The sequence below is a fragment of the Telmatherina bonti genome, assembly GCF_933228915.1.
Source record: "Telmatherina bonti genome assembly, chromosome: 22".
Classification (NCBI taxonomy): domain Eukaryota; kingdom Metazoa; phylum Chordata; class Actinopteri; order Atheriniformes; family Telmatherinidae; genus Telmatherina; species Telmatherina bonti.
In genome coordinates, this window is record NC_136631.1 from 30,845,374 (window position 1) to 30,989,552 (window position 144,179).

The 144,179-nt window shown below is 42.4% G+C and overlaps 1 protein-coding gene across 4 annotated transcripts; it reads right to left on the reverse strand.

Annotated features, from left to right (window-relative positions):
* Positions 1 to 6,067: 6,067 nt before the first annotated feature.
* Positions 6,068 to 74,398, reverse strand: LOC306772563 (protein jagged-2-like). Of its 4 annotated transcripts, none has more exons than XM_079262092.1 (26): positions 74,083 to 74,398; positions 72,891 to 73,211; positions 50,921 to 50,978; positions 38,307 to 38,561; positions 36,420 to 36,474; positions 27,858 to 27,988; positions 27,472 to 27,591; positions 27,249 to 27,362; positions 26,992 to 27,105; positions 25,364 to 25,477; positions 24,752 to 24,798; positions 24,134 to 24,307; positions 23,883 to 24,027; positions 23,608 to 23,772; positions 23,250 to 23,363; positions 22,125 to 22,238; positions 21,104 to 21,217; positions 20,902 to 21,018; positions 20,725 to 20,752; positions 19,357 to 19,442; positions 18,768 to 18,881; positions 18,101 to 18,216; positions 17,737 to 17,997; positions 17,453 to 17,584; positions 11,628 to 11,787; positions 6,068 to 8,915 (listed from the first exon to the last, which is right to left on the reverse strand). In XM_079262092.1, exons 1-26 carry the CDS (start codon positions 74,149 to 74,151, stop codon positions 8,404 to 8,406), a joined length of 3,750 nt encoding a protein of 1,249 aa, XP_079118218.1. In that variant the 5' UTR covers positions 74,152 to 74,398; the 3' UTR covers positions 6,068 to 8,403. The 4 variants fall into 4 exon arrangements, with proteins under 4 accessions (XP_079118218.1, XP_079118217.1, XP_079118219.1 ...); XM_079262091.1 differs by having other exon boundaries at positions 23,883 to 24,033; XM_079262093.1 differs by lacking the exon at positions 25,364 to 25,477 and having other exon boundaries at positions 23,883 to 24,033.
* Between the last annotated feature and the right edge of the window lie 69,781 nt (positions 74,399 to 144,179).

Sequence of the window (144,179 nt, forward strand, 5' to 3'; positions counted from 1 at the left end):
TGCTGAAAAGTACATACTTGTTTTTGAACAAGCTTGCATCCAAGTCAAGTCTTTTTTTCAGGAACGTCACTGCTTATTTCAGCACGAAGATGCCAAGCCACATTCTGCATGGCTAGACGGCCTGCTTGCAGGCCAGATCTGCCTCCCATTGAGAATGTTCTTTGTGTGCGACATTATGAAGCACAAAATAACACAATGAAAACCCCAGACTGCCAAGCACCAGAAGTCGTATGTCAAACAAGAATAGGTAAAATTCCACCTGCAGAACTTCAACAATCAGTGTCCCCAGTTCCCAAACATGTATAGAGTGTTGTTAAAAGGAAAAGTGATGCAGCATAGTGGTAAACCTGTCACTGCTTTTCTGGAACATGTTGCATTCATTAGATTCATTATGAGCAAATATTTGCATATATGTGCATTGAATATAAATAAAAAACCATATGCAAATAATTGTATTCTGGTTTTATTTACATTATAAAAAAAAAATTCACAACTTTATTGGAATTAGAATTATAAAAGCTACTTGGAAGTCCACAACTTCACAAACTGTTAAGTAGAGTCTGAAATGTAAGCTGAGGCTCTGATTGATCAGCATGTACAGTTTCCAGCCTGTCAGCCATCAGATAGCTGGTCAAAGGAGGACATGGAGGCCACTGGTTTCAAGCTAAATCCAACTCTCTGAGACTCTGCACTGAGCAGGAGGACAGGGGCCAGCAGCTGGTGGGTGTCAGCGCCATGATCCAGGATGAAACAGAAAAACCCAGGATTCCATGTGGAAGACGGATGGTCCCCAGTAACAGAACAGCATCGTGAATGTCTCAGAAAGGGCACAGAGGGGGAACTATTATGGAAGGTTAAGTCCCTGGTTGTGATATCCTACACTGATACACTGGGGACTTATATGAACTTGGATGATTGTAAAACTACAGAAAACAGTAGTGATGGCTGCAGCAATCCCATTTAACAGCAAGTTAAGTCTTAAAAAGCAAATAATTGAAAGAGAAAGTTGCAGAAAAATGTTGGGACTGAAGCCTCCAACGGATTCTACAAACATCAGATCTCTGTGGACATCAAAAGTCCTATCAAAAAATAGAAAGGTACATCATGTAATATGGTTCATTAAATGCTTGTCTTGGATGATTTGAGGAGCCAAATGCAGAGTCATATCTTCGGGTGCGTAAGAACAGCTTTGCTTTACGTTCAACAGATTGGAATCTCATTTTGCATGTTCAGGCAGACAACTCGCAGTGGCAGGTAACCTACCGATGAGATGGCTGCTTGCAATACCACCGTCACCAGGCAACAACCACCACTTTAAGATGGTTTTAGGTTTACTAAGATAGGCCAGACCAGATGGTTCAGTGCATGCCATCATACTGGAACAAGAAACTAAATGGATCAAAATGGTAATTAAAGATCAATTTTACAAAGTTGTGAAATATTCCAAATGTAGAGGATTTACCAGATTCGAAATGTCATATAAGGGCTGCACGGTGGAATAGCGGTTAGCACTGTGGCCTCATAGCAGCAAGGTTGCTGGTTGGATCCTCAGCTGGGGTGAGGCTCAGACAGTGGCCTTTCTGTGTGGAGTTTGCATGTTCTCCCCATGTATGCGTGTATCTCTCCAGGTACTATGGCTTCCTCCCATCGTCCAAAGACATGCATGTTAGGTTGATTGGTTACTCTAAATTGCCCAAAGGAATGAGTGTGAGTGGTTGCTTGTCTCTGTGTGGCCCTGCAATGGACTGGCGAGCTGTCCAGGGCGTACCCTGCCTTTCGTCCAAAGACTGCCGGGATAGGCTCCAGCTTCCCCACGACCCTTAATTGGACAAAGCAGCTAGGATAATGAATAAATGAATGATAACAGTTATGTAAAACCATTAAGAAGAGAACAAATGAATTCACACACTGTACATTAATATGACATCAATAAAAAGCTTGGACACACTAGTTTAAACATCTTCGTGTATATACACTAACCGACCACTTTGTTCAGTCCACCTGTTCAATTTATTATCAGCCAATCATATGGCAACAACTCCATCACAGACCCATGATGTAATAGTGTGAGGAATACTTTGCAGTCTACATTGATCTGCCTGGTGTCAATGAGGCATCACTTAAAGACCAACGCCTGACCACGCCATACCATCTTCTGATGGCTTCATCCCACAGGATGATGCACCATATCAATCCAACCAAACATCTTAGGGGTGTGTATGAACATGACATTCTCATCAGGAGAGTCTCATGGTAATGTGGTGGAACGGGAGATTCTCATCATGATGAGGTGGAATGGGAGATTCTCATCATGATGTGGTGGAATGGGAGATTCGCATCGTGATGAGGTGGAATGGGAGATTCTCATCATGATGTGGTGGAATGGGAGATTCGCATCGTGATGAGGTTGAACGGGAGATTCTCATCATGATGTGGTGGAACGGGAGATTCTCATCATGATGTGGTGGAATGGGAGATTCGCATCATGATGAGGTGAAACGGGAGATTCTCATCATGATGTGGTGGAATGGGAGATTCTCATCATGATGAGGTGGAACGGGAGATTCTCATCATGATGTGGTGGAACGGGAGATTCTCATCATGATGAGGTGGAACGGTAGACTCTCATCATGATGAGGTGGAACGGGAGATTCTCATCATGATGAGGTGGAACGGGAGATTCTCATCATGATGTGGTGGAACGGGAGATTCTCATCGTGATGAGGTGAAACGGGAGATTCTCATCATGATGAGGTGGAACGGGAGATTCTCATCATGATGTGTTGGAACGGGAGATTCTCATCATGATGAGGTGGAACGGGAGATTCTCATCATGATGTGGTGGAACGGGAGATTCTCATCGTGATGTGTTGGAACGGGAGATTCTCATCATGATGTGGTGGAACGGGAGATTCTCATCATGATGTGGTGGAACGGGAGATTCTCATCATGATGAGGTGAAACGGGAGATTCTCATCATGATGTGGTGGAACGGGAGATTCTCATCGTGATGAGGTGAAACGGGAGATTCTCATCATGATGAGGTGGAACGGGAGATTCTCATCATGATGAGGTGGAACGGGAGATTCTCATCATGATGAGGTGGAACGGGAGATTCTCATCATGATGTGGTGGAACGGGAGATTCTCATCGTGATGTGTTGGAACGGGAGATTCTCATCATGATGTGTTGGAACGGGAGATTCTCATCGTGATGTGGTGGAACGGGAGATTCTCATCGTGATGTGGTGGAACGGGAGATTCTCATCATGATGTGGCGGAACGGGAGATTCTCATCATGATGTGGTGGAACGGGAGATTCGCATCGTGATGTGGTGGAACGGGAGATTCTCATCAGGATGAGGTGGAACGGGAGATTCTCATCAGGATGAGGTGGAACGGGAGATTCTCATCAGGATGAGGTGGAACGGGAGATTCTCATCGTGATGAGGTGGAACGGGAGATTCTCATCATGATGTGGTGGAACGGGAGATTCTCATCAGGATGTGATGTGGCGGAACGGGAGATTCTCATCAGGATGAGGTGGAACGGGAGACTCTCATCGTGATGAGGTGGAACGGGAGATTCTCATCAGGATGAGGTGGAACGGGAGATTCTCATCAGGATGAGGTGGAACGGGAGATTCTCATCAGGATGAGGTGGAACGGGAGATTCTCATCGTGATGAGGTGGAACGGGAGATTCTCATCATGATGTGGTGGAACGGGAGATTCTCATCAGGATGTGATGTGGCGGAACGGGAGATTCTCATCAGGATGAGGTGGAACGGGAGACTCTCATCGTGATGAGGTGGAACGGGAGATTCTCATCGTGATGAGGTGGAACGGGAGATTCTCATCGTGATGAGGTGGAACGGGAGATTCTCATCATGATGTGGTGGAACGGGAGATTCTCATCAGGATGTGATGTGGCGGAACGGGAGATTCTCATCAGGATGAGGTGGAACGGGAGACTCTCATCGTGATGAGGTGGAACGGGAGATTCTCATCGTGATGAGGTGGAACGGGAGATTCTCATCATGATGAGGTGGAACGGGAGATTCTCATCATGATGAGGTGGAACGGGAGATTCTCATCACAATTTGCTGCTGAGAAATCTACAGCAACTTTAAGATTTTTTTTTGTCAATATGAAGGAATGTTTTCAGGACCTCATTGAAAATACATTGAGCAGCCCCCAAAGAAGCAAAGTGATTAATGAATAAATGCATTGATGAATAATAAAATTATCAGTTGTATTTTAATTGTAAATTAATGTGTCATAGCAATGCTTGATTAAAAAATTGTTATTATCAGCGACTTATTGACTTGCGGAAGGGTTGCAGTTTAAAACAACAAAAGTACCAAACACAAACAAGTAACCTATAAGGACCAAGGCGTCAGTTTAGCCATCAGTGCTGGAATCTGGAATCTTGTATCAGTTTACAGGCTGTATTGTGGGACGACATGTGATCCTAATGCCATGACTGGTTCCTCCTGCTCCCTCTGCTTTGCCATCACCTCCCTTCTCTCCTTCATTGTACTTCTCTCCAAGTAGGTCAGCAAGTGTTGTGCTGTGTGTATGCATGTGACCTGACCGCTGCACCATCCAGAATTCCAGACACATTTCCCATTCTTCCTAAAACAACTGCTGGGTTAATGAACACACAGCACGGCGTATAACGTCCCGCCAAGCATTAAGGATATCCAGCACAGCTGCTGCAGGGCTTTCATGCAGAGCAGCCTAATGTTAATCATTTCCCACAGTGTCTTTAAAGGGGCAGATAGTCACGCAAAGGACTCACTTCATTGACTTGGCGCGACAAGAACCGGGAGGTAAAGAAATGGCTGATTGGCTGCGGAGAGTCCCGCGAAGTTATGCAGCTAAATGTGTTCGTTTTCTTGACTTTTAAAACATGTTTCATGAATCTGGGATTGTCATCAGAAATCTCCACTTAGAAATATTGTAACAGTTTACATTTGGTTTTTGGAAATGGCATCATAGCATTCAGGACTATTTAAATGTACCATGATTATAACCAAGTTTAATTCAACTCTATTTAAATTCAATTAATTATAAACCAACTGAAAAGCCAAAGCCATTCAGATGAAAAAGTCCAGTTCAATGTTAATGTGAATATCAGTGTCATTCTATGATTAGTCCAAAGGTGGTGCGTCTGAGCAGAAATGATAAATCAGTACCTCAGATTGGGCATATGGGATATCATTGCCAGCTCTGCCAGCATGGCAACAGCAGAGTCTGACTGATTCATAAGTCAGGAATGCATGTGATAAATAAACTTGGCACAAGGCATCACATACAGTTGGGCAGCAATGGCAACAGCAGTAATGCAGATGTGGGGATGTTTTTTGTCTTGTATTTTATTTTGGCGGTTTTAGCTTTGAGCCTGCAGGTCTACGATGTGAACTCATCCAGCTTTTAGCAGATGACATCAGCTTTAGCTCAGCGGTGAACAGGATAAAGAGCAAAAAGAAACAGGACTCCTGTGTAATGCACGGCTCCTCATTGTTTAATCCACTTATTCCACGGTCCCACACAGTAAACATTTTATAACAAATGTTTATATCTTTCAACAAAACTTGCTAAATATGCTGAAGTTTAGGAACTAATTTTATGTTGGCATTGATGTATTTATTATGCTAAACAGCTGTTGTCAAACTAAAGCGAGTTTCTTTTTTATTCATGTGTCAAAAGCAGCTGATCTGAACCAGTTGATTAGCTTGTTGCTATGGTGACGCCCGTAACGGATTGATATAACTTACCAAAATATGTGTGCATATATACATAACTAATGCAGCCAGTTGGCATCAGAGTTCTCTCTGACCGTGGTGGAAAGAGCTTTAATATGTCTTTAAATTGAAGTTAATGTGTTCAGTATGATGCGAATTTCCAGTCCACAGTGTGCAATATTGTTGGCATAGCAACCATAAACAAAGAAGGCTGAAAAAGCCAAGACAAGGCCGACGTCTCACTTATGCTAACATCAATGAACACCAAACAATTTTAAATTTGGTATAAAATACTTTAATAAATAATAGGATTGTTCTAAGAACAAACAAACAAACAAAACAAAAAAAATCCACTAACAAACCAAAACTACCAAATTTTGTACAAAATAATTACAAAGATCTGCACATTCAGCTCCTCCTTGCAGGGCCAGCACAATGTCCGATTTCCTGACAGAAAGTCAATTAAGGCGCTCTTTGATTTGTTTCAGCATTATTAACAAACAAATAAAATATCTAAAGAAAAAAAAAAGTTTATTAACAAACATGACTTTTTCCCCCATTAACACTGGATGCATCTCAGCATGTTTCTGTCTCAGAAACAGAACACATCCACAACATCGTGTTCCCGTCATTAGGCGGAACAGTGATAGGCGGGGCAGTGACTGGGGAAACTGGGGAAATGAAGGTATGGATTGGTTTACTGCGTGAAAATTCCCGTTCACACCTTTTGTCTGAGCGGTGATGAGTAGACTTCAGCTGCACAGATGATTACCGAGCACACTGTGTGTTTTCTCTGCCGTCAACACACTGCAAAATTGTAAATCTGTGATTGAATTACAAGGAGGCTAACAAAGGACTGACAGCAATGCTTTTTACGTTGCCTGGACCCTGCGACCCATAAGTGTGTATCAAAACAGAATGAGATGCATCAGCGTCGGTTCAACACCCAACCTGAGTGCAAAGCATCTTTCCTTTGTGCTGCTTGAACCCAGTGAACAAAAAGGCAGCATACAGCAGAACTCTTCAGAACCTTTCATTTTTATCCCCAGCAGAGTTACGAAACAAACCACAGGAGCTTAATGTTGAGAGGAAAACGCATCTATAAGTTCCACACCCAACTGTAACGGCATGCCACTTTGGTTTTGTTCTGGGATGCCACAGTTATGACACCTAAAGAGTCAGACGACTCATTACATGCTGTTGGTGAAGAAAATAGTATCATATAGATGAATCAGTACATTTTAACGCAGACTGAATTATCACAACTATTTGCATTATTTTATCTGATGAGAGAAAGTGCAGCATGGCTTCCAGAGAAGCTCTCAGCAGTCATGACTGGTTTGGGCTTTTCTCAGGTTGCTTGATGCCAGCAGTGACTTTTTTTTCTTTTTTTTTAACAGTAAATGCAACACATGTGATGCATGACGCCTGCACCAATGAGCAATGACCTGAACCTGTCTCCGTACAAACGCTAGGACAATGTTCAGGTTTGTTTTTGCATGTTTGGCCTAAAAATCCGACTCTCACAGGAAGATACAGGAAAATGTTCCGACAAGTCAAGAAAATAACAACCTGTGATAACAGAACATAGAAACTGCTTTTTCCAGTGCTGTTAGTGCTCCTAGCAGGTGGAAGAAATGATATATTTAGGATCTACGGAGACCAGAAACAAAGTGAAATCTGAATAAAACCAGTCAGTGTCAACAGACACTAAGAAACGGAATGACATTAAAAATCCACAAAAAAATCTTATTCTTTAAAATAACTATGATACAGAGCATCACTTAACTTACTAAACTGACATATACACAGCCATTTGATCATATTTACATATGTACATCTCAGTAAAAACAATCTTTACTGCGATTTGAAGAGTTTGTCATTAAAACTTCTTTCCCTTTATATGTTTTAAGAATCCGCAGAAAGTGAACAGGAAAAAAAGGAAGAAAAAAAGTTGAAGGCACTTTTTTTTTACCAAAGCAAATACTGAAAAATAACCATGTACACTTGCAGAATGCGGTGATAATTATTTTAAAGGCATATAAGTAAGAATCTTGAAGCCTTAACACAAAGTGGAAAAGGTATTTATAAATGTAAACAAAAAAAAGTCTCATGCCAGGCATCACTCAGTGGACTCTCCCCGCCAACTGTAAAAAACGTACATGTATAGAAAACTTTTTTTTAAATCCTTTTTTGTTTGTTTTGTTTTTTTAAAATAAAAACAGTGACTAAAACAGTGTAGAAAAGGCCCAAGGTTTGGGCTAAGGCAGACACGAGACACAACGTTACAGCTGCCAGCCAGTGATGTCTGATTAAATCTTGAAGGTCCAAAAAACCCTGCAAGGCTTCAGTAATCGTGAAGTAACATGGACAGTGTTTGTAAACAGAAACAAAAGAACGAAACGTCTTCTTGATTCCAACATCGTCAACCGAAATCCTAAAATCCAGCAGTGGAGCTCTTTCTTTCTTTGCCATTGTTGTTGTTTTTCTGCTTTTATTTGCCAGTTTGTTTCTGGGAATACAAGCCTCCGTGCAGCAGACAGAATTTAAATAAGGCGTGACAAACAAACAAACAAAACAATTATAAAATTAAAGCATCTGTAATCTTCACTTTTGGTGCTTTCAACAGTTAGATTTGGGTCTGGCCTCTGTATGATCACACATACTGGTCTTTAACGTCCTCGCTGAGCTTGGCGGCGTTCAGGTTTTTACAGCGGTTGTCTTTGGGGCTGTACGTTGTCCGGTGGGGCCCCTTAACGGGACCGCTGCGTGTTGTGCAGATCACCACTCCTTTCATCATCAGCCCCTTGTCCTGCACCCCAACGATGGAGCACTTTTGCGGCGGACACTTGTCTACCATGCCAAGTGCCCGTTCCTCATCCTCCTCATGATCCCCTTCACACTCCCCTTCTTCCTCACCCTCAGCCCCGTCACACGTCCTCTCGGAGGGGCCCATCAGTTTCTTGCATTCGTAATGAACGCCTTTGTCGCGGTTGTCCTTGATGGCATTGCTCCGCAGCGGCTCCAGCTGGTTGTTGACGGTGGTCTCCTCGGAGTGGGCGGCTCTCTCGCGTTCTTTCTTTCTCTTACGGGTCCACCAGATGCAAACGGCAATGCAGAAGATCCAGAGAACGCTGAAGACAACACACAGTACAGGAACCAGGTAACCTGCAGGACAGAGTTAGAGCCATGTTAGGAGATCTAAGCAAGATATTACAAACTGATTTTAAAGGACAGATTTTTTATTCTTAGTGCTCAAACAGAAGAAAATCACATTACTTCACTATTTATGCCATGATAACCGAGCATGTAGACATAAAGCTGTGCTGACAGCAGGCAAATTTATATTGTTTATAATTATTTTTATGGAATATCTTTTTATTCTTTTTAAAAATGTCTTTATGTTAGTTTTGCCTGACAGATTAGCAAGTAGAAAGCGTGCTTACAGCGTGTAAAAATGATCAAATGGCTGTTATGCACGTTAGGATTATGATGCTAGTTAGGAACATTTGGTTAGCAAACCAGTTCATAGTTGCAAGCCAAAAAGTCGGCTGGTTAAAAAGTTTATCTTTAACTAGTTCCCTTGCAAAAATGTTGTTTTTGTTTGTTTGCTTTTTAGTGAGCTAACTTGTTTATATCTGACCTGCTTGTCAAACAAAGATAGCTAGCTAGCTAAAAAGCTAATCTACAAGTAGCTATCTGTAGGAACTTGCTAATTGTTTTGTTTGGCATTTGTTTTTTGTTTGTGTTTTATTAGTAAGCTGGTTTATTTTTATTTGATAGCAAAAACACAGCTGATAAAAAAGAAAAAAAAAAGCTAGTTTATATTTACGTAAGTTTTCTGTTTTGGGGTCTGTTCCAGAAAGCGGGTTATGTTGGGAAAAACTCTTTCCGTTACAGAAAGCAAGAGATTTTACTCTGACTGTGTTACCATGGTAACCGATTCTGCGACGTGAACTTCCTCACTGGCAGGTTCAACACAGAAAAACCAGTTTCTACTCCTTTCCTGCCACCTGAAGCAGCTTTGTAAATTTCTTTCTAACATCAGTGACACAGAACATCTGAGAAGGACGACATGGTGTCATGAGGAAAGTCCTCACACACGTCTAAAATCATCATTTCATCGATATGTAATGGTGGAAATCTACTTTCTCTTCCACCCTCTTCCTCCTCTAGCGATGAAGGAGATCATTCTACTTCAGTATATTTTAAACAAGTGGAGTACTAACGTGTCTCAGCACACTGTCTAATGTGGGCGTGTGTAAAGTCAGCTTATTAGGTGAGAGAAAATGTACTAAAGGGGTTAAAACAGCATTTGTTGGAGTTTAAAGTGTTAGATGTAAAAATAACCAGTGAATATTTATCAGCCAGTGTGAAATAAAAGTAGAATCCTGTTCTCGTACAACACGTGACCTTACTGAAAGATTCATTTCAACTTCACTTCCAGTTCCCTGCATGTATGTTTACCCAGGTGGGACTGATTCCAAGTAAAGGTAAGATTTTATTCTTTACTATTCCACCAATATTTCAATTGTCATGCTAAGGTTTTAATAAAATTAAACATATGATCAGTAGAGAAGTGGATTCAAACTTCCAGAGTGACTCAGTTTTCTTGCAGTTTTCTTTGATGATGCTTCTCTGTAGTTTGAATCAGCAGTTTTTACCAAAAACCTCTTTGTGTCGCCTCGTTCTTAAGTAAAAACTTCCTCCTGGAGAGTGAAGGAGGCGTGGCTCCACTGATGATGGTGTTTTGCTGTGCTGGCTTGTAGTTCTGGGTAAAGACACTCGGAGCTGATCAAACCAAGTCAAAGCAGCTGATCTGGAGTTTCTTAAACCTTCTTTCTGGAACAGGCCCCGTTTCAGAAAGGAGGTTTGACAAACTGGCTTGAAATCACAACTCTGTTGATCGACTAGAGTTTTTGGTTTCTCGACAAGAGGTAACAGCTACTTTGAGTAACTCAGAGTTCAGTCAACTCCGACTTGAGCCGAGCACTCTGAGGAGTCAATGAAAAGACTCCATCATTCCAACACATATAATTAACTGGATATCACATTTCTATGGTTTGTGATGACACACGTTTGCCACACGTTTGTACAAGACTACTACAAGAATATTTATTAAAAGTGGAGGCACTTTTAATTACCCTGTTGGTTCTTTGGGTGGGGTTTAGCTACCAGCTGCACACTGCTTACAAACATGAATACATGCTGACTGCATTAAAACAGAATTTCTACAGTATTAAATAATAAAAATTTCATTAAAAAAATTCAAATTCAACAAAACTCTTTGAGCTCAAAGCTGGGGTAGGTAATGCTGGAAAGATGTGAAAGTGGCACCTTGTCTTGGCTCCTCCCCCTGCCTTGGCTCCTCCCCCTCTGGTTCCGCTCCTTGCGTGATCCGAGGCTTTTTTATTCGCAGTTTTTTCCACCAACGATTTTTTCTTTCTCGGCTGTTTAGCAGGAGGAGGCAAATAAACCGAGCCGGGTCGGGAAATCCTTCCTGCATTTTCTCAGCCATGTTTGCCTTCCAAGTTTCTTCTTCACTACTTTGTATTTTCATCCTAACACGCTGTTTATATGCAGGGTGTGGCTATCAGGTATGCACTGCTGGAGGGGGAGGAGGGGAGCCGGGAGAAGAAGCTTACGGAATATAAGAAATGAACAACTCCATTTGGGTCGGAACGTTTGGATTGGTCTGAGTTTTTACAGATTTACAGTAAACTGAGGGGTCTAACTATATTTCTTATTGTTCATGATTACAGAATGTATAGACTACTATCAGGACGAGGAACCACTTCATCCAGAGTAAAAAAATGTCTCTGAGCAACATTACCTACTGTAGCTTTACAGGATCTTTGTTACCAGCAACGAGTGACTCACCAACAGGAGGGCACTCCACCAGCATCTCCACTTTGACCTCCACCACGGCAAGAATGACGCTGCTGTTCTGGCGTTTGGACAGCGCACCAGTGATGGCACTGGCTGCATTCTGGATTTGTCCACAGTCACTGTCCTTCGATCGTCCATCCTGCTCATAAGACTGTAAGGATGAAGACAAGGAGAGTGGTTTATCTTTTAGTTGCACCTCATTTCACATGTTAAAACTGAAAGTTGTTAGCTTGAACTGAGTTAAAGTTACAGAAACAAGTTTCCCTGCTTTGCATTTTTCACATCTTATTCCGAATCCTTTTGTCTTTATAACCGCAGCTGAACCAAGCTACGGCCTGAAGGTGGATATTTAAGTGGACCGAGGTCCGTGTCCCAGTATAAATGCGCAGGAAATAAATCCAGTTCAGATTGAACTTTGTCTGTTACAATATGGACTAAAACAACAAAAACACAGAGACTCCTTCAAATGACCAAATGTCAGTTTAAGAAGTTCTTGTTTGATCATCACATCCTGCTCCAGTGACTTGCAAAAGACTCTCACTGACTTTTTTTTCCCCCAGCGTTTACAATACAAACTTAATTTATTAAGCATTTTAAATCAGCAAAGTTCTGAAACCAATGAAATTAACATATGAATAAAAACGATAAACAAAAGTTTAATATCATGACGAGGAACCTGTCTTCCTGAAAGCTTTTTCAGGCTGATGACTGGAAACCATCAGGTTTAGTGAGATTCACTCACTGCAGTGAAGAAAGAAAAGAAGCACCATTTTGTAAATGGCCCAAGTCTTGCCTGAGGCTTTGCAGGACAACAAAAAAGGATAAAAAAAAAAAAAACATTCATCTGTCAGAATAAAAGAGATTCTCAACCTAACATCTGGCACGCTGTGAACAGCCCCCCTGTTGAGACCACTGAAGGTGAAGTTAATTGCCTAATAAGGTGCTGAGGGTGAGAGCAGAGGGTGGTGGGGGGACAGAGAGGGATTATCTGTGTGCTGTGTGGTTCAATTAGGACAAACAATTGGGAAGAGGCCAGCTGTGCTCCCTGCTCGCCCGGGGACAAACACTCCTCTTTTCTTTTCTTGAAGAAATCAGCAGCTCATTCACACACCTTTAACCCCGCCTTCCAGACCGAGCGACGCGCCGGGCCACAGGGCTCAGCTGACGACATGAAACTAATGATGGAGGATGTGTGTGCAGTTAAATCTCTAGAAAGTAGTAGAAGTTTTATTTGATGTAAAATGTCTTGTAAATGTCGTTTTTAGCTTGTAAGCCAGGTAGGCGAGGAAGCAGGCGGCATTCTCATCATCCTCACCACAGGTTTTCACTCAACACATGAATTAATGCATTCCCTCAAGAAAACAGATATCTGTCCATCAATCCATCCATCCATCATCCATCCATCCATCCATCCGTCAATCCATTCATCTGTCCATCCATCCGTTCGTCCATCCATCCATCCATCCATCCATCCATCAATCCATTCATCTGTCCATCCATCCATCCATCCATCATCCATCCATCCATCCGTCAATCCTTTCATCTGTCCATCCATCCGTTCGTCCATCCATCCATCCATCCATCCGTCAATCCATTCATCTGTCCATCCATCCATCCATCCATCATCCATCCATCCATCCGTCAATCCTTTCATCTGTCCATCCATCCGTTCGTCCATCCATCCATCCATCCATCCATCCATCCATCCGTCAATCCATTCATCTGTCCATCCATCCATCCATCCATCATCCATCCATCCATCAATCCTTTCATCTGTCCATCCATCCATCAATCCATTCATCTGTCCATCCATCCGCTCGTCCATCCATTCATCCATCCATCATCCATCCATACATCATCCATCCATCTATATATCATCCATCCATCCATTCGTCCATCCATCTATCCATCCAGACATCATCCATTCGTCCAGACATCATCCATTCATTCATCTATACATCATCCATCTGTCCATACATCTATCCATCCATCCATGCATCATCCATCCATCCCTCCATTCGTCCCTCATCCATCCATCCATCCATCTATCCATCCAGACATCATCCATTCATCCATCCTTCCATCCATCCTTCAAGCCATCCATCAATTCATTCATCTGTCCATCCATCCGCTCGTCCATCCATTCATCCATCCATCATCCATCCATACATCATCCATCCATCCATATATCATCCATCCATCCATTCGTCCATCCATCTATTCATCCAGACATCATCCATTCGTCCAGACATCTATTCATCCAGACATCATCCATTCATTCATCTATACATCATCCATCTGTCCATACATCTATCCATCCATCCATGCATCATCCATCCATCCCTCCATTCATCCCTCATCCATCCATCCATCCATCTATCCATCCAGACATCATCCATCCATCCATATATCATCCATCCATCCATTCGTCCATCCATCTATCCATCCAGACATCATCCATTCGTCCAGACATCATCCATTCATTCATCTATACATCATCCATCTGTCCATACATCTATCCATCCATCCATGCATCATCCATCCATCCATCCATCTATCCATCCAGACATCATCCATTCATCCATCCATCCATCCTTCCATCCATCCTTCAAGCCATCCATCAATCCATCAATCCATCCATCATCCATCCATATATTATTATTCCATCCATCCATCCATTCATCTATACATCATCCGTCTCCGTCCAAATCCACTCAAACTTAAATGTTTAATGGCACTTCTGTCTCGTGGTTATGCTAACCGAGTCTGGATAACATAGTTAATAATACCACGGCATGTTCAGAACACAGCACCTTGCATTGAAGGGCTTTTTTGCATTTTGGAAAATGTCAAATATCCCTAACAGAGGTGTAATTCAAACCGCTTGTCCATTTTCTTTTATTTTAGAGATGGTTTAGATGGGGGAAACCTTGCTTAATAGTAGCTTAGCTTTAGCTCGTCCATCTGAAAAGCTTTTCGAGAATGAGAGAAGGAAGATGACAGATAGTTCCTAATATATTTTACATTTGGTGCTAAAATGATTTATATAACTTCATGATGTGGAATTGAACCATATTTAACTTCAACTCCAGTGTCTTTGCTGCTCACAGCTCATGGACACAGTGGAGCTCTATGGACCAGTTTCCACAGCTTGTGAAAACATGCAGAATGCTAAGACTTAATACCACTGAGCATATCAACTATTTGGGTTCAGTTCATTCTTAGAGTTGTTGAGTAGAGTTTTGGTGCAATACATTTGTCTCAGCCTTAGTGTGTCAACATATTGGAAGGTTGTCTTAATCCTTCTTACAATAACTTTATAACATGCAGAAGCACTTCTGCGTGTTTTAAAGTTATTGTATGTATACAGAGGCACCTCTCGCTTGCGCCTGAAACTCCATTTCTTAACATTTGCTAATTATACTTAAATTTCAGCAATGGTTAGAAATGAGTGTTGACATGTTCCTGGAACATGAGTGCACCATGTGTGGGAATATGTTTTGTTTGTTTTGAAATGAAGCCTTGTTGTGGGGTTTTGGGTGGATGTCGGGCTTGCCACTCCTTTTCCTGTATCTATCGCTTAGAACAGGCTCACAAACATCAGAGGAACAAGAACTAATCCCCTCTATTATAAGCTTAGACCTCTAAAGTGACTGATTTCCATCAAGTCTGGGTGGCCGAGAGAAACGGGCTGACAGGAGAGAAAGGGAGGAAATACAGGACAACAAAGCTGGTCAAAGCAACAACTCGAGCAGACGATGTGAGATAAAAACGAGTACAGGAATCAGAGGGATCAGCGAGCTGTTTCACCAAAAAACCCAATAAATTCCAGATATTAAAGCTCCAAATGTCTTTCCCTCCTCTTTGTTTCTGTGACCTCTTTGTCTTCATTGGAACAAAGAGAGAAAACAGCAAAACTAGAAAAAGATTCCAGTTTTACTGGAAGCAATCTGCAGTGATGGATTACGTTCACGTTTTTAAAAAAGAAATAAACTTGGACACTACAGTTTGGTGGATGATGTGTGTGTCAATATACATCTAAATGCACCTGAGTTCAGTAGGCACAAAAATTATAAATATTTTACTTCCATTTATTAAAATAATTTACATGAAATAATTATGTCATTTATTTGTACATCAAAATGCTTTTAAAGGTGTTGCATGTTGTACTGATGTACAGGTACATCTCAGAAAATTAGAATATTGTTACAAAATTCAACATTTTTGTCACCCATTACAGAATGTGAAACCCATATTATATAAATTCATTACACATAGAGTGGAATATTTAAAAAATTTCATCCTTGAAATGTTGATAACTATGGCTTATAGATTATAAAAACCCAAAATGCAGTGTCTCAGAAAGTTAGAATATTGTGAAAAACCTCAAGCTTAAAAAGTCATGTTGTCACACCCTGATCAACTCATTAACTCAAAATACCTGCAAAGGTATCCTAAACCTTTAAATGGTCTCAGTCTGAGTCCAATGGCGACCTGACAGATGTCCAGAAGACGATCATTGACCCTCCACGAGGAGGGAAAGTCATAAAGGTCATTTCTAAAGAAGCTGCTTGTTCACAGAGTGCTGGATCCAAGCATATTAATGGAAAGCTGAGTGGAAGGAAAAGGTGCACCAGCAGAAGGAATAACAGCAGCCTGGAGAGGATTGTCAAACAACATCCAGTAAAGACTTTGGGGAGCTTCACAAGGAGTAGACTGAAGCTGGACTCATCAAGAGCCGCTATGCACAGACGGATCCTAGACATGGGCTACAAATGTCCCAGTCCTCGTGTCAAGCCAGTCCTGAACCAGAGACACCGACAGAAGCATCTTACTGGGCTAAGGAGGAAAAGGACTGGACTGGTTCTCAGATGGAAGCAGATTCTGCATTTCATTTGGAAACCAAGGTCCCAGAGTCTGGAGGAAGAGTGGAGAGGCACAGAATCCATGTTGCTGGAAGTCCAGAGTGAAGTTTCCACAGTCAGTGAGCCATGTCGTCTGCTGGTGTTGCTCCATTGGGTTTTCTGGAGGTCACAGTCAACACAGCATCTAGCAGGACATTTTAGAGCACTTCATGCTTCCTTCTGCTGACAAGCTTTATGGAGATGCAGATTTCATTTCCCAGCAGGACTTGGCACCTGCCTACACTGCCAAAGGTACCAAAAGCTGCTTCCATGACCACGGTGTTACTGTGCTGGATTGACCAATAACCTCTCCTGATCTGAACCCAGTAGAGAACCTGTGGGGTGTTGTCAGGTGGAAGATGACACACCAGACCCAACTATGTAGATGACCTGAAGGCTGCTATCAAAGCAACCTGGGCTTCCATTACACCTGAGCAGCGCCACACGCTGGTCGCTTCCATTGCCACGCCGCATTCATGCAGAAATTCATGCAAAAGGAGCCCAACCAGGTACTGAGTGCATGGAAACAAACAAACTGTTCACAAGCCTGACATTTCTGTTTAAAATATCCTTTTTTTCATCGATCTTATGTAATATTCTAATTTTCTGAGACACTGCATTTTGGCTTTTAATCATCTATAAGCCACAATCATCAAAATTTCAAGAAATAAATGTATAAAATGTTTCTCTCTGTGTGTCATGAGTCTATATAAAATCTGGGTTTCAGAGTCTGAAATGAGTGACGAAAAAAATTTAACTTTTTCACAATATTCTAATTTTCTGAGATGTAGAATTGAACTATATTTCAGTAAATGGTTATGAACTATATTTAACTCCAACTCCATATATGTCTATATGTGTTTTTCACAGATTTTCCATTTAATTTAATAAGCAAGCAAGTGTTGTAATTACCATGGCAACCTCCACAGCATCAGTTGTGGAGTAGGAGAGGTCACAGAGAATGAGAAGCGCTCGTTCCTCAGCCAATGTACGAGTCACAGGGAGGTACCGCAGCTCCGAGCAGATGTTCTCTACAGTGGTGCTCTGTTGCATGCACACACACACACACACACACACACATAAGACAGACTGCTGAAAACGCAGACAATGAAAAAGTCCCGCCCCAGCAAGGCGGATCCTTTCTGGTGACAGCAGCTGATTCCTTCCCAGTAAGGGAACACGGGCACATCATTCACCTGGGGAACTTTGTCCTTCTTGAAGACGAGTGTGATGTGAGCACAGCTGTTGTCTAGGTAACCACTGTTAGGCTCACACTGGGTGTGCAAAGGTGTGGGGGGGTCCGGTGTTGAACACACACCCCACTGATGACAGGGTGGTGAAAAGCAGGTTAGGAACTGATGCTCAACACACTCGTGGCCTCCGGGACAGGACTGAGGGCTCGTGTCTGCCGGCGGCAGAGCCTTCTGGAGGATGCAGGGCCGGCGGCCGCATCTCACCTGCAAACACACAGATTCACCGAGGTTGGAATGGAGCAACGGAACCGGGTTCTTCTGTCAACAACAAAACCCAAAAACTGAACAATGAGATCATCTCTGAAACCTTGGAGCAGTGAACATTCCCGTTGACACACTGGCAGGTGTTACACTCCTCATCCCAGCGACTGCCGTGAGGATACTGGAGGTCCGCGTGACGACACGACTTCCCCAGACCGATGACTGGACAGAAGAAAAGGCAGCTTTAGTCTCTGAAGGTCCAGAAACCTTCACCTCACATCCAGTCTCAGGTCTCATACAGACTTTTTCATCAGTTTCACATACTGTTCATGTGCTGCAGAAACGTTTCAATGTCAAGCTTCCTCCTCATTTCTTAAATATATTCACAGAAAAGAAGTTTTTCTGCAAAATGACCGCAGAACAAACCAAACATCTAAAGATGGATTCTCTCTCAGGAGCCCTCACACACCTTTTATCTGGGTTTTCAAGCTATAAACGGTTTGGTTTAAAGGTTTATGACTCCATGTAAGACGTGTGTAAGGCTCATAAATAAAGACTTTCAGGCATCTAATCCCTTCTTGCCTCAAGCAGATTCAGAACACACAAGTTGCTCATCATGCACACACACACACACACACACACACACACACACACACACACACACACAGAGCTACGACTAAAATCACATTTCTGTTGATCTGACTTCTTCTGTAAGAATTAAATTCCTCAAGTTCTAACAAAGTGCTGAATCTTTGTGTGGGACTCGTCCTTACAGTCCTGACAGCGAGGTCCAGCTTGTCCTGGGGGACAAACGCAGTGGTAGCCGTTGATCTGGTCAACGCAGGTCGAACCTTCAGCACAAGGAGACGACTGACACTCATCTATGTCTGATGAAAGACGGACAGAAAGTGGAGAGCTGTTAGTTCCAGATATTTGAAGTTTAGATGTGAGGGTCCAGACTATTTCATGTTCTTTAGAGACAGGACAGACTGACGACAGGCACCAAGGAGAAACCCAGCTCCGTAAAAATGTCCCAAAGATCTTCAGGGACTAAAGGAATTCAGAGAATCGCTTTCTGCACAATGGCTTCATAGCAGTTTGAAACGGTTCAAATGGATAACACTCTGTTCTGAAAAGGCTCCTCTGAAGAGATTTCTCCCCCCGAAGGCCGCGGGAGAGCGCGCTGACCCGTCTGACGAACCTCAGCTCTGACCTCGGCTCAGTGCAGAGGTGAGAGGTTAAGACCGTCTTCCTAAAAGGCTTCCTAATCTGTCGCCCTGAAACAATCGGCTCACACTCCCCCACCGTGGCCTTTCACCTCTGACCCCCCCGCCCACCTGACCCCCGTTCCCAGGGACTCACTGATGCGGCAGTCCGGTCCGGCGAATCCAGGGGCGCATTCACAGCGGAACCAGTTGACACCATCCACACAGCTGCCGCCGTTGTAGCTGCAGAGGAGACAGAACCAAACCTGCTTTCATCCCGACTGTAAAAAAATTCTTCTTTTCTTCCGGATAAGTTTGTAAAAAACATCTCAGCTGTTGGAAATGTGGGAATTCTTCCATTTCAGTAGATAAAGGAGCGACAAATAAGACCTGACTACATCATTGTGTGAATTATCTTGTCTACAAAAATCTGTGAAATCAGAGAAAAAACAGAAACATTTCCAACTTATTAGAAAAAAGAAACAAAATGAGGTGTGTGTGAGAACTGATGGATCTGAAGGAAGCTGGTGTGGTGGGTGTGTGTGGCAGTCATGTGTCCCACGCTCAGGACGAAGCAGGCTGAAGCTCAGGCTGATCCCAGATCAATGTCTGGACTTCATATGTAAATCCATGCAGACCACATAGTGAGCCCCCCCCCCTCACGCCTACACAACTCTGCTCCTTACAAGCAGCCCCAACCCAGGGGTATGAATAGTTCAGTGTCTTGCCCCCACGTCTAACTCCTTCTCTTTAAACCAAAACCACCACTAGTCCACCTGTCAGTCATGCTGGACTTGTCAGATTCTGCCAGAGAAATGTTTCAAATGGTCCATTTTGTAGCAAATAAGTGATTTAATAAAGTAAATCTCACTTACATTCATTCCACAACATGCATCAGCAAAGAATACAATAATAGTCTATAATAAAAAGAAACAGCTGGAGCTTCAGTTCCTTTCAAAGCAGAAATAAAAAGATCCAAATCTGCTGCAGATGCTTTAAAAAACACCAGACTTAAACCAGCGCTAAAAATACTGTGTTTACACTGATAAAAAAAAACCTGCATGTTGAGCTACTGGATCTGGAGACCCCACCCCACACCACCGGGGGGGAGGGGGCGGTTTAAGCGGTGCACAAGGAAGTGTAAAGCAGGATTTACACATATGTGTGCTGCGAGCTTCACCAGCTTCTCCTCTCAGTCAGTCTGAAGCCTGTTTCTACCTCTGGAGTTCTGTGATGCCGCTGGCTTTCTTTCAGTGGAAAGTTAAAAAAAGAACATTTCATCAGCAGCATCAACTCACAATCTTCACAAGAAACCACAACAACTCGCTCATCCATAAAAACGCACACCAGAGAGGGGGCGCCATGGCAACAGAGAGATCATACACAAGCAAACAGTGAAAGACACAGAAAGCTAAAAGAAATGAGAAGAATGAAGAACTGAAGGACAAACGGATGCTAACTGCTGCTGAAGGGCATGTTCAAATGAATGGATTCCTGAGAAGTGACAGCGAGAAAAGGGTCTTACCATGGCTGTGGGTTGCAGTCGTTAACATCTGCAAGACACAGAACGAGAGCAAGTAGCAGTCAGACAACTTCCATGTGAGAAGGAGGCTTTTATCAGCTTCCAGTCACTGATACAAACAAGTAAAACGCTACTTTTAACTGTGGATGTTCACATCAGAGTTAAGTAAAGGTGACATACTTTGTGCACATGTAGGTCCTTCCCAGCCGTCTTTGCAGATGCAAGTGAAGGTGTCTCCCCCCCCAACGCACGTTCCTCCATTCTCACACGGACCTGAGTCACACGTGCTGTTCTTGGCTGAAAACAACATGAAACTTTATTCTGCCAGGCTGCAGTAAGGTATGAAACAGCGTTATGACTGCGCGTACAGCTGGTGTCTGACCTGTGTTACAGGTGCTGCCCCCCCACCCTGAGGGGCAGCTGCACAGGAAGGTGTTGCCGTGGTCGTAACATGTGCCTCCATTGCTGCACGTACTGGAGTCGCACTGGTTCTCACCTGGATGCGGGCGGCACAGACAACACGTTACAAACATTTGTATTATATGAATTTACTTCAGCACCGCAGATTACATCTGGGAGTGGGGGGGGGGTAAACTTCTAGTAAATACATAACACTAGAATTCCAACACCCTAAAACCACAGAGAGGGGTCATTTACTGGTGTTTTATTTTGCTTTTTCACACCAGGAGGAAACTTCATCGTGACACCAGGGTCTGTGCTGGCCGGGTCATTGCGCAACAACCTGCAGCGGAGTACTGACCCAGCATCTTTTAGCACCTGGTATACACATCATAACCCACATCCACCATTACCTCTCCTCCCTGCGACTCTTGGAAGAGTAACCCAGCTTCTTGTTATTCATCTACTTTTGATATTTGTTCATTTCTTCTGACTATATTGTAAAAACAAAAAACTCAGTCACTCTGACAGCTGTTAAACTCAGCATGTTGCTAAACAACCAGGAGTTGTGTGAATGAACATGGCAGCTGACAGCTAGATGATGTATGGCTGTAAATGGGGAGTAAATTACCCTACATGACGGTTCAAGGTAGAAATCAGTGTTTCTGAGTTCCGGTCCCTAGCCCGGACGGAGATAAAGGTTTGTTGACACGCTGCAAAGAACTTGATAAGGAAGTTAAAAATCTGACTCAGGTTCTTTGGAGGAGGAAAATGTCTAAAACATGCAGGGCAGGAACTGAGAAACACTGGTATGAATGGTCATATTTTCCTTTTAATCAGACACCAACCCCAACGTACCGTAAGGTCATGAACAGGGAGTTTATTTTAAGACATACAAGCATTTGAAAAGCCGAGGGGATAAAATGAGCCTTTCGGAAGCTGTTGTGTTAAACGTATGGAAAAAAGACAACTGTATGATGTCATTTACACAGGTTGGAACTTACGAGAGTGGCAGGTTTTCCCCTTCCAGTTGTCCACACAGTTGCAGGAGAAGTCGTTCAGCATATCGACACACTGGCCTCCATTCTGACAGGGGTTCTGATCACACTCATTCACGTCTGAGTCACAAACACACAGATCAACATCTTCTTAGGGAAAAACAGACCAACTTCCTTTTTATATTCACTTTTTCACTTGAAATTATTCTTCATCCATCCATTTCCATAACCTGCTTATTCCAATGCAAAGTTGTGTGAGTGGGGGTGTATCCCAGCCGCTAGCAGATGGGAAACAAGGTACACCCTGAACAGGTCCATCAAAGGTAAACATTTTTTATTTATTTGTTATCACAAATTTAAATATTAGTAAAACCATGTTTCCTGTCTTACAGGTAATGTTGCTAAAAAAAAAAAAAAAAAAAAAAATTGGTAACTTAAGAATTAAAATAATCAAAACAATTTAAAAAACCTAACTTGTAAACTTTACTAAATAAAAAAAACTTTCAGCGAGAAAAAGGACTAAAAATCTTAATCTACATATATAAAAAATGGAGCTTTATTTACATAAAAGTCAAACTGTACGGTAGTAGTGTTACTAAGAAGCTAAACTGTATTTGAAAAATTTTAATTATTAATCAAATAATAATTAAAATCAAACAACAGATTGATTATTCAACTAATAAAAATCCTGCATTAAGGTAATTTTTTCTCCCAACAGACAGACAATGAAAATAACAGTATCATCTGCAAATGTGAGCATTCTCCCTATGATGTGACTTTTTAATGAAACTGACAGTCTCAGTATCACTGATTTCAATTCAGTTCAGTTTATTCCTAAAATGTGGATTTCACAAGACAAACCAAGCTCCACATCTCAAGGCACTTTAAAGAAGTAAACAAATAAACAGCCTATAAAAACCCCCAGGTGGATTCAGGCCAGTGTAATCCAACCGTAATTCAATTCACTCCATCATAATCCAATGCATTTAATATTATTTCATTGGTGTTATGCCAATTTAAGAAGATTTTCCTCCGGAAGAAAACCAATAAGCTGTATTGATGTTATGCAACTTGGTGAACAAGCGTAGATACCTGCGATATTGCTCAGATTGGTTACACCCACACACTCACCAGCATCGCAGAGGCTGCCCTCCCAGCCATCCGGGCAGAAACACTGGAAGGAGTTTATTCCATCAATGCAAGTGCCTCCATTTTTACAGGGGGACGATGCACAGTCGTTAATGTCTGCAGGGACAGAGTGGACATTTGAGACAAAAATAATAAAACAAATAAAAAGCTGTTCATATTGGCTCTGGATTTCCTCCTGCTGTGTCTTCTTTCTGCTATAAACCAAACTTAAACAGTGATGATATGTGAAACAGGAGTCTGAATTATTATAAGACTTGTGGTTCACAGTGACGGTAAGTGATGATAAATATAGTGTGTGTGTACAAGCGTGTGTCTCTGTGGGAAGCTAATAATGACTCACTCTCATGGCAATAGGTGCCTGTGAATCCCGGATCGCAGGAGCAGCTGAAGTTCCCGGCAGGCTGGCTGATGCAGCGCCCATGTGGTCCACACACATTAGACGAGATGTGCCTCATCCGCTGCTGGGTGTCGTTGGTCGCAACAGCGACAGTGCAGCTATCGATCACTTGGAGTAACGGTAATGATATGAGGAAACGATTAGCAGGGCAGAGATTTGGAAGTATTTGTCTCTAGCTTTCAAAAAATACATCCTGAAGTTTTCAGGTTATGTGTTACCTTGACATCTGTTGGTCTTGCAGTGGTCCTTGAGCTGTGAACAGGTTTTACCCTCGTAGTCATCTGGGCAGCTGCAGTAGAAGTCCCCCACCAGGTTGTGGCACTGGGCCTTGTTCTGACAGGGGTTTGGCTTGCAACGATCATTCTGCACCTTCAGAAAAAAAAAATGAATGCATTTTAACATTCTGCAAAATATAAGTAAAGTAGATTTATTACGTTGTTTTAATCGAGGCACTGCATGTAGACCTCACCTCACATGTTGCACCCGTAAAGCCTTTTGAACATTCACACATGAAGCTGTCCAGCAAGGCATGGCAGCGGCCGCCATTCTTACACGGACTGCTGGAGCAGCGGTTCCTCTGAACCTCACAGTGCCGACCCACGAAACCTGGCTGGCAAACACACTGGTAGCCTCTGGCCATGTCCTGATGTGAAGACGTAAAACCAGTCAGTCAACCAAGCACTCGATTGACTGTTAAAGTTTGGATTTTCTGAGGGATTTTAGACAAAACTTTAAATCCGCTTCACATGTTGTATGTTTGAGATATATTTATGGGTCTTTAGACAATAACTTGGACTTGCTCCGAGTGAGGAACAGACATCGTTTCGAAGCTGTCGGGTCAAAAACCTCATCTAGCCACAGACATCTTCAGCCAAGCAATTTATACCTCATTAGTTTTTATTACCTGACAGAAACTTTAAATATGCAAAATGCAAAACTGAATCTGAATCTGACGAAGAAAGATATCGCTGCTTTTCACTGACATGTAAATAAAAAACAGACAGTTTCCAATTTTAGTTGGAAAAACAGAATAAATTAGTTCCCGCACTTAAAATAATTGAAATAAATAAAACTGCCAGGACTTCACCTTGCATGTTCCTCCATTCTGACACTGTCCATGGCAGCTGTTCATATCTGCAGAGAAATCAAAAGGTTTCAAAGAGATGTTGAGAAATGGAAAAACAGAACATAGACTTATGGTGCAACATGCTGCCGCTACGGGAAAGTGGTCGATGCAATCAAAGCAGAGTGATCCATGCCTGAAGTGATGCAGATTCAGAGATTTCAGAAAGTTTGGAAAGAAGTTGTAGTTTTAGTCAGAGTCTACAGCAGTTACCTAGCTTGTGGCAGGTATGATCAGAGAGGCATGGAAGAAACTACACAAGTAGAGTTATAGCCCAGCACTTTACTGACTCGCTTCTCTTCCACTTGCAACTCAATGGATTTCCTTCTTTCATTGACAAGTTACACAGTTTTCTTGTTGTTGTTCAGCAGAGGTTGTGCTTGCTCAAAGCTAACCGGTTAGCTGAAAACACGCCCACATGAAACTGTAAAGTCACAAATTTTTAGAAGGAAACCCTTCGTCTGATGCTAGTGGAACAGGTGCTAGCAAACTAGCGTGCTACGTTGCAGCTCTGAGTGATGAAGGCAGGTGGAAAGTGACTGAAGATTACAAGTTATTTTCTGAGCTGATACTAACTGATGTCACAGTTCTGGCCCACCCATCCACGATAGCAGGCACAGTGATATCCACCAATCAAGTTTTTGCAAGAGTAAGAATTGAGGCAAGGCTTCCCCGCACACTCATTAACGTCTGAAAAGTGGAGACGAGAGACACAAAGACAATGAATGAGAGCCAAGAAGCCCCGTCACCAAGCACAGCATCTTAGCTAACATCACACCGAAAGGTTTGACGTCTTCCCTCCCAGACACAGGCCGGCGTTTCATTCTTCGTTTTCCTTTTTCTTCTGCTCCGCTAGCAGTTATGTAAACTGCTAGCGGAGCCCAGAAATTATTTTCTTGGTTTTGATTTGTGACCTTCTTCATCGCAAATCCACAAATATTTCAAGAAGTTATAAGAAATGCTGTAAATTTTCTTCCAGGTTTTCTTGTCTTACATTCTTATTTTTATGTTCTGCTTTGGATATATACTATGTTTTTATTCTATATTTTTTTACAAATGCACAGTTTTACAATTGGCGACACATTGCTAAAAATTAAAATGGACTGATTAATATTAAAAACTTAAAGTTTTAAAACTCCTTACAACTCTTTTCAAATGTAAAATTGTTGAAATATTAACTGCGCAAAGTTCCTGATGAGAAGGGATTTATTTCTTGCAGCCCTTTACCCGACAAACCCTGCCTCCTCCTCTCTATCCTAACTCCGTCCCTCAGGGTTAATGTCTCTCTATTGCATTCCCTGAAGGCCAACCTGCAGCATTCCAAGTGGTCAGTTTCAGAGGCAGCGCTCGCTGCGCCGCCGCGCCCACTATAACCAACACACTGCATTAATACTACTCCCAGGAGGTAAGCGGCACCTGTTGGCCTGCTGAAACGAAACACCCTGAACCCTTTCCCAAAACCCCAAGCCTCCCTCCCCACACTGTCGCGTCTCCTCTTGCTCTCCCACAGGTACCACCCAGCCCACTGGAAGGAGACACACTGAGAACAGCAGCGGCTACTTTTCCTTTTTCTCTCTGCACATGTTTACAGTTTTAAAAGTATTTCCTGGAAGACGTTTAAGGGAAGGGGTGAGGATTGTGCTGAGGAGTTGCCTCACCGTAGCGTACTTACTCTTCTGTTATGCCCTGTCTGGAGCCAAAGATAACCCCCCAACAGAGTATATTTGGTCCCAAGGCTAGCAGTTGCCAGGCGGGAGGTTATTTTTAGCTTTACTCAAGTCACCTGGCTTGAGCTGCAGATGATACCCAGCCAGTATCTCTGCTGGGCATGCTTATTCCCCAACACATGTGACTATAAGGGCTGTGCTGCAATAAAACAACGGCTAAGCCAAACATCTACATATGCTGTAACTCAGCAAGCAAATAGGATTCCTGGAATGAGCTTAAACACATGACAACACACCACTTCCAGCTTCGTCCCAGCAAACCATCAAACATGCAACACGTTTAAAACAACAGCAACAACAACAAAACAAAATGACACATATTTCCAGACGACTTCCAGAAACTGCTTTATTTGGCTTGGAAAAACAAACTCTTGTGGTTTTCAGCAGCAAATAAATCTGCAGTTGCTCAGACGTCTGGATTACTGTCTCCGCTTACATGACATGAATTACCAGAGTGGGACACACAGGGAGACGTACCGATCTGGCAGGTCTTGCCTGTCCAATGCAGAGGACAGAGACATTCGAAGCCGTTCTCCATGTCGATGCAGGTCCCGCCATGAGCGCAGGGGCTGGAGGCACATTCATCTGTGTCTGAAATCATATCACATGTCTGGATTTAAAACACTGGTAATGTACTGCAGTCTTAAATTCCTCCTTAAGTTCATTGGGGTTAATCTCTGGACATTAAGCTTTTCAAACATCATTTAAAGTGAGGAATATTTTCCCTTTCTTACCTTTAGCACAGGTTGGCCCGGTCCAGCCAGCAGGACAGTGGCATTCAAATCCCGAAGGGACTTCGTGGCATGTCCCTCCGTTGGCACAGGGGTTAGACACACAGGCATGCTCCGCTGGACACAAAGTCATAAATATTACACCTGATTTACTCCACGTCTCATTAAGTCTGCTTAAATGTGCTTTGACACTTCTTTCACTTGTGCATTTAGTGCACAGACTCACCGATCTCACAGTTTTTGCCAGAATAACTTTCTGGACAAGCACAGTTGTATTCATCTGGTTCCGTGTTCATACAGGTTCCTCCGTTCTTACAGGGCCGATTGGTCCCGCAGTAGTTCAGATCTGCACAGCAAATATAGATATTAGACACTACATGACCCAAATGCAGTCATTTTTGTTCCTACTCATCCATTTTCTGCATAAATTCAACTGGTATTTATTCTTTTCAATATGAGAGGTAATAACAAAACCTCAGAGAAACCCTGAAACAGATACTGTTGCTCAAACAAAGAAGTCCACAAAATCTCAATTCAGTTCCAACAAGCAAGAATTTAAGATGAGAAGGAGATGAAGTATTTTTTGTGCAGGAAAAACAAAAAGAAACAGGCCTTTATCACAGAGAAGGCCTCCCCAGTTCTTCTCACAGCTGCACTGCCACGGCTCGTCGCAGGTACCGTGGACGCAGCCGGGATACGGTAGGCATTCATCGCACAACACGCCCTGCCAGCCATAATTACACCTGCAACACAAAGACAGTTTTTATCTATTAGTTATCGTTGATTCAAAACTCACACAAGCTCTGACTTGGTCAAAGAAATAACATAACTAACCTTAGCCAAACTTAGGTTTAGACATACTCATGGCAGACATTGTTTATTAGCAGCATGGGGACAGGAGCATGTTTCTGCTGGTTGTGTAGCTGTTATGTTAGGATAAAATGTAAGAGAATAAGATGAAAACTTCCTCTTTCTGGAAAGACCCCTGATGCACGACTTTACTACTGTCATGGGAATTCAGACTCCCACTTGTAGCAGCTCAGCTTCCTAATTCGAACCCAGGGCCTTTTCTCTTTCCCCCTTTTCTATCCTCTAACTTTCTTGTCATTGTTCTCCTTTTATTTGTGCCCTTCTCCATTTACATCCTTTCAGCCTCTGTCAGTTTCTTCTCTGTTTTGTTGAACCTACCGACAACAATCATACAACTAAAATTCATATGTATTTGTTGGTTATACTATCGCACTAACAAACATACAAAATCTGAAAAAATCCATCAGCTTGAGTTTAAGTCATTCACTTGTTTGTATTGACATCAACAATCAATGTCAACAGAGTCTTGGACATGAAAACGAGAGACAATAAGTGAAAAAACTTTCATGCCTTCACGTAGTACAGTAACATAAAGGCATGCTTGGCGTCAGAAAAAGTTCCAGGTTAACAGGCTGTGTAACAGGTTATATTACAGGCTGCATTACAGGCTGTGGTACAGGGTGTGTTACAGGCTGTGTTACATTGTGCGTTACACGGTGCGTAACAGGCTTCATTACAGGCTGTTTTACAGACTGAGATATAGGCTGTGTTACAGGCTACGTCATAGGTTTCATTACAGTTACAGTCTGTGGTACAGGCTGCAATACAGGTTTCATTACAGGCAGCGTAACAGGCTGTGTTACAGGCTTCATGACAGGCTGTATTACAGACTGTGGTACAGGCTGTGTTACATTACAGTGTGTTACATTGTGTGTTACAGGCTGTGTTACAGGCTGCATTACAGGGTGCGTTACATTGTGTGTTACAGGCTGTGTTTCCGGACTGCATTACAGGGTGTGTTACATTGTGTGATACAGGCTGTGTTTCCGGACTGCGTTACAGGGTGTGTTACATTGTGTGATACAGGCTGTGTTTCCGGACTGCGTTACAGGGTGTGTTACATTGTGTGATACAGGCTGTGTTTCCAGGCTGCGATACAGGGTGTGTTAAAGACTCTGTTACAGGGTGCATTACAGGGTGCGTTACAGGCTGTGTTTCCGGACTGCATTACTGGGTGTGTTACAGGCTGTGTTATATTGTGTGTTACATTGTGCATTACAGGCTGTGTTACATTGTGTGTTACAGGCTGTGTTTCCGGGCTGCGTTACAGGGTGTGTTACATTGTGTGTTACATTGTGTGTTACAGGCTGTGTTTTTGGGCTGCGTTACAGGGTGTGTTACATTGTGCGTTACAGGCTGTGTTTCCGGACTGCGTTACAGGGTGTGTTACATTGTGTGTTACAGGCTGTGTTTCCGGGCTGTGTTACAGGGTGTGTTACATTGTGCGTTACAGGCTGTGTTTCCGGACTGCGTTACAGGGTGTGTTACATTGTGTGTTACATTGTGTGTTACATTGTGTGTTACAGGCTGTGTTTTTGGGCTGCGTTACAGGGTGTGTTACAGACTGTGTTACAGGGTGCGTTACAAGCTGTGTTACATTGTGTGTTACAGGCTGTGTTTTTGGGCTGCGTTACAGGGTGTGTTACAGACTGTGTTACAGGGTGCGTTACAAGCTGTGTTACATTGTGTGTTACAGGCTGTGTTTCCGGGCTGCGTTACAGGGTGCGTTACAGGCTGTGTTACAGACTGCATGACAGGGTGCGTTACATTGTGTGTTACATTGTGCGCTACAGGGTGCGTTACATGGTGTGTTACATGGAGCGTTACATTGTGTGTTACAGGCTGCGTTACATTGTGCGTTGAAGAAGCCTCTGAATTAAGCTTTCTTTATTCACTACATGATTTAATCACATTTCATAAGCTGCATTGTTGTATTGTTTTCTTTTTTTTAAGTGCTTTTGAAGAAAACATGTTTAATGAAGTTCCAATGGTTAAACTGGGTAAAAATAAATAAATGTTAAACCCTATTTATTACAATAAAATTTCTCATTTAAAACTATTAAAACTGATTACAAGTACCACCTTAGTGAAGTAACTGAGTCTGGACTTGAAACAACAGCAGTAAGAAAAGCAGAAAAGTGACATTTGTCTGTTGTTTTCCTCTTTTTTTCTTTGTTGCAGTCGCATCCCTTCAGCCTTCTCATGTGTTGCATGTCTTTCTGTGTCGTGAGCTGCGTTGAGGTCAAACTTGGAATGAGTGGCTGGTTTGTGGAAGAAGCTTAGTCGTCTTGAAGGGGAGGCCTGCGAAGGGGTTAGCTAATCTGTTGGTTTATGGCAGCACTCCAAGGCCAGCGGTAACCTTGCCCCACCTGTCCTGTCATTTCTCTGTCAGGGCTATTTTGGGAAGCAACCCATCTCCGTCTCCTCACCCTCACCTCCTCCCGCCTCCAACTCTCACAAATACTTCAAAATAGACGCCGATGAAGGGGCTGGTGGCGTACTACGCCGTAGTGAGCTGTAGTGTGCTGTAATATGCCGAGAAGCCGAGGGCGGTGACAGACTGCAGGCACCACGCTGATGAGACCTGGTACTGAACCACATCCCACAAAGTTCTCCAAACTGTCAAATTCCAAAAGCATAACATGCCCAAAGCACAAATCACCTTCATTTTACACTTTTCCTCATGTAAGTTTTCTGATTTTAAACATGTTTGAGCTCAAAGTATTTCAATGTTTGAGAGTGAAACAGACCAAAAAGTGAAAAACTGAAAAAAAATTGTTTTCTGATTTAAAATGATGTTCTTGTTTACGTTTAAGGTTTTAATAATCTAAACAGAAAAGTAGAACAATGATTTTAAGTGCATGTGTAACGACGTAACTTAATCAGATCTTGCAGCAGCATGGCTTGTGTGTGTGTGTGTGTGTGTGTGTGTGTGTGTGTGTGTGTGTGTGTGTGTGTGTGTGTGTGTGTGAGACCGGTTTCTGCATTGTTTACCGCTTCATGCGGAGTAGCCCGGCTCTGTGGTCTGCTACAACGTCCTGCACACTGTCAGCCGTGCAGCAGCGGTGGCGGTGTGGACAGTCTGTCTGTCTGCAGTGTGGGAGAGCATGGAAATGGCTTCGGGCAGGAACAAGCCAAGGGTGGCATAACCCACAAGCCCCGTCGTCGGGCTGCTGCCATCCCATCAGCGGAGACGGGGGCCGTGGGGACCAGCCAGAAACGAAAATATCCCTGCCTGCCCACAAATACCCGGCCCGATGCTGCCCCTCAGACACACCACACCCAGAGGACAGGACGGTGGGCAGGGGCAGAGAGGTAGAGGGGGCTGCTGGAGAGTCTGGCCGTGCGTGTGAGACCACTGAATTATTTACTGGCAACGTCTTGCACCCAAATCCAGCAGCCGGACTTAGCCTGCTGTTGCCTAGCTACATGTTTAGTAGTGTCACATGAGGGAGAGTAGGTTGTGAATGTGCTGTGTGTAAGAAACAAGATACCAAACACACATTTTTAGTTTCTCTTTGCCAGGCTGAAATGCTTTTTTTCTCCCTCTCTCTTTCTTCTTCTCACGGCTTCTGTCGCTCTTTAACTCCCAGCTTCTTTCTCTTTTTCATTTTCCCAGTTTAACTTGACAAGTAAATTCAGCCTCCTTAAGAATCATGTTCATTACAGCTTCACCGTTTCAGACTTTTTGTCGTTTCAGTCTTTGTTTCAGCAGCTTTCTAACTTGAGCTCATACTTACATTTTACTTCCACAGAGGAGAAACTTATTTTTGCTTTTCCTGGAGCTTTGAATCCGACGGCATATGAAGCCACAGACTAAACAGGCTTCATATATCGAAAAATGATACTCTGATCTTTACAGCTCGACCATCATGATGATTTCTGAGCAAACAAATCTAAACTTTCCTCATAAACAGACTTTGTGATGCTGATACAGACATCCGTTTATTAACGCAATCATTCTTTTTTAACTGTTTTGTTTCATGGTTTCAGCATTTTTCCATTTAATCTGTAAACTCCTATGGGAGGTAAAAAAACAGGAAGGTTGGGGTGAATTGTTTCAAACACACAGCTGTACAATAGCAGGTCTTACTCAGTTAATGTTGTTTTCATCCTAGAGAAGATAAGAAATGCTTCGTTTCTTTTCCCCAGTGGATCATTAGAAATTTGGGCTCTACCCAAACAATCAGTAAGAAAAAAAGCTGTTATTCTCTTTTCTCAGGAATGTGTGTATGTGGTGTATGTGCGTGCATGTGTGTGTATATCGCTGATAGCGATGAAACTCCTCATCACATGTTTAGACGCATTCCAGGGAGTTTCTCTTTGGAAATCCTCTGGCCATTTTCAAGTTGAAATGTCAGCGCTGTTGTTTTATTACGAGTTCTTTACTGAATCAACCTGCAAATGAACAAACCATAACGTTCCTCGCTTGTCTTACCTTTGGCATTTCCAAGCCTTTGGCTTTGTGATGTGTGTGTGTGTGTGTGTGTGTGTGGATTTACTTTTTAAGCTCACGCTCTACCATGTCTGCTTGTACAGATCAGTTCCACATTAAAAACCCAAATTTCACTTTGCTCCCAGCTTTCCTGCACACAGTTCCTACACCAAATACCTTAACGCTTCATCCATGTAAAACCTGACATGTGACTGGTAGTATCTGGTAGTATCGACACAGTATTTCAGCTAATATCTGTAAACTGGACATCATTTTGACCCATACAGAGTTAAGAAAATGCCACAAATAATGCTGTTATCTGCTTATGCTCATTGTCTGCCAACACAGTCGTATCAATACTGGATTGGTAGATTATCATGCTTGTATCATAACTGATGTCTAAAAATCTGCATTACTTGGAAGAAAAGCAGAAGCAAGGCATTTTGGGAAAGCATTGACTTGCTCTCTTTGGTGAATGAATGATACAATGTTCACTAAATAATCGGCCATTTACAAATTTAAACTGGAATAGAAAGAGTTAAAATCAAGTTGTTTTGTGCAGAAGCACAAATTCTTTCATCGCTTCTCTTTAGAGTGACTTGCCACCGTAGACTGTATAAATGTCAGACGGAGGCTTTGTTTTCCTCACCCGTAGGTTTCTGAAAAGCTGAATTAAAGCTCATTGGGCGGTTCCCACCGTCACCATATTGACAGAAAGATAGAGCTGAGAGGGGGGCTGTAAGCGTGGAATGATTGACGTCTATCAAACTGTAGCTGTCCTAAAGCTTCTTAAAAAGCTAAAGGGAGCTAACCAGCTAACAAAAGTAGGCAAGGCAAAGCTAAATCACACTGTTAACCAGCTAAAAACTCCAGCTAGTCTACACTCTGCCTCCTTCAAGTTGGAAATCGGACACCTGCCGATCAAAAGGAAATGCCACAATTTTGTGATTACCGGTGAACTACTAGAAGGAGGAGGTGAAAATGTTCACTCCCCCACAGTTGTCAGGAAAGTAACGCTGACCTAATAAACCTAAATGTTTCTGTTCAAACCAGGCTGTAAACATGACAGACAAACATATCATAATGACATACTGCAGCCAGTTTGATCCCACATCTTTAAAATCTGAGACCTAACACCCCCCTCCGGAACGAGAGCGCTCTCTCCGGCGGCTCCAGGATCGTCGGAGAGACACTCCAGAGTGTGGGAGTGGGGAGATGAGCGCAGACCTTAGCCCAACTGAACACATGTTGGATCAGCTCGGTTTTACTGTTTATCCCAGAGAGACCAACACAACCATGCTGGTTGACCTTCTGCAGCTCCTGATGTGGGAATGGAATGCCATTCCACAGTTAAATGGGACCAGACTGGTGACCAGTATGAGGACGAGGTGGCATGTTGTTGTAGCTGTGTGTGGATCTTCCAAATGATACTGATGTTATAAAATATGTAAAGTGTAAAAATAAAAAATATGTTTTTTTTTTCTTTGTTACTGTGGGAAAGTTTAATCATCCAGCAGACGAAGAAACTGGGAACAAGACTGAACACCGACTGGAGAACACTGCAGGGAATTCTGGCTCATTTTAGGGAAACTACCCACATATCTAACTGCATATCTCATTCTACAGAAGAATCTTCCTTACAAGTACCACTATCTGAAGGTGATCAATCAGGTTTTTCCAACAATGTGTCATAAAACTACCTACTGGCATTATTAAACATTAGAAATCATAAACAAGCACGTCTCCTGACACTTTGGGCTCGGGTTGCATGGAATACCGGTACCAGTAAATTAGCTTAGAAAATTGTTCCATACCAGCATTTAAAAACAAAAGACTTTTCTTTTCAGCACAAAGGAATTGTTAAATTGGAGTCAGTGTCTTTAAGCGCGGCGAGGCCAGCGGTTGTGACGTAGTCGCTGAGGCGGAAGTGCGATGTGAGGTGACTCCCACTGGAGGAGGAAAAGCGACAAGTCGCGCTGCAGACAGACAGACAGACCGGGTCAGAAAAACAGGCTTAAAGCAGCTACTTTTGCTACCCGACACAAGTAGGCTGTTTAGTATTCAGTGAAGGATTCGGCGAATCCTAAGCACGCCATCGACGTGCCTGCTACACGCTTGTTTAATGTGCGGCTTCCTTTCAGGTGCGTTCAAGTTACGTTCAAGTTCAAGTGCGTCCACCCGGAAGTTACGGTGGAGACGTCGGCTGCAGAAAAGCCTGCATGCCGACGAGATATGCGTCTGAATGTGGTTTGGAAATATTTTAGGTTCAAACGGAAGAATAAAGTTGAGTCTCTTCATACCAAGGCGCCGCGATGCAAATGGAAGCAACACCTGAAACTTCTCCTAACATTTAAAGGACAAACACACGGACTTGTTCTGTGACTTCAGGACCAACAGGTGATCCTGTAGTTCACCTGTTCACTGCGCGGCACATAGCCTCCACCTGCCTAGTAGTAAACCTACAGTAACCTGCACACACAGACATAAAACATGGTCAATAAATGCATTTTAAAAAAGATAAAATACGTTGTTGGAATATTTTAATAATTAAATGGCCTTCAGAAATTAACTGACTGTTTTATTAAAGTCACACAAGCATGATTTTATACAAAGACTTCACCCCACTGCCCATTTAATCTTTTTATAAAAATGATAAATTATTCACGAAAATTATTATATAAAGGAAATAAAAACATTTATATAAAAACAAAGCAGCCAGCCGAGGAGTTTCAGCTGCTTCACTGTTTTATTTAACATGGCGCTCTTAATTTGAAAGTCATTGCTTTGTTTTACTGGTTCTCTCTCAGTTTCCATGCCAATTTTTTTTTTTTTATTATTTGTGATATTCCCAAAGTCTGTATTAAAATAAAGGATTTGACATCAGAGTTTGTTTCACCATTTTACAAAAAGTAAAGAAAAGTACAGAAAAGCATTGGGAAAAAAAATGGTATCGTATCGAAACAGAAACTCAGTATTGAGACGACCCTACTTTGGTTCAAGGTAAGTATAACGTCTGATCTGAACAAGCAGTTACTTCTGCATCAGCACGGTGTTGGCGATACTATAGAAGATGCTTTTTATTCTAAAACCATACAGGCTGTCAGTCAGCACCTTGTTCCTGGCTCTGGTCCAATGAATGAGTTTCCTGTATCACCGAGAGTCAGACTTTGTGTCCAAAGGTCTGAAACTGTCTCGCTTGTTCAAATGTTTTTTACTTTTTTTTATATTTCAAATAAGTAATATAAACCCGAGTCCCTCGTCAAACACAACATCATTTATTGATGCTAAATGTGTCAACTTTCATACAATCTATTTGTGAACATTCAGAGGTATCGCTCCTCACACACACATGGACTCGCTGCCCCTTTCCCTACATGTGATTGTCTGCAGCACGTTGGGTGGAATGTACACTTCCTAACAGGAGAATGCCAGCCATAACAAGGTCCAGGATAGGAAGAGGTGATGTGGGCTGCAGACATGGGAAGGGGATGGTGGGGGTGGTGAAGTACCTCTCTGCCACAGGAGGAAACATGGAGCAGAAAAAAACAGGCCGTCTCTGTGTGTTATGTGTGTGTTTGGGCCAGCTTTAGAACAGGAAGAAGAACAATGGCTCCTGTGGAGTGGAGCTGAGGGATGCATGGGGGGGGGGGCTCTTCACAGGAATGGGTCTGTGTGAGTGTGTGTGTTTGTGTGTGTGTGTGTGTGAATGTGGGGTGGGTGTTATGTTATCGACAACCAACGTGCTCCCCCATCACTTTGTTATCAGGTATCCATCCCAGTGATCATATTTGAAGTCAGCGGCGAGGGTCTGCGGGGACGGGGCTGCGTACAGATAGGAACAAACGTAGATAAAAGTATCATTAACTTACTTGCATTCCCCCGGCTTGTCACACGTCCCGTGGCTGCATCCTTGTTTGCAGATAGCTTTTGTGGTGGTGGGGGGGGAGAAAAGAGAACAAGTGGCATATTTATGTCAAAACCATTGCCAAAAAGCATCGCAAGCCCCTCAGTTTCCATTCATTACAGCCCAATTTCCTGTTTTTTATGCTTATGAAAAGGCACAGAGGCTTTGATGTGGTAACAATGGCTGGCGAAGTAACTGTCAGAGAGTCGGGGGGGCGTTCCACAGTGACAGGAGTTTCCAAACATTCTTGAAATTCTGGCGACGAGACACTTAAGTTGAACTTCCATGTTTCTTCCGAAACGGACAAAAAAGAAGTTAAAATTTAGGTCACAGAGAGTTTTTCATGTGTTTTTTCCACAAAGAAAGTTTTACTGGTCTGATCAGTTGTGCTTCATATCATGTTACTGGTGTACAAAAATAAAAAAGATTTAAATAGGAGTAGCTTTTATCAATCATATTTCATAGTAAATTGTGTATTTCTCCAAATTTTTGGAGATCTCCTCATTTTTTTTTTTTTGTATTTACAAAAACGTGTGCAAATGAACTGCACACGCAAACAAAGTACAGACTGAGAGACGCGTCTTTTAAAGGTGTAAAACAGCACGTCTGTATCCAGTCTGTACTACTACTGTACTACTACGTACTAACTGGATACTGTCTGTATCCAGTTAGTACGTCTGATGCAATGACTGAAGGTTGTTCACACACTATTTTGTGTGTGTTGGGAGGAGAAAATGTAAATATCAAACCCAAGAGCAATGTTGCTGAAATAAACTGTCTATATTTAACGTTTGAAGAGGACATGCAAATGGTTTTTGTGCGTAATTGTGTACATGGCTGTGGGTATTGTCACAGGGAACCGAAGCAAGGAGACACAGAAAACACAATTTTCCCCTTCGAGGGGATTCATTTGGCATCAGCGATGAAACAATCATCAAAACATGTGCCTTATCCAGCATTTTGGAGATGTTGGAGGAACTTATGATGGATTTAAAGACACAAGGAGGAGTCAAATAATACCTGCAGTGACAAAACTTCAACAAATCTGCAGTGTTTTAGATCTGGTTCATTCCAGCGCATGGTAGCTGTCACAGCTGGGATCACCTCCTGTTTTTCTGATGTGCTGTCCTGTCTCGCTGGTCGGACACGGTTAACAGGCTTCCACAAACTCTGCAGTCATTAACTGGGACCAAACTAGTTTTTTTTTCAGCAGCTTGCTTTCTTTGAGTAATAAAAGTGAATGAATGCATCCATATGCAGCTTTTGCTCCCAGCAGATACTGACTGGAGGATGTGTACAGAAAACAGATTGTGCAGAACATCATGATGCCTAAGGCGTTAGTACCAACGTTGTGGCAAAATATCTCGGCTCGGTGCATGGTTTTCTCTGGAGGGTCAAATTATGAAAATCCTTGGTAAAAGTAAATGAGACCATCAGAAATCAGATTGTGTCATATTCTGTCATATTTCCTTTTTTTTAAGTTAATAGTGCAAACACCTTACACCCTAACATGTCTTATTTGCAGACTTTTTATTATTTATGTTCACTACTGTTCACATCATTTTACCAACAAAATAAACATTCTCATAGATTTGTTTCCATATAGCGTTCCTTTTTGAAGCAGTCAGATTTCTTTGCTGTCAGTCACGCTTTCTCTACAAACCACAAAATTTGCAAAAAAAAAAAAGCATTTTAACACATTTTTTACCCGCCTTCATTTACGCAATCAATTGCAGTAACTTACCTACGAATCATGGTCAGCACAAAATCCTAGACTGCACATGAAAATTATGATATTCAAATTGTAGAAAATATGACCTTTAGTGTATACACTACTGGTGTTTTGACTCACCTGTGATGCAGTCTGGTCCTGTCCATCCTTCCATACATTCTCTGTTTCCAGACTGGTCACACACATAATGACCAAAGTAGTCGTCTCTGGGACGGCACACTTTGTTGCATTTGCTGCCGTAGTAGTGTTCATCACAGCGTACGCGGATCGTGTACTCAAAGCTGGCAGTCACACTTTGATACTCCACTGTTTGCTTCTCTTCTCCAGGGTTGATCATCCCTTTGTAGATGCTGCGTTCAATCAGCAGCTCATCATCTGGACAAAAGATACAGGAGAAACTGTTTAACAATGACATACTTAAATGATGCACTTCATCTGATCACGTTTTATGGGGTTAGATAGATAAAGCTGGTTGTCATCTGCATAGCAATACAGCTATGATGTTCCTCCTATCAACATAATCTGTATCATGAAGAATGAGAAGAGTAGTTGCACTAATACAAAACCATGAGGAACTCCAATATTACTCTAAAACTCTGTGAGTGGGGTTATTGCTATCATGAGCAGAGGTGTGTAAAGTAGAAGTAAAAGTAAAAATAAAGTAGAATTCCTGCCATGTTTTTGGATCTACTGGTGCATTTAGAACAGGTGTTTTCACCAACAGACTCATCTAGCTGCAGTGGAGCTGAGATAAATAATTCACCTGGTTTAGTGACTGGTTGGAAAGAGCTGCCGGACGGGACTTCTACTTTCTACTTCTACTTTATACACCTCTGAACATGAGCAAACTTTTGTTTGTAAGAAAAACAACAAGCCTAGTATAATTAATTTGATTTCCATGATGTTTTCAGGCCTCTGTATTAAAATATTAGATTAGTGGTATCAAAGTACAAGAGTCAGTGTAGAACAAACTGATTACAGCTGACTGAAGATTTCTTTAACATTAACCAAGAAAGTAAAAAAAAATGTTATGGAGTTGTAATTAGGGTTACACAGGTTTATGTCTATGATTCTTTGGAAGTGGCCAGTGAAGAGACTGAACATTTTCATGAACAAAAATTGTAGATTCAGATCCTCATTATGATCAAAACTTAATCACAATTATCCTTCTTTGACTGATTTCTAGGTAATCCTGCTAGCAGACAAAGAAACCTTCCATACAAAGCAAAGGGCAATGATCAGGTAAAACTTACAATTTCTAAATGCCATTACAGACAGTAGGACTCATTACAGTTGTGAGATTTGACCCCCATTGAGTGAGCCTGGACAATCCATGAAGTCATGAAGAATGTTGAGCTGCGTTGTTAGCGCAGCTCAAAGGGGAGGTGTAACATCCGTTCAAATATAACTGTTCCACAAGAATGTAGAAGAAGGAAAAACTGGTGAAAAAAATAGAAAAGAATAGGAAAATTAAGCAAACAAGCCCAGAGGGAGAAGGAGTGAGGTCTGTGGGGCCTTGATAACTGAAATGCCTTTTCAGTTTTCCTGCTTGTTGAAATGTTTTTGTGTGTCCCTCATCCCACAGCCCCCTCCTTTTCAGGATATCCAGCCCTGACTCCATCGGAGCCAAGGCGGAAATAATAAGAGACGAGGAACAGTGAAGGAAGGGAAACATAGGAAAGGCCCTTTAGCGTGTCCTCAAAGAACAGAAGCACCGTGACTCAGTTGCTGCTGCTGCTTTCAGAGCCGAGGAAAGGAGTTAGGACTCATCTTAGCTGATGTATCTCTGGCTTAGTACCACCATGCTAACAGGTTCAATCTGCTACATCTACATGCTGGATTTCAACAAGTGGGTCTCACTGTAGTTGCATCTGATTTCCCCCCATGATTATTTTCTCTCAGGATCCATCTCACATATTTGAACCGTCTTGTGAAAACCTTGTTACCCTAAAACTGCCAGTTTATTGCATAACTCCTGTAACAAAGCAGCTTTTATTAACCAGAGGATTTTAAAAGGTCTGTACAGTTCAGCTTGTAAATACTCAATCCTTTCGATTATCTGGAAAATTCCAAGTCAGTAATTGTGGAAACACAAGGTTATAGTGCCGAGCAGCGCTCCATGAAAGCGTCTCAGCGCCGAAACGCCAAGAAAAGGCTCACTAACAACATCCTCACCGCTCATCATTCACCACACGGCTTGCAGGTACCATGGACTGAGACTGCATTTATGAATTTTGTATAAATCATTACACAGACATGTTAAAATGTATTAAACTTTTTAAAATGACTAATACTAAAATTAAAACATGGATTTAAATATCACTTAAAAGACAACAAAACTCCTTTTGTCTCAGTGCTGTCAGTCTGCAGAAGCAAAACCATCAGTTTAATTGTAGAAGATAAATGTCTGAAAAGCGCTAAATAAAACCTTAATCAGTTTTAAGGTGATTTATCAGGAAACTACAAACTTTTAAAGTGATTTATGTGAAATCTAGCACGCATTTCTTTCTGCATTTTTATCTGATCGGCATAACTTTCCGCCTGCAGATAAAAACTAAACTTTAAAGTCCCTGAAAATCTTTTTCACACTGTCCTGATTTACTGAGTCTCACTGCCACAGATTTCAGTCCCACACTCACCACCTGAAACACCCAGGCACTCACACTGCTGTTCATCTCCAGCAATTAGATATAAAAATATAGACCAATCATGAGCCTCCTCTAGAGTGAAGGAGACTTGCTAAGAGAGGCCGTTGTTACTAGGGAGAGCAGGAGAGAGGGGGCCACTTAAAACTAGCTTATATAAACAACAAGGGGCTTCGGATCTGAGCAGCTGATCGTGTCAAGAGCACAGATATAGAATGTGGTTTCTGAAAGACTGAATTTTGAAAGCTAAAAGCAACCAGTTTAACCAATACCTTCCAGTGTTCAGGCAACAAGCAGCCATGCAAATCTGGCTCTTTGACCCCTGACCTCTTTACAGCTTGATGTTTGTAACAGCACTGACTTTTGACCTTTCTGACCTGAAGTTAAGACTCTTTCCTTCACCTCATAGCAGATATTTTGCATTAATAGGATGGGTTGCATTAATTTCAGATTGTTATATTCAAAAAGAAAGAAAAAGAGAGAGAGCATTTTGAAAAAAAAAAAAAACTTGAGGAGAAACTACGGTTAGCTGGCGACAGGTCAGGAACATGAATGGGTATAAAATGGAGCATTTCAGTGAGGCACAGCTGTATATAAGGGTTGGGCGTTGTATATGAAAATTATGGTGCCCATCTGGTAACATCTATAGTTAATATATGAATTTGTGGCTCCAAACTACCAAGCTTTTACCAGGGAATGCTAATAAATAGGAAAGGAGATAATGAACTCTCTGAGGAAAACTATCACTTTAAACCCTGTAAAGAGCTTTTTTTGTGTTCTCAAGATTGCAATAACAAGAAAAAAGTTAGTTTTCATCAATAAATTCATACACCACAAGAGGCAGAAGATGCTTGTGGTTTTACGTGCAATGAGCTGAGCTGGTCATTTTGTCTCTAACAAGAGACTGTAGAAGAGTCGAGGGGTTGACGCGACAGAGTTCGTGTCTTTGAACAACACGTGTTGGATGCATTTTCATGCTTTCTCACCACCTCAATCAGCTGCTAATTAAACTATATGTTAAACTTTGCAACAGAAAAAACGCAGAAGCGACAACTTTCCACTTCATGCTTTTCCACGTTGACCGCGCCCACCTCAAATGTCCAACCAATCACACGATACCCAAAACCCCACGAGAAGAAAGACGAAAGTCCGGCTTGGCTTATGTGTCAACAACAAGATGCAAGATGTCCACAAACACACACCAGAACAAGAAAAGATTCTTGCTTCTTGCAGCGTACGTAACACCATTTTCATCTAATTTCTTTCCGCCCTAACTGGACTATCAGGTAATTTAGATGTTTTCCTTTTCTACTCTACTCCATGTCTACCATTCTCACGTTTGACAGAACTTCACCTGATAATGTATTTCTTTTTAACCTACTTAACACATCAGGCAGAAAAATGATCAACATTATCAAATGTGTTGAACCTGCGATGGACTGGCGACCTGTCAACAGTTTACCCTGCCTGGGACGGGTCCGGCGTCCCCGCAACCCTGAATAGCACTAAGTGGTATGGACAAAGAAAGAATGAGCAAACAAACAAATGAAATGACATGATATCTCTGATAATAAATCTGGGGACAAACTGTAATGATATCCTGCAATTATTACAGTTTGACTTATAATTAGTACTGGTCACATGTGCACGGTTAGTACTGGTTGAAGCTGAAACACTATGCAGTGCACGTATTGGGCGCTTTACCAGCAAAAAGTAATCCCTGGTCGAATACATTTTCTTGTGATATAACTAAACGGACTCTGTAATAAACAGAATAAAAAGCATGAAACTGTGACTGAGTGGCTTCTCTAAATGGTTTTCATGATACCCTTTAAAACACAATCCAAGGTACTTGTGATAACCCAGGAGAGATTATAACCCTGAAAGTATCGGTGAGCTACGGTATGAACTGTTAAAACAAAGTGCTTTTCTACCCTGCAGGCTGTTTATACAAAGTTACGAGGCATGAGGAGGTGCATGATTCACTCATCAGACCCCTTTGAAACTGCTTGACACTAATAGCATCTTGCATAACCTTTTGCATTGTGACATTTGTGATGATCCAGGTGGTACTGGTGGGTAAAATAATTCAGAGTCAACACCTGGAATGAGAAACAGTGCCGTCAGTCTAGTGCTGCCGTGATTCAGCGTTAACCAGCTGGTTGTCGAGGTGATCCTTTGTTTTGTGGAACATCTTCGTCCAGGTGGTTCATCTCTGGACAGCCATGCTGTTTTTTCACTTCACATCTATCCTACACATCTAAAGGAGGGCTGAAATGACCTGCAGTAAAAAGCAGGAATTCAAACATTGGAGCAAAGCTGAGAGCAACAGAAAAGCAGCTTTTAATAACTGCTTTATATGGTGAATTTAGCATCACAGTTAACTCTGTTGCTATGTTCGCAGCTGAAGAACATCCCTGCTACTCTCCATCACTGCATGCATGGATGCTGGACAACGTATCCGACCACTGATCTGTGATGCAAACGCTTCTTTGGCACAAGTTCCCGTGGTGCACCACAGAGGAATGCTGGCGTGTTTTTAATAGTTTTAATTACACATAGACAAGCCGCTGTTGCTTTTGGAACAGTTAGAAATAACATTGTACATCACCGGATTTTCCTGCAACTACCGGGATCTGCTGAAGCTCTCGTTTATCTCCTGCTACAAGCCTGAGATGGAGTCCACCCAGAATCTTTACAACTCTCCTCTACTTCTCAGCCAACAAGCAGCCAAACGAACAGCCAAACAAACAGCCAACAAGCAGCCAACAAGCAGCCAACAAGCAGCCAAACAAACAGCCAACAAGCAGCCAACAAGCAGCCAACAAGCAGCCAAACAAGCGGCCAACAAGCAGCCAACAAACAACCAACCAGCAGCCAACAAACAGCCAACAAGCAGCCAAGAAGCAGCCAAACAAACAGCCAAACAAACAGCCAACAAGCAGCCAACAAACAACCAACCAGCAGCCAACAAACAGCCAACAAGCAGCCAAGAAGCAGCCAAACAAACAGCCAAACAAACAGCCAACAAGCAGCCAACAAGCAGCCAAACAAGCAGCCAAACAAGCGGCCAACAAGCAGCCAACAAACAACCAACCAGCAGCCAACAAACAGCCAACAAGCAGCCAAGAAGCAGCCAAACAAACAAACAACCAGCAGCCAATAAGGAGCCAACAGGCAGCCAAACAAGCAGCCAAACAAAAATTCAAACAAACAGCCAACAAGCAGCCAAACATGCAGCCAAATAAGCAGCCAAACAAACAGCCAACAAACAACCAACCAGCAGCCAAACAAGCGGCCAACAAGCAGCCAACAAACAACCAACCAGCAGCCAACAAACAGCCAACAAGCAGCCAAGAAGCAGCCAAACAAACAAACAACCAGCAGCCAATAAGGAGCCAACAGGCAGCCAAACAAGCAGCCAAACAAAAATTCAAACAAACAGCCAACAAGCAGCCAAACATGCAGCCAAATAAGCAGCCAAACAAACAGCCAACAAACAACCAACCAGCAGCCAAACAAGCGGCCAACAAGCAGCCAACAAACAACCAACCAGCAGCCAAGAAGCAGCCAAACAAACAAACAACCAGCAGCCAATAAGGAGCCAACAGGCAGCCAAACAAGCAGCCAAACAAAAATTCAAACAAACAGCCAACAAGCAGCCAAACATGCAACCAACAACCAGCCAACAAACAGCCAAACAAACAGCCAACAAGCAGCCAAACAAACAGCCAAACAAAAAGCCAACAAGCAGCCAAACAAACAGCCAAACAAAAAGCCAACAAGCAGCCAAACAAACAGCCAAACAAACAGCCAAAAAGCAGCAAAACAGACAGCCAACAAGCAGCCAAACAAACAACCAACAAGCAGCCAACAAACAGCCAAACAAGCAGCCAAACAAAAATTCAAACAAACAGCCAACAAGCAGCCAAACATGCAGCCAAATAAGCAGCCAAACAAACAGCCAACAAGCAGCCAAACATGCAACCAACAACCAGCCAACAAACAGCCAAACAAACAGCCAACAAGCAGCCAAACAAACAGCCAAACAAAAAGCCAACAAGCAGCCAAACAAACAGCCAAACAAAAAGCCAACAAGCAGCCAAACAAACAGCCAAACAAGCAGCCAACACGCAGCAAAACAGACAGCCAACAAGCAGCCAAACAAACAACCAACGAGCAGCCAAACAAACAGCCAAAAAAGCAGCCAAACAAACAGCAAAAGAAACAGCCAAACAAACAGCCAACAAGCAGCCAAACAAACAGCCAAACAAACAGGCAACACGCAGCCAAACAAACAGCCAACAAGCAGCCAAACAAACAGGCAACACGCAGCCAAACAAACAGCCAACACGCAGCCAAAATATATATATATATATATATACATATATATATATATATATATATATACAAACATACATACATATATATATATATATATATATATATATATATATACACACATACATATAGATATATATATATGTGTGTATAGAGAGAGATAGATATCGATATAGACTGCTCATAAAATAAAGGGAACACTAAAGTAATACGTTGTAGAGCTGAATGAATGTAATAGTTTTTAGTTAATACTTTGTTCTTTCCACAGTTGAATGTGCTGACAACAAAATCACACAAAAATTATCAATGAAAATCAAATGTATCAACCCATGGAGGTCTAGATTTGGAGTTCTACTCTAAATGAAAGTGGAAAAACACACTACAGGCTGATCCAACTTTGTTGTAATGTCCTTTAAACAAGTCAAAATGAGACTCAGTAGTGTGTGTGGCCTCAGTGTTCCTGTATGACCTCCCTACAACTCCTGGGCATGCTCCTGATGAGGCGGTGGATGTTCTCCTGAGGGATCTCCTCCCAGACCTGGACTAAAGCATCCGCCAACTTCTGGACAGTCTGTGGTGCAACTTGGCGTTGGTGGATGGAGCGAGACATGATGTCCCAGATGTTCTCAGCTGGATTCAGGTCTGGGGAACGGGCGGGCCAGTCCATAACATCAATGCCTTCATGTTGCAGGAACTGCTGACACACTCCAGCCACATGAGGTCTAGTATTGTCTTGCATTAGGAGGAATCCAGGGCCAACCGCACCAGCATATGGTCCCACAAGGCGTCTGAGGATCTCATCTCGGTACCTAATGGCAGTCAGGCTACCTCTGGCGAGCACATGGAGGGCTGTGTGGCCCTCCAAAGAAATGCCCCCCCACACCATTACTGACCCACTGCCAAACTGGTCATGCTGGAGGATGTTGCAGGCAGCAGGATGTTCTCCACGGCGTCTCCAGACTCTGTCACGTCTGTCCCATGTGCTCAGTGTGAACCTGCTTCCATCTGTGAAGAGCACAGGGCGCCAGTGGCGAATTTACCAATCTTGGTGTTCTCTGGCAAATGCCAAACGTCCTGCACGGTGTTTGGCTGTAAGCACAACCCCACCTGTGGACGTCGGGCCCTCATACCACCCTCATGGAGTCTGTTTCTGACTGTCGGAGCAGACACATGCACATCTGTGGCCTGCTGGAGCTCATTCTGCAGGGCTCTGGCAGTGCTCCTCCTGTTCCTCCTTGCACAAAGAAGGAGGTAGCGGTCCTGCTGCTGGGTTGTTGCCCTCCCACAGCCTCCTCCACGTCTCCTGATGTACTGGCCTGTCTCCTGGTAGCGCCTCCATGCTCTGGACACTACACTGACAGACACAGCAAACCTTCTTGCCACAGCTGGCATTGATGTGCCATCCTGGATGAGCTGCACTACCTGAGCTACTTGTGTGGGTTGTAGACTCCGTCTCATGCTACCACTAGACTGAAAGCACCGCCAGCATTCAGACCAAAACATCAGCCAGAAAGCATCGGAACTGAGAAGTGGTCTGTGGTCACCACCTGCAGAACCACTCCTTTATTGGGTGTGTCTTGCCAATTGCCTATAATTTCCACCTGTTTATTCCATTTGCACAACAGCATGTGGAATTGATTGTCAATCAGTGTTGCTTCCTAAGTGGACAGTTTCATTTCACAGAAGTCTGGTTGACTTGGAGTTACATTGTGCTGTTTAAGTATTCCCTGTATTTTCTTTAGCAGTATATATACAGTATATATACAGTATATATATATATATATATATATATATATATATATATATATATATATATATATATATATATATATATATATATATATATATATACTGTATATATATATATATATATATATATATATATATATATACACACATCATCATAGAATTGTAGATAATTGTAGATAATTGGAAAAAATAAAACTTAAATGAGGGACCGCCCTGCATGTCCCAATAATAAAAAATAAATTAATGTGCGTTAAATCGATGCAGCTGATTGGTCCGTTTGGCATCACCTAACTAACAGCTCCAGCTCTTCTCGAATGTACAACCTGTTCCAGTCCTTTTACCTTTTCATCATCATACATTAAGATCTGCCAGCTAACCAGGGCGGGATCGGTGTGGGGCAACTTTCAGTCTGGCCATGCAGCCGAGGTGATCATGAGGACCGAACTGTGTGTGTGTTCTTCTGGACGGGGGAGGGGCTTACGCAGCTGCTGCTGTTCATTCTACTGTAAATGTTGAGTACTGATCTCTCCCATCAGCCCAACATGAAAGCAACAGCTTCTTCCAACTTGTTTTGTAGAGTATTTCTATAAAACAGGCCATTAATTCATTTTACGTGCTGTGTTAAACACACAGGTGGATATTTTAATAGCGAGGCTGATCAGCTGTACTAGCATGTTCACACATACTGTCCACATGTGTCCTCATCCAGCTCAGAAACTGCTGTAAACTGTGCGTAAGAGCAACGTTTTATTTTCAGGTTAAATGATGATGAGAGAACGTCTAGACTCAGTGTGTTTATCTGTTTGTTCAGGTTTCCACTCGGTTCAATGTTGAGTTCTGAGGTTACCTACATATGAAGTGTGTTTTTGAGTGTTTCTGTTCACATGGTAATGACATGATTTATTTTACTGCATGAAATATTTGGTGGGTCCTGCTGAGTCAGTCACACCTCCACAGATGTAATGTTATTTATCTTATTTGTCTTAGTTAAGCTGATGCTCCCATCACATCAGGAGAAGCTGCTCTAAACCACTTCTTTACTATTTCAATGAATATTGATGTTTTATTAAACCGGCATTTAAATTATTTGCTGGCAAAATGAAACTACAATGTTATTTAGCCATATTATCATAATATGAATAAAGTCCTGCTATAATTGTTTTACTACGTCTCTTGATTAAAGACAGACATATGACAGAAGTGGGCTGATTGCTTTTATATGGGTGTGAATGTTGGTCTGTATAGAATAATGAGCCTTTGTGATTAGTTTGCGTGCGTGTGTGTGTGTGTGTGTGTGTGTGTGTGTGTGTGTGTGCACTCATGTGAAAGCATGTTAGCAGTAGGTGGCCTGGATGAGTTTATGACTCCCAGTCTGACTTTTTATTCCGTCACATCTGGGCTGATGAGAACTTTCTCTCTATATAATTATAACACTGTTGTTTCATGAATGTTTTCTCCTCTTGCATAACTTAACTGCTGGATGCTACAGGCTCATGCCTGATCGCTGACATGCGTTATTCCGGAAAATTCAGGAACTCCCGTACGGAGGTGGAAAATGGAGAAGTAAGAGTAAGAGTAGTTTCATGCAACAAAAACTGAATCCATTTATTTTTGCCCTTTTGTTTTGCTCAGCCTGACTTAACCCATAAGGACCCAGCATGACATATATGATGCATACACTTTCTGAGACATTTGGCATCACTTTATGGTACAATATTTGCACCAAATCCTGTGGAAAACAATCTGATTTTTGTCTTCTGCCACTTGATGGACAGAAATAAAAATTTTGGCATATGACATGGTTATAAATGGTAAAAAAAAAAAAAAAAGAAAAATAAAAATAAATAAAAAACGTAGGCTCTTTTTTATTTCTATTTTGTGAAAGGGAGAAATAAAGACCTGATATTGAAACATTTTGTCATGTGTTGGGTCTTTATGGGTTAAAATGAGGCAGGCAGCTCATCTCCCAGACAGACGCATGTTGATGCCTTTCCTCTGAGCTTTGCACCACTTTGAGGGTAAATTAAGGAGCCATTCATCTTTCACAACATCAGACGTACAGGTAGTTGAGCAAACAAAGATTAAAACAGCCCCCTCCCCACCAGATCTGCTCTGCAGGCTAGGGCACGGCAGTCTGGACGCCAGCCTGTCACTATGTCCAGAGAAGTGGCGTGCGGTAGCCGGACAGCTGCTGGGAAGCTAATTAGGAGACAAACTTCAGAGGTAAGAGGGGGGAGTAGAAAACGGGGGCTGCGGTCTGTAATTAATGGCTTAACAGCTTGAGTGACCCTGAAGAGGATGAAGAAAGAGAAGAAGGCAGCAGAGTAGTTATGAATCAAAGCTCATATTTTACTTTTAGCATGGATGCTCATTTTGTAAGAAATTAGGAAGAGGACGTGTTCAGACACAGCGAGGAGCTCTGAAGTGTTACATAGTTCTGATTCATTTCATCTCAGGGAAGCAATTCCTATCAGGAGATGTGGGGTGATTCTCCCTGTCGGCCTTCAACTTCGCACATGTCCTCCAAGTCTGCTACTGAATCATTCAAACAGACTTTACTCCATGCAAACTCCAAACGTCTGCTCTGTCCACATGCAAACATCTGACAGGAAACATTCTAGTCGCTTTGATAAATGTAAAAATACTACGTAGAAGTACACAAGATTCATTCATTTTTTTCATTTTCTAACCACTTGGTCCAAATGTGTGTGTCGGGGAAGCTGGAAGCTTTCCCAGCAATCACTGGGAGAGGCTGGTTCACACTGGACAGGTCACCATTCATCACACGGCCAACACACCAAATCACAGCAGAACTCACTAAATGATCCAGACACTCAATCAGCTCGGCTTGACTGCGAGCAAACACCTAATCAAGTTTAGTCTTATCCCGTAAATAACATCATTTTGTCTTGAGGATCATTCCTGTCACGATACCCGCTCGCATGATTCATATTTTTACATCATAAGTTCTGAAAGTTAAAACAGATATCAGCTTGTGTGTGTTGCACATGAGCACACACACTGCCGGCACATATTTTGCTTTCTGCAGGACATGTTAGGTTTGCTACATGTTGTTTTTATTCCTTTAGCAGGCTAATTTACCGTTTAAGAAGGACCTGCACTTTCCTGCATGTCCGACTCTTGCTGGAGAAGAAAGCTGGCTGAATGTTAAAGCGACATTTCTGACCTTGAAACTCTGTTTCTCACCCGTGCTGCAGATACAGCGACATTCATCATGTACATTTCTGGAGCTGTCACTACGCAGCACAGGATGAGAAACACACTTCACAGCCCGTTAATCTTTTTAATAAGGAGATTCTTTATGCATTAAGTCTCGTTTTGATCACTGGATACTAAATTGAGTCTAATTTAAATTATCTTGTGGCAAACAAGAAATAATTATCCGGCGAACTGATTTACTGTAATTAAACTGGGAGCCAATGTCCAGTTAAAAAGCTTCGAAAGATAATCAGAAGTCATGGAGAGTTGTTGTTAAAGACCACTTTCAAGCACCACTGAACTTTGGTTCCTAAAAGGCAGATCCAGCATCGGTTTTGCATCCTGTCTTTACTCTGAGCCCTCTCCTGCCAGTAAAGATCCTTCCAACGTTGTCTTTCTTCTGCTCTATAACTTCTTTTCTTCTCTTCCTCTGACAACGTCCTCTTACGTTTCTTTGTATGGTGCTCAGTGAAAACAGCTATTGTGCTGCTAGCATGTGTGACTCGCTGCCTTGCAGCAAAACAAATAAAAACATTTCAAAGTGCAGTTTTATCAGCCCTGGTATGCTGCCGACTCCGGGAATTTGCATAATAAATGTTGGTGTGTCATGAAAACAAGTCAGATCACTTTCTGGTCTTAAAACTTTAAAAGATACGGTACGTTTTTTCAGAAATAAAGGTTGGCTAAAGAGTTTCGTACAATTTATGTGACTGCACTTCTTTGGACAAAACCTCTTTTATCATTGACTTGCATCATGGTGTTGAAGAGAGCAACCCTTACCGTTGCTGTGTGTGCCATTGTCGCGGTCCCACGCCTCCACGATCAGAGTGTACGCTCGCTGCAACACAGAGAAGATGGAGGCAGAGGTTATCACATGCCACACCAATACAGACATATTTTGCAAACACACACACACTCCACCTGTAGCTCAGACACGGTGTGCCGTTCACACAGAAAGTGACGTGAGCCGCCATCACTCATAAACAGGCACTCATGAGAACTCTCACACGCACACACACTCCCACACACACACACACACACACACACTGTGATGGTGAATAACGGTGGGAAAATAAGCCGTGTTCCCACACTACTGTCATTGATTAGCTTCCATGTGCCCGGGGCTGGTTAACAAGTGCAGCCACTGTTCTGTCAAAGAGCAAAACATTCCCCTGGAAAACCTACATCACACATTTCTTCAGATTTCACTCAACCAGTCCGTTTTAATTCGCCTCCTTTTGGCTGATTTATCTGATGCCAAGCAGTGACAACATATTTCAACTCAGATGACACGTCAGTATCATACATATCATATTCCTGGCAGGGGCAGGGAATTATTTTGATTGCCTCGGTTCTCTGGGATTGGTCCATGGTCCACGTCCATGTCACTCACCAATGGTTAGCGTTTACACTGTGGCTTGTCATCACATGATCTGAGCTGCTGCATGATAGAAGACCCAAGCTCTGCTCAACCATGACACTGGTGAGGACCGCTTTCCTAATCACGTCTAAGCTGAAACTGAAACTTAATAATAGGAATGAAGCTGAGATTCTTAGATTGGCTGCTTCCTTCATGCGGAGGCCTTTCACTTCCCAGCTCATTCCCAACAAGGGGTTTGGCTGAAACATGCTGGTGTTTCACTGGGAGGAGCAAAGCTGCATCTAGTATATTTCAGTATAAATGTCTTCCTTCAGTTGAGTCTGTAAAACACTTTCAAACAAAACTTTGATTCTAAATTTAAAAATGAGAGATTTATTCATTTTTGAGACCTGTAAGCATCTCAGTTTCCATATTAATGTTGGATCAACATAATGCGGAGGGTTGTTTGGCTCCAACTAAACATGCACAGTGACTTTTACAGAAGTGCCCACACTGCAAAAACTGAAATCTAAGTGAGATTAAAAATCTTAAATTGAGCACACATATGCTCATTTTTTTTAAAAGGTAAGATAATTCTTAGTTTTTATGCCAGATAATTTCTCTTGTTTTAAGAGTATTTTTACTTGTTTTGGGAAGTCTTGACAAGCCAAATTTTCTTGTTCTGTTGGCAGATAATTTATCTTATTTTAAGCAACATTTACCTCATTTTTGTATATTTCTTTCTTATTTTTTAAGGCTGAGTTTTTTGCAGGTGTACAGATATGTCGTCCCCTGAAGGCCTTAAATGTGAAATTTCTACATTTAGTGTCAAATTGCTAAGATCCCAGTTTGCGTTTAGTAATTTGTGAGTGCGATCTAGAATTTTGCACGTTTGGCTGGAAAACTGCTTACAAGTAATTTATATAGAGCGATTAATGGCGGCAGGTACAGATGTGTCAGAAACTCCCTATTTAAAGGAGGATTTTGTGCATTTTGTGGTTTGCAGCAAATATATTTCTGACCAGCTGACTGGTGAGCCTAAATGACGTCTTCATGGCTAAAACTTGTTGTTGTTTTTTTAACTAAACTCTATTTTTATTTCATTGTATTTATACACTTGTCTATATATCATATCAAATTATTACATATTTAATTATTATATTCAAATGGAAACTAAAACATGTGTTTAGTATCCTGTGTGTGTTATGTTTCACCTTGCGCACAGTAACTTTTGATTAATTCTGCTTTTAATTATTTTAATCAAATTTATGATTTTATTATGATTTTGTTATTTGTATTTTCTTTTATGCTTTTTTTCTGTAATGCTTTTAATGTTTTATGTAAAGCACTTTGAATTGTCTTGTACATGAAAGATGCTATACAAATAAACTTGCCTTGCCTTGCCTTGTGTGTGCTCCAGTGTGCTGTATTTTCAGCAGTGGAAGAGAAAGTGGCAGAGCTGTAAACAGCACCCTGTCTGTGCATTGACAAATAACTCTTGCAATAAGTTTTGATTAATATAATCTGTCAGGCTGGATATTTTGACCCGGGGGCCAACAGTTGCCAACAGTGTAGGCTGTATGTACTGTCACCCTAAAAAAAGAAAGAGAACATGAATGAATTTGACATTTATTAGGTCTCATTTATTTTTACTCAGGATTTCAGAAACTGACTCACCAAGTCAGTTGTCTAAAAACTCTCCAGTTTGCAATCTGGAGAGCAGAAAACAGTTTTTTCAAAATAAAAGAATCATGCACTGACCTGACATATTTTTCTACAATGTTGGTAATTATACCTTTGGCATCACCAATGCACGATCAATGAATACGGGTTTGGATTTCTATTCACATGTTCAGTGTCTGCCGGGGACACAAGCTGCATATGGATGCAGTCATTTGCTCTTATTACTCTGGGAAATCCAGCTACTGCCAAAAAGCCTTGTTTGGTGCCAGTTAATGACTGCTGTGTGCATGTAAACTTAATAAATGTGGCCATGTGGTATGACATGGCATGGAGAATTTAGACAACGTATCTGAAAAATAGGATTTGAGGATCCCAGCTGTGATAGACAGAAAATCCATCTTGATTTCCTCCAAAAGCTCCAATGCAATGCAGGATAAGTGATGTGTTTTAATGACCCTTTATCACAAAACTATTCACACAAAGGTGAAAAACGTATTCTCTGCGTGTTCTTGTTTCTTTTCAATGTTTCCTTTATTTAGACAATAATCGCTGCCATGTGCGTCATGGCACACAATGTATAAAGTAGAAGTAAAAGTAAAGTAAAAGTCCTGCCATGTTTTTGGATTTACCTGTGCATTGAGAACGAGCGTTTTCACCAACAAGCTCATCTACCTCACAGTGACGCTAAGCTAATTAAATTCAGCTGGTTTAGTGACTGGTTGGAAGAGCTGCTAGACAGAACTTCTACTTTATGGTACCTGATTATACACCTCGGACGAGTTTCTAAATTAATGTAGTTACATTTTCTCCTCCCAACACACAAAATTGTGTGTGAATGCCCGTATTGCATATTCATTGCAGCAGATGTTAGTAAATGTTGCACGCTGCTAGTAAATCAGTTTGTCCAGTTTTTGCATGTTTAATGAGTTTGCTCATGTTTAGGACATGCAAACCTTTAGCAGACAATTAAACATGAGTTACTTTAAGGTTAATTAAAGCAACGTGGGAAGTTTCTTTACTTGAATGAAGGACTTAGACAATAAAAAACACTCCTCTTGATGAGTGATTAATGATGTCATTGTCAATTTTGATTGGACCCTCTTTAGTGTATTGTGAAGTTTCAAATATCAACTAAAGAAAACTATAAAGTGCTCAAAAATCCAAGTGTTCATATTATCAACATATCAAGAATTCTCTGCAGTAACTTTGTTTTATTCAGATGTGGTGTTATGTATCTAAGCGCAGCACGCCTGCACACTATGGCCTACTTTCCAGAGGAGATGGACTCCAACGTCCCACAACAACAAACTCCAACTCCAGATTGTTTCAGGTGCAGGGCTTTTTTCTTTCTTTTTACTTTCTTTTTTTTTTTACGGGCATTAGCAAACAGAATGAGCTGGACCTCACTGTATGTTGACTGCATGTGGCCAGAGAGGCAGCTGTGAGTTCCCATGACCCAAGTCTGACTCGGAGTGACTGAAGGCTGCAGGGAACATTACAGGGGAGGTTACAAAGTGGAGTTGGGAGAGATTACAGAGAGAAGAGATACAAACTTTAAAGAGAGGAAAAGACAGACCAAGAACTCAATTAAAGGTCATTTTGTGGTCCTTTTTTTTTTTTTCGTTCAAGAATAGTTTAGTTGGAGAGAAGGCGTTGTACAGGCGGATTAATCCACAGAAAAACAAGTAACTGAGCTAACACAGCAGCACATGATCAATTAGATAATCAAGCTGTCTACTGATAATTCCAACAATGAATAAAATAACTGAATAAGAAACATGTTCTATTTCAAAGAAGAAACCTTATATTAAGATCACTTCTTAAAGGCAACATAACATTTTTGATTTTGGCTTAATTTTAACTTAAATTTCTTGTTTTAGTTCACTTTCACGGTTTACAGGCTGAAGCTGCTCTGGTGCAAAGATGGAGATGAGGAAAACAGTTTTAGTGTCAGCATGGCGATGCTGGTGACATTTCGACAGAATTTAGACACACAACAAACATCGGCTGCTTAATGTGAAAAGCTATGAGACAGAGATGTGATCAGACGCTGTATCACTGCAGCAAAACCACAGCGCATGCTTCGCTAGCATCCATTCCAGCGACCTAACGCACATGAAACCTTCGTTTCTCTGTAATCTGGCTCTTCTCTGATAAAACACTGTCACAGTTTTACTCTGAACACTTTAACAATTTTAATTTAAAGTTATGTCAGTTTTTATTTTTTACTTTTTTCTCTGATTTTGTGAATTATTTTGTCAAGTTTTGTTCAATCAAACATGATATAAACATAAAGCAACACATAAACGTGTAACAGCCACAGTTGTCAACGTGAACCATGAGCACTGCAACCAGTAGATTTGGATGCATAAAACAGACTGAGTTATTAAAAGCAGCATCTTTAGGACATTGATCAATGCTCTCTGTTAACAACAAAGTTTGCAACCAGACCAGCTACTTCTCCCTCAGAATGGCGACAGAACAGCAGTTTCACCTCCCAGCAAGCATCTGTAATACTGAAACCTGTGAAAAGAATGAGACATTATCATAATCAATCTCCCCTCTGCAGATCGCGTCCATGTGTGTTTACCCTTAATGTGTGTGTGTGTGTGTGTGTGTGTACAAATGTTTGACTGGACTCAAGTGTGTATTTATGTGCACCATGACGAATGGGAACTTGAGGATCAAACTGTCAAGTTCCTCGTTGTCTGCAGTCGTACGATTTTACGAGTGGACTGTGCATGTTTGTGTCTGCACATGCACACGCATGTGCGCCGCTTTGCTGGACGGGGAGACGGAGCGTGTGTGTGTGTGAGTGTGTGTGAGTGTGTGTGAGTGTGTGTGTGTGGGATACTTGACACCTCTAAACCAATTTACAGGAGTCAAAGGGATTTGAGTTTTCATTAGGGAAGGAGAAACCAGCCCACTCCTCAACGCCTTCACCTGTTCAATGAATAAATTACTGCTCTACTCTCAGCAGGAACAGCCGCAAGCGACAATCTACGGCGCAGTCTGGAGCTGCTCCACACTATGACTTCTGTTTATCACGCATGTTGATAAGCTTTCCTCCGCAGAAGAGCTGCTTCTATCACTGGGAGTTCTCCTCAGGATGATTCATGTCACGTTCATAAGTGCAAAACCTTAAACGATCTGAGTTATGTGCTGAAAGCGGAAACAAATTAACCTGCAAACACAGGCAAACTGACACTCTATGACATGGTTTCAACAGAGTTAACCTGATAAAAGAGGTGTTAACTGACTAGCATCAATCTAAAGTTTCTGAATCAACACATTCTCCTCTATCAGCACTATTTCAGGTTCTGGTTGTCTTTACGTTAACTCCATAGGTGCTGTTGTTTTGACCAAAACAAGGCAGAAAATCTCAATAAAATGTTGAATTTTCGACAGTTAAATACAGAAATAAATGAACAACACAGAACTGGGAAAAGACAGGTAGGTGCTTCCCTTCACAGTTCAGTGGATGTCGACAAATGGCACGTTCAGACGCCACACTTGATCCAAATGATCATACATGTCAGGATCAACACAAGATCTATAAAAACGTCCATGTGGACATTAACAGACATGAACAGGTGAAAGAACAAGTGTAGATACTCATGTCTGCATGTAAGTGCTGCCTGAGGATCATGGCGGCTTAGAAGCTCCCCGGCATACGAAGCGATCTGGAAGGATTTTTTCAGTTGCATCCATACTGTGGATAAAAAATACCAAAGTAGCTCGGTCCGCTTGGATACGCCCCTCTACAACTGACCCGAGTCCCCAATCAGACCGGGTCTGACGGATTATCCTGATTGATTGGATTTCTGAAGGCTAGAGTTGCTTTTGTTGTTAAGTCTGTACCATTGTTGACATTTTTTCACTCAGCCAATCACAGAACAAGTTCATAACATTAAGAACCAAAAAGCTTTGTGAAATCAGTCCTCATACAGCTGCTTCCAGATTATTCTCATCATACTACATGAGATAAAACCTGATTATTATTGTCACTCAGGAGCTAAAATAATTCAAATTGTTCACCAATAAAACATTTTAAGAGCAGCAACAGGCTGCTTGTTCTGTGTGAGAGAGTAAAGAGCTTTTAATGGGATTTGGGGACTGTGATAACAAATTAGGCTAAACTGCAAAAAATGGTGATTTTAGCCAAATTAAAAACTTCTTCAGAACCTTTTTGTACTAAAAAAATCTCAGAAATAAAGTTTGGGCAGTTATATGACCTCACAGAAGTCATACTTATCCTGAAAGTGTTTGTTTTCTTTGTTTATTTAGGTGAGCCTAAAACATTTTATGTGCCATCCTTCATTATTCTTAATCAGAAACACATAAAATGCCATTTACTCAACTAATCTCACAAATGTTCCATTTACAATGTCTCGGGCATACAACTTCCTTAAAAGAAGCCTTAAAAAAGCAGAAGATCTTTAAAGGTCTAATCAATAATGTGTCATTTGAGCTTATATGAATGCAGCACAATGAAACATGGAGCTTTAGGGGGACGTAGAGCTGAGGCTACCACAGCATGTCTTCAGGAAAGCTAATGGAAAGTCAATCTGTTCTCCGTTTTTGATTTTGAGTGTCCTAATTAGCGATGCATAAAACTCGGGAAGTTTCCAACTGAAGGTTTTGTTCTTCTGAAACGACTTCAAGCTAGCAGAGAGATGCTACAAAACAGAGAAGCCAAGAAATGAAGCTGCTGCCTTCATGTTGGAGCAGACAAAGAAATCTCAATCACCTGCAACAGAAAGTATTTCCCTCACTATAAAAGCCAACGGCTGATGAAGAGCGGCGCGTTTTCTGTCACATCTGCAGTCAATAAAAGATGGAAGTAGGCATGAAGCCAACGCTACACGGACCACAGCTAGATGGTAGGACTGTAACGTTACACCGGTCCTACCAACAGACTGATTCCACCGTCTGGCAGCTTCCACTGAATGAAAAATATCCAGTCTGAAAATAATCAGTCCCATTAAAACAAGATCATTTGACCATATCTGGTTCCTGGAGGCTGTTTGGAACCAGTAGCTCATCAACCAGTTAGCGCCGCTACAGAGTTTTCATCACTTCATCACTTTCAAATATATTTTATACGCAAAGATGAAGTAAAAACCAAGAAAGTTCCTTTAATTGCAAACTCACAGCAAGACCCAATTAGCAAATTTTTCAGAGATGTGATCAGAGGCAGCAGCTGCAACACCTGTCAAGTTACACCTGTTAGACTGTTGACATGAATAAAACATGTTGCTCCTGGCAGAGAGGAGCCTGGATGGTTAATTTAGCACGTTATTAACAGAACAAGCCCACCGTTCCTCCATCCGCTGCCACCTCTTCCCTCCGAGGAGCTCTCACGGCGCCGATCCTCCCCAAGGAGGCCTCGTTCAGCCGGCAAATCTAATCAAAGCTAATCTAATCAGGTCTTTATACTGAGCTGCAGAATTGTGAATTGACCCAATTTACTTTTCCCACACCAAACGCGTGAAAAGCTATTTCTGTCACTCCGGGTCACGCTGGCTCCTTCCGCGCCACACAGCAATCCTGTGAGTCAGTCTTTCATGGTGAATCCATGAAGGGTTCTTCTCATATGTAAGGAGGGGGGGGGGGGGGGGTCACACAGGCATGGTACATGTGATTTTGACATTCGTATTTATATGAGAGACTAAAGAGTGTGCTAGTAGTAAAACCACCAGAGAAAGAAAAGATTAGATAAACAAGGACATAAATTTACTCATCATCATCATCAGGGTCATGATCCTTTTAAACCGTGTGTGTGTGAGAGTGTGTGTGACTGCCTCTGTGCTGCTGGAGAGGATCAGCAGAGAGGAAGAGCCAATCAGGCTTCAGAAAGTTTTTCTCAACAAACCACGTTCCCGCCGAGCCAGAGCGAAATTTCTCAGAGGAACTGAAGCAAAGACGTTCGAGCGAGAAGGATGGCGTTACCAGTGACGATGCGGAGCCCAGTCCCAGCGATTTTAGAGCTTCAACTGGTATAAATTTGAGACAATAAAGACGCAGAACATTTACATAGTTATAGTTCAGGTTTGCTCCTGAATGTAAAGATGAGTTTTAGTTATCGGGATTATTCTAGCAGCATGTTGACATCTTCACTCGACGAAGAAGCATCGAACAGCCGACTGGTTTATCTGGCTCAGCCCTGAGAGGACATCCTGGAGAAGCTGCTCGGATTGGTGAAATCTCCTTTTCATAGCATGTCAGGAGGAAATTTGGGACATTTAAGTTTAATAAACCGTCTTTATATTTTCATTTTGTCATTTTGTTTTGTCCAAAACAAAATAAGAAGTGCCTCTGACATGGAAGCAGACATGAGAAGAATCTGGACTAAGACTGGCGTCGGGACAGCGGTGGCATCGTCTCATTTACCTGAATGAAACTTCTCTTTCTTCCAAACCCTGATGGGGATTTACACAAACATCTGGTACCTTCTTTTAGCACATGAGATTGTTCCAGATTCTTCCTGATCAGTTCCACCAATAACAAAAGCTAATCAAATAGTTTTCTAATATTTATTTCTAACAAAGTTCCCTTATCGCTGACATTTCAACCCAACAATGTTTTTTTTAAACCAAAATAAGTCAAAGTTCGGCTTTTTACTGTTCTTCCTTCATTAAAATTCCTCTACAAATGGACCCAGTCAGAAAATAAAGGAATACAAAGTCTTTAATCTGGATCTGTGGTGCTTTTTTCTCCCTTTCAGTCCGCCCACAACATGATGCCTCTATAAATTCAAAGCTTTGTGGAGTGAGAAGCCAACACCTAAAGCAGGCATGAATACCAGATTCAACATGTTGCTCTGAGAGCGGCCAAACAGAAGCCTGATAGAAATGATGCACAGCTGCTGGCGTTTTCCAATTGGAGCTGCTTCCTTCACTCTCCGTTTCCCTCTTTCCATGTGTGAGTTCTCTGCCTCCCCCCTCCCCCGACTTGCCTTGATAACTCAATATCTGGGTACAAAAGCGGAGGTATTGAGTCATTCTTCATGCTGAAAGTGTGGGCAGCCTGCTTTCCACAGAGCCACGGGGAAAGTGATATTCATGCCGTGGGAAAAGGCTCCACCTGAGGACAGATGTGACAAATAAATGACCCGCCTGCCGCAAATGGACGTCCAGAGTGGCACATCAGGCAGGAGGTTCGTGGACTAAACAAAACCAGGTATATTTCATTGATTTATGTTGATCCAAACCTGCAGAACCGTCCTGGTAGCAAGAGGACCACTGGGAGGTTGTTTTTTTTTTTTTTTTTTAGCTCATTTTGCCTCTGAGCACAAATCAGAACAAGATAAGATTAGTTTTGTGGTTTTTCCTCTTTGTTTAGGAAACAAAAACAGTAAATATAAATGTTTTTTGTTTGTTTTTTTAAACAAAAAACCAAAAGTGAAAGTTCCCCCTGCCAGGACCCCCTAACGTTTTCTACATCTGAGCAAACATGTAAATACTCCCCAAAGGTGCCAAATAGGGCGGCAGATCGACACCAGCAGACAAACGTTAAACACACTTTGCCATTAAATCTAACAGGTAAGTGTGTCCAGACTTTTGACTGGTGTTGTATATCCGCCCAGAACTGAGGGAGTCGGCTGTTCCAGCAACGTCTGGCCTGAGTCACCACAGTCACAGTAAAACGTCTTCTTGGAAAAACATCAGAGGGGACCGAAGGTTTTATCGCACTTCATCAAATGTCAGATCAGAGACGGGAAACGAGATGGGAAACGAGATGGGAAACGAGAACATAAACGAGACGGGAAACGAGAACGGAGACGTGACGGGAAACAAAGACGGGAAACGAAGGCTGGAAACGAGACTGGAAATGAGACGGGAAACGAAGACAGGAAACGAGACGGGAAACGAAGACAGGAAACGAGACAGGAAACGTGACGGGAAACGAGACGGGAAATGAGACAAGAAACGAAACAGGGAACGAGAGGGGAAACGAGACGGGAAACGAAGACAGGAAACGAGACTGGAAACAAGAAATGAAACGAGACTGGAAACGAGACCGGAAACGAGACGGGAAACGAGACTGGAAACGAGACAGGAAACGAGACTGGAAATGAGACGGGAAACGAAGACAGGAAACAAAGACGGCAAGCAAGACTGGAAATGAGATGGGAAACGAGACCGGAAACGAGACCGGAAACGAGACCGGAAACGTGACCGGAAACGAGACGGGAAACGAGACTGGAAATGAGACGGGAAATGTGACAGGAAACGTGACAGGAAACAAGACGGGAAACGAAGACGGGAAATGAGACAGGAAACGTGACGGGAAACGAGAGGGGAAACGAGAGGGGTAACAAAGACGGCAAACGAGACGGGAAACGAGACGGGAAACGAGAGGGGAAACGAAGACGGGAAACGAGAGGGGAAACGAGAGGGGTAACAAAGACGGCAAACGAGACGGGAAACGAGACGGGAAACGAGAGGGGAAACGAAGATGGGAAATGAGAGGGGAAACGAAGACGGGAAACGAAGACGGGAAACGAGACGGGAAACGAGACGGGAAACGTGACGGGAAACGAGACGGTAAACGAGATGGGAAACAAAGACGGGAAACGTGACGGGAAACGTGACGAGAAACGAAGACGGGTAACAAAGACGGCAAACGAGACGGGAAACGAGACGGGAAACGAGAGGGGAAACGAAGACGGGAAACGAGAGGGGAAACGAAGACGGGAAACGAGAGGGGAAACGAAGACGGCAAACGAGACGGGAAACGTGACGGGAAACGAGACGGTAAACGAGATGGGAAACAAAGACGGGAAACGTGACGGGAAACGAGACGGTAAACGAGATGGGAAACAAAGACGGGAAACGAGACGGGAAACGTGACGGGAAACGTAGACGGAAAACGTGACGGGAAACGAGACGGGAAACGGAGACGGGAAACGAAGACGGGAAACGAGACGGGAAACGTGACGGGAAACGAAGACGGGAAACGTGACGGGAAACGAGACGGGAAACGAAGACGGGAAACGTGACGGGAAACGAAGACGGGAAACGTGACGGGAAACGTGACGGGAAACGAAGACGGGAAACGTGACGGGAAACGTGACGGGAAACGAGATGGGAAACGAGACGGGAAACGAAGACGGGAAACGTGACGGGAAACGTGACGGGAAACGAGATGGGAAACGAGACGGGAAACGAGACGGGAAACGTGACGGGAAACGAAGACGGGAAACAAAGACGGCAAACGAGACGGGAAACGAGACGGGAAATGTGACGGGAAACGAAGACGGGAAACGTGATGGGAAACGAGACGGGAAACGAAGACGGGAAACGTGACGGGAAACGAGACGGGTAACAAAGACGGCAAACGAGACGGGAAACGTGACGGGAAACGAGACAGGAAACGAGACGGGAAACGAGACGGGAAACGTGACGGGAAACGAAGACGGGAAACGTGACGGTAAACGAGATGGGAAACGAAGACGGGAAACGTGACGGGAAACGAAGACGGGAAACGTGACGGGAAACGAGATGGGAAACGAAGACGGGAAACGAAGACGGGAAATGTGACGGGAAACGAGACGGGTAACAAAGACGGCAAACGAGACGGGAAACGTGACGGGAAACGAAGACGGGAAACGTGACGGGAAACGAAGACGGGAAACGAAGACGGGAAACGTGACGGGAAACGTGACGGGAAACGTGACGGGAAACGAGATGGGAAACGAGACGGGAAACGAAGACGGGAAACGAACACGGAAACGTGACGGGAAACGAGACGGGAAACGTGACGGGAAACGAAGACGGGAAACGTGACGGGAAACAAGACGGGAAACGAGACGGGAAACGTGACGGGAAACGAAGACGGGAAACGAAGACGGGAAACGAGAGGGGAAACGAGAGGGGTAACAAAGACGGGAAACGAGACGGGAAACGAGACGGGAAACGAAGATGGGAAACGAACACGGGAAACGTGACGGGAAACGAGACGGGTAACAAAGACGGCAAACGAGACGGGAAACGTGACGGGAAACGAAGACGGGAAACGAAGACGGGAAATGTGACGGGAAACAAGACGGGAAACGAAGACGGGAAACGAAGACGGGAAACGTGACGGGAAACGTGACGGGAAACGAGACGGGAAACGAGACGGGAAACGTGACGGGAAACGAAGACAGGAAACAAAGACGGCAAACGAGACGGGAAACGAGACGGGAAACGTGACGGGAAACGAAGACGGGAAACGTGACGGGAAACGAGACGGGAAACGAAGACGGGAAACGAAGACGGGAAACGAAGACGGGAAACGTGACGGGAAACGAGACGGGAAACGAAGACGGGAAACGTGACGGGAAACGAAGACGGGAAACGTGACGGGAAACGTGACGGTAAACGAGACGGTAAACGAAGACGGGAAACGTGACGGGAAACGTGACGGGAAACGAAGACGGGAAACGTGACGGGAAACGAGACGGGAAACGAAGACGGGAAACGAAGACGGGAAACGAAGACGGGAAACGTGACGGGAAACGAGACGGGAAACGAAGACGGGAAACGTGACGGGAAACGAAGACGGGAAACGTGACGGGAAACGTGACGGTAAACGAGACGGTAAACGAAGACGGGAAACGTGACGGGAAACGTGACGGGAAACGAAGACGGGAAACGAAGACGGGAAACGTGACGGGAAACGAGACGGGTAACAAAGACGGCAAACGAGACGGGAAACGTGACGGGTAACAAAGACGGCAAACGAGACGGGAAACGTGACGGGAAACGAGACGGGAAACGAGACGGGAAACGAAGACGGGAAACGAACACGGGAAACGTGACGGGAAACGAAGACGGGTAACAAAGACGGCAAACGAGACGGGAAACGTGACGGGAAACGAAGACGGGAAACGAAGACGGGAAATGTGACGGGAAACAAGACGGGAAACGAAGACGGGAAACGAAGACGGGAAACGTGACGGGAAACGTGACGGGAAACGAGACGGGAAACGAGACGGGAAACGTGACGGGAAACGAAGACAGGAAACAAAGACGGCAAACGAGACGGGAAACGAGACGGGAAACGTGACGGGAAACGAAGACGGGAAACGTGACGGGAAACGAGACGGGAAACGAAGACGGGAAACGAAGACGGGAAACGTGACGGGAAACGAGACGGGTAACAAAGACGGCAAACGAGACGGGAAACGTGACGGGAAACGTGACGGTAAACGAGACGGTAAACGAAGACGGGAAACGTGACGGGAAACGAAGACGGGAAACGTGACGGGAAACGAGACGGGAAACGAAGACGGGAAACGTGACGGGAAACGAGACGGGTAACAAAGACGGCAAATGAGACGGGAAACGAGACGGGAAACGTGACGGGAAACGAAGACGGGAAACGTGACGGGAAACAAGACGGGAAACGAAGACGGGAAACGTGATGGGACACAAAGACGGGAAACGTGACGGGAAACGGTACGGGAAACGAGATGGGAAACGAGACGGGAAACGAGACGGGAAACGTGACGGGAAACGAAGACGGGAAACAAAGACGGCAAACGAGACGGCAAACGAGACGGGAAACGTGACGGGAAACGAAGACGGGAAACGTGACGGGAAACGAGACGGGAAACGAAGACGGGAAACGAAGACGGGAAACGAGACGGGAAACGTGACGGGAAACGAGACGGGAAACGAGACGGGAAACGTGACGGGAAACGAAGACGGGAAACGTGACGGTAAACGAGACGGGAAACGAAGACGGGAAACGTGACGGGAAACGAGACGGGAAACGTGACGGGAAACGTGACGGGAAATGAAGACGGGAAACGTGACGGGAAACGAAGACGGGAAACGTGATAGGAAACGAGACAGGAAACGAAGACGGGAAACGAAGACGGGAAACGAAGACGGGAAACGAGACGGGAAACGAGACGGGAAACGTGATGGGAAAGGAAAGAACGAAATTGTTTGTTAAATCTGGAAGAACTTTTGGAAGGAAGCAGTTTGCTAAAGTGTTATTTATAAGCAACTCCTTGTACAACATTGTTACAGGTGGACTTATGATCAATGCAAACGTTTCACTAAAGTCCTGTTAGAGTTACACGCGGTGAAGACCTTTGCATAAAGTCAAACGCTGGTATCGCCTCTCCATCGATGTGTTCCGGCTGCTAAAGGAAGCAGCTGGTGAAATGAAACAGCAGTCAGTCGACCGCGGCTGCCTCAGGCTGTTTGGTAAAACTGTGTTAAGTTGAAGCAAGAGTTGGAACTCCAAGACGATCTGATGACTGATCACGTCTGGGACGTCTTTCTATCCCAGTCCAGATTCAAGGACTTAAATCCTTGAGTCCAATGTTCTCCAAATGAGAAATGAGAAAAGATTTAGTATTAGCAGAGCCGGCGTATTAAAGATCGATTTACTGCAAACATCTTCCACAGGAAGAGCCAGATGTGGCTCTGTGCTGCAAGATGATGCTTTTAGAAGTATGAGAAAGTGTTGCAGGGTTCCTCCATGAGGGAGAGGTTGAGTAACCGAGATTACTGTCAGAGAGTTTAGTCCCACGTGAGTTAAGAAACCCTGCTGAACCTTCACCCAATCCCTCTGAAGCCAGTGTCTGCAACAGGCGTCCATGCTGCAGCAGCACCAACACTTCTCCATTTCCACAAGGACTTTCTTTTTTTCCTGCCTGATTTCTTAAATATACTTTGGCGAAAGCAAACGATGAGTCAGGGTGTAGCTGTGCCGAGTGTGGTTACATGAACTCTGAAGCATTTACTCCACTGGTTTAGGTTGTTTCACCACAAAATGAATGACATGTATGTTAGGAAATCCAGCTTATCCTTGGAAAACAAAGAAGAAAAAAAGTTGAGAAGAAACTTGTAAAAAAAAATCTGTAAAATGCTCATTTTAAAGAAAATTTTAAAAATTAATGAAGAGAAAAAAAGTCATTAAATCACCTAAAAGAACAAGAATTTAAAAAATGATTAGATCAGTTAAATCTTAAGGAGAATAAGTTTCTTTGTGAATTGAGAACTAAAATAAGAATAACATTTCCATGCCCCCCCACCCCGTTCAAGCTAGCAGAACAAGCTAACGTTTACTGTTTGTGATGCACAAATGTGAGTTGAGCTTCGATTGAGCTCAATTAGCTCTGCAGAAAAAGACTCAAAAAGCAGAACAAACCTGATTTCATGACCTCTGCTACACCAACACCCACATTATGAGCTGAGGGAACAGAGAAAGCATCCACAGGCTCACATCACACTTCATTTCTATCCTTTCAGTGTAATCTTCAACACCACGTTTCCCTGTATTACCATCAGTTTCACTCTGTTATGAAACACAATGTATACTGATTAATCCTAACATGGTGCTGCATCAAAAACATAAATCTATCAACTCCATCATGATCTAAATGCTACATAATTATCTACACCAATGCCCTCATGCCGTGATGTCTGCAAGCAGACAAAGCTGGGCTTGTGGACACTGAACTACACATCAAACTAAATTCACCTGAAGCATCAACTATAAATCTACTGGCTGGGTGAAGCCAATCACACACTTCCATGGCCTGGCCCAGCACCAGGTCATCGGGCATGGAACAGCATGGGAAAGATGAGCACCCCTTCAGGCCGCCAAGCTAACGAAGGTTACACCACGTAACAGAACCTAGATGCCGTCATTCTGCAGGCTTTTGGGTTTGTTGCACGAACACAGAGACGCATCATATGAATCTGCCTAATCAGAGAAAAGTTCAACATTACACAGTCATTTTAATTCATTTAGGAGTTTTTATCTGCTTGCTTGTTTGTCGCACTCGTTGTTCAGGCTCTGACTAACTGTGGAGGCCGTTGGAGGACAGTGAACTCATCGTCATGGTGGAGATAATGTGAGCTTTGTGACATGGTGCATCATCCTGCTGGAAGTTTCCATCAGAAGATGCTACACTGTGCTCAGAAAGGGAAGGACATGGTCAGCAGCAGGACTCAGGTAGGCTGTGGAGGTTAAACCATGTCATGTTGTTACGAGAAAATACTTCCCCACACCAACACCAGCAGCCTGAATGGATGGATCCATGTTGTCATGATGGTTCCAGCAGGTTCTGATCCTACCATGTGAATGTGGAGCTGAACTGGAGACTCATCAGACCAGCAACGTTTCTCCATCTTCTATTGTCCAGTTCTGGTGAGTCTGTGGGAATTGTAGCCTCAGTTTCCTGTTCTTACTGACAGGAGGGAACCCGCTGTGGTCTTCTGCTGCTGGAGAACATCTGCTTCCAGGCTGGACGTGTTGTGTGTTCAGAGATGATGTTTTGCATTTACTGGTTGGAATCAGTGTTTACTGGACTTCCTGTTGCCTTCTGACCATCTCTAACCAGTCTGTCCAGTCTCCTCTGACATGAACCAGACGTTCTGGTCCAGACAACTGCTGCTCGCTGGATATTTTCTCTTCTTCAGACCTTCTCTGAAAACACCAGAGACAGTTGTGTGTGAAATTCCAGTAAATATCAGATATCAGACAACTATGGCGCATTCACAGTCACCCCACCTTCCTTCCTCATGTCGCTTCCACCATGCCTACATATGGGATGTCCATGCTCCTCACGTCTTTCACCTCAACTAATTAACCAAAGAAGCAGCACCAAAGTGCACCCCTCATGGCAGAGCAGGACAAGGTGCCAAGGATGCACTCGGCAAATGAGCCAAACGAGCCGGCAGCCAGTGCTGATGGCATCACGGGACAACCAAGGCATACAGTGACTTGCTGTCATCCAACATTGCACTTTGTGATTGCTAACTGATACTGCTTTGAGATACAGGATCTCGTGCTGGGTGTGCTGTAACCTGCGGCCTGTTTTCTTAATGCTATTTCACAAAAACATTTCTTCTGCGTGGAAGAGCAGGAGCTTTCCAAATGGCAGCTTTTCCACCTCTGGCCCTGCAGCTCTGCCAGGCTGAGGAGGGAATTCTGGCAAGAGCCGGGGCAGAGAGGGAGAAAAGTGGGCTATGAAACTGAAGGAGAACGCCCTCTTGATCCTTGATTTACTCACAGAAGGGTGAGGGGAGGACAGCAGCTCTAAAAATACCCCGTAAGGAAAGAGGGAGACAGCGATGGAGGGTTGGGGTAAGGTTTGGGTAAGAGGGGGAGCTGCGAAGGCAGAAGAGAAGAAATAAATGCTTGTTTTTGTTCTCGTCGCAAAAAAAAAAAAAAAAAAGCAGCATCTAGCAAGTCTCCATCCTAAAAATACCCACCCCTCGTGACTAAAACCTCACCAAAAAAGGTTGTTGTTTTTTTTTTCTGAAAGGGGGCTGCTTCTTCATTCTTCTTCTCTCTGACCCATCAGCCATCTTTCCTCCTATCACCCAATCCCTCCTCCCTCCTTGTTTTTCATGAAAAAACATGCCTCTACAGACCCAAACAGCCAGAGGCGTTAACATGAAGGGGAAATGATCGCTGAAGGAGACTAGGAGAGGGCAGAACAATGTGCTTTTCTGCAACTAATTCATGCCAGGGTCCACTGGCCCATTTACCGAGGCCAACCAAAGGATTCGACTATAGCATCACCAGAGGCTACAGGCCACGGCTTGTACAAAGCACACTGTAAAAACTGCTGGTTAAATGTTGTAAAAGTAGGTAATGTTGCTCAGAGACATGTTCCTCTGGGTGAAGTGGTTCCTCGTCCTGATAGTAGTCTATACATTCTGTAATCGTGAACGATAAGAAATATAGATAGACCCATCAGTTTACTGTAAATCTGTAAAAACTCTGACCAATCCAAACGTTCCGACCCAAATGGAGTTGTTCATTTCTTATATTCCGTAGCTTCTTCTCCCGGCTCCCCTCCTCCCCCTCCAGCAGTGCATACCTGATAGCCACACCCTGCATATAAACAGCGTGTTAGGATGAGAATACAAAGTAGTGAAGAAGAAACTCGGAAGGCAAACATGGCTAAGAAAACCGGCTCGGTTTATTTGCCTCCTCCAGCTAAACAGCCGAGAAAGAGAAAATCGTTGGTGGAAAAACCTGCGAATAAAAAAGCCTCGGATCACGCAAGGAGCAAAACAAGAGAGGGAGGAGCCAATGCAGGGGGAGGGGCCAATGCAGGAGGAGGAGCCGAGACAGGGCCCCACTTTCACATCTAGCTAGCTCCCCAACATCACCTACCCCAGATTTAAATAACAGCAAAGCACAAATGTTAAAAGGTTAACTGACATCAGACTCTGTCATAAATCTTTATCGTTATAATAATTAAAGAAGAGCCTGACTTTAAATCTGAACAATCTCTATCATACAATGACCAAACTTAAACTGTGTGTAAAATTTGTTGAATTTTATGACAATGAAAAGAAAAAGGGATCAGATGAAAAAATAATCTAGTCAGAAATCCATGAAAACATTGTGCAGTCAGCAGTTCTGCATCTAAAGAGAAGTTCGGAGATAAACAACAACAATAATGTACACACAAACGTAAACACAAAGCCTTGAGTTCAGCTACCTCCCTGTGGTAATTCCCACAGACCGGAGGCAGCTCAGCATCTCATCACCAGGCGCTTACAGACAGCAAACTCAGCTGAATGACAGCCGAGGAGGCTCAACCATGACCAGTTGCTTCTCTGCATTCACACGTAAGACCACCAGTATAGACTGATGGTCCCAAAACAAGGCTACAGAGATTGTGTGAATGTAGCTTGATTTAGCTAATCAACTAAATGTGAAGCTGCTATCTGATGCTTTTATACTTCTATCACAATTCATGTTTCCAAGGAGACAAGGAGCAGAACATCATGGTCAGAGACGGGACGTAAATAAGGTTTTTACTTTCAAACAGAAAGCACGAGAACTAAATAAAAGCCAACACACTTCAGAGATAACACGCATGACGACCAACACAGCCACGAACTGGTCAGAAACAAAGGAAACCAGGAGTTAAGAACATATGAAGAGCAGAAGAGGACAAGGTCGGCCACAGAAAGGAAATAACATCTAACTGGAACATAGAATAACCAAACCAGAAGCATAAACCAAGACTCCAAACCAAGCAGTGTTGGGGACACAGAACCATGACAAGCAGGTTGTCCAGTGTTGTCATTCTCCAGTCTGAACTGGAAATACCTGACACAGAGTGAGATGGTCATAATTTCATGTGTGGAGTCTCCAGTCATGGAGTTGGTAAAATATCCCATCGGCTCAGATTAATAAAGAAAATGTATGAAAACAAGTCTGGAGCTTTTATTTGTACTTTAAAACAGCCAGACTTTGTTGTGATCTTAAAAAGTGGTTTTAAACAACAGTTCTGAGGTCTTTTCCTTCCTTTACAGGCAAATCTTTGACTCTAATGTTCGCAAAAAGTCCTGCTTTTTTCTGTTAAGCAACTAAACGCTGACCTATGAGTCGGTCAAACATAAAAACAACTCCTAACTGAAGGGATGAGCCACTGGTGTGTCTATCAACAACAAAGAATATAGCAAAGACAATAATCAGGTGACACTGTTGACTGAAATGGTTTCCATGGAAACCATTCTTAACTGGACTGCCAGGTCGGTCTGACGGAGGGATGGATCCTCCCCAGAATCTGGACTTCACGATTACTGAAGCAGCGTAGGGAACAAAAGGCAGAAAGAGCCGAGAAAAGCTGGAAAATTCTCAGTGAAGTGTGGAGAAGTGGTCCTGATGACTGCGCAACGAAATGACAGAAAGCTTTTCTCAGACGGTTCAGCCTATCTCCACATCGAATAGGAATTTTTAAAGCTCAAAAATGTATAAAGTGTGTTTTTTTTCCTTTTGGGTTTTGCACATGTTTGAATAAATCACTGAGCCTATTCCTTTTTTTTGTGGCGATGAAGGTCAGCATCCTTAGAAACACTCAACACATTAGATTTTTACTGGAAGACATCATGGTGACAACAAAGATTTGTCAACGTCATGCGTGACTCTGACAACATTTGTGTGCCGACAGCTTTTATAAAATCTGTGGAGAAAAATTATAATTCTAAAAAAAAACACTAATTTATTTTTACTTCAAAATTTCATCAGAGGAGGCTGCTGAGCACTGATACCCTCCGTCCTTTATGTTCCCCATCCAAACACACACACACACTCCTCTACCCCTCCCGGGCAGATAGTGGAAAAAATTGACCCCACACACTGAGCGAGACAATGACCCAATAACGGACAGAGCGTGAACCTGAGAGGCTGCGAGGTAAAGGCATCCCCGGCCCAGATTGACCGGGGATCTTCACTTGTTTGAGTAGTTGGTGACACTGATATCCACCGCCTGTGTCACATACAACTTAGTGGTAACCATATCTGCCCACGGGGCCCCAACTTACTACTTCCATCTTCCCGTCTGCTGACAGCTGACCATGGGGAGTGATGAATGGGAAGGTCATGTAGCCAGCCAAGCACACAATGCACTTGATATGTAGATTCTGACATGAACACATGGACGGCGTTGCCATGCTTTCAAGTATTTATAGCTGCAGTGATGCTGTTCTACCAGAATTATATTTCTGCTAATGATTTAATATTTTACCAAATATTTTTCAGTTTTCATGTTAACATGTTACATTTTTAGTGCATCATAGCCTCTTTCCCACGTTCAGTCACATTGTTAACTTCAGCTTCAAAACATTTAAACATAAATACACACCAAAGGAAAACTTTCTGAAAGGCAACAAATGTGCAAAAACCATAAAGTCGTCTTTATAAAAGCAGCAGTGAGACATTTTCAGCTTGACAGGATGTTGGAAAGCTTATTAAGAATCTAATGTTTGCTCTTCAACCAGTTAACAGGCGGAGACTTAGAAGGAATCTGTATTTGTCAGCACACACACACACACACAGAGAGAGAGAAACATTAATACTAATCATACACATGCTAATAACCCATTTGGCTGTGTTTATTGGCTCTCCTCATCTCCTCTGCTACTCCTCTCCATTTTGCTTCATAAGGACCGAGGACGACTCCAACAGCTCATTTAGCTGTTTTGGGAATCAAACTTGTGACATCTCCCCTACAAGACGTCACTCTGATCATGAAACCTCCCTGATAAGAATCTGTTTCTGTAAACAACAGTTTGATACAGCTCTGATTGCCACCACAGATCCAGTTTCCCACGCTCCTTCTCCCAGCAGGCACTGGGAGCAGGTTCTGCTTGGCTCCTGCTTTGTTTGGTTAACATAATAAGTTACCTGCTTCGTCTTAATCAGCATTACTTGAAAATCCCTCTTTCCTTCAGCCAAAAATCAGCACAACACGCCCCCCCTTTCCTCTTTCCACAAACACTGAAGCAACACAAACAACGGATTGTTTAGTAACTCATCAAACTGGGACACAAGCGCACAGATGGCGTGCGTAAAAGCCACGCGTCACGCGCGCTCAGGCCTTTGGCTGCATCAGAGTGTTTCTCAAACCTCCCTGATCAGTGTATGGTGTACCTCAGAAGCTAAACGATGATACTGAGATAAGTAGGCAAATTAGCACGTGCAGGAAAAAAGGGGGTTGCAGACTAAATGCTCAGACACAAATATGGTGTTTCTGATGAGCAACTGTGCCAAAGTGAGCCAGATTTACACCGTAGGGTCATTTTAATGCTGCATTCACGTCCCAGCTGTATGTTGGACACCGAATTACAAACATTAAATCGCACTGAGAGACATCCTCACACTCAAATAAACAAATAAAACGCACAACTTGCTGAAACCTGATCGTGAGAGGCGCGAGGCACCTACCGGCCACGCGAACTGGAAGGGGATGACGATCTTCCCGGCATCGCTGTTCCGGTTCTGGCCGGATTTCTGGCCTCTGAACTGAAAAGTATTCCCACCGAAAACCTTGGTAGTTTCCGAGCCGTAGGTGCAAGCCCCGCTGGTGGTCACCTCCGTTTGGTATTCCTTTAAACACACTCTGAAGTAGGTGTCGCACTCATCCGCGCCGCAGCGGCCGTCCGCCGCAGCCTCCTCTGCGTCGCAGCAGTCGCCGCTCAGGAGCTGACCTCTGGGGTTCTCCACCGACACCAGCTGCAGCTCAAAGTAGCCCGTGGACTGAGACACCTGCAGGGGGGCAGGAGGGACAGGTGTGAGGTGGGTATACTGCACAACAAAACGCTTTTCATGTCTGCAACTTCAACCCAGAACGCGCAGTTTCTTTTGCGCCACTTACTGTTTTATAAACTAATAATTCTCCTAAATCTCCCTCCAGGTTATAGTTGTACTTTTTTTTTTTTGCGTTTTGCAGCAGAAAGTCATTCTGAAGCTCCGCGCTGCTGTAAAGTTTGGAACAGCTGAATTTCAGGGCTAGATTAGGAGACTTGCTGCTCCAGTTCAGCTCAGCGTGGATCTGTGCGCAGAGACAGCGGTCCCGCAAAATCCCGCAAAGTCCCACAATGTCCCGCAGTCTGGGCTTCATTTACAATAAACTCCTTCTTCTTTTTATTCTTTTCATCATTATTATTATTTTTGTAATTTACACAAATGGAGAACAAATAAAACACACACACTCACACACACACACATAAAACCCTGTTTGACTCCTGTTTTGTCAGAATTCGGGACATTGAGTTTTGCAGATGTTGCAGCTGCAAATATGGGAAACATTTTCAGCCAATTATTCTTTGCTTTACTAATATGGACGTTTGATATTTTCAAAATGAAAAAAAAGAAAGTTTTGCATCCCTAAAAGAAAAGTGACTTATTACACATAAAACAAGCAGCTCAGCTGCTGTAAAGGTGGAAGAAGTTCCAGACTGATGCATCTGCTGGAGGAAGGATTTAGAAATGTAAAATCACATGATTCATAGTGGGGAAGCAATTCAATTAAGGCTGGAATTTTTCCCCATTTAAAAGACACTTTTGCTTCATCCATAAGTTAGATCATCAAAAAAGCATCATCTAACCCCTGAGTGGAATCAAACAAAGTTCTCACCTCGGCCCACAGTGTCAGGAGAAGACACACTAGCGAGAAGCCACGCACTGTCCCCGGGTTAGTCCACATGTCTCCGGCAGCTCAGTGTTGGTATCATTAGGAAAAAAAAAAAAAAAAAAGCACCAAAAAAATGCGCCTCAGTCCGTCAAAAGGAGAATAAAGAGGGAGAGAAAAAGCTGGATCCTCCTCCTCCTGTAGTCCGAGGCATGCACAGCTGCTCCCCGGGATGCCTGTGGGGCTGGAGGGGGGAAAGACGCGCAGTCGCTGGTGCTGCTTGGTCCACGGACGCACACCGAGACGCGCACAGTGCTCTCCCCTTCGCTGCTCCACGCACTAAGCAGCAGGACAGAGGAGCAGCTCTGCTGCTACTGGCAGCTGCCGGGGCGCTCGCTGGGACGGACAGCTCCACGGACCAATCACAGGCCGGCAAGGTGGAACTGTTGCACCTGAGAGCCAATAGGAGATCGGGACGGCAGCAGGAGTAGGAGATGGATTTATTATTGACAATAATTTCTCACACATAAGAATGAACATGTTGTTTTATCTCATACTTTCGTTTTTAATTTTGTGAGGATGTGTTTTTGGTTTTTTTTTTTTTATTGCTGAATAAAAACATAAATATAAACATCTTTCTCTTTAAAGTTTCACCCATAAATTCAGCTCCAGTGATTTATATTAACAAATTAAAACCAAGAGTTGCTGTGATGAATGAGGTGCCATAAATAATCCATAAACAGCTCATGGAGAGGGGAGCTGATGTTGGAGGGACACCTGAGCTGCAGGCAGGAGAAACAGGACTGGTAGCGCCCTCTACTGGCAGCTCAACCACTTCTACACAAAACATCTCAGTTCAGCGTTTTGACCACTTGCATAAGTTCATGTTCAACAAGGTGTTGCAGCATTCCTCAGAGATTTTCTCCTTGTTAACATGAAGCATCACACAGCTGCTGCACATCAGGATGAGAATCTCCCAAAGCTGCTCTGCTGGATGTAGATCTGGTGACTGTGGAGGCCGTTGGAGGACAGTGAACTCATCGTCATGGTGGAGATGATGTGAGCTTTGTGACATGGTGCATCATCCTGCTGGAAGTTTCCATCAGAAGATGCTACACTGTGCTCAGAAAGGGATGGACATGGTCAGCAGCAGGACTCAGGTTGGCAGTGGAGTACTAGAAAATACTTCCCCACACCAACACCAGCAGCCTGAATGGATGGATCCATGTTGTCATGATGTTTCCAGCAGATTCTGATCCTACCATGTGAATGTGGAGCTGAACTGGAGACTCATCAGACCAGCAACGTTTCTCCATCTTCTATTGTCCAGTTCTGGTGAGTCTGTGTGAATTGTAGCCTCAGTTTCCTGTTCTTACTGACAGGAGGGAACCCGCTGTGGTCTTCTGCTGCTGGAGACCATCTGCTTCCAGGCTGGACGTGTTGTGTGTTCAGAGATGATGTTCTGGATATACTGGTTGGAACCAGTGTTTACTGGACTTCCTGTTGCCTTCTGATCATCTCCACCCAGTCTGTCCAGTCTCCTCTGACCTCTGACCTCTTCTAGACATTGTGGTCCAGACAGCTGCTGCTCGCTGGATGTTTTCTCCTTTTCAGATCTTCTCTGGAAACCCTGAAGATGGTTGTGTGTGAAAATTTGCACATTCAAAGTCACAAAAATCCCCTTTTTTTCTCATTCTGATGTCCAGTCTGAACAGAGCAAGGCGTCTTCGCTGTGTTTACACAAGCAAATGCAGTGAATCGCTGTCACCTGCTGAATGTAATGATGAGTCCTTGGTTTCATCAAAACCACAGCTTAGTACCTGGAGAGGTCAACTGTCTTCCAGTTTATAGATAAAGATTCACCAACTCCCAGTGAAACACCCTCATATAAAACAAGTATATCTGTAGTAAAATACTACAGTGAAACAGAAATACTGTCTCATTTGCATCTTAGTGTATCTAAAGAATGAAATCAGTCAGTAACTATTAAATGCATTTTTCCTCTCCTATAAGGGAAGAAAAGACTGTAATTCCTTGGTCTTCTATATTTATGCATATCTAAATGTTGCTAACCAATTTCAGATACACTGAAAATCTGCTGTTTTATTAACAGTGGAAAATAAATATATTTTTTACCAAATAAATATTTATAATCTTTGACAGACTGGAGACCTGTCTGGTGTACCTGCCTTCACCTGATCACAGCTGGGATTGGCTCCATCTTCCCCGTCGCCACCCAGACATCCATTTTCTATATGGCTCAGTCCAGTTAAGGGTGCAGGGAAGCTGGAGGTATCCCAGCAGTCAGTGGGCGAAAGCTTCACTGCAACATTTAGCTGGAAATGAATGAAAACAAATGAATGAAATATTCAGCATCAAATTAAATCACAATGAATAAAAATTTTTATTATATATGTATTATATTATGGTTTTTTTTTTTTTTATACAAATATCTTTGTAAATATGGTCTCAGAAAAGTATCTTACTGCATTCATCTTGATGGATCCCAAATTGTCTTAAAGGAAAATTTACTTCTACTAAACACACACTTCCAAAGAGTCGGGTCAAAGTAGTAAAGTAACGTTCACAAACGAATCAAACCTTTTGAACGGCTCTTTGCTGCACGATGGGAACCGAGTTCTTGTTGAGTGGTGCTCTTTTTATTTTTTCTATCAGACAGGGAGAATCATGTTAGCGTCATACAGGAGGAGATGTTCGAGCTGCTTTGCTACTAGTTTCATGGCAAAACAGAGCAAACTGCAGAAAGATGGAGCAGAGAGGAGCGTACTCGATGGAGGAAGATGGGAAAAAGTTCACGAACACACAGCAGAGAGGAGGAGATGGGGGAGAAGCAGCCATGGGCAGGCTGGCAGGAGACACTCAAAGAAAACAAAGTATGATTTGGATGCATTTTCTGTAGAAAAAGATGTAAAAAGAAAAATAATATAAGTCTGCATAATTGACCTCAGCTGTTTTAATGTGACTGAAATCACAACATGAAATTTATTCCACTGTTTATTTTACGATTAAAACCTTGGACTTTTAATATCGTGCAAAACACCAGAAACCCATGAAAGAGCCAGTCTCCTGAATGGAGGTTGGCTCTTTCAAAAGCCTCAAGTCCATCATTAGATTCAGCAATTTGAAGGTAGCTGTTAAAGACAAGGTCACTCTGACAGAAGTCACTGGTTGCAACACTGTAAGCACCTAGAAACTTGCATCAAGATGAAAGATACCCTTTAGTAAAACACACAGCTGCATGCACTGAAACTGTGTGCTGGCATTAGCGCTAGCAGCTAAAGAGAAATCCTGACCAGACCGAGTTGGAAAGAGCTCAACAAAGACCAGTAACTTGTTCTCAGGATGACCACAGATAGTAATTTTACGTGAAATGATTCCTTCTCCTGTCGAGCACTGAGCTGTGATCCAGTGTTAGCCTGCTAGCAATTTCTGCTTCAATAAGTTGAGTTTAACAATCTGGAGCCTTTCTGAATGTGAGAAAACCTTGTTAATTTCAGCATGCAGAGAAGATTTCCTGCTTGTGACCTTGGGGTTTTCATTTGTGGCCAACACCTCGTCTTGGCCATGGGAGAAGCTAACAGGACAGCTGCTTCTCCTCACACCGACCCTCCTGCTGCAGCTTGGGCTCATGCAGCTCTGCAGGCCAGTCGCTCAGCTGCAGGACGGAGTTCAACAGGTGGCTGCTGACACCCTGCAACAGGTGTTTCCTCCCAGAGGAGCAGGTGCAAACACACACGTCTTGTGTACATATGACTCATTCACATGTCTGCACACACAAACACATCTTGTGTTCTTCTGCCGACAACATCTCTTATCAAACGAGATAAGGAGGATGTGGGTGCTGCTCAGACAAACTGGGGAAGTTGGGGGTTTAATTAGCTGCATTAAACTTACTGGTCACATTTTTACTGCAAAGTTCACGTCGTCAGCCTGATTGTATCACGTGCACTGTGCTGGCCGAGTTAGGTCAACTCCTCTTTTCAGTCAACTGGAATATTCTATAGATTTATGATTTTTTTTAGTGCAGAAAACATTTAAGTCTAAGCAGGAGGGATGACTTAATTTTTGCTTCCCATAGAAGAGCATGTGGTTTTAAAGCTGGGGATGTTGGAGATGTGAAAGTGGCGCCCTGTCTTGGCTCCTCCCCCTGACGTGGCTCCTCCCCCTCTGGTTCTGCTCCTTGCGTGATCCAAGGCTTTTTTATTCGCAGCTTTTTCCACCAACGATTTTCTCTTTCTCGGCTGTTTAGCAGGAGGAGGCAAATAAACCGAGCCGGGTCGGAGAAATCCTTCCTGCATTTTCTCAGCCATGTTTGCCTTCCGAGTTTCTTCTTCACTACTTTGTATTTTCATCCTAACGAGCTGTTTATATGCAGGGTGTGGCTGTCAGGTATGCGCTGCTGGAGGGGGAGGAGGGGAGCCGGGAGAAGAAGCTACGGAATATAAGAAATGAACAACTCCATTTGGGTCGGAACGTTTGGATTGGTCAGAGTTTTTACAGATTTACAGTAAACTGAGGGGTCTAACTATATTTCTTATCGTTCATGATTACAGAATGTATAGACTACTATCAGGACAAGGAACCACTTCACCCAGAGGAACATGTCTCTGAGCAGAGAGACGTGGATTGGTTTGGTAAACGGTTTTAGTGTGGGATTGCTGGTGATGAGACTGGAAGCATCAAACCGTCCTGAGACGAGCCGGGTTTGTTTGTATGACTCATTTCAAGACAATTCAAGGTGCTTTACATGAATCATTAAAAGTATTACGGCAGAGTACAGGAAGTATTAAAAGCAAAGAAGTTAAATGAAAGGAGAGGTAGTTAAAATGCATGACATAAAAGTTGCAGTGCGAAGAATTTAAAGTAACTTTGATAAAAAAGTGTTGAATAAAAAACTTTAACTTGATCTAAAGCAGTTGAGTTTCATCTGACCTGCAGGTTTCTGACAGTTTGCTCCACATACAGGGATGCAAAACACACTAAAAGTATATTTACTTTGCCTAAATTCTACTCAAGTAAAAGTATCCATCTAAATATCTACCAAAGTAAAAAAGTACTAATTTTAAAAATTTATTTGAGTAAAAGTTACTTAGTTACATTCAGTTACAGAAGTAAAAAAAAAAAAAAGAGGAGTCATGAATCCAATCCAAAGCTGTTTTTAATGAACTAAACTTTAATGAAACAGTTCATCAGTGAGAATTTGAGCAAAAACGCGCACAATCCGAACAACCACACACATTTTTCTTTCAGTTGGCATCGAACAGGAACCGCAGAGACGGAAAATCCGTGACGTTCAGCATGAGGCCTGTTCAGGCCGATGGTTTTACTCTTTTTACTCAGTAACGGGACTTTTCCACTGCAGTAAAGTTAAATACTTGGGTCAAAATGTACTTGAGTGAAAGTAAAGTCTTTCAAAAACTACCTAAAAAATGACAAAATACCTAAAAATAACTACTTAATTACAGTAATGTGAGTAAATGTAATTCACTACTTTCCACATCTGTCCAAGGATCATAAAACCTGAACACCGCCTCCATGTTTAGTTATGACGGAAAGAGAAAGAACATTTGACCCTGATGGTCTTAAAGACCTGGTTGGTTTATAACAAACCAGAAGATCTTGATCCAGAGGATCCTGAATGGATTCTGGTCCTTAATATGTTACCGCCGTTATGCTAATATGCTGATGACTCACAGCTCTACATCAGCATCTCACCAGGAGACTAAAGTGCAATCCAGACTAACACCAGACTAACAGCAGGATTTGGAAGCCAATATGAAGATCTGGGTGTCGCAATCAGCCCTGCTTCCTCCTGCATTGCTGCCTGCCACACCCCTAATCAGTTTACTGCCCACACCTGCCATCCCACCTGTTCATCGATCCCATCAGTTCAGCCTGTATGTATATACAGCTTCCACCATTCACTCACTGCCAGATCGTCATTGCTCTCATGCCTGACCTTCCAGCACTCCTACCTGAACTGCCTGCCTGTTACCTACCTGATCTGTCCCCGACTACCGCTTCTCGTCTTGCCCTTGGAGCCCGCTCCCCAGTGATTACTGGGTTTCCGTCCTGGAGGACCACCACTAGTGAGTTAGTGGATCTTCTTCTGTTTTCATGTTGTGTTACATACCTGCTCTGTTGGCCCAGAGGAAATTTACTCTGCTTGGCATGTTGGGAACCAGAGATCACCCCAGTACGGCACATCCTCTACCAGGTGGTGAAATAAAGACTGTTAACCTGTATAGATCTCTTGTGCTGCTTTGGGGTCCTTTCACTGAGGACTGAAGTTCTGTGATCCACTTCCATGGACTGGATCAGCAGCGTTCTGGACCTGCTGCAGCTGTCTGATGGGCGTTTTAGGGAGACCTGTAAGGACAGCTTTACAGTAGTATACTCTACTACAGATCGATGCCTGGACAAGTTCTCTAAATTCTGCGGAGTCAGCAGTTCTTTAACCATCGACATGTTCTTTAAGTCTAAAATAGCAACAACCTGACTGTCTCAATGGGATACTGAAGTTCAGGACTTCACAGAGATTTCAGGCTTTGTCATAAGTTTTTTAAAACTATTGTCACTTTTGTCTTTATTAAACTGAGTGAAGTTCTGTTGTGGTTTTCTGAGGAAGGACTCGTGTTGCAGAAGATCGGAACGCTAAAAGAGCTTTTGCAGCAAAAGGAGCTTGAGGACGGATTCAGGAAACAGAGTTTCAGGACAGACTGGTGACTGCTGGGGAGTGAACTGGCTTTCAGGCGATGGTGATGAGGAGGGCAGGTGTGTTTCATCCTGTGATCAGGTGCAGCTGTGTGAGAAGGAGGACAAGCTGAGCGAATGAAAGTGGAGTCAGGAAGGCAGGGCATGAAACTTCTGGAACATCCAGTCAATACATTTGATTGGAGTCTGGATCGGACTATAGTCTGCTGGTGAGATGCTCATGTAGATCTGTGAGTCATCAGCATATAAGCATAACAACGGTAACATATTTAGTTGTTTTTCATGTCCTCGGAAACTCCACAGGTTATGTAGTTTGCTCAGATTCATAGTTACCGATGGACACAAAGAATCCTTGTCTTTTAAAAAGGACTCAGACCAGTTCATGGCAGTGCCATCGAGTCCTACCCAGTTTTTCAGCTGGTCTAAGATGCTATGATTGACTGTGTCAGTGCAGCACTAAGATCCAGTACTACCAGGACTGAAATGTTCCCACCATCTGTGCCAAAGTGGATTTCATTTAAGACCTTAACAAGAGCAGTCTGGTGTGGCATGGCCAAAAACCTGACTGGCCAGCATCAAAGCAGTTATTTCTGTTTTTCTTAGTAGTGGTTTGATGATGGCTGTTTTCATGGCCTGAAGGAGACCTGAAAGCAGCGATATGTTTACAATCTGTAAAATATCTGAGATCATGCATCCTGAAACATTCTTGTAAAACATTGTTGGCGGAACGTGAAGGCAGCATGAGTTTCAGACAGCAAACGATTTTTATGGGGTTTATGTGTCCTCTGAATGGACACGATGTGGACGTATGTCCTGCGCTGAAGCTTGGACTGAAGGCAATGAAGGCTTTCTCTGAAGGCCTAATGAAATGTTTAGAAATGTTTATCGTCACTACCGAAGCCACAGAGAGTCATAATGGTGAAAATGTCAACATCTGACACAAGCTGAAATGTCTCGTCAGGTGATAAGGGACATAATAATAATTCTGTTTGTCATTGATGCAGATTTTTTACCAACATGCCTTCCATGTATTTGGTACCAAGCTAAAGCTAATAGCTAATGTCAACATGTGAAATGGTGTGATTAGAGGGAGGAAATCAACCCCCACATACCTTGTCAAATCAGCTGTAATAAATGATGAAGCATGAGGAAAAACTCGTGTGAAAGCAGCACAGTGACCTGCTGGTGTGACTTCTGTGTAGAGAAACATCACCTGCAAACTGCTGCAACGAAGCTTTTCTGCTGTAGGCTAACAGATTAGCATCTCTGCTGTTTTATACAGCAGTAACAGTAAATGATGCGACTCAAATGGGAGGATAAAGTAGCTGCTGGACTACCTGCCCTGTTTTAACATAATGCTAAAATAAACGTCACTGTTAGACTGAATGAACTTACCTGTCCAGCAGAAAGCTGCAACCTCCACCTCAGTCCTGAAGTCCCTCTCCATCATGAACGGTCTCCATCTGCTAAACGCTACACCCATGTAGCCTCTCCTTTTCTCCATCTTATTGTTTCTCTTTTCCTTTCTTGGCTATTTTTCCTCCCTCTCATAGACACTACATTTCAATGGAAAACAGCAAGTTGAATGATCCACATTGTCTTTGCACCCCCCCCTCCCCCCCTCCCCAGACACAACACATGAAGATTCACAGCTAAAACATGCATGGCCAACAAGTTTGTCCCCTTTCAGCTACACTATTCAGAGATGGCGATGCAACATGGCGGCCTTCTGTTTGTTGCGCCGCCACCTGTGTATTTAGAAATACCTCATTCTAAGCTACGAGAACGCTTTCATCTGGATGTGATCGCGGTCAGACTTTGGTAAAATACCTGTTTATGAAAAAAATTCTTGATTTTTGTTTATATAAAACCAAATGACTTTCACACTGGACCTTTAAGAATTTATATTATTGTTCTGACTGGAACCAGAGGCTTTTGCATTTCAGTCCACTTCATGTCCACACGGACAATAGTTCATATATTTGGTGTCATCAGACGGCTAACTGGAGACGAAATGAGCACGACACATCCAGTGCCAAGACGTCACCTGCCATTGATGCTTCATGGGACAAATACAAAATAATAGTTATACACTGGTTTAATACAGCCCTTACAGGATCTTACATGACTACAGGTGAAAAATACAAAGCATAATAAAAGCTTCATTAGAAAAGGAAAAACTTATTCTCTGTTTGCCGTCTTCTCATCTCGTTAAGTGGAGCATGATTATGAAACTGATCAACATCACAATAATTTGCACACATCAACTCAATGAAGCTGCTTTACTGAATAACAAACCTTCTGCTCTTTAAGTTATTCACATGCACGCGTGACATTTCATACAAATATGTCCCACTGCAGACTGTTCCTGCCAACGAGACTGACCACCACATTAAGACATAAACGACTCATTGTAAAGTTACATTTTAATGTTTTGTATGGAAAAATATTTTTTAAGAAATGTGTGTTTTGTTTCACTGGGAAATACATGTTTTTACATGGTAAATATGTTATTATTGAATGATGCTATTAAAAGATAAAATGAATGTTAAATACTTTTAAATAACATGAAAAAGCATGATGCTGGAATTTATTAATTAAATTAAGGCAGTGGAGAGCTGTCAAAAGAAAAACAGGCAATGTGAAATCTTGAAGGATCAAATGAGTTTCAGGTTTATGCAGCATGGTGTGTGTGTGTGTGTGTGTGTGTGATGAAGATTTCTTGTCTTGAACTGCTGCAGGAACTGACTTTCTGACTTGATGGGCACCAATCATCTAGATTTGGAGTGCACGGCGTCTTAGAAGACGCTGTTTCTTAGTTTATCATTCATTCACCTTTCTTCTCCATTTATTCTTGGATTGACTTGTCATTGAAGTTTGTTTTTGTCTTCTTTTGTCATCTGTCTTTTGTCAAAAAAAAAAAAAGAAAAACGTTTTTGTTTGGTTTGGTTGAAAGCAACACTTGCACTCACTGTGTCCGGTCCCCGTCTTCATATGACTGATTTTACTGACAATCCACAATTTGTTTGGATTCTTTTCTAAAACCTTATTCTAGTGATGTTTTGTTTTTTTTGGTTATTTCTTTCCTCCAAAAGGAAGTAAGCGTTAAAAGGCCGAGGTTTCTGCTTCACTGTAATGGAAGAATGTGTGTCGAGCATTAATGGAAAACTTCAGACCTTCTGAGGGCAGGAGAAGAATGTGTTTTAAACTTCCTTCTGCTGAGTGTTAAATCTGACTTCCTCAGTTCTACCTGTCAGTTTGTGCACATCCACAAGCAAAGCTCACTTAGTCACTCATTCAGACTAGTGGCATTAAAAAATACCCATTTTAAACACCTTTTTTGGTAACTTTTTAATTCTGTTTTGTTTTTCTAGTCTGCTAATTTGAACTTCTCATTTCATTCTAACGCTCTTCCTCACTATGACTCATAAACTTCTTTAAAAAAGTCAGAGTCATGTGGTTTCTGAAGGATTAAACTCACAAACACAAATGCTTTCACCTCTTCCCTCCATTTCTGCTTCACATTGTGGAGTACAATGGCACACAAACAGGCTGAGGGCTGAAGCAGCTGCCATGGAAACGTTTACAAGTCCCATCCTGAAGAATGCAAACAGAACACAGCGCAGCGCTTATCTGACTAGGAGTAAACTTTAGACAGTCTTGTTGCAGCTTGCCGTTGTGGTCTCTGAGCTTCACATGTGGCACGGAGGAGGATCGTTGTCTCACCATGGATCAGATGCAATGAAGACTCATCCATAACTTGAAGAAACTTCGTTCACATCCTGCCTCAGAAGGGGTGTTAGAAAAAAATACACACACTCACACTTGTGCTCAAGTGCTTATAAAAGTCATAACTAGTTTAGGGAGTGGACTGATTCACTCTCAGGTTCCCATCAAAAATTAAAGTATATTATGGCTAATGCCAAAATCAGCGGCTATCCCTGTGACAGATCGCATTGCTCACTGGGTGGGGTGAACGTCTAGGTCAAACAGGAGCTGTGAGATGCTTTAAGGGCCAGAGTTTGCCTGTCATCAATCCACAGGCTGCGTCAAGTCGGTTATCAGACATCCTGGACAAACACGTCACACTCAGGTGGAGCAACATCTGGTCGCCAAACCCCTGTGATCATGAGTCAAAATAAATACATAAGAAATGTGTTGCCAGAGCAACATCTGATTGGTCTCTGGGGTTTTATGCCAATTTTTGGAGGCTGCTGTGAATAAATGTCTGTTTTTGGAGCAGTTTTTCTGAAAGTTGTGGTGATAGTTGTGCGGTTTTTTTTTTTTGTCTTATTTGTCTGTTTTTGCAAAAGCACCTGCAATTTATTTAAAGTATATAATATCTATTTTAAATTGAGTTAATTAATTAAAGTTTATCATTTGACATTCCTTTATCCTCATAGAACAGCAGATTAGAAGAGTTTTTAACGATGTAGCAAAGTTCAAACAGCAAATACAGCAACATTTGCAGCTACGGAAGCCTAGAGCTGCCGTGGTCGCATGTATTTTTTAACACCGTTATCTCGAGATCACGGGATAACTAACATTGTTTTGTTGTAATAAGATTATCTCAAGAAACAAAGGTTGTTATGCCGTGATAATGACATAATCATACCGTGATCACGAGAAAACGCTTTTCGTTATCTCGAACTGCTGAAAAGACCGAAAAGAATCGGCAAAACGACCGCTTTCACTTCCGTATGCAGCAGATGTGGATGTTGTAGAATGTAAGCACGATGATTAGTCTCATCTCTTTGTGCATGTCAGACATATACTTGTGTTCCAGTGTGACTTCGTACTGGTTCGTTTTCCAGCACAATGTTGCATGTAGTGGAAAACGTTCACCTCCACTTTTAAAAAGTTTAAAAAGTTGTACCCATCAGGTTTGGTGGAGGAGTGCTGTGCTTTGTCAAAAGTGGATAAAAGCAAGACTCCACATCTTTCCAACCATAAAGCCTGCAATGACATTAACTGTAGACATTCCTGTATATTTTATTTTTCATGTACCGTGAGACATCAGCTTGCTTCTTACATCATGTGACACGCCTCCAACATGATCTCAATACATTGACCATCCTGGAGATGCATCATGGCATTTAAGAAATGGATGAGGTGAGACGGTAGCAGACATTAGACAGAACTTTACCCGCTGGAGAGAGCTCAGAGATCCTGATGTAGCCTTTGTGATGTAGGCGCTACAGTGCAGGAGAATGCTAACGTTCAACTACCTCGCTCAGATTGGAGAAAGTAAAAAAAACTGCAGAATTTAGAAGAATGGGCTAAATTTGTAAAACACAAAGCTTAATAGATAGCTGGCGGGACTGTAATTTTCATCATGCATGTGTAAATTCCTGCAGAATAAACAGCATGGAGAAAAAAAAAGCTAAACTTGAAGTGTTAAATCTGCTCGCACTGTTTTCTGTGGCTCATCAGATACTGCGATTTTTCATTCAGGATGTCTCTGTATCTCAGGGCTGTGATGAAGAGAAACCATTTCACTGAAGAAAACAACGGATACCATCATGATCAGAAAAATGGAACGCTGTCACAGTCTGCAGTTTAGTTGGATTTCTGTTGTCTGTTTGTTTGTCATTTCCTTTTCCTGATGTGTTTTGCAAGGTTTTCTACAAATTAAATCACTGCTAAACAAAGGAGTTAGAAAAACAATTCACTGATGATGGGGGAACTGCAGTTTTATGCTCTTTCGCATAGGCTTCACTTTTAACTGCTGGAAGTTGTTGCTTGGTAGCCGGATAAGGCAGACTCCCTCGCTGTTCCAGCGTGGATTCCGGGGACTTAATCCCATCAACGGATTTCCGTGGCGGGACAAACAAGCGCGGAGTAAACCAATCAGAAAAATGGCAGACGTGATGTCAGGAAAGCGGCAGCCTACAATATCCGGAAGTGTTCTGTAGAGCGAACAAAGCAGAAGAAAATAAACATGGCGTGTAGTTCAGAAGACATAAATGAGTTGTGTCGTTTTTGCTGTAAAAACCTGAGGCTGAATGGTGTCATTTAAAACGGCATTTACAGCAAAAAGAAAGAAAGTCCCGCTACGTCTGTGCGCCATCTTGAATGTTTTGAAGAATATGTGGTGACCAAGCAGCAACCTCCGGCGGTTAAAAGTGAAGCCTATGCGGAAGTGCATAAAACTGCAGTTCTCCCTTGTTGAGGACATTTCAAAATATGAATAGCAAAGCCATGTTAAGTAGCATGCGTATTGACGTCACAATACCACGTGTGCCTGCGAGCACCGAAATGTTTTTTTTTTTTTTTGTGGGCATGCGCAGTTACAAAAAATGGTCTGTGTGAGTTCCTAGACAAGACAAGACATGGAGGTCTGTCCTTTTCTCCCATGAGAACAAACTGCTGCAGATATGTCGAACGCTAGAGGTTATGGGCCCAGTAACACTGGCCCAAGATGGTTCAGACTTCTGTTCAACGCAGATGAGAAAAGTTACGAGCTCTGGGAGACGAGATTCCTCGCGCACACGGAGTTGCATGGTCTCAAACAAGTTATCCTGGAGGACCCGCAGGTAACTGATGGAGACGAGGATGCCCTCGCGGAAGATGAGGCAAAGAACAAAGAGGCATATGCTGAACTGGTGCAATGTCTGGACAACAAAAGTTTGTCGCTGGTCATGAGGGATGCTAAATGCGACGGAAGAAAGGCGCAAGAGATCCTTCGCGAGCACTACGCGGGAAAAGACAAACCCTGCGTTGTCAGTTTGTATTGTGAACTCTGCCAAGATGGTGATGGTAGGAACCGCCCACGAGCTTCAGTTGATCTCTTCAGAAACCTACGGGTGATGTCACGGAGGCTGCGTCCATCTCTTTATATACAGTCTATGGGGATGACGCAAGGCAAGAGACAAGGGTCTCCTCAGATAAACCAATCAGAGTGGCCGATTTGTTTAAGACCGATGCGAATCTCGGTAAAGGGGAGGAACTCCTGACCGAGTCGTTCTGTATTGAATATATAGAGGGACACCAAAGCATGGGAGAATCAGGACTGGGTGGCAGATGGGTATCTCCCTAAAAATGTGTTTGTTTGGTTTCTGCAAAGTTTAATCAATCACTAAATCCATGCAAGGCAGATGGAGCCAGGAAGCAAATTCATGAACAGTAAAGAGCCAGGGATGGTCAGCAGTCAGTGTTTCTGTGCTGCTGTTGTCTGTTGGGGAGCTCCATCAGAGCCAGTAAAGCCAGTCATCAGTCACAATGCTATCTATCTATCTATCTATCTATCTATCTATCTATCTATCTATCTATCTATCTATCTATCTATCTATCTATCTATCTATCTATCTATCTATCTATCTATCTATCTATCTATCTCCTCCATCTTTCTTTCTTTCTTGGTGGGGGATGTAATAAAGTGTGTGCGCCCCCCACCCCTCAGTACAAATAGACATATATCTCAGACACACTAAATGTAGGGAATCCAGAGGAGCGGAGCAGGCAGGTGGAAAGACAGGTGGTTTCTACCCCTCATGCTTTCTGCTGCTGATAAAGACATTAAACCAGAATAACTACGCTGTTATCTGACACACACCTTTGGATTATGGCTGCTGCACCTGGTGCTGTTCCCAAACTGACCTCTGTCAAGAGGAACTGACTTCTGCCTGCAGACAAACATCTGCTCACCTGCCCCATGTGGACATTTCTACTGGTTTATGTTTGTGGGAGGTGGGTGTGTACTGATGGGAGCAAAGGTGTCAAGTCAGGGTTGATATGGAAGAGTATGCATGAAGGTATGCTGAGCATGTGTGAACATTTATATGCATGTTGTTTGTGGGTGTTTAAAGGTGTGGTCTGTGGCTGATCTTGGGTGGAATATTTGTGGTTTTTGGAAGTCATTAGAATTCTACTAAATGATGATTTTCACTGTAAAAACCACAAAGATACATATCTCAGTGCGTACATAGATAATAGCAAGTACACTTGCTGCATATGTCAGACTTTTGTGCTCTGATATGAAAACAACTTATTGTTATAAACCCTGAAGTCTGTGGAAGCAGTGAAGAAGGTGAAACTATCAGGAAATGTTCAACTGAGCTCCTTGAAGCCTGAAACAGAAAAAATGTCCGTCTTGCGCCTTTCCTTGAAGAATGAGAAAATCGTTCACTTTACATTTGACATTTTATGTTCCAGCTTAAATCTCTGGCAAACTGGAAAGAAGGGGTGATGACTGGTTCTCCTGACAGAGAAGTGGCTCCAGAATGCAGCTCTTCAGTGGAGCTGGCCTGTGCCAGAATCCCTGCCTGACTGTCCAACTGCTTCTTACTGGAGCCTGAAAAACCTTGTAAAAGAAAACAAGTACAGGTAACTTCAGGCAGTCATTGTGGCACCTGTCACACACTGAGTTTATAACTCTTTTCCTTTTGATACCAACCAAGAATTTCACTGCAGAGGGAAGAAAGGGATCATCTATGTGTCACACCACACACCTGTCCTTTCTCTGGCGATCTACCTGACAATATCTGGGCAGAGAGGACTTCATGCCACTTGTTGCCAGTTTTTATCAGTCTTATAAATTTCCACACCACATCCAAATAAGAAACAAAATCCATTTAAAGCAAAATATGCATGTTAGGTTAACTGATCCCTTCTCACATGTAGGCCGCTTTGGATAAAAGCATCTGCCAGATGACTGTAGGAAAGGACAGCAAATGGAACAAACAAAAACCATGAGTTAAAACATGGAAAACCAAAATCTGATTGTATAATTTGTTTGACTTACACTTCTACAGTAACCATAATAGAGGTCACAGTAGGATTTCCTTGCACCTCCACGTTCACTATGAGATGTTTATTGACATTGACGAGATCCTAGATGGATACATTTTGGACAAATACAATCACCAGCTTCTTCCTTTGACAGACTGACTTTGTGTGGGAATCTGTTTTTCTTTTTATTTAAGTACAGCCAATATACGTAAACATTTGTTCCAATCAGCACTCAGACCACTATCATTTCATCCAGGTTGGTTCAGTGGGTAAAACTCTTCCATTTGCCATGAGATTATTTAAAGCTGGGGTAGGTAATGTTACTCAGAGACATTTTTCTTTTACTCTGGGTGAAGTGGTTCCTCGTCCTGATAGTAGTCTATACATTCTGTAATCATGAACGATAAGAAATATAGTTAGACCCCTCAGTTTACTGTAAATCTGTAAAAACTCTGACCAATCCAAACATTCGGACCAAAATGGAGTTGTTCATTTCTTATATTTCATAACCTTCTCCTGGCTCCCCTCCTCCCGCAGCGCATACCTGGATTATTTGCCTGCTACCGCTAAACAGGCAAGAAAGAGAAAATCGTTGGTGGAAAAAGCTCTGAACTAGTAAAACACTCGGAGAGCACAAACCTCCACCATGACCTTTAAAAAATTCCTGAATCCAAACGGTGATCCGGATCACCACCAAAATTAAACCAGTTCTTCCTTTTCACATTTCCAACAACTCCTGAACATTTAATTGATATTCTTCCATAACTTTCTGAGTTATCTTTAGCACAGAAAGATAAACGCTGGGGAAAACATAACCTCCTTGGCGCAGGTAAGAAAAAAGCCTGGGATCATGCAAGGAGCAAAACCAGAGGAGGAGGAGCCAAGACGGTGCTACTTTCTCATCTTGCTGGCTCCCCAACATTACCTACCCCAGCTTTAATTTTGTTCATGTGGGAAGTATATAATGGTGTCCTCCTTAGCCCAGCGCAGCTTTGCTATATCTCTGACCTGAACTTAGCATAGATTCCGGCTGTATTTGAAAAGATCCTCTCTTTGTTTTATTTCTCAATCTTGCAATAAAGACTCTTCTTTATATGAAGGTATCTCTATAATATTGACCAATTAACACAGTTTAGTCCTGGAAGCATTCTGGCCACAAAACAAGCAACTTGAGATAGTGAAACTCCATCCAGGCCTGGATAAATGTGCATGGTCCACCTCAAAAACTGGTTAGCAACAGTGGAGGGGAGTTCAATAATGATGAGCAGACTTGGCAGAAAACTTTAACTTTATACAGCCCTCAGAGCAATGGCCACAACCAAACACTGGGACACTGCACTGGACTGGGCTGTTGTGACCAGAAACACCATGTAGAATGTGCATGGCTTCAGTCCTTATCAGCTGGTGTTCGGACAGAGTCCCAACCTGCCCTCTGTCCTGACTGACAGACCAGTCAACTGGGGCTTCCTACCTGCCTCTGCCATGTTCCCTGGCCTTCTGCCCATTTTGTCAGGACTCCCAGCCAACTTAAATGCTCTCTAGTCTCTTTCTGTCTGCCAGATCATTGGCAGATCATGTCTAGTTGTTCAATAGATTGTCTGAACTTGCTGACCCACCTTTTCACGCCCCTGGATTGTCTTCGTTGCTCTGCCTATGACCGACTCTTCCAACCTCTTGCATTTTTCTGGACGTGGACCCTTGCCTTGTTTTTGGAGCCCAAAGCCTCACTGATCGCCCTGGCTAAGTACTTCATCTGCCACATCATAATCTTGACCTCTTGCCTCCCTCCTGACCCTGTCTCTGGAACCAGAACTCTCTCAGCTGCTTATACCCCAGGATTGAGTGTCTACCCCTTCGCCCCTACTCTTATTCCACATCTTCAAATAAACTGGATTTTGTTCATGACTCCTTTTGTGTGGCTGAATTTCTGAGTCCTCACAGTTAGCCGTTACAAGGCACTACAAAAAGTGAATGGGTAGCTGAACACGTTTCTGCTTTGCATGCATCGAGAGAGGCCTTTACAGAAGCAGAATGTTCTGAAAAAAGTACGGCGGGTATTGTTTAAACACACCATACAGAAGAAAGATGTGAACTAGGTGATACTGTAAGAGAGTCGACTTCCATGAATGGAGAGGACCAGGACTTTTCATTGGTCAGGATGGTTCTGTAGTGTTTGTCAGACGTGGAGGAAGATGCATTCAGGTACATTGCCTCAGAAAAGTGAATGCAAGCAGGAGAAACCTCTTTTTCACAGCACGATGCAGAACACACACAGAATGAAGACGCTACTGACAAGACGGAACAAAGTTAGAGCCAGAAAATGTTTAGCATAAAAAGGGTCAAGTTCTGAAGTATATAGATGGTGACAGTGAGATGGTGACACGGCATGCAGCCAAAGTTACAGGAGAAAATAAACTGGGAAAATCTGGTTCTAGTGAAGCCCAGAAACATTGCTGGCAGCACAAATTCAGTTGGCGTTACCCAGTGATGATGTGCATTGTAGTGATGATGCATGTTCTGACAGGAGACTTACGAAGCCAAACAAAACATTTGAAGAGACAATGTGTTCATAGAAGTTCAAAATGAGGGATAAAAATGCATTCCCACTAGAATGATGTGTAACCTGAAAGGGCATGCTTAGTAGCAAGAGGTTTTGAAGAGCTAGAAGAGTCTGAGCAGGCAAAATGATTCACCCATATGTGCTTCAGAATCTCTTCAGCTCCTTGTAGCAGTTGTCGGTCAAAGACTGGTCGCTTCACGCCATGGACAGAAAATCAGCATTTGTTCAAGATGGACAACTGTCACATGATCTTTACATCAGGCCTCCTTCTGAGATATTATGGAAACTCAAAAAGGGTATACATGGTTTGGTTGATGTATCATTGTATTGGTACAACAGGGTGAAAGGCAGTGTGAAGGCAGGTGGTGAAAGGCCTCAGAAAATGGAACCCACAAACAAATCAGAAACCTCAGGATCAGGTAGAATATTTTATTTACAATGACTGGGAAGTAGGCGGCTGACTCTTCAGTTGAATGCAAACGCTCCTTCCTTGGAGATATCCACAAAAAATTGCGGCTGAAAACAATTGGAAGGTTAGCGGAGTGGCAACACAAGGCATAAGATTCCAATGAAAAAAGGAAGTCCAGGAGGAATGATAATACTTTTCTCACCAAAAATGAAATGAACGGGGTAAGTCCAAAATCCAAAACATCAGAGGGTTCTCCACAACTGTAAAACCTGAACTGAGCTCCTCTTTTTAAGTTATACATGAGGCGTAGTCTTACTCACAGCACTAAGTAAAGGACAAATGTTTAATACAGCTCGACAGGATCCTTTTGAACACGGAGTTACTTTTTATTTCTGTTTATGTTATTCAGTTGTTTAGAACTGAGAATTTATTTCTTAAGATAATAAATGTTCTGGTTTTTTTGGATGAGTTTGTTAAGTTTGTAATGCAGTAACTGTGTTTTGGTTCATTTATACTTCAGGAAATGTTTCATAGTGAGCACATGCCGTTATTGTGAAGGGGGGGTGATGTCTGGTTACTTTTATTCTGAAGTGATAGAAGGGAAGTGACAGTAGTTCTTAACATGGCAGGAGTGAATAAAGTTTGGAAGTGAGCTCTTCATGTGTAAAACGACCCCTGCAGGAACATCCTCTGTACTCTGACAGAGCAGGAGTACATGTAGCATGTCATCCCTCTGCGGTTTCACAGGCAGACTGAGGAAGTCCTTCGTCAACAATGCAAATTAGTTCAGCAAAAGCAAAACCCACAATTGGTTGAATCTCATTTCATATTGACTTTTTGCCTCCAAAGGCCTCAGCAAGAGAAATATCCATCTGAAAACGCTGGTATCCAGCAATGGCAACACTAACCTTTGGCTCGATCGGCTCATCTCTAGTCTTTGTGTTTAATGCTGGATGCAACACAAGGACTGACTTACATGGACAGAGTGACTTCACTCACTCTGATCTTTATTTATTAGCACTGATGATACTCATAAGGGCATATAGACTTGTTAAATTTATGTTTTTATTAGCAAACATAAAGTTATAGAAAAAACAGCTGTTTAATCATAAAAAATAAGCTCAAATGTCTCTAATACATTCAAACCTGTTTGTTTTGTTTTAGATCACATGCTGAGTGTGTCTCACCTTGCTGCAGGTCTGTAGAGGCCAAAGGCTTTAATGAGGCCAAGAACACAAAGCATGTCCCTGTCATCTTACACGATAACATATGGTCCCCGGTTCCCACACCCAGCTCCATGTAAACATCTCATTACGCTGCGCAGGGTGGGAGTCCTGCAGCCATAAAGGGAAGGAGACAACGGCAACGCCCCCCTCCCTGCAGACAGCATCAATTAGACCTCTGTTTGAGAAGTGCAGCTACAGGTAAATGACCAGTTCAGAAGGTTTTCTGTGAGCTATGAGGTGTAAAATAAAACAAAAAGGAAAAAGAGACACTGATGCACAAGGCTTCTGTCTACATACTGCATATTTATAAAAATATTCAATAGTTTATTAAACGCATTTGAACATTTATTTAGAATTTAAAGACGTGTTACGTAACTTTTTTTTACTTTAAAACGCTGCGTTTGGACACAGTCACATCTATCATGTGCATTTCTAGAGCTGCTGCTGCCCAGCAGCGTCCCGAGGTGGAGAAACTGTCACTATGTACATCCGGGACAGGACGTGACGTTTAGCTTCACAGTAAAATAAGGAACTGGATGTTTTGAACACACAACGTCGCGGATTCAGCAAAGAAACGCAAGAATATTAAAAGAGCGAAAGAGACTAAACAAGAGTTGTGGGAAGATGGTCTTCTGCTGGCTGGAGAGAGCTAACAGGTCAGGATGCAGGATGGAGGCAGGATTAACCGTCAATAGGGGGCGCTGATGGGAAAAATAGCAAACGTTCTGTAGTGTGTCTTTAAAGGATTAAAACGAAAACTAATTTTATGTAAACCAAGAAAATTCTTTGGACTCAAATTTCCAAAATTATCCGTTGTCCCAAAATAATTGAAAACTAATTGATGAAAAATTAAATGTGGAAATAAAAAGAAAGTAAAAATTCCTTTTTTCGCCACTCAATGGGCACATCCACCTGACTGGCACCGCAGATACCAGAGAGGAATCATGGATTTAACTTTTATTCAGATTTAAAGAAGAAGCCAAACGCTCATGTAAACATGGCCAATTGCGACGGTTATGTGACGCCTTTCTTTTTGGAATTATTCAATCAGAATGAAATAATTCAGAATTACTGATTAACCTTTGAGTTTACATGGAAAAAGTCATTCTGAAATCTGGTTTCCATGGTAAACATGTTCATTCGCCTTGACTTAACCTCAATTCAGATTGGTGGTTCTGTGTCATGTTTTATGATGAAAGACTTGCGCTGCTGAAGGTTTGAATAATCCCAAAGGTTTTTTATCAGCCAATCCAGGTTCAGGGGGGAATCAGGAACAGAGTTTGACGACGGACTGGTGACCGCTGTGGAGGAGTGAGGAGTGAGCTGGCTTTCAGGAGATGGTGATGATTGTGTGCAGAGGTGTGTAAAGTAAATAAATAAATAAAGTAGAGTTCCTGCCATGTGTTTGGATATACTGATGCATTTAGAACAGATGCTTTCACTAACGGGCTCATCTACCTGCAGAGGTGCTGAGCTGGTTTAGGGACTGGTTGGACAGAGCCGCCGGACAGGACTTCTACTTTCTACTTCTACTTTATACACCTCTGATTGTGGGCAGGTGTGTGTTCATTTAGTTGATCAGGTGCAGGAAGACAAACCAAGTGGGGGAAAGTGGAGCCTGGATGGCAGGGGATGACTTTATGATTGGACAGGGAGCAGACATGACGTACTTACGTCAACAGGAAATAAACAAACTCTGCTCCCTGCTTCATGTCTTCTCAGACATAACGTGGAAAACCACATAATGAGAACCATTTTCACTTTGACTTTCATCATATTTTTTAAGCAGCAGCTCGATACAATTACACTACTTCACTTCTTTTTAGCAGCTAAGGAGGAAAAGGAAGATAAAGTACCATAGACGGGAGGCATTAATTTGGAGCAGAATTAACATGTACATAAATATATATTTAAATATATATATATATATATATATATATATATATATATATATATATATATATATATATATATATATATATATATATATATATGTGGGCGTATGATAACAAAGAGAGCGAAGGTAATCCATGCGGAGGGCATTGCACTCCCAGAGGGCAGGATAACAGATGTAGAGGAAAGCTTACAACACTCAACAGACGTCTGGGCATTGAGAAGACCAGCTTCTCAAGTGTAGACATAGGAATGTTCTCCCATTCTTGTCTAATACAGGCCACTAAGTGTTCAATCGTCTTGGGTCTTCTTTGTCTGACCTTCCTCTTAATGATGCGCCAATCGTTTTCTATAGGTGAAAGATCTGGACTGTTGGCTGGTCAGGTCAGTACCCGAATCCTTCTCCCACGCAGCCATGACGTTGTGATTGATGCAGAATGTGGTCTGGCATTATCTTGTTGAAAAATGCAGGGTCTTCCATGAAAGAGACGACGTTTGGATGGGAGCATATGTTGCTCTAGAACCTGAATATATTTTTCTGCATTGATGGTGCCTTTCCAGATGTGCAAGCTGCCCATGCCACACGCATTCATGCAACCCCATACCATCAGAGATGCAGGCTTCTGAACAGAGCGTTGATAGCAACTTGGGTTGTCACTGTCCTCTTTGGTCCTGATGACCTGGCGCCCCAGATTTCCAAAAAGAACCTCAAAATGTGATTCGTCTGACCACAGAACAGTCTTCCATTTTGCCACACTCCATTTTAAATGACTCCTGGCCCAGTGTAAACGTCTTCGCTTGTGGATCTTTGTTAGAAATGGCTTCTTCTTTGCAGAATAGAGTTTCAGCTGGCAACGGCGGATGGCACGGTGGATTGTGTTCACTGACAATGGTTTCTGGAAGTACTCCTGAGCCCATGCTGTGATTTCCTTCACAGTAGCACTCCTGTTTTTGATGCAGTGTCGTTTAAGGGCCCGGAGATCACGGGCATTCAGTATGGTTCTCCGGCCTTGACCTTTACGCACAGAGATTTTTCCAGATTCTCTGAATCTTCTGATGATATTATTCACAGTTGATGATGACAACTGCAAACTCTTTGCAATTTTTCGTGGGGTAACACCTCTCTGATACTGTTCCACTATCTTTTTACGCAACATTGTGGGAGTTGGTGATCCTCTACCCATCTTGGCTTCTGAGGGACACTGCCAATCTGAGAAGCACTTTTTATACCCAATCATATTGCCAATTGACCTGATTAGTGCTGATTGGTCTTCCAGGTGTTTGCTGTATGCTCAAATGACTTTTTCCAGCCTCTAATAGGTTCTTGTCCCAACTTTTTTGGGATTTGTTGACACCATGAAATTTTGAATGAGCATATTTTTCCTTAATATCATACAATTTCTCAGTTTAAACTATTGACCTGTGATTTATGTTGTATTCTGAATAAAATATTAGAAGTTGGCACCTCCACATCATTGCATTCAGTTTTTATTCACAATTTCTAAAGTGTCCCAAACTCCGGTTTGTATTTCTATGTTAATTCCGCTCTCGTGTCTTATTTCCTGTCTGGTTCTATCTGAACTGCTGACATTGATGCATTGTGGAAGCATGTTCCATAAAACATGGACCCTGCAGACATGTTTAACTGAAAGCCGTGATCATGCATTTATACAACGCACCTGTAACATGCTGCTGCATGTCCACAGTGAATCACACCATCAACTAAAATGACCATGATTAGCTCCAGAGGCTGCAACTGGAAGGCATCACACATTGACCTGGTGGAAATTGAGTTGTACCTGGTGCGGCCTACCATAGTCCAAATATATTTTCTTACCAGTTCTGGGGAGTCTGTGTGAATTGTAGCCTCAGTTTCCTGTTCTTGGCTGACAGGAGCGGCACCCAGCGTGGTCTTCTGCTGCTGTGGACCATCTGCTTCAAGGCTGGACGTGTTGTATCTAGTGTGTTTATGTTTTCATCTCCAACCAGTCTGGCCATTCTCCTCTGACCGCTGATATCAACATGACATTTTGGTCCAGACAACTGCTGTTTGCTGGATATTTTCTCTTTTACAGATTATTCTCTGTAAACACGCTGCATATCAAAGTAAATAAAGTTCAGCTGTTTCTAAAATGACCAGACCAGTCCATCTGGCACCAACAACCATTCCACCTATAAAATTTCACTTCCTTACCAAGTCTGACACTTGAATTCCATTTAAAAGAATATCTAAAGGGGTTGTTGAAGAGTGTGAAATTTAGTGAAATATCTCCGTTGATTTGCTTTGAGATGAAGGCTAGAAGTTTTTTGTTGTCCAAATTGACCACCAACTCCCAGTAAATAACGTGGAAGATATCACCACACATCTCTAATTCTCATCTTGGCGATCCGTCTTTTATCTGCACGTTGCCTTTGTGTTCTTTATCTCACATCCTTTTGCTTTGGCAGCAGATAGTGGCAGTAGAAACCACCACTTTCGCTTTGTTATCTTCATGCCGTTCTGCACCCTGAGTGTCAATGAGCACATTGCGTTCCTTGATGGAAGGATGATTCTTGGAGATAAAATCAGGAGTCTGTGCAGTCTTCTGTTTCATTTTAAGATTCAAACTGAGGCAGAAAGTTTGTATTTGTAGAAGGAAAAGTGAACAAGCAAATCACATCATATACCCCATGTATGCCTGGGTTCTCTCCAGGTACTCCCTTCCTCCCACCATCCAATAACATGCATGTTAGGTGAATTGGTTTCTGTAAATTGTCCCTGTGAGTGAGTGTGAGTGTGAGTGTGAATGGTTGTTTGTGTCTCTGTGTTGGTCCTGTGATGGACTGGCGAGCTGTGCAGGGTGTACCCTGCCTCTCGCCCAATGATTGTTGGGATAGATTCCAGCTTCCCCGTGACCCTTGACTAGGTTAAGCAATCAAAAAAATGAATGAATGCATCCCCCAGGCTGGACAATTGACTCCAACAGATACCTGGAGACATCAGACATCTCCATCCTGAGGAGAGCAGGAACAGCTGAAATACTGCGCAGGACCCTCAGGCTCCGAGGACTCTGGTAGAGGAATCCTGGAGACCAGGTTGAGGTTGAGACGAACAGCCAGAGGAGATGAGTTTTTTATGCATTGAAATCCTTTCCCACAAGTCAAGTTGAAAAGAAAAACCTCTCAAATTAAATGAAATTGCTTGTTAATTCTGGGACAAAGATTAAGTAATCAAGTTTTTTGTTTTTTTTTAAAGGAACATGATTTGAAACAAAATGGGTCATTTAAGTCAAAGAAGTAAAAAAAAAAAAAAGAAAAGCTGAAACTGTAAAAGTAATTACATGGAAAACATGCATTACTACAATATCTAAAGATAAACGACATGAGCAGAAGAAATATCTTCTCTTTTCACCATTTCTGCACTTTCAGTTTCTGAACTGCTGCGTTGGTGCAACAGCAGAAGCAGCAACATGCAGCCGCCTAATGACGACCAGCTTCCTGACCTGAAGAATGAATTTCAGTCAGAACATGTTTGCTTTTTTTCCCTCTTTTACAAAGACTCCCATTTGGCCTTTATTTTGCTTAGATTTTTTTCTCCCAGTTTTACCTTGCACAACATCCTCAGTGGGAGGTGAGATGGGATGCGGGACGCTCTTCACTCTCACCACCATCACTGTATCTACAACCAGGAGCAACAAGTGTGTGCTTGACTGCATATTTGTGGAGGTGGGCATGTTTGCCTTGGCTAACACAAATATTTCTTCTTAAGTACAGTAGATGATACCTCACACTGGCTGAATTTACAGGAAATAGGCCCCTTTTAAAGAAAGACACTTTATAATACAAGTAGAAGTCATAAATCTTTTCTGTTCACTTAAAATAAACATCATCAGCAGCATTATCTCTGAAAAGATCTCCTTTATTCTCATTTTTTTCTTTTATCAGAAGATATGGGAGGGTTTTAGAAACTTGGCGCCCTGCTACCTGATGGGGAGTGCCAGATGCAGTTCACTGTATTGTGTTTAGATGTAATAAAAAGAAAAGTCATTGCATGCCCATATCTGAATTATGATTCATTATGTTGACTGTCAGCTCAGGGTGCATTGAAGCTGCAGAGCGAGAGGGAAAAATACATATTGTTCCAGAGTAGCGTTGCTGTATATGTCTGCGTTTACAGCACAGTAGTAAATGATTGAGGTGTCCTTTCAAGGCAAAACACGCCATTGTTTCCCAAACAATCCACAATCTTACGCAGGAAGTGATACACAGGACATAAATACAATGAGCAGCGCTGCTGCTGCTCGGCGACAACAGGACCACAGCTCGACGGAGCAGTGGGAAAATGTTCCTGACTTCTCTGCAGCTCCGTGCACACATAAACACAAACACACGAATGTAAAAAGTCTTGGAAATGAGCATCGTTTACCATAAAGGCAGACGTTAGAAGATAAAATAGAGAAAGAAACCTCTGCAGCACAGAAGCTCACTCTCAGATTCTGGCTTTACAGGCGTTGGTGCTCTCAGTAGTTACCAGCATTAATTCAGCTTCCACTGATCATCACTGTACGAAAAGCAAACCAGACGGACAAGAGAGCTTCCTCACAGGGAAACCAACAGGGTGCAAACAGAGAATGATGTCATCAACACATGCAATAGTGGGACAATTCACCATTTTGGGTGTGTGTTTACATGGCTTCAGCAGTAATCTCCATCTCATTCAGCATTTCTGACTAATGTTATGTCCGCTCTTTATGATCAAAGCGCAACGAGGAAATCAAACAGCAGATTATTACTCCGTTTCCATCCTGGTGCGGATACGCTGGATCCTCACAGCCCAGAGAACAGTGGAGTTCTGCAGAAACCAGTCCAGGTTACTGGTTTCTGGCTGGCTGGGGCTCGTGAAGGTTTGTGATTTATGCAAGCAGAAGTGGAGATGGCTGCATTTACAATGTGTCAGTCAGATGAACAGGGTGATGAGGCAACAGGTGGGGTGACACACCTGAGGTTTACTGGTTACTGATGCAATAAATACCTGTCCCGCTGTGGATAACATAGTTTTGACTGCTTTTCCTATTTTTGCTCCTTTTGTTTAAACAATGTATTAAAATAATCAGTCCTGTAGAAATAGATGTGTGTTTTCCTAAAGACCCAGGATATATTCATTTATCAGAAATGAATCTACACACCTGAACAAATCATTTATTTGATTTCCAAATAAAGAAAATCATAACTAATTAATTTAATACCTCATGTTTGCAGAAAAACTGAATTTCTGTACATTTACCTGTCTGGGGTCTACCAACCTCTCGCCCAGTGATTGCTGGGATAGTTCCCAGCTTCCCTGCTCCCTTTAATTGGACTTTAATTGATGTACCATTAAATATTTCCATATTGATTGGAAGAAATAGCAGGTTCCTGGTAATTATGCGTCTGAAGCAGAAAGTTAACACAGCCTTGACACCAAACAGCAGCACTGATTATGCTTAAAGATAAAAAAAAAGAGGAAGGCAATCTGATAGGAATGCCACTGGAATTCCCCAGAATCTGCCCCCCCCCCCCCCCCCCCTTCACTGTTCACAAATCCATAAGGAGGTTTAACATGTAGTACAATAGACAAGGGGAGCTATTCTGCTACCATAATGCAAGGAAATGTTACCTCAGTGCAAAAAATGTCAGGACTACAGAGGCCCCCGGTCCTGGAAACAATCAGCGAGGAAGCCGAGGCAGGTGCCCACCTCCTGTGAAAATATCCTACTGCGACGTGAAGAGGGAAGGGCTGGGCGTGTCGCTGTTGACAGCAGCAGTAGCAGCAGGGCATTTATACCCTAAAGTCATAACTGCTTTCCACCACAAATCACTGTACTTTATGCTGCAGAAGACAGGCACACACATGCAAAACTGCCAACACACTGATGGGAAAAAGGATCCCACGTTTCATAAACGTAAACAGTTATTGTCATGAAGAACATGCAGTCAGCAAACCAGCTCGGCTGTATATCTATATATTCATATTTATACTGACTTGTGAGTAGAAATGCAACGTGAGGCTCAGAGTCTCCATCTGCAACGGAACAGTAAAGCTGAAAAGAATATTTAACATGTTTTACTTTGGTTCTACAAGTGAGGCAAACATTTATTTATTTATTTTCTTAAAATAACCATATTATACCGTCCATGGCAAAGGGGAGGCAGTGGCTCGGGTTGTAGAGCTGCTTGTCGTGTAGCCTGAAGGTCGGCGGTTTGAGTCCTGCTCCCTGCACCGTTGCAGGAGGAGGCTTGTTCTCTGCAGGCCGGTCCCAAGCCCGGATAAATGCAGGGTTGCATCAGGAGGTGCATCTGGCGTATAACATATTTCCAATTCACCTGAGTGATGACTCACTGTGGCAACACCGTCAATCAGGGACAAGCCTCAACCGAACACCTCGGACCAATCCCTGGTCAGATTGCAGAAATATATGCTGACCAAGCAGATAGAGGTAAGAAGAAAGACTAAAAAATAAAACCTCACTGTGAGGTAGCAGCAAACAAGAGCTGTGTGGACTTTACTGTTTCAGATCCAATCAAGGATGCAGCAAGACGACAAATAGAAAGCAGATAAAGAGCACATGTGCAACATGAAGTACAGAAATATTATAGAATGAAACATATTACATACACTGAGTAGTTCTGTTATTATTGTTGATATAAATGTTGCTTTTGTTTTTATTATTGTTATTGGTATTATGACCACATTGCTCCATTACTGTAACTGCTTATTGTATTCATATAGATTATGACATATAAAGGATATTATTATTATTATTATTAGGGTATTAATAATATACTGGGTTGCTACTGTTGTATTGCTATGGGTTAATATTGTTGTTATTGATATTGTATTGCTCATCCCTGGGGGGGGATTACATATAAGCTGATGCTTCTACCAACTCCTTTTGAACATTTTGTCATCTCTTATTTCTATGTTTTTTTTCTTGTTTTTGTTTTTAGATTTCATTATATTTAAATAAACTTTTCAATAAAATGAAGCTCTTCAGTCCTATTAAGATTATTATTCATACACACCTCTTACTGAGAGTTTTCATAAAATAATCAGGCAAATTTTCACACTTATGATGAAAATTCATAAGCTTTATCAGTCACTTTAAACAGTTCACATATTGTTTGAAATATTGGAATTCTTGTGGTACAACCAGCTGATGTGATTGTAGAGAAGAAGACAAAGTGGGGATCGAAAGTTTGGGCACCCCTGGTAAAAATTTCTTTTAATGTCCAAAAAGAAGCCAAAGAAAGATGGAAAATCTACAAAAGAGATCACATTACAGATTAGACATTCTTATGTTATGTAAAAAAAAAAAAAAAAGTTTCAAAATAAGAGAAAACAAAAAAATGGTGTCTGTAAAAGTTTGGGCACCCTGCAGAGTTCGTACCTTGTTCTGTCCTCTTTGGCAAGAATCACAGCTTGTAAACACTTTTCATAGCCAGTCAAGAGTTTGCGGTATCTTCACCCATTCTTCCCTACAACAGTCTTCCTGTCTGTGACGCACGGCTCTTTTAAGGTTCATCCATATACTTAATGTTGAGGTCAGGAACTTGTGAGGGTCATTACAAAACCTCAGTTTGCTTCTCTTGATGTAATCCACCGAGGATTTTGAGGTGTGTTTAGGATCACTGTCATTTATAGAAGCTATGCTGTCTTTAACTTCAGCTTTTTCACAGATGGCATTAGGTTAGCAGCCAAATTTTCCTGGAATTCTTTTGAATCCATTTTTCCTTCTACTCCCAAAATGTTCCCTGTGCTACTGGCTGCAAAACAACCCAAAGCATGATTGATCCACCCTGTACTTAGCAGTTGGATAGAGGTTCTTTTGTTGCTCATTTTGGCCAAAAAGTTCTGTTTTTAAGCTCATCGGTCCACAGAACTTGTCTCCAAAATGCATCCGGCTTGTCTAGATGTTCCTTTACAACTTCAAACGCCAAGTGAGGACGTGAAGGAGGTTTTCTTCTGATAACTCCTCCATGAACACCATTTTAGTATCTCTTTATAGTGGAATAGTGCACCACAACTCTGGTGTCTGCCTGATCTTCCTGGAGAGATCGTGCAAACGTAGGTTTTGACTTTGGCTTTTCCAACAATCCTGCGAACTGTTCTGTCTGATGTTTTTCTTGGTCTTCTGGATCATGCCTTAACTTCCACTGTTACTGATGACCGCCAATGCTAATTTCACTCCAAACTAAGGCTGTTGGCATCTGAAAACTCTTTGCTGTCTTCTTATGGCCTCTCCTGCTTTGTGAGCATCAACTGTTCCCAACAACTGCTTCGGCCAGAGGTGCTCAAACTTTTTGCCTCCAAGGGCCAAACAGAAAATGATCCAGTGAGCCAAACACTGCAGCTTTAAGTAAATGCATAAAGTTATTTTAATTATTGTTCAATAGCTAATAGAGTGTATTTTTTTCCTACCTTGGCAAATAAAACGTTACATAAAAAATTAATATGGCGATAGAACAATAAAGCTATAGTTAGAGAGGCAAAAAACAATAATTACAGCCACTAAACTGCAACCAAGTGCAGCATGTTAACAACAAGAAGTGCATGTTGAACAAGGCAAGGTGCTGATACTTAGTGGGACACATGAAGCTGATCTTTGGACATGACCAGTCTCTGCATGTTGGGTTTCACCTGGCTGATTGACAAGGTGAGGATGTCATGGAGGTGTGAGTCAGTCAGGGTCCCTCTCAGTCTGGACTTAATTGAGGTTCATGACACTGAAAGTATTTTCTTTTCATCAAGCTCTGTAATGTAATAATGTAAACAACAACGAGCGAGCCAAAAGCAAAGTGCGGGTGGGCCGATCTTGGCCTGCAGGCCCCACTTTGGGCACCCCTGGCTAAGAGGGAGCCATGGTGCTGATTGTTTGGGTAAGGTCAGATGGGTATGGGCATTTAAAACCTTTGAAATGAACATCACCTGGTCTTTCCAGGTCTCACTTGTCCAACGGGGGCTGTAACGACACAGGAGATGGGACCCAAAGGACACAGAAGACCTCAGGACTGGTTACAGGTTTTATTTACAATTACGGGGGGGGGACAAGGAAGCAGGAGGCTATGGCAAGGACGGCTTGAAGTCCTCCTTGAGGACCCCGACTGTGTCTTGCTGGGGATGACAGGAGGGTTAGTGCAGGATGGCACACAGGGTGAATCCAACTTCAGGGGAAGAGGCCCAAGAAGGAAGAAAAGGGAGTTCCTCTCACCCGAGGCAATTGGGAGTTTGTCCAGAATCCAAAACCCAAATCCAAAGTCCAGTCCAAGGTCCATACACCAAGAAGTCATGCGAGGGGAAGAGGCAAGAGGAAAAACTCTGGGCGGGTAGGTTCTCGGGAGAAGGGGAAACAGGGCAGGAATACCGGGGTAATCTAGTGTTCTCAGAAGGCTGGAAGCGAGCAGAGACAATCTGACGATCTGGCAACAACAATCCTGAGCCCGCTGCTTAAATAGAAGGAGGCCCAGGTGGAGATCATCAGCTCATCAGCACAGGATGGTGCCTTCAGGGACGACTGGGAAAAATCATGACAGAACCCCCACTGCAAGGGTCGACTCACGGCGACCCACCAGGCTGAGTAGGATGATCACGATGGAAGCGAGACAGCAGAGCAGGATCCACGACATGGCGAGCAGGAACCCAGCAACGCTCTTCAGGACCATACCCCTCCCAGTCCACCAGGTACTGAAGGGCCCGACCACGGCGCCGCGAACGCAGGATGCGACGGACCGTGTAGACAGGGCCCCCCTCAAAAAACTGGGCGGGCGGAGGGGGCCTGGAGGGGGGAACCAGAGGACAGGTAAGAGCAGGCTTCACCCTAGAGACATGGAACGTGGGATGAACCCGCAGGGAGCCAGGAAGGCGGAGACGCACCGCCACAGGACTGATCACCTTCGATACAGGGAAAGGACCAACAAATCGAGGTGCCAACTTCCAATTCTCCACCCGTAGAGGGAGGTCTTTGGTGGACAGCCAGACTCGTTGACCCACCTGGTAGGAGGGGGCTGCAGACCGCCGGCGGTTAGCCGAGGTCATATACCGCCGTGACGACCGTAGCAAGGCAGCTCTAGCCTTGCGCCACACACGTCGACAACGGAGGACTGCTGCATGGGTGGAAGGAACACGAACCTCCTCCTCCTGAGGTTCGAATAGGGGAGGCTGGAATCCGGTGACTATCTGGAAAGGAGAAAAACCAGTGGCTGATGAAGGCAAAGAATTATGTGCATATTCCACCCAAGGGAGATTCTTAGCCCACGAGGAAGACTCCCCAGAACACAGGCAACGCAGACAAGTCTCCAAATCCTGGTTGGCCCTCTCCGACTGACCATCCGACTGCGGATGAAAACCAGAAGAGAGACTAATGCTAACCCCCAACTGACGACAAAACTCGGACCAGAACTTCGAGGTGAATTGGGGACCGCGATCTGAGACAATATCCCGAGGAAGGCCATGTAGCCTAAAACATGTACTGCCATGAGATCAGCCATCTCCTTGGCTGTAGGAAGCTTGGGAAGCGCCACAAAGTGAGCCATCTTAGAAAATCGATCCACAATGGTCAGAATCACAGTCTTGCCATCAGAGGAAGGGAGGCCAGTGACAAAGTCCATCGAGATGTGAGACCATGGCCGCCGGGGGATAGACAAAGGGTGGAGCAGACCAACCGGACGCTGGCGTGATGTTTTGGACTGAGAGCACACTGGAAAGGCAGAAATGAAGTCCCGGGTGTCACGTCTGTATGTGGGCCACCAGAACCGTTGAGACAACAGATGAAGGGTGCGAGTTATCCCAGGGTGACAAGCCAGACGAGTGACAGAACTCGAGTACCCTGGAACGGAGATCAGGGGGAACAAGCAAACAACCAGGAGGACAGCCACTGGGCACCTCAAGTGATTGCTGAACCCGTTTGACCTCTTCTTCAAGTTGCACCCGGGTTATTTGCAGACGGACATGGGGTGGGGGAACGAAATCTTCAGACTCCTCAGTCTCCTTTTCAAGTGGAGTTACCTGCCGAGAAAGAGCATCAGGTTTAACGTTCTTGGAACCGGGACGATAAGCCAAAGAAAAGTTAAACCTGTTAAAAAATAGGGCCCAACGGGCTTGGCGTGGATTGAGTCTCTTAGCAGTTTTCAAAAACTCCAGATTCTTATGATAGGTCCACACTAGGAAGGGATGTTTGGATCCCTCCAGCCAATGACGCCATTCCACCAGTGCTGCCTTTACAGCTAGGAGTTCTTGATTACCGATGTCGTAGTTCCGTTCTGTGGGAGATAGGCTTTTTGAAAAGAAGGCATAGGGATGAACCTTGGAGTCCTCGGGAAACCTTTTGGACAGGACAGCGCCAACACCATAGTCTGATGTGTCCACTTCAACAATGAATTGCGCCTGGGGGTCTGGCATGCGAAGCACAGGTGCCGAACAAAAACGCTGTTTGAGAGAGGAGAATGCAGATTCCGCTTTATCTGTCCACCTGTAGGGCACCTTAGCGGAGGTTAGCTGATGGAGAGGAGAAGCAATGGCACTAATTCTTAATGAACCGCCGGTAAAAATTGGCAAACCCTAAAAACCGCTGTAACTGCTTACGGTTTTCTGGGGCAGGCCACTCTCTGACGGCAGAGACCTTTGAAGGATCCATCCTGTAACTGCCAGCGGAGATTATCAGCCCCAGGAAGGTCACGGTAGCGCAGTGGAACTCACACTTTTCAGCCTTTACGTAGAGCTGGTTCTGGAGAAGTCGCTGTAACACAGTTCTTACATGAAAAATGTGCTCCTCCATGGTCTGAAAAGATCAAAATGTCATCCAGGTAAATAAAGACAAACTTGTTCAGCATATCCCTCAGCACGTCGTTTACAAAAGCCTGAAACACTGCAGGGGCATTAGTCAACCCGAATGGCATGACCAGATATTCATAATGGCCTGTGGGAGTGTTGAATGCGGTTTTCCATTCGTCTCCTTCTCGAATGCGTACCAAGTGATAGGCGTTGCGGAGATCCAGTTTGGTGAAGATGGTGGCCCCTTGTAGTAGTTCTAGCGCTGAGGACATAAGTGGTAGAGGATAACGATTCCTTACTGTTATTTCATTCAGACCCCTGTAATCAATGCAAGGGCGAAGAGAACCATCCTTCTTTTCCACAAAAAAGAAACCTGCCCCGGCTGGAGATGAAGATGGGCGAATCAGTCCTGCGGAAAGTGACTCGGAAATATATTTCTCCATGGCATCCTTTTCTGGAGCTGACAGTGAGTACAATTTACCCCGAGGTGGTGAAGAACCCGGAAGGAGATCAATTGCACAATCGTATGTGCGATGAGGTGGTAAAGATGAAGCCCGTACCTTATTGAACACCTCCTTCAGGTCATGATACTGGGGAGGTACCTTAGAGAGACTTGGGTAGACACTTTCCGACTGTGAAGGGGACATTTCTTTTGTTCCAGGGAAGGAACGTAAACAAGTAGTCAAACAGTTCACCCCCCAGTTAATTACTCTGCCGTCCCGCCAATCTATGTGTGGGTTATGACGCTGCAGCCAGGAAATACCAAATATGACTGGAATACGTGGTGATGAAATCAGATAAAAGCTGATTACCCCTGGATGATCGTTAACCGCTACCTGGACCGGTTCAGTTCTTGAGGTTACTTGGTGCAACAGGTGGTCATCTAGGGCTCGGACCCGTATGGGCCTTCCCAGAGAAGAGACCCTTAGACCCAGTTGTTTGGCCAACTCCTTATCCATGAACTCTGTGTCCGACCCGGAGTCAATGAAAATGGACAGCAAATGTTCTTGGGAAGCAGCGGTTAATCTTATGTGGAACAACGGGTGAGAGACGGAGGAATCAGACAGAGTTCAGCTCAGCAGGGTCCTCCCCTTCCCTGCTGAGCCTGATCTTTTGCTGGACAGATACGCACAAAGTGTCCTGGCTGACCACAATATGAACAGAGTCGGTTGGTCATCCTCCACTCCCTCTCTGCTGGAGATAGTCTAGAGCGGCCAATCTGCATGGGTTCCACGGACTCGGGATTAACCGGTTCAGCTGGTGGGTTAGCAGTAGAGAGGTGATTGAATGCTTTGACCGGTGATTTGTATCGGCTTACCCTGTAGTCCCGAGCACTCTCTCTCCGCCTCTCTCTTAGCCGCTGGTCTATACGGGCAGCCACATCCATGAGAGAACAAAGGTCAGAAGGGGGTTCTCTGGCCGCGAGCTCATCCTTTATTCTCTCTGATAGTCCTTGGTAGAAGGCGTCAAACAATGCAGAGGCATTCCACTTGCTATCTGCAGCAATGGTGCGAAAATCAATGATATAGTCCGTAACTGACCTGCCGGACTGAGAGAGGGAAAACAGGTTTCTTGAAGCCTCATATGCAGGTCTCCTTGGATCAAAGACCTGCTGCAGTTCCTCGGAAAACCTTTTATGAGAAGAGCCGATAGAAGATCCCCTTTCCCATTCGGCTGTCCCCCACAGCCGAGCTCTCCCGGTGAGCAACGAAATCAGGTAAGCAACCTTTGCTCTTTCAGAGGGAAAGGATGAGGGTTGAAGTTCAAATTGTAAAGAGCATTGAACCAGAAAAGCCCGACACTGACCTGGCTCCCCTCCAAACCTTTCTGGAGGACTCATCCGGGGTTCCCGTTCAGGCAATGCTGTCTGAGAGGCTGAAGCAGAGGGAGAGGGGTCTGCAGGATCAAAACCAGACAGGTTAGCTAGTCTTTCTGCCATAGACTTAACACTAGAGACCAGTTCACTCAATCCAGCTTCTTGTTGCCCGATGGCAGCCTCTACCCTGGCACGCCAATCCTGAGGTTCTGTTGGGTCCATGGTGGTGGCCAGATCGTACTGTAACGACACAGGAGATGGGACCCAAAGGACACAGAAGACCTCAGGACTGGTTACAGGTTTTATTGACAATTACGGGGGGGACAAGGAAGCAGGAGGCTATGGCAAGGACGGCTTGAAGTCCTCCTTGAGGACCCCGACTGTGTCTTGCTGGGGATGACAGGAGGGTTAGTGCAGGATGGCACACAGGGTGAATCCAACTTCAGGGGAAGAGGCCCAAGAAAGAAGAAAAGGGAGTTCCTCTCACCCGAGGCAATTGGGAGTTTGTCCAGAATCCAAAATCCAAATCCAAAGTCCAGTCCAAGGTCCATACACCAAGAAGTCATGCGAGGGGAAGAGGCAAGAGGAAAAACTCTGGGCGGGCAGGTTCTCGGGAGAAGGGGAAACAGGGCAGGAATACCGGGGTAATTTAGTGTTCTCAGAAGGCTGGAAGCGAGCAGAGACAATCTGACGATCTGGCAACAACAATCCTGAGCCCGCTGCTTAAATAGAAGGAGGCCCAGGTGGAGATCATCAGCTCATCAGCACAGGATGGTGCCTTCAGGGACGACTGGGAAAAATCATGACAGGGGCAGTGCACGGTACTAACTCTGTCGGGTGCCCAAACGTTTACAGATGCCATTTTTTGTTTTCTGTTATTTTAAAGTGTAAATGATGGAAATAAGATCAAAGTTTTTTTTTTTCTACATATTATAGGAATGTCTAATCTGTGATTTGATGCTTTTTGGGGATTTTTGTTGTTGTTGCTTCTTTTTGCACAGAAAGATGAATATTTACATGGGGTGCCCAAACTTTTGATTCCCACTGTAATGGTTCATCCATGTTGAAAAACAGTCCCTTCCCCCACTGCCCCAAAACGACAGCTCCCAGTAAACCACAAACAAAAATCCACTTTATCAGCATGTGTGTGATAATGTCTTATTAAAACTCATGTGAACAAATGGTTTCTATGAGGAGTTCACCCCGTGCGTGAGTACCCTTTCTTTTTTGTAATTAAAGTTTTTATTGGTTTTCAAAACATGTTATGATACAATAGAAAAAACACATGGAACTTATAAAAAGTAAAAGAAAAAAAAAATACAGGCTGGTGCTCCCACTCCCTGGCTCCCCTATTCCCAGAATAACGGCATTACATGTTACAGTAAATCGAAAAGTTGCAAAGAACAAACATTGCAATTGGCAGGGAATATTCAAAATTCTGGAAAATCCACACTCACCGACTTAATGTTTTAGTTATCAAGAGGGTTTACATCACGCTTCTGTCACATTTTAAAGAATTCCAAAAGCTGTCCCAGTCAGTGTCTCTGTCCCCTTTCAATTTATTTAGCATGGACTCATAAGAGGCTGTATCTGCCATGGATTTAATCCAGTCATTTAACTCAGGGCACTTCGCAGTCTTCCAGTGTCTTAAGATGACCCCGGACGCTGTCACCAGACCGACCATAATGACTGAAAAGACTCCTTTAGTGACATTTGGCATCTGGGATCTGTCCCCCAATAAACACAGTTCTGGAGTCCGAGGGACCTCTGATCCGGACCAGGCACTTAAGACCTCCAAAACTTTAGTCCAAAAAGGTGTAACTAGAGGACATTCCCAAAGGCAATGCAAATATGTCCCCACCTCATTTTTACATGTCCAGCACAAATTATCTGGCATTAGTTTCATTCTGTGCAGTCTGGTAGGAGTATGGTAATATCTATGCAAAACCTTGTATTGTATAAATCTACTCGTAGCCTCCTTCACATATTTACCACTTTCAGATAGGATTTCTAACCATTTTTCATTTGCATATTCCCGTTTCAGATCCCTCTGCCACAAAAGTTTAATATTTGCTGTTTCACCACTCAAATTATAATTAAACAATTTATAAAATTGAGAGGCCGTGTGACGATCACGTGGCATCCTGATATAGCCCAATATATCATTTTCAACTGTCTTCAAATTTAGAGGTCACACAATGTCTCATTTGTAGCTACTTCCAAAAGTTTGCTCTGTCTTCCAGTCCAAATGTACGAGTTAAGTCGTCATAGGTCATAAATTGTCCATCTTTATACAAATCTCCATTAGTGCACATGCCACGTGAGTGCCACTGCTCCCAAAACATAGGCACTTTCTCAATACATATGGCAGGGTTATTCCAAAGAGAGGCATATTTCTGTACAGAGTTTGAGAGTTTTAACATGTTATGTACCTTCGACCGCACTTCACAAGAGTAAATAAAAACTGGGTTTGTTGTATCAATCTTTTGGAGCAACTTGTGTTTTGGATCAAACGGTGAGTAAATATTTGTTTCAATGTTTAGCCATTCTTGTCCATTCTCAGTGTCCTCCCAATATGTAACTAATTTAGCCATTTCAAATGCCAGGCAGTACCGTTTTGAATCTGGAAGGCCTAGTCCACCCTTTTCCTTAGGAGCATACAATTTCTCTAATTTTATTCTTACCCTTTTGCCTTCCCATAGAAAATGTTTAATCATAATTTCATACCTTTTAAAAATATCTGATGGAATCGTAATGGGCAACATCATAACTAAATAGTTAAACTGAGGGGCTGTGACCATTTTGATAAGATTAATCTTGCCCCATAATGTTAGTTTAATCTTCTCCCATTTTTCAAAGTTAGTTTTAATTTTTAACAACACTGGGTTAAAATTTAGTAGGGGTAGTTCTTCCAAATCCTGACTAAGTCTAATCCCCAAATATTTCATACCTTTAGGTGTCCATTTAAATTTGAATTTTTCCACCAACTGTGGATAACAAAGAGCAGATAGCGGCATGGCCTCAGACTTAGTCCAATTTATTGTATAGCCCGAAACTTTTGAGAATGACTGTATAGTATCCATCAGATGTGGTCATGAGGTAAGTGGGTTGGTGATAAATGCTAAAATATCATCTGCGTAAAGAAGCAGTTTGTGTTCCTGTTGGCCCCTTAGTATCCCTTTAATGTCCTTTTTTGTCCTAATGCTCACTGCTAGGGTTTCAATAAAAATAATAAACAACAAGGGGCTGAGAGAACATCCCTGACGGGTCCCACGTGATAGGCCAAAGAAAGGTGAAATTATGCCATTAGTTATCACTGCGGATTTTGGTTCTTTATATAGTATTTTAACCCATTTAGTAAAATGTGGCCCAAATCCAAAATGTGATAATGCCGAGAAAAGAAAGCTCCATTCAACTTTATCAAACGCCTTCTTCGCGTCAAGGGAGAAGGCAGCTATTGGCTCATCTTTCGATTGGCTCAACCACATCAAATGCAATAGTTTCCTAATATTATCCGAGGAAGAGCGGTTTTTCATAAAGTCTGATTTGGATGAATGATGCTGGGAAGAACTCGTTGTAGGCGTAAAGCCAGCACTTTAGTTAGTATTTTACAGTTCAAATTCAACAAGCTGATTGGCCTATGGTTTGATGGATCTGTACCATCCCTATCCTTTTTTGGAATCAGGGATATCATTGCTTCATTAAATGTGGGGGGGATCTGTCCTCTTTCAAAAGCCTCTTGATATACTTTTTGTAAGACTAGGGCAAGTATGTCTAGATATTCTTTATAATACTCTGCAGGAATGCCATCATACCCAGGAGATTTCCCTGCCTTCATTGCTGATATTGCTTTTCTAATTTCCACCTCTGTTATTGGCGCTTCTAACCACTCTGCTTGTTCCTGAAGTAACTTAGGTAGACTGAGTCTGGAGAAGAAATGTTCACATTCTCTTTGGTTCTCATCATTCGACATGGTAGTTTTATATAGCATTTCATAGTATTGTTTAAACACAGCATTTATGTATTTTGCTGAGGTTACAAGAGAGTCTCCTTGTTTAATAGCAGGAATAATATTTGAAAAATCCTCCTTTTTGACTTGTCTTGCCAACACTACCTGTTTTTTCCCCACCCTCATAAAATGTAGTTTTTAGCCTGAATAGAGAATATTCCACCTTTTTATTATAAATTTCATTCAGCTCAAATTTTAGCCCACAAGTATCTCGATATAATAAATCATCATATTGCTCTGACAAATTGTTTTCTTTCAATTTTATTTTCCTTTCCAATCCTTGAATTTTAAAAAGGCTTTCTTTTTTCTTTTTTGAAGCCTGCGCTATTAATTTACCCCTTACATAGGCCTTAGAGGCTTCCCATACAGTTTGGATATGCTCTGTACTACCAATGTTTATTTGGAAAAAGTGTTTTAAATCTTCCCACAAATGTTCTTTGAAAGATTTATCTTGTAGAAGCGAGACATTCATTCTCCACCTGGACCCTCCTATATTCTCCAGTCCTATTTTTATACAGAGTTCAATAGCAGCATGGTCAGTAAGCGCTAGGGTTTTTATTACACAATTTATGACATTATGTAATAAGAGTTTTGAGATTAGAAATAGGTCGATCCTTGAGTAGGACTTATGACAATGAGAGTAGAACGTATATTCCCTTTTAGAAGGGTTAATTAATCTCCACGCATCAATAAGGCCCATATCCTCTTTTAACATATGAACTGCATCCCTTGCCTTAGAACTAAGTGAGCCTTTAATCGTGCTTTTATCCAGAATAGGGTCCATCACTTCATTAAAATCACCCGCTAATATTATTTTTCCCTCCATGTCTCCCAGAACTTTATTTATATTATGGAAAAAATGGGGGTCTTCCTTATTCGGTGCATAAATATTACAAAGTGCTACCTTTACACCCTCTACCATAGCTTGGACACATATCATTCTTCCTTCCTCATCTTAAACTTCCTTAATCAATGAAAATTGAATATTTCTTTTAATAAGAATAATTACACCATTGCGTGCACTTGAATGGGAACTATGAAATATATGACCTACCCAACCCATTTTAAACCTTAACTTTCCCCCCCCATTCAGGTGAGTCTCTTGAAGAAATATTATGTCTGCTTGATTTGTTTTTAAATAAGTCAAAATTTTTCTCCTTTTAGTTGGATTTCCACACCCATTAATGTTCCATGGTGTAAATTTTATACATTTCCCAGTCATCACAAATTACCAATCAAAATATATTTTAAAGCTGTAACCACACATTTAAACAAATATGTCTAGACATCTGTCCCCTGGGTACGAGCCTAACACTAGGATGCTCCAAGCCAAAAAATAAACATAAAATAAGGTAAAATAACCAATTTACCTGGAAAGGGAACATTTCCATCATAAACAACCAAAATAGTACAAGAAACAGCTTAAAACCTGTCTTGTTAATGCTGCCTAGTGCAGCCTGATAAAGGTGAACCTAAAAAAAAAAAACCTTATCAGGTCAGTGAGACGATGCTCCGTTAATCCTCTCCGTCCGTGATGACAGGTGGCAGGCCCGTCCCTCTCCGACAGCCAAACACGGCACTTCATGTGAGGCTCCTAAAGATAATCAAACGGTCGCATCTGGGATCTCCTCCCACTCCTCGTCCTCCTCTCTCCTGTCGTTGATAAACTTCTCCGCCGCCTTTACTGAGTTGAAGCTTACATTTTTGCCCTTCCACTTCACTCGCAGCGTTGCTGGGAACGCCAGGGTGTATTTAACGTTGTGCTCTTGCAACTTTCGTTTTACAGCTGTAAACGCCTTTCTCTTCTCCGCCAGCTCTTTGGTCATATCAGGAAACACGGACAACCGGCATCCTTCCCACTCAAACCCGTGTTTCTCCTTAGCTGCCGCAATAGCTTTATCTCTCGCTGACTGCCTCAGAAATCAAATAAGCACTGGCCTCGGGGCTCGGTTTGGATCAGGAAGCGGCGCAAGAGCTCGGTGGGCTCGCTCAATCTCAAATTCGGCATCATCACGCATTCCAAGACCCTCGACCAGCATTCTCCGAACACAGCTCAAAAGTGTCCCATCAGTACCGATAGTCTCCTTCAATCCAACCACTCTCACATTATTCCTCTTACTGTGGTTTTCGAGGGCTTGAATGCGATCCCACATCGCGTCCACCAGCTTGCTTCTCTCTCCATCCGTGGTGTGTAGCCGTTCCGAGGTGTCCTCTAGGCGGGAGATACGTGTCTCGGCCTCGGTCAACCTCTCCTGCATTGCAACCACTGCTGTGCTCAATTCGGTTATCGTCTGCTTTATTGTTGACACATCAGTAGCGACGATTTGCAGCGTATTACTCATTTTAACAACTTCAGTAAGCAAGCTTGCCAGATTTGGGGGAGATGCAGATGCGTCGTCCTGTTCTTCTCCATGTGGAGGGCTGCTGTGAGTGGCCACGCGGCCCGCGCCTTTAGCTTGCTTCGAGGCGGCCATTGCAGGATCAAATGGCTTATTTTTCTTTTTAAAAGACGGTAGTGATCTTTACACAACAGGGCTGAGGGAGACTACCGTAGAGTGGGAGCCTCATATATTAATTAATTAACAGAATAGCATGTCGGAAAGCTCCTAACCAGCTGCCATCTTGCGCGCCGTGCCCACGTGACTCCGTGAGTACCCTTTCTAAGCTCCCTCCTCCTTCAAACACATCTTAGACTCATCTGAGTCGAGAAATTCTTGCAATAAGTAAGTGTAAGTAGGATTTAATGTTTGTCTCCCACTGTGTTGGTTCTGATCGGCTAGCAACATCTCCACCCCCCTCATGACTTGTGTTTAAATAATCTGTCATGTTGAAAAAGCAAAGTTTGGTTTCTCAATATAATAAATCAAATTATCTCAATATCACAAAAAAACAGGGTTTAAAAAAAACATGCAGGTGTAACCACTGTCAGCTTATATATATATATATATATATATATATATATATATATATATATATATATATATATATATATATATATATATATATATGTATGGAGAGAGAGTGGGAGATTTATAAATACGCTCACCAATTCAGAAGTGAAGTGAGAGGAAAAGTGCAGGTCAAAAAGCCAAGGACTTCATGTGTTCATGGGCGTGAGTGTGCCGTTTATCACTGACCAGAATCTCAGGAAGGAGCAGCAGCATTGTTAATAAATGGCCATTTTGTGTTGCACTGAGTGACAGACTGGGACTGGAAATGCATGTTCCCGCTGTTCTTAGGCAGCAGAGTTTTCTCGGGCGGGTTTTTTGTCTTAGGAAATGACACTTTCTCCTGCAAGATCTCAATCTGGCTGTACAATCTGCCAGCCACAACAAGGCAGTGTTGAAAATGGGGTGGGTTACCTTACCGTCCCCAGGGCGGTCCAGTTCCAAGCCGAAGGAGTCGTCCGGCTGGTGAGCCTGATAAGCACCTGCCATAAGACTGTAACGAGCATGAGGGAGTGCAGGGATATGAATTGTTCTGATTAACACACCAAGTGACTCTGCATGATGTTATTTCCCAGATCCAGTGAAAACCAGGGTCTTGCTCAGGAGAAAAATGTGAGTCATTTAAGGTGTGGTGCATGAAAGCAGCTTTTCTCAAACTGCAGTCCAGAGGATTAGCAGTGCATCCAGGAGGATGACAGGTAGGAACAGGACACAAGATGTGTAAAAAGCTGAGCAAATACTTAAACTAAACAAAAATCAAATATTGCAATGAAGCACGTGACATACCGTACAGTTGTTCTCGCTCAAGTGCACCAGCACCTTCCCATTGAAGTAAAGGAAACATATTCACTCATCACTCAAATAACTGCATTTGAAATGTGGTTGAAAAGAACAATTAAATTAAAAATAAAACTGTCTCAGATGATTTGTAGCACTTTGCAGATGAGAAGTGGGCCAGAATACCTGCCAACAGGTGCACCAGTTGGACTGAGAGCTACAGAAAACCCCTAAATGCAGGGGGGCTGTTTGTTCGTTTTATTTAGGTCCCATCATCTTTTTTTTGTTTTTAATATTTCTGTTTAACCACAAACCATAAGAGATTTGGGATTTTATATGATTTTTGTTGCTTTTGTCATCACTTTCAATTATTTTAATTACATCTGTACTTTTTGCCTTATTTAATGGGAGGGTACCATTACACTGGAGCACAACTGCATCATGGCTCAGTGAGCTATTGAAATGAACACATGTATCTCATTTACTGTCATCTCCTGGTAGAAATTCAGTACAATTTTTAATTATAGTTTTCTTTAAGAAGAAATTCCATGATGTTTTTATTAGAATGGGCATTTTACACTTTTTTTCCGACTGGCAAGGTGGACATGGTATGTCAACAGGCATTAGGATGCTCATCACCACATGAAATGAAATGAGAAATTAAATGAAAAATACTTTATTAATACCAAAGGGAAATCAAATAAAATGTGAGAAGGGTTTGTATTTTTAAAAAAATCAAGATATCAAGTCAGAGCTTCTACAGTTTGCTGCCATCAGACGGCGCAATCTAGAATGCACATAATATGCGACAAGTCTCAACAATGAGCTGGTTTAATTGGCCATCAGATCCAGATAACAGGGAGTAACCAGGTAAATGTAATAATAATCTGATTTGCATGCGCTTCTGAAATGTGAGCAGTACCCTTCTCATCCACTAGGGGCTCCAAAACAGAGCAAATTCCCATAGACTCACGTTAAAAAGACCAACTTCACAGCAGAAATAAACATGTTTACAGCCTGGTACACAAAAAACTTTTCAGTCAATCAATCAGTCAAACTTTATTTGTAGAGCACTTTCACATACCTCAAAGGAGCCAAAGTGCTGTACAGGTAAGTTAAAATAAATCAACATTAAAAGCACTAAAATAAAGACAACAAAACAGTTAAAAGACAAAATAAGACAGAGAAGACCGAGTGGTCCTGCTCTCCGGAGTTAAAAGCCAACATAAAAAGATAAGTTTTGAAAAGAGATTTAAAACCACTAAAAGTCCCAGCAGACCGAAAGAGGGAGAGTTTGGGGGCGACTACAGAAAAGTCTCCGTCTCCACGAGTCACGCGTCGAGTCCTCGGGAAAACTAGAAGCATCTGGTCATCGGATCTAAGAGCTCTAACGGGGCAATGATGCGGCAGAAGCTCAGAGCGGTACAGAGATGCCAGACCATTTAAATGTTTAAAAGCCAAAAGTAAAACTTTAAATGAGACGGGCAGCCAGTGAAGAGATCGCAGCACGGAGGTGATGTGCTCACACCATCTTTTCCCGTTAACAGACGGGCAGCTGAGGTTTAATAAGTCATGTTTCATTGAATGTGAATTTGTTTTTATAACTCCTCCATTTAGAAGTAATTTCATCTTGAAATGTTGCATAATTAGGGGTGTGTCTTTTTGATTGACAGGTATCCGATGTCCCACTGCAAGAAAGCAGAATGTAGCACAACTGCAGTTTTTAGCCAATTAGCGATATGGCTTCGCTTTAACCTGGCTACCTCCGTTAGCTGGTTAGCTCCCATTAGCTCCAGGTTAGCTCTTCTTACAGCTCCACCTCCACGGCCTGCATGACACTGCTAAGATGGCTACGGTGGAAACCACCCGATGAGCTTTAATTCTGCTTTTCAGAAACCTACAGATGATGTCACGGAGGCTCCATTTATTGTTTATATACAATCTATGGTCTGAAGTCTTAGCATCAGATGAAAATGTGGGAGCTAAAAATAGACTAAATGTGATTGTTTTTCTTCTATCATACTCCCACATCCCATCGCTAAACGCCATTGTTTTTCTGCTGCGTTACACTGTGATGACATCACTTCTGTCTTTTTAACCGATGACGCTAAAAAGACAGTAGCCACACAGTTTTTTACACGTGCAGATGTAAAAACACCAAATAAATCAGACATAGGGTTCTACATGCAAAAAGGTAAGAGAGTATCTGGGAGACATCTTGGTGTGTTAATCTGATTTCTCATTGTCAGCTAACTTTCTTTCAGCCTGTTTACATGACAATAATCTGATTATTACCTCATTTCTGGAGTTATCAGATCAGTAAATTTAAAGAGCAGTTTTGAAAGACAGCAGGTTTCTCCCCAGTACTCTGTCTTTGTGCATGCAGAGCTGTATATCTGATTCATTTTGTCATCTGTGCATGTGCAAAATTTGGCATCAAGTCCATCTTATTGAAAGCAATATAGTCGCAAAGTGAATGGAACACAAAAAACACAATGGTGTGCAGCAGCAGCCAGTCGGGGTGTAAACAAATTAAAACATTAACCTGAAGACTACTTTAGATTAGATGTGAACGCTTATGCAGCATTTAATCTGAGTTTTTCATCAGTCAGCATCATAATTCTGCACCGGATGAAGGATTAGCAGTAAGATCTGATGTAAATAATGTACAAAACAATAAAGCCTTAAATTGCACAAAAACTTCACAATTGACGTGTTTAATATCTATGTTTACCTCCATAAACACAACATAACATGTGTGACTTTAGCTCTACTTTTGTAGATACCAGTCACTTCAGAAACATAGATTATTCACACTGGTGTCTGATTGTAGTTAAAATAACAATGTGAATGAATAACCACATAAGAAAGTATTTCAGTATTAAGACCATCCATCCATCCATCTATCCATCTATTTAACTGCTTAGTCCAATTGATGGTTGAGCATGAAGACCTGCAGTGTAAACGTAGCCTCAGGGCAGCAAGTTGGTGAGTGCAGGTATGATTCCTGGGAAATGGCATTTATGGGAGCTTCATCTTGATACAGCTGACTGAGCTCTCCCTCAGAGGATCACTTTTTACTTCTTTTAAGTTACATGTCAGAGCATGTGGCTTTTAGAGAACTGGACTAGGGGCAGTTGTAGTTTCCACTGGTCAGACTAGTTGCATGCATTGGACTTGGTAAGTAATCCCTTGTGTTTTCATTGTTATGCATTTGTGCATGTAACTGAGTAAGCAGCAATGGATGGATTTCCATTGAAATCATAAATATGGTTTGTGTTGTAAAGAGCTAAAAGTGGTCAACACTTCTATAAATGCGTGCAACAAATTAAAATCAGTTTAGGAGCAAATGTGAGATGAGCAAAGTTGCTGTTATCAAAATAAAGAAAATGCAAAAACTCAATAACATGAACAGCCACAAAGATTTACCGGTAAACATATTGATCCTTTACCTTCTTATCATCCTTTTTATTCAACTGCTCTTCATTAACCAGATTTATCTTGTTAACAGTTGTTTTAGGTTTGCACCATTATGATGTCCACAACTCTTTTAGATCTTAATTGCTGGTTCGAATAGTGGGAAACAGAGACAGGGAGACATGCCTGGACATGACTAAACATGAGCTAGTCCAACACATGGACCCTGTGATAGAAACACTGTGCAACTGAAGCTCAGTCACTGCGCGCACCACCTCCACAGAACTCTGTCTTACGCTCAACAACAACAAATATATATGGTGTAGGAGCCACTTAGGTGTTATCTGTTTTCTTTGGCTAATATTTATTTAATATGATTTATTCTGTTGGTTTTTTGTTCAGATACCAGGTAATGATTTATGTAATGGTTTATGGATTAATGTTGTGATTTCTTTACCTGGTGACAGAAGTTTTTTGTTGTTGACATACCTTGTTGATGGAGAAAGGTACCGTTGTCACGTCCGGCTAGCTCAATGTCGGGTTGCGTGACATTAAGAGTAGAATATTATTTTGACCACTTTAGGTTACTTTTGTTGGCTTTTGTTATTTTATATCAAATACAGAATATTTTAGTTTGAAAAAGTTCAGGTAAATTTTTCTTTTTTTATTAAAATGAAAAATGAATCATTATTCATCTGTTTTTCTAAGCCTTTCTTTTGTTGGAAGTGTGTACAAAAAACCTCTCCAGTTTAAGCTACCACCGTCAGTACACATGGGTTATACGAAGGTTTTAAATTGTGGCATGGGTGTTGTCACCACATTAGAGAATACAATAACTTGTGAAGTGATCAATCACAGGAAAACAGTGTTTCAGTTTGTTCGGGTTGCCTTCCTGCAACTGACAGCTTGCTCTACAGACACAGAGGTTCCACCCATCTGGTACCCAACTCGAGGAATCAGTGGTCTGCTCTCAACCAGTTCATCTGCTGTACATTTGACCTCACAGAACTTTAAGGAATCACATAGTGATCATTAACTCCACTAGTCTTCATGCTCATCCAGATGTCAGAAGGATGAGCAGTATAATGAGCTCTGGACGTTTCCGGTTTTAAGTTTGATGTATCTGAATTTCCTTGACTCTTCCCATGGCTCTAATCCAAGTTCACAGTCATACTGTACATAAAACTTAGGAGCAAATATGGTAGATGAAAGTCACAATAAATGCACAGCAAACAAAAGAGATAGCACAAGGTGTGTTATGTCTGCATGCTCTGTGCATGTGCTGTGTGTCTCACATGAGCCGTGGAGGCTGGACACAGACGAACGGCTTCTGACAGGCATTTCAAACCACTCCTGCCCTCTCCGCTTTGTGGCCCTGCTGATAATGGGAACCTGATCGGAGGGAACATAGAGCAGGGTGGTGGAGCTGGGTGAGTGGGTGGGGGGCATTGCCTCTTTTGTGTGAAACTCTTCAAAGCACTGGCCCTGCTATTTGTCCAGTGGAGCTCTTTGTAACGGTATCCTCCACTGTTATTTTGTCCCTTTTATTTTTAGGGAGGGCTATTATTGCTTCCATGCCCCTCACATACCCCTGGGCTTTGTGCACAGGGACAGGGTCAGGTTTTAACTTTTTTTGGTCTTTTCAGAACAGTCTTCTTTTCCCTTCCTCCAAATATGCATAAACAGTAATGGATCATTGTGGTCAGCAAGTGCTGATTCCTGATCTCACAGGGTGTCCATATTGGACACATTCCTTATGTTGGACCTCTAAATGTTGTGATGTGTTGGTTCAATAAAGAAGACAATAAATAAAGTAAGTTATTGAAACACTTCTTCAACAGAAATACAGTAAAATATTATTATGAATCAAATTCAGCATGAATTGGAGTGTCACTTCACAACAATCTAATTTCATGGCACTTTAAAGAATATATATATATGTGTGTGTGTGTGTGTATATATATATATATATATATATATACATATATATATATATGTATATATATATATATATATATATGTATATATATATATATATATATATATATGCATATATTCTTTAAAGTGCCATGAAATTATCCATGCTGCTTATCCATGATCAGTAGGTGTGGTTGGTTGACCCCAACAACTTTGTTGGTTTGAATCTTGAAGTCCCACAGGATCTTAGCCATCTCATTCTCCACCACCTTGGAAGTTTTCTCCCATTGAAACTATTCTGCACAGATGTTTCTGTACACAATGCCAGCTACTTGGTTAGAAGTTCCATGTATTCTTTGCCTGCCAGTATCTTGCACCTGCTTTGAGGTGTTGGATTGTTTCAGGGTCTTCTGCCTGGTGTTGTAGATCTTGGGCCTTGATGGCCCTGGTACTCAAGTCTTGTTCCTGTGCTGCCATGATTGGTGCCTCTGTGCTGTTCTTCAGCCCAGCCCTCTCTAGCCATTGGTAGGACTTGTTCATATCATCAACTTCAGGAATCTATTGGTGGCCCAGAGAGTCCTGATGCTAGGTGTATATATGAACACTCTTATGCTTGAACATGGTGTTCGTTATGGACAATCCATGATGAGCACAGAAGTTCAACAACAAAAACCATTTGGGCTCGGGGGAGGGGGGGGGGGGGGGGTGTATTGTGTATAAATATATATATATATATATATATATATATATATATATATATATATATATATATATATATATATATATATATATATGGACGATTACAAAAGCGAGACATAAGTTGAGTCAGCTTTATTCACTCCATCAGCAATTCTCACCCAAGCAACGTGTAACAGTCTTTTCAAGTAAAAAACCAAACCACTTTCCCTTTCAACCGGAACTCCTTCACAATAAAAGCTCCTTGTGTGTGAGACCTAATATTAATCACCACACAGGTCCCCCCAGAACACACAAGGGCAGAGAGAGCCGCACCGCAACAAAAGAAAAACAACAACATTAATACAAATAAACAAAAATACACAGTTAATGGCAAAGCACCATATCACCTATACTTCTTGGGAACCCTGACTTCCCTGCCCCAACGACTTCGCCGAACAGGCTCAGCCACGAGGGAAGGAACAGCTGGCGGAAGAACCGTCGGGTCTCGAGTAGGCAGTCGACCTCGCTCCACCTCGCCATACAGGCAGGCTTCAAACGTTCCACTGAAACCCAGTCTTCTCTAGACCCTTAGAGGATCTAAACTGGGTCTGGCTGGTGACAGGATGGTTAGTGAAACTGCACACAGGGAGAAGCCAACTCCAGGGAGATATGATGTTCCTCTCACCAGAGATTATTGAAGTTTTGTCCAGTATCCAAAATCCAAATCCAAAAGCCAGTCCAAGGTCCAAACACCGAGTTGACACACAAGGGGAAAAGACAAGGAAAAACGCTGGGCAGGCAGGCACTTGAGAGAATGAGAAATAGGGCAGAAATACAGGGTGATCTAGAGAGTTACTGAAGGCTGGAAACGAACAGAGTAAATCTGATGATCTGGCAACCAACAATCCTGGGCTTGCTGCTTAAATAGAGGGAGGCACAGGTGGAATCCATCAGCTAATCAGCACAGGAGGATGCCTTCAGGGACAGCTTTAGCACTTTAGCTCGCTGGCAGGGAATGCAGGAGGTTGATCAAGTCTTAACATCCTTCCTGAGGCCCCGTCACACAAACTTGGTGCGTACCAGTTTAACTAAAGCCTTAACGCCAGGATGTGACAAGGAGTGAACAGCATCAAACACCCTGCGGTGCCAGGCAGATGGGACTAAGGGGCGTGGTCTCCCAGCAGAGACATCACAAAGCAGGGTCGCCCCAGAGTCGTGGAAAACTACGCCTTCCAACCGCAAACTGCAGTCAGCAGTTCGAAACGCTTGGACCTCGGGGTCAGCCACCTGATCAGCAGCCATCTCAGCATCGTTCGCTCCCAAATGAACAGCGCCGACGGGAGCACGCGAGAGGCAGTCCACGACCAACTTGTCCTTCCCCGCCACATGGCGAATATCGGTAGTAAACTCAGAAATCGACGAAAGGTGTCGTTGCTGCCGCGCCAACAAGAGGTTTTGGCCATGGCGAAGGTGAGTGGTTTGTGGTCCACAAATGTGGTGAAACCACGGCACTCCAACAGGAACCGGAAATGACGTGTGGCAAGGAAAAGGGCCAACAGCTCTCTGTCAAAGGCGCTGTACCTCCTCTCCGCCTCCCGCAGCTTCCTACTAAAAAAGGCCAGTGGCTGCCAGGACCCATTGCTCAGAAACCGCACCAAACCACTTCCCTTTTCAACCACACTCCTTCACAATAAAAGCTCCTTGTGGATGAGACTTATATTAACCATAATTTATATATATATATATATACTTAGATTTCAGCACGGGTACTCATGAAGTCTGGCAACTGTGGGGTAACAGGTGGGTCGACAGTGCTTTCTGGTAATACTGACAGCTATAATGGACAGAGAACTACAGTGCCTGCCAGCAGCCTGTTTGTTTTTCTGGTCTCCAGCCCATTTGTCCACTTCCTGACCCCGTAGCGCAACAGTGCATACCACCCCCCATTCCCACATCATGCTGCCCCCCAACCCCATAATATCTGACATGAGTAAATGAATAATAGATCAGAGGTTTTAGCTGCCCGAAACTCTACCCATTAGGCCATGACAGGAGGCAGGCCAGCAACTTCAGCCAAAAGAGGACACATGACCACAGCAGAATGGCCATTCATTGTGATCATTGATGAGTAAAAGCTGTTTTATTAGCACCAACCAAACACCATGTGGTTGATATGAAGCTTAAATGGCTCGTACCTACAACAACAGTTTCAGTGTGAGTCCAGCTGCTGTGGACAGCTGCTTTGCTGCACACAGCTGTGAAGTGAAGCAATGTTATAATTTGCATCTTTGGACGTTAGCTCTGCTCTCTTCTGGTATACTCTTTTGTGTTTATGCATACTCTATTTTACAGGTGTTTTATGGATTTTATGGACCCTTTGTTTCGCAGCTGGACAATAAATCTTATCTATAATTATTTTGACCCATACCATGTAGCTACAGCCTCCCCATGATATACAGACCCTGCTTTGGCACCGTAACGTAGTCAGACCGAGCAATCACACGAGTTGATGAGCCATCGGGACTACAAGTGCCCTTCCTGGAGTACAAGAAAACTTGCATCTGAGTCAGAGGAAACTGGCATGCTTGGCACTACAAAGTCTATAAAGGTACTAATCATCTTGTTTTTTAAAACAACTGAGAAGCAGGACTACTGCACAAGACTGCTGTACTGTGTATTTATTACCATCTTATTCACTTAAGTTTCTCCCCCATAAATAATTTTAAAGTCTTAAAAAGTCTCAAAGAATGTATGTATACCACACACCGAGCAGTTCAATCTTTTCTTTTTTTCTTTTTAATAAACTTTATTAAACTAACTATTTATGTGATAAAATCTTGCTGCTACAAGAATAATTTAAAAGATGAACTTTGGCTCAATGACAAAGTCTACTGTTTATTACACTTAAATGACAATCTTTATTGTTTATGACACTTTACTACAGCTAAAAAAGTGGGATGTAAAAAACAATCAAAGATGTAAACTTGATCGATAGAATGATGCAGTGATAAAACAAATACATAGAAAATTATTTATTTAATTATTTATTTAATTTGTAAATTAAACTTATTTAAAATCAAATATTAGGATAATTTTATTTATTAAACTCCTTCATTTTAGTGAAAACAAAGTTCTTTTGTTATGCTTTTGTTTTTTTTTTTTTGTTTGTTTGTTTTTCTTTTGTTCTTTGGAAAACTGTTGCACAAACGTTGAATGTAAGCTTTATGGATGCCTCATTAGTGTAGACGTAAGTCAGTACTGAATAGTGTCGGCTCACGCTGCATGCTACTTCACTGTCGGCTCCTTTCATGAAGTTTAGGAATTTTTAAAAAAAAAATTTTATTTTTACTTTTCATAACTCGCAATTGCTGAGTTTCATCTGACCTAGCATTGAGGTCAAGAAGTGCAGAAGGGGTTCAGGAGGTAAATTCAGCCACACAGAATCCTGTTTGTCTCTGTTGACGCTGCGTCAAAATGTCTAAATTCATTGCTGTGTGCAGCTATTGCAACCGCTTTAATCAGGAGAAAGATAAACTTTGTGTGTGTGTGTGTGTGTGTGTGTGTGTGTGTGTGTCAAGAGATTTAATTTAAAAAAAAAAAAAAATCACAGAGAAAATAAAACAAAAATGGATCTACAATCTCCAGCAAAACCAGGAGCGGAGGCAAACAAATCCAGAGTTTCCAGTGAGCACTTTCTAACTGATAAGGACAGTAAAGATTTTTCATTCCAGAGATGCAGTATGACCAAACATCCAAAATAACGAATTTTCCTACAAGTTTACATGAAAATAATAATTCCCAATGGAAGTTTACGTGAAACACGTCATTACTTAATCCCTCTTTAGAGCAGCGGGTTGGGAAGGGTTCTGATTGGACAGAGGGATTGACATGGGGACATGGGATTTATTGATGTCTACCGGAAATAAAGTTGGCTCCCTGCTTCTCATCTTTTCAGTCATAACTTGTAAAAACTGTTAGTACCAGTTTTACCACTATTTTGAGTAAAATTTTGAAGTAGCAGCTCAACACAAGCATACTACTTCACCTTTTTTAGCAACGGGAAAGGAGAAGGAAGATAGACCACCGAAGATGGAGGCAAAACAACGTGCGTCATCGGGACAGGACAAGGTAATAAAGGTTTACATGACGGAGGAATTAAATAGTTTGGAATTAAGATGAGATTAAACCAGCCACTTACTTAGTAATTAAGTTTATTTCTGAATAGAGTTTTGCATTAAGAATTGGGGGTTTAAATGGTCATTTTTAGTCTATTTACAGCAGAATTTACTTTTATCTGGAATTAAAGAGGAATTAAAACTCCGATGTAAACGTAGCAAGTGAAATGGTGCAGGGCAGCATCTCCCTCCTGGATAATCCAGGTATGTCATTATAGTGATTGATGCTGATTAAACAATGGGATGTCATCCCACAACAGAGTTACCAAGCTGGGGGAGGATGTACCAGGCTGTGTTATGGTTTCTAGATAACTACTGAGGCTGTTGTTTGTTGAATGGGCACATTTTAAAATTGTGAATAAAATGTTTTCCAGGCTCCAATCATCCAATCCAATAAATAACACTGGAGCACAACCCACACCCTGAACTCTGCTGCCTTTTCCTGGTAGAATTTGGCTCCATTTGAAGGGGAAATAAACGGCATGAGATTTACTGCTAAGAAACTTACTAATTCCTTTAACTTTTTTTTTCTTTTTAACAACTTGCTACTGAACACCACAAAGACAGAAGAGGCCATCATTAACTTCAGGAGGAACAGGGAGGAGCCCACTCCCCCCCATGTCAGCGGAGACCAGGTGGAGAGAATGTCATCCTTAGATGGTCATATCTCAGAGGGGCTTTTCTGCTCCATCAACATCACAGATAAAGATGATGTTGTCAATCGATTTTTCTGTCTCTGGGCAAGCACTTCATCCTCTTTGCCTCCAGTGTCGGCATCGCTGCTGAATGAATGGTTCGGTGGTGGTCTGAGAGGTCAATGGCACGTTACCGTCAGTGTGCATCAGGATAGCAAAGGCTGCATATGTAGCTTACCATCACTGTGTGAATGAATGATGGATTCAATGTAAAATGATTTGGGTGAGTTAAATCTAGTTTATTCTTCTATTTCTTCTTTTTTTGCTGTTTCCTTTGTCATCTGGCTCTTCAGAGATACTAACTGTTGTAAGTTGATTAAAGGAGTAAATTATAAGAGGACCTGAATCACTACTGAGACTATGCAGGACACTTAAATGCTCACATAACAAATGCACACAGAGGACAAATACACAAACACAAAAACACACACGCCACCTTCTCCAGAGAGGATCAGGTTTCCCTCTGTGTCCAGTGGCTTATTAAACATTAAGCTCAACAGCTTTCCTCAGGAGGAGGGGGAAAAGGGCTCCACCAACTCCCCTTCCCAGCCTCCCCTCTCTCGTTACAACTGTGGAGGTATGAGACAACAGAAGCTTGGCCACACTAATGGAGCCAGAGGCCGCTGGCCAATCAGAGCACTTGTTGTAGAGTTCGACAGCAGGTAGGCCTGAGTGGGAAAGCTTCCACTGGGATAGAAAAGCAAGCATTAGTGTGGTGAAAAACCCAGTTCTAAACAAACAGTAATTCATTACATCATTACGATACCATACCTAAATACATTCGTCCACATTACTGGGCTAAACACACAGCAACAATCACACCTGTTGCTGACCAACGACAGCAATAGGTGAAATTTGTCGCCACCCAGGTGAAACCCAACACACGCCATGCAACAAACAGCAGCAACAGTGTCACCCAGCACGCCCTCGGATCACATGTCTTCTGGAAATAGGATTGGTTGTGATATTTGCGGGAACTTTGGCATTTTCACTGCACTACGTGACTAATAAACATCAAGCAGGACGAGTCAGGAGATTTTGCTCTTGAAAAAAACAACTTTGGGTTCATCGGATTTTAAGCAAACAGCCTGGCGAACATCGTATGACGGTGGACTTCAACGCTGATCCAGATAAGTTCAGGACCTACTTGATCAGTTGATGAAACCTTCGCTGATTGGTTGTAGAGCCAAGCGGCAGCGACAAAAGTTGAACATTTTGTTAACTTTCTTGTATCCCGTCACACGCCCCCACGAGCACGTCCACATGGACCATGGCAAAACTTCACATGCACAAATGTTGTCTGGTGCTTGGTTAGAGGAGTGCAGCAATTTTCGCCTCTTCTATACTTCTATAGGAAATGAAAGGAGAAGAATGTGTGTGTAGGCGTGTGTGTGTGTCCGTGTGTGTGTGTGTTTGGCGTAGTAAAGAAAGCATCATTTGCTTCTGGGTTTCTACATGTCAGTGTGGCACACCATGCACTCAATCAAATGTGTGGAAAAGACAAGGATCATCCACTTTTGTGAAAGAGGGAAGGGATGAAAGATACAAAAAGTGGGGGAGTGAACGGATACAGGCCAGGTACGCACACTGACAGCGAGATGTGGAGCCAGATTTAATGGTGCATTCCACTTGTCTTGTAATTCAGAGTTCCTGAGAATAGGCGACGTCATTACCAGGCAATTTACATTCCTTCTGCACCAGTACGGAAAAAAAGAAACTTCCAGCATAGTCAGTTTGTCAGCATCTGCAACTCTGCTGGATAAAATGAGAAAATCACAAACCAGTTTCACACTAGAAACTTAGTGAAGACAAAGGATTGGAAAGACATTTTATAAAGATTATTCTTACAAGACGTGCACGAGAAATACTACAAACTATTCATATTGAAATTAGGCGAAAATAGAAGATCTGAGTGATACTAAGGATGCATTCACATCAGGATAGCCTGCTAGACTGGGCGATTGGGGACTGGGCCCAGTTGTAGGGGGGTGTATCCATATGGACTGAGATCGTGTTCAAGTTGTGTTTTGGTCAAACGAACCAAACCATTAGAATAATATATCCCCATTTCTACTAAAGGTGGTGCTGCACTAGTATTTAGCAGAACAAAGGACAAGACCAGTGTGAAGAAGAAAACTCTGTTTCCTCCACTTACAAGGTAAACATGGAGACAAAATTATCACTGTTTTGGGTTTTTATTGTCTTATGCAAGTTATTGTTTCCCTTCTGGCTTGTCCCTTTGAAGGGGTCACCACAGAGAATCATCGCTTGGGTGAATTGGAACTTTTCACGCCGGATATTTCGTCTTATGCAAGTATACTGCAGAAATACACTGCAACAATGGACACAGTATGAACACCAGACGAGGCAGAGGACCCTTAGCGTGATCAATACCCACAATGCAACACTACCTCAAATGCAAGAAGTGACTTTTTTTGCAGTCCACTTCCTGTATTTGATGCGCTTGAAATGGACCGAGGGCTGCGTTTGTAGACCGGATCAGAATCAGAATTTGTTTGCTGTATTCACAGTTCGCCAAACGAAGCGAACTTTCCAAGCAAATGGGCGACGATTCGAATCAAAAAGGCTGATGTGAATGTGCCCAAAATAAAAAACCATTTGGGAGTCAAAAATTTTAGTCAGCTGAGCCAAAAGAGTCAAATCTTTAAAAAAAAAACAAACAAAAAAAAAAAAAACTGCATAACATCTGGGTTTTATCATGGCTTGGCGTGCAGGAGGGGTAGTCTGTACCAAGGTCATGAAGAGGATGTAGGACTTCCTCAGAAAACAAGTTTTCATTAATTTATATTAAACGTATTTTTGTCTGTTCTGTTTTTTTATCCTATTTTTAAAAAAATGATACTTTATGTTATAAAACAGTAAAATATTGAATTTTTCTAGATAATCTCACTGCCCAGATGTGAAACTCACACCTGCAGTGGGCGTTCACATACTCACAGACATCATTTTCTATCAAGTTTTTTTCAACAAGAACAAACTGTAAAATGATATCATGTAGCTTATCTCAGTACATCTCATTATCTTTGGGACATTGTGGTCTTCTCTGAGGTTTGAAGGGGTTTCTCAGCATCTCAGGTGTTGTGTTGACACTTCCTCGTGTGTATGGTTAATAGATTGACACCTGACACCTGGCAACAAGCAAGCAGCGTTTCTACCTGTGTGTATGTGTTTCCAATAGCTGGAGTCAAACAGGCTGAATACTAAAGTAAAACTGTAATTTACTGAACATACCTGAAAACCTTCACTGAGCCAACAGCGCCTCCAGGAGGACAGATGATCAACAGCATTCATGTACAAGACAGCTTTTAATAAAACCACAAGAATGGACAAAATAGTTCTGTACTGTTTTCCCTGTTCACATATCCATCCATCCATCCATCCATTCACCCATCCATCCATTCACCCATCCATCCATTCATCCATCCGTCCATCCATCCATCCATTCACCCATCCATCCATTCACCCATCCATCCATTCATCCATCCATCCATCCACTCATCCATCCATTCATCCATCCATCCATCCATTCATTCATCCATCCGTCCATCCATCCATCCATCCACTCATCCATCCATTCATCCATCCATCCTCAGACTCATCATTAACACTAATAGACTCTCATTCTGCCAGCTGTGAGGCTGCTGCTCTCCCCTGACTTACCATATAAGCTCTCAGCCTACATGTGACTCTCATCTTCCCTCTTGTAACATGTAATTCCAGGAAGCTTATATTCCTCCCCCTCCTCTTTTGCCGCTTCCGACGTTCTTCAAAGACCATCAATCCTCTTTCCTGTCTTGCTACAGAAGGTCCCCTTCATCCTAACAGTTAAGGCAGGTATTGATAACAGATTAGCAGGCTGCAGACATGCTGGCAGACACTGAAATTACTTAATTATCAGCCATATTGGATTAGTCTAAAGGAGGGGAGAGGCCATACAAACCTTTTTAAAGCAGCCCTGAACAAATTCTTGAGTCCTATTTTGGACAGTCACTCTAACAAAAAGTTTGGGGTATTTTATCTTTTTGTATAATAACACAAAGTACCAAAATATACCTTTAAAGTTTATAATGGTGACATATAATGACATTCTTTAAACCTTTGAATGCACATGTACAACTTTTCAGTGTTTGTTGTCTTTTTAGACATGTTGCTCTCTAACAACATAGCTAACCATAAAAACTAAATAGTGGCTGAACCATGTTGGTCTGTTTCCATGAGCTAAAATCCTCATCATCATACTGTCACATTTTCATAACAACAGATCAGGATTACAGTTAATACAGGACAAGTTATTGAGATGTTTTATGTTGTGGCACACGCACACACTTTCATATACTTCTGAGTCAGTAAATAGTTTTGAATGATAAAATTACCGTTGCTTGATTTTATCTTAACATTTATATAATTTTGGCATCAACTTTTACATGTCCGTATATTTGACCTGAAAGTTGAGAATCCTTTTGTGAGTAATATCCCATAGTAGTCAACTTTTTGAGCCATTTCAAATAATTGAGATGACACATTTTTTGGGCAGGATGAGACCCATTTCACTACGCCAACACATAAATTTCAGTACGTCACGCAGGGCCGGCCCTGAACCAGCAGGTGGCCTGAAAAGAGGAGTTTTTCCCCCACCCAACACTGCAAAATGCTTTCCAAATCTGAAGATACAAAACTCAGTTGCACACATTTTGTTACTAATCTACAAATTCTTGTCTCTTTATTTGCAGGCAAATCAGAGTCACACTGAAACACTAAATGAAGCTAAATTCAACAAAAATAACAAAAAAAAGTAACACTTCTGAGTTTAGCACAAAAGTCTAGGACAGCAATGGCCCTTATTCAAATCCTCTAACAATGTAAAACAGTGTAACTTTAAAAAGCTACAATAATGATAAAAACAAAATAAATAACACTTTGAAGTTTGGCTCAAAAGTCCAGTGTGAAAAAGGGCAAAGATGGAAATCCTTACACAAAGTAATAGTTCAGCCTGTCTGTATACAATCATCTTGATGACTTTTCTACTGTTCATTCACTACTGTCCATTCTGCTGGCTACATGTCCAATATTATTTAATAACTGTTTCATAAATACATCATAAAAAGTAAAAGTACTGCAGTCATTATGAATTAACTTCCAGCCTCTTGTAAAAACAGTGAGGTGGAGCCTCTCTAGAAGCTTCTACAGGCATCTGTTGTGTTTTATACAAGCTTTAAGTTGTATGAATAAATATCAGCTGCCCACCCTTCCAATGAACAGACTAACAATTGCATAATTACTGCATTGCAAATGATGTTAGCAAATAAATACATCTTATTAAACCTTTCCATTATGTCACTGTAAAATTATGTCATATATACTTTTTATTGCTTAGTAAAGGTGGTACTTTAAAAGGTATGTTGTACAGATAATGTTAATGATAATAGCGTCTAAGCTAGCGTCTAAGACAGCGTCTAAGCTAGTGTCTAAGCTAGCGTCTAAGCTAGCGTCTAAAGTAGCATCTAAGCTAGCGTCTAAGCAAGCGTTAGTGTGCTGGCTATATCAAAATAAAACGTTAACACATGCTGCCTGAATGGTAATGCAGTGATTTTCAGCCACTGTGCCGTGGGACACTAATGTGCTGTGCGAGATCATCGGGTGTGCCATGAGAAAAAAAATCACTTTACTGGTCTAAAAAGCACCTCTGTGTTCATCCAAACAGGCCCAGGTATCACACCTTTTCTTGTGTTTATCTGATTTATTCAAAACATTTTGACAAAATTAAATTTATAGTATTTTTTTAAAAGAAGCTTTTTATAAAAAGACAGTTTTGGTTTATGGTGTGGCTTGTGATTTTTTTTTTCCTGTGAAAAATAGCATGCCTTGGCTTGAAAAAGGTTGAATAAAACTGCATTAATGAACTCCGACAAACTTTTACTTTGACCCTCTTTTTCCTCCTCTTCCTTGACAACAATGTGCATTGTGTGAAATGAAGCTCCATTTGCATGGATCCACCGGTGCCATAAGAATACACTTTACCATCACAGAAGTGCAGCGCTACAGAAACTATAAGACCAGCTGGACAGACAGTGAAAAGTGACTGGCTTTGCGACTAGCTTAACGGTCGTCTGACAGCAAACAGCAGCAGGAACAAATAACTGATAACTTAAATAACTTAAATGATTTCAGATGAAGCGCTTCCTCTTAGTATGGCTGAAGGAGAGGTTTTAAAACAGTTGATGGAATTTGTGGAAACTGAAATACACCATCCCTTCATTCAAGACTATTACTATCACAAGAAGGGAGGAAAATGGTGGAGAATGACATACACTTCCATTTCCTGCTGCAAATGGGGAGAGTGGACACAGCAGGAGTGTGAAGAAGAGGAGAATCCCTTGTGTGGCACTGCAGACTTGGAGCGCTGGTGATTACAGGCCAGAGGCTGAGTCATCAAAGCAGTGTCAGAGGCAGGTGAAAGAAGTGGCCAGTGCCTCAGGATCAAAAGGAAATAGTTCTCCCAGACACCTGGTTGAGAGGGTGGTTTGGTCGACACAGTACTAGGATTTGATCACCCCAGCAGGGCCTTCCTCAACTGCTGCAATGGCAGAAACAGCCAATGAGAGTTGACGTTTAACTCAACCAGCAACCTCAAAAGTTAAGCCTTTGCTAAAGTGCCAAAAATGGCAGTTCCTCCTTCATCCACTAGGGGCTCCAAAACAGAGCAAATCCCCATAGACTCCCATGTTAAAAAGACCAACTTCACAGCAGAAATAAACATGTTTACAGCCTGGTACATAAATCCATTTTAGGTTTAATAGGTCAGGTATACCTACATGGCAACTGTGGGAGGAGTGTTTTTTTTCTTTTTCTAACTCCTCCGTTTAGAAATAATTTAATCTCGAAATTCGGCATACTCAGCTAGTACTCTGAAACAGAAACTGAAGAAAGCTCAGAGAGTTGGGATCACAACAGTTGCATGGTCAGCACTCACGTCGAAGTCTTCTGTCCCAGCCACCAGCCATTATATCCATAGTGACTGGAACATTAGTGGTTCTTTACTCCAAACTTACAGAACTGATGAACACTCTGGCCGAAACATTGCCACCAGCCTGAGGTCCGTAGTTGACGAGGGGGGCCAGGGAGGTAAAATCTGCACATATGTGTATGTCAGTGCACGCAACATGATAGTTGCACATGCAAAATTGGCAGATGAATGGGAATCTGTGCTGTTTAACACATATGCTGTCAATGAAGGACTCAAACCGCCCATTTTAGGTGTGTTGTTGCTACCTGCAGCCGCCTGGTTTCTCACTTTCACCACAGCACCGTTGCAACCGCAGCATGAAGGAGAAAACAGAGCAGAATGTTCTGGAGCACAAACAGCCCTACTACCGAACACGTTGGCACTTCGACATGGTGGAGCGTCTGTATCAACAGAGGTGCACAGTAACAGTCACTTTATCTGACAGAACTGTCATAAAGGTATCTGATGGCGTTTGTTGCAACTGACTGATGAGAACCTGCGGATCACTGAAGACATGTTAACGCTGCTTAGATTGCTGAAAAAGCAGACAAAGCTTCTCCTGGAGTAAAAAAATAAATAAACTCTTATTCCTGCAGCCAACCGAAAATAAAGAGCACTCTCTCTTCTCATGGTGTTTACAACCAGCTTATGCCAATGACTCATGACAAGCTATGACCTGAATCCACTTCTCAACCTTTTTTCAATTTTCTACCTCAGATTGTACAGAATAAGCAGTACTTACATGCAGGATAAAACTTACATGCAGGATAAAACTTACATGCAGGATAAAAAGAGTGCAACTGAGATAAGGTTCAAAACAAATCTGAAACAGCTTTTATGAATGTTGAACACATGACAAATGTTTTGCGGTCTATAGATTACACACACATGCCAACCCAACAACAGACATCATGCAGAGCTGCATCCATCATGTAGATGAAGAAGCTGCACTCTGCTGAATGATGGATATATAACACAGAGAGGGACAAAGATAAAGTCAACTTCAGAATGTGTGAAAGGAAAAAAATAGGTGAAAAAAATAATAGGAAAGCTGGAGGCAGAATAATAAAATCAGAAAAGAGGGACAGAGGAAAAATAGTTAAATTAGTCAATATAAATAGACTAGTTGGATCTATAACAAAAGAAAAACTGTGTTAAAAGGACCAATCCAGTTTACTTAAACAAACCTGATAAAGTCTGAATATGTTTAATATGTCAGACTTTTATTTGGAAAAGATTAAAGAGCTTAAATGAAGATCACGTTTAAAGCTGTCAGATGTGTAATACTCTCGTTTTACCACTAGATGGAGCTCAACGACCATCAGTGTTCTCACAGCGAGGCTCCTCCAGCAGAAAGGAAACAAGAAACAATTTACATTACATTACATTTCAGTTTAGATAAGATCAGATAAGAGAAACCATTATTCATCCTGAAGGGTGAGAAAATTAGATAGATAGATAGATAGATAGATAGATAGATAGATAGATAGATAGATAGATAGATAGATAGATAGATAGATAGATAGATAGATAGATAGATAGATAGATAGATAGATAGATAGATAGATAGAAAGAAGCAACTAATTAACTCCAAATAAGATTTAGTTGGCTTTTTCTAACATTAACTCAGTCTCCTGCTGCTGCAGAAGCCATGATTCTCGTTGGCAACTCTCAGAAGAAAGCAGAAGAAGAAGAATTTTATCATGACAATGATCCCAAGCAGACATCCAAATCAATAAAACAACATATTTTAGCAAAGGAAAATAAAGGCTGCGGAACTGGAAACGCAGTATTTATATCCATATAGACAGGGTGAAATATTTATGAAGATAACACTGGAATCAGATTAAAACCAGAAGTCCCAGCTTTTCACCAGCCTTTAAATGCAGCATGCATTTGTAGAACCCCACGTGCATACACAAAATACACACACATATATATATATATATATATATATATATATATGTATATATATATGGACTGGACCCAAAGTTTTAATGGGCGATGCCTCCCAAGGTGGTGGAGAATGAGAAAGCTAAGATCTTCTGGGACTTCCAGATCCAGACAGATAAAATGGTGGTGGCCAACCAAGCGGACATAGTGATCATGGATAAGCAGCAGAGGAAAGCCGTAGTGATCCATGTATCCATCCCCAATGACGGAAATATCAGGAAGAAGGAGCATGACAAAATGGAGAAGTACCAAGACCTCAAGGAAGAACTGGAGAAGGCCTGGAAGGTTGAAAGCAACAGTAGTACCCATACTGATGGGAGCATCGGGGGCCGTCTCCCCCACACTGGAGAAGTGGCTCCAACAGATACCACAACCATCTAATAAAGGGTTGCTGGGTAGCTGGAGTCTATCTCAGAGAGGCAGGTACAACTGGACAGGCCACTAGTCCATCACAGTATTTTATATTTAATCTAAATCATATTTTTAGCTGTTATGACTAATTTTATTCAGGAAGTATTTTATAAATTGTGTAAATATCAGTTCAGGTCTGAATTTTTCACCGTATTACGCTGCTGCAGGGAAACATCTGAAGCATGCAAAAAAGCCATTTTTATATCTCTTTTACTTATTTGATGTTTATCTGATGCAGTTTTAATTCAACCTTCTTCGTCTGCATTGATGAGCCCAGCCAGGTCCTGGCTGATGGTTTCCACACAGATCCAGCAGAGTTTAACACTCACTTAACAGTAGTGGATGTGTTAAGTGGACTTTCTAGAAATTACATTTCAGTCTGGTTTAACTGGGAATTATAGCTGGGTCAGCATCCACAACACATTTACAGTATCAGTATCTGCCCCGCTGCTTTTTGCTGTTTTATTACTGGGATATGAAAAATGTCCACCATGTGACCCAAGCTCCTGTGGTGTCTGATGTCAGTTTATTTATCTGCATGATGCAGATAATGTTCCGCTCCTCCTTTCTGCAGTATTACATCAGAGCTGTAATAGTTTGCCTCACTTTTGCTCTGTCAGGAAGTCTCGTGCATGTTTAGTGCGCTGTAGCGTCTGTTTGGCCTCTGTGCAGGAAACTCCACCAGACTGGGAAAAGAAAACATGAAGCACATCCTGAGGACAAAACGTGAGGGATGAACGGGTCTCCACCGCACCACGTGATCAGCAAGGTGTCCCCGCTTCCTCCTCTTCGTCCCTGGTACTGCTGTGAAGGGACAGATGAAATATTAATCTTCCTGAATTTATGATGCAGGAAAAGGGGTGGGAGGAGACAGAAGGTGGGAGGAGAAGATTGGCAAAGAAAGAGATGCTAAACCAAGACATCATGGAAGGGCTTGTTCTTATAAAGACTCTAAAATAGGGCTTTAGGATCTTTATTTAATGTAAAACACTGATCAGGATCAGTTCAAAGCTGTACAATGTTTGGACAATGATTTATTGTCCCTAAAATATCTTTTGTTTCTTCTCAAACATCAGTAATTTTTTAAAACCCCAGATTCAAAGCAGCTCATCTGCGAGTCAGAAGCAGAAACTCTCGACTGCAGCAACATATCTGGACTGATATGTGTTTTCTGAATAAGTCATAAACCTGATCCAGCTGCAGTTTGTTTCACTTTTCTCTCTTTGCTTTTGGTCTTTGCCGATAAAAGTGTTTCCTGAGGAATGTAGAGTCTATTCTTGCAAAAGCTTCCGTGCTGCACCGTATCGCAGATGTCAGGACTGTGAGGAACGATGATGAGAAAGGAGGTTGAAGCGTGCAGACTCTAAATATATGCAGGAGAAGCATCAGCTATTAGCCACGGGCTTGGCTGTTAACATTACACGAAGTGTCAAAGGTGTTGCATGCAGCTGGCATGACAGTGTTACAAACTCTTGTCTTTTGCATCAGCACACAGTCTTCCAACACACAAAGAGGCAGGAGGCATAAACTCTGTGGATATTAATACAGTTGTGTTATTTATTCTAACATGAAGAATAAACAGCTGACGTGTTTCTGTAATGTCTCTCTTTTAGCAAATATACATAAAAACATACTTTTATTAAAACTTTAGCCTGATGTGATTTTCTCACATCATCCACTTCCTTGCTTTAAACATTTATTTCGGTTTAATCCTTCATGAAGTCTCGGTTTTATTAAACTAAATGTGAGGATCAAACATGTCATTTCCAACTAGCAGCAGATTAAAATCTAATGTACCTTTCCGATTATGATGATAAACCGTGGTAATTCATTTTAAACTCATCACTGTAATTTTATTTATTTATTCATTTAAACTTGTCTTGTCCAGCATTACAGCAGCAGGATGATGGTCTTGTTGCTGTGTTGTACTGAGATAATTTGCTTTGCAAAAGGACCTTTAGTCATCCTCATTTGTATTCATCCCCTCCCAGTAAAGAAGAAAAAACAAAAAAAACAAAACAGCCGCCTGTGAAATAAGATGAAATTGACAAAAGTAAAAATAAAAAATTTATGAAAATCATTTAATCATTTTCTAATTCTGGCTCAATAGAAATATTTTTCTTTAAAATACAAACAAATATTATAAAATAATATCTGTTACATCACTCATAAATTGCTGTTTAATGTTTCCGCTCCAGTCAGGTGTTTTCTGTTCCTCTCAGTCAGACTTCTGCACCTGTTGACAGGTATTTTGTCCCACTGTTCAACAGAAAAGTGCTCTAATTTGTCCAGGACCAATTTGTTTGTTTGTTTTGTTTTATTCTTCAACTCAAATAAAAAATTAAAAAATAAAAACTTTCTTATAATACTAAATTATAGCTCATTTTTAGTCATTGTATCTTTTTTAAGTCTCCAGTTATTTGAGTGACTGTTGTAAATTCAGCCTTTTCTTTAATGAAAGGCGATAAATACATATGAGAACAACTTTAGGAATAAAGATTCTCTTGATAGGCAGGTCGGACTTATTCAGCAGACTGGTGCAGAGTTGGAAATCTGCCCCAGTCTGCTAATTAGCCATTGATTTGAGTCAGGTGTGTTGCAGCAGGGAAAATCCAAACGCTTCCAGGACTGCAGCCTTCAAGGACAGGAGTTACTAGGGCTGTGATGATACGCTTTTGTCCCGATTCGATTCAATTTGGATTTTTTGGGTTCCGATTCGATTTAAATTGCGATTCTCACAATATTGCTAACTTTTGTGGATTAACAGCAAAAAAACAAAACAAAAATAAAACTTTTGTTTTTGCTCATCATTTTTCTTGATTTCAGTGAGGAAAAAACAATACAGTAGCCAGACCATCATTCTGCTGCTATAACGCCCTAGATAACAAGTTAAAAGATCAATAAAAACATTCAAAATGACAAAAATTTTATAATGGATTATATTTATTTATTTTAAAAAAAAAAAAAAAGAAAAAAAAAGATTTTTTTAACAAAAACTTGATTTTAAAATTGTAAAGCAAAAAAAAAATCCTGATTTCCTATTTTTCGATTCGATTTTCCCACCCCTAGGAGTTATCCACCCCTGGTCTAGACCATCTGTACAAAACAGAACAAAGGACATCCAACGGCCCCCGCAGGAGGACAAAGTCAACAACTGTCAGGAGCACCAGAAATGAACAAGTTAAAAAGAAACCATTTATTTCTACTAAAATAGAAACACAGAGAAAATGAACTGAAAGTGGCTGTTAGTGAGTTAACCTGCAGGACAACACGGTGACTCAGCATGAAGAACATATGGAGGGAAGAGTGATCATGACAAAGGACAGAGGCAGGCTAGGAGGACCCCGACACCCTGGCGAACAGCAGCCACACCTGATCATGGACCCCAGCCACCCCAAACGGAGTCAGCCCAGCATCCGCCCAGGAGGTGGCGGACGGAGACGCCACCATGATGTATGTAGCTGACAAATCTGCTCTTCGAAGTGTGCGGCCCCTGACTTGGAACCAAGCTTTTGTGTCATGAGTTCTCCTTTGTTCCGTGGAAAGGATCTGGCTGACATGGACAGTATAACTTACTAATCCTGCGTTTTGTATTCAGCTCTTCTAGGCTGATATCTGCAAAAGGTTCAACCCAAAAACATGTGACTGAAAATAAAAGGAAGGAGGTGTCATCGGAGGGCTGGAACTCAGCTCTGCTTGGCGTTTTATATACAAATATACAGAAAAAGCTCATGTACAGGTCAACAGCAGAATATCAGAGGAAGATCAGGCACAATTTTACCTTTCAGACTGATTACAGAAATATTCTGGCATCACTTGTTTCACATTTACTCACCATGATAAAGAGATTTTAACGCTGACAAAGCAGCTTGTGCTGTAGTGGAGTTCTGATCCTGAAACAAAGAGAGACACAGAAGCACCTGTGCCTCATTAACTGCCCCCCTGTGGTGCAGATTTCTCTTGCTTGGTGTCAGCAGAAGCAGCAGAGTGGAAAGGGAGGGCACCGTGACGACATGCTTGGATCCCAGTTATCATGAGACTTGATGAAAAAAAAAAAAAAAAACAGAAAGCTGAGCCAACAAAGGAGCACATAGAAGATTCAGTTTTACCTGAAGTACATGTTCATTTTTAATTCAGCTTGACAGAATCCAAGGAAATAAAATCATTTTCTCTTAATTAAACAGAGAAAAACGTCTGTAACCATGACGATGTCGGTTACAGCCTCAGCGTCTTCTTCATGTGCGGCGGCACATTCATGCGCCTACATGCCAAAGTGGTGTTCTGCTGACCCCGAGCAGATGCACTGCAGCAGCAGGAGGCTGGACACCTTGCTCAAGGGCACCTTGGCAGTAAATGGAGAAGAGAAAAGTTCTCTGCAGGTAACAGTCTGCAAGCAGATCAACTCAAAACCCTGTTTTCTGAATCTGACTGTGTTCAGAAGTTGTTTCAGGACAAATGTTGGATCATATTAACGCAGAAAGGTTTTAAAATGAGGGATGATGACAGCTTTGATCTGAGTTGACAGACAACTGGCCAGACTGGTCAGGAAGCAACACCAACGATAGACCATTACCATCAGATAGATCATCATGGCCAGTACGGCAGATTTTCTGTCTCTTACGTCTTTAGTTTTTGTGTACAGTGGTGTAGTCCAGGGTATACGCAGGTATACAGAGTATACCCACTTCTCGAGGGACCACTACACCACTGTTTGTAGGTCTCAGAGTTCTTATGTTGTAAATTTTCAGTGTGACCTCACACACATACACACACACCAGACTTTTAGCAATTCAAGTTCTGTTGTTTAAATCCGTCTGTGGAAAGTCCACGGAGTTGGATCGCAACTAACTGCAAAGAAGAAATGAGAGGATAGGAGACAGATTTTTATCAGAAAGACGTGTCACATAACTGTGCATGTCTCAAACAGAATCCCAGTTGCTCCATTGAGTTTATTTAACTGTTTCAATCCTTTCAGAAATCGTAATAAGCATTTTAATAAACCAGGATTAAAGCTGATGGTTGTTTCTCTTCTGCTTCTTGGTAATATTCATAGTATCTCTTTCATTTTAAGGTATTGTCCAAGATAAAAATGTGTTAAAAGTAAAAATGAAGGACCAAACTATCCCTCAGTCCAATCTCTTTCACTTATTTCATCCAGTAGAGGGATAGGCTAGGTCAGGGTCCAAGTCCTGTTCCCAAAATCCTGCAACGTCTATCAAGATCCACTATCCTACAACGTCTACATCCATCACCTTTCCAACACATCTGAATCAAATCACTGGTAGCAAGTCATTTATTTGAGTCATACATGCATATAAATATGAACATATCTGTAACAGTGTTATCCTTCTGTAATGCAGATGCTTTTCCCTGTGATTCTCTGTGATCCCATTCTTTGGCCTTTGACTCCCACGCACTCCCTTCTGGGTCGCCACGACAACACGGGTCACCAGAAATTGATTTGCTCCGTGTCCCACATGAATGTATGCTAAATGAATCATCCATGTGACATGGTGAAGCCTGACATGTGGCCAAAATCAGTTCATAAACAAAGAAACCAGACCACCGGTGTCTCAGTTTGTCGTTTAATAAGGTTGCCTGGCTGCATGGGTGGGGGCTGCTTAGAAGCTGTAGCTGGAGTAAAGGCTCAGTTACACATCCGTCATCAGGCTGTCACAGACAATCATGAGAGACGGCGGTGGATAGAGGTTGCTGTAGTTTCGTGGCTGAAGGGCAGGTGGTATTTTGACAGATGTAGTCAGTCTCAATATGAAAATGAAAGACTTCATCTGAGCAATAAACCAAATGCTGCTTTGATGCAGGAAATTTTATGTTGATTTGATTGGATGAACTTTAATGCAGGCTGAAAAAAAAGGTGTTGGATAGTATAAATTAACTAGCAAACATATTTGTATATACTCATATTAACCTATTGAAAATGCTACATGGACGCTTCGGAGTAAGGAAATGATAAAGAACCTGACAGAGGACAGAGAAAACCATCCAAGAGGATAAACGGCTTCATTTACCACCATCTTCCTACCAACCTTCTTAAATGTGTTCTTAAGAAATATCAAGCATAAAGACAAAAATGTGAATGAAAAGAAGACATAATAATACAGATGTGCACTGCAGACTCATTTTCCTCTTTTATTAACAGTTCAGTGGTTTATAAATGACCAACCATAAATAAATCAAACTCGTCATTAATTCCTCCTGAACTTGGAATACGACTGGTTAAAGACGAGACGTGTTGAGGTGTTCTGGATCATCTGCAGAGATTTAACTGAGCATGCAGGCAGCCTGCCAGTAGGGAATAACAGCAATTGATGTGTGAAATTTCCAGAGCCTGAACCAAAAGCTGTGTTGTGTGTTCTGTTAGGTACAGCCTGATTCTCTTGATGTTGTAGAGAGCAAATCGGCAAGTACAGGCAACATGAAAACCGGTCAACCACCATGACACCAAGATTCCGAGCAGCAGATGTGGGCTCAAGTGTGATAGAGTTGAGCTTCACATTCATTTGCGGAAGTAAGGAAGTGTTGGCTGGACAGACAATGAGCTCTGTCCTGGACAGACTGAGCTGAAGTTCGTCCATGCAGAGATATCAGCAAGGCAAGCTAATATTCTCATTGAGACGGTTGTGTCGTCTGGTGGGAATGAAAGGAAAAGCTGAGTGTCATCAGTGTAACGGTGGTTGGAGAAGCCATGAGAGCATGTAACTGCACAGAGTGAAGAGGTGTATAATGAAAAGGGAGAGGGCTGAGCACCAATCCCTGAGACACCCCTGTTTTCAACTCATGCAGTCGCGACACTTGTCCTTGCCAGGATACTCTGAAGGATCGTCCTGTGAGGTAGGACGTGAACCACGAGAGGACAGATCAAGAGATATTTAGAGAGTGTGGAGATGAGAATCTAATGATTGTGTCCAAAGTCCAGCAGTATCA

Bases quoted from the DNA above. Each gene is read 5' to 3' on its own strand.
- LOC306772563 (XM_079262091.1), bottom strand. From the start codon at position 74,151: ATGTGGACTAACCCGGGGACAGTGCGTGGCTTCTCGCTAGTGTGTCTT. The intron at 25,478-26,991 runs GTACGTCTCCCT...TCCACTTTTCAG, and splicing joins AGGCAAGACCTGCCAGATCG to ACGTTAATGAGTGTGCGGGG. The intron at 19,443-20,724 runs GTAAGACCCTTT...TCTCCTCTGCAG, and splicing joins GACTGCAACCCACAGCCATG to CTACAACGGCGGCAGCTGTG.